The sequence below is a fragment of the Coregonus lavaretus genome, assembly GCF_964263955.1.
Source record: "Coregonus lavaretus genome assembly, chromosome: 30".
In the NCBI taxonomy this organism is placed as follows: Eukaryota; Metazoa; Chordata; class Actinopteri; order Salmoniformes; family Salmonidae; genus Coregonus; species Coregonus lavaretus.
In genome coordinates, this window is record NC_140017.1 from 3,325,332 (window position 1) to 3,469,510 (window position 144,179).

A 144,179-nucleotide genomic window follows, 5' to 3' on the forward strand; every position below is an offset into this window, starting at 1 on the left:
GTGGATTCAGTCCCTAAATTCTCCAATGTATACTCACGGTTGTTAAATTTGCATTTACTAAACTCCTACTTTCCAGAAAGTGGATATTTTAAGGAGGAAATAGAGATGTGGTAAGTAAATTGGTTTTGTAAACTGAAGCATGTAGGTCCAATACTTGTTCGTAACTTCATGGAAGTGTATTTTCATTGGAATGGTGTATAGATAAAGTTCATTGTATTGATATGGCATTACTTTTATCACAGAAGGGGGATGGAGCTCAGTGGTAAAACACATGCGTAGCTTTTATGAGGTCCTGGGTTCAATTCCCAGCATCTCCATTGCTGAATTTACAAAACTCCTGCTTTCCAAAATGTTGATATTTGGTAGGAAATAGAGATCTGGGAAGTCATTTGGTTTTATAACCTGAAGAACATGCATTAAATCCCTGTTCGTGCCCTTATGGAAGGTAAGTGGCATGGCATGGTGAGGCGTCGGTTTTGTAAACAGAAGATCATGGGTTCAATCCCTGTCCGAGCTGATAGCTGATTATACTGTCGTTGGAGAGGTTGGTATAAAAAGTCATTATATTGATATGGCATTTCTCAAACAATAGACAGGGGATGTATCTCAGTGTTAGAGCGAATGCTTTGCATGTATTAGGTGGTGTGTTCAATCACTATAGTATTATTTTGGTTGTTAAATTTGTGTTTACACAACTCCTACTTTCCAGAATGTTGATATTTAGCAGGAAATAGAGATGTGGTAGGTCACTTGGTCTTGTAACCTGGAGAACATGCATTAAATCCCTGTTTGTTCCTTTACGGAAGATAAGTGGAATGGTGGGCATCTTTTAAGGCCTTGCTTTTGCAAACTGAAGTTCATGGGTTCGATCCCTGTCCATACCTGTATTAAAGATTGCTGATATCATGGCATTGTAATTTCAATGGAGTGGTGACTATAAAAAGTACATTATGTTGATATGGCATTATATCTTCAAACCAAAAGGGTTGTGGATCAGAGGTAGAGCACATGCTATTCAAGTGTGAGGTCCTCGGTTCAATCACTAGCTCCTCCAGGAATAAGTTTTGTGTCAAATTCACGTTTACAGAACTACTACTTTCGAGAATGTCGCGCTTCCATGCATAAAATAGTGGCCAAGTGGTAAGGCCTATGTTTAGTAAACTGAAGATTATGGGTTCCATCCACATCTGTGCCTTTATGAAAGATAGATGATTTCATGGAATTATACTTTGATTTGTGTAAAAATGTATTGTATTGATATAGCGTTTCTTCCACAATAGACAGTGGATATGGGTCAGCGGTAGAGCGAATGTTTTCCATGTAGTAGGTTGTGGGTTTAATTGCCAAGTCCTTCATTGTATATTTTTGGGTTGTTAAATTTGCCTTTACAGAGCTCCTTCTTTCCAGAATGTTGATATTCTGAGCAGGAAATAGAGATGTGGTAAGTAATTTCGTTTTTTAAACTGAAGCGCAAGGGTTCAAACCTTTTTGGTACCTTCATGGAAGATAGCTGATATCATGGAGTTGTACCTTCATTGGAATAGTGTATAGTGTTAGAGCCCATGCTTTGCATGTATGAGGTATCTGGTTGTATCTCCATTGTAGCATTTAGACAGCTGTTACTTTCAAGAATGTTGATGTTCTAAACAGGAAATAGAGATGTGGTTAATCATTTGGTTTTTTAAACTGAAGCACATGGGTTCAATCCTTGTTTGTACCTTCATGGAAGATAGGTGATATCATGGAATTGTACTTTCATTGGAGTGGATTGTGGAAAATGTCATTGTATTTATATGTCATTTCTTACATAATAGACAGGGGTTGTAGCTCAGTGTTAGAGCTAATGGTTTGCATGTATGAGGTCGTGGATTCAGTCCCTAAATTCTCCAATGTATACTCACGGTTGTTAAATTTGCATTTACTAAACTCCTACTTTCCAGAAAGTGGATATTTTAAGGAGGAAATAGAGATGTGGTAAGTAAATTGGTTTTGTAAACTGAAGCATGTAGGTCCAATACTTGTTCGTAACTTCATGGAAGTGTATTTTCATTGGAATGGTGTATAGATAAAGTTCATTGTATTGATATGGCATTACTTTTATCACAGAAGGGGGATGGAGCTCAGTGGTAAAACACATGCGTAGCTTTTATGAGGTCCTGGGTTCAATTCCCAGCATCTCCATTGCTGAATTTACAAAACTCCTGCTTTCCAAAATGTTGATATTTGGTAGGAAATAGAGATCTGGGAAGTCATTTGGTTTTATAACCTGAAGAACATGCATTAAATCCCTGTTCGTGCCCTTATGGAAGGTAAGTGGCATGGCATGGTGAGGCGTCGGTTTTGTAAACAGAAGATCATGGGTTCAATCCCTGTCCGAGCTGATAGCTGATTATACTGTCGTTGGAGAGGTTGGTATAAAAAGTCATTATATTGATATGGCATTTCTCAAACAATAGACAGGGGATGTATCTCAGTGTTAGAGCGAATGCTTTGCATGTATTAGGTGGTGTGTTCAATCACTATAGTATTATTTTGGTTGTTGTGGTAGGTCACTTGGTCTTGTAACCTGGAGAACATGCATTAAATCCCTGTTTGTTCCTTTACGGAAGATAAGTGGAATGGTGGGGATCTTTTAAGGCCTTGCTTTTGCAAACTGAAGTTCATGGGTTCGATCCCTGTCCATACCTGTATTAAAGATTGCTGATATCATGGCATTGTAATTTCAATGGAGTGGTGACTATAAAAAGTACATTATGTTGATATGGCATTATATCTTCAAACCAAAAGGGTTGTGGATCAGAGGTAGAGCACATGCTATTCAAGTGTGAGGTCCTCGGTTCAATCACTAGCTCCTCCAGGAATAAGTTTTGTGTCAAATTCACGTTTACAGAACTACTACTTTCGAGAATTTAGACAGCTGTTACTTTCAAGAATGTTGATATTTAGCAGGAAATAGAGATGTGGTAAGTCATTTGGTATTGTAACCTGAAGAACATGCATTACATCTGTTTGTGCCTTTATGGAAGATAAGTGTCATGGTGGCCAACTTGTAAGGTGTTGATTTCGTAAACAGAAGTTCATAGGTTTAATCCCTGTCCGTACCCTTATGGAAGATAGCTGATATCATGGAATTGTACTTTCATTGGAACGGTGTACATAAAAAGTTAATTGTATTGATATGGGAAAGGTGAAGTAGGGCTGTGGTAGAGCGCATGCTTTGAATGTGTAAGGTTTTGGGTTCGATCCCCAGCATATCCATTGTTGCATTTACACAAATCCTACTTTCCAGAATGTTGATATTCTAAGCAGGAAATAGAGACGTGTTACGTCATTTGTTTTTTTGATCATGTTGGTTATGGGGTGGGGAGGTTAACCTTTACAGGATCGGTGTCCCGTATACGGGACGGTTGAGCTAACGTGCGCTAATGTGATTAGCATGACTGTTGTAAGTAACAGCAAACTTTCCAGGACATAGACATGTCTTATCTGGGCAGAAAGTTTAATTCTTGTTAATCTAACTGCACTGTCCAATTTACAGTAGCTATTACAGTGAACAAATACCATGCTATTGTTTGAGGAGAGTGCAACAAAAAACTTATCACGCAACTGGTTTGATACATTCACCTCTGAAGGTAAACAATGTACTTACATTCAGTAATCTTCCTCTGATTTGTCATCCTAAGGGTCCCAGAGATAAAATATAGCATCGTTTTGTTTGTAGGAACTTGGTTCTACAGTTTGAACCCTTGCTGTCTCTAGCTCCACACCCACCCCGCCCGGCCATATAGATGTGTGAAAGTTAGTGTATAAGCTAATGATCCATCATGTATGACATTCCTGGGAGTGTGTAAATTTACATTTTGTATTATCATATCATTTTTGTATGTTCTCTATATTCTCAATTGACCAATTCGGCAAATTTGATACAAAATAGTCCAGTATTGCAATGCTTCACTGGATCAATCTGAAACTTTGCACACACAATGCTACCATCTAGTGGCCAAAATCTAAGTTGTGCCTAAACTGCAATATTATATTGTTGCCTTTCTCTTTCATTTCAAAGATCATGGAGCAAAACGAAAAAATTGAAAACAAATGTTTTTTTGTTGCTATTTTCTTTTACCAGATCTAATGTGTTATATTCGACTACATTAATTTCACATTTCCAAAAACTTCAAAGCGTTTCCTTTCAAATGGTATCAAGAATATGCAAATCCTTGCTTCAGGTCCTAAGCTACAGGCAGTTAGATTTGGGTATGTCATTTTAGGCAAAAATTGAAAAACAGGGTCTGATCCTTAAGAGGTTCAGTTGATGTGTCTGGATTTGTTCCTCTATTTGTAGAAGTCAGGTCAAGGTAGGGGTGGGCATAGGGGTTAGTTGGAGGTTAGGGTAAGGTTAAGGTAAGGGTTAAGTTAAAGGCTTAGGTTAAGGTTAGGGTTAAGTTAAGGGTTAGGTTAAGATTAGGATAAGGTTTAGGGTTCGGGTTAGGTTGAGGTTAGGTTTAGGTTAAGATAAGGGTTCTGGTTAGTTAGGGGTTATGGTTAGGTTAAGATTAGGGTTAGGGTTCAGGGTTAGGGGTTAGGTGATAGTGTTAGGGTTAGGGTTAGGTTGAGAAATCCACAGGGTCGATCCGGAACCTATCGGATGCTGCACGGAGACCAGGGGGTAGGGCACTACGCTTGCCGAGCAGGAGCATAGAGGGGTCCGGGCACAACCAGCCCAGGAAGAGAGAGTGAGAAATTGTGTACATAGTGGCTAGTGATCCAGTCACTTCCATTGTTGACCCTTCGTTGCCCAATTTGATCTCGTTGTTATGGGGTGCAGTGGTTGAGTAGATGTGTCCTTATTCGTACCACTGTTTGTAGAAGTCAGGTCAAAGTAGGGGTGAGGCTAGAGTTAAGTTAGAGATTAGGGTAAAGTAAAGATAAGGGTAGGTAAGGATGTTAGGGTAAGGTAAAGGTAGGGGTTTAGTTAAGGTAGGGTAAGCTTTGGGTTAAGGAAAAGGGTTAGGTAGGGGTTAGGGTTAAGTTAAAGTAAAGGTTAGGGTTAGGTAGGGGTTAGGGTTAGGGTTAGGTTAAGGTTAGGGTTAAGGTTAGGGTTAGGTTAAGGTAAGGGTTAGGGTTAGGTAGGGGTTAGGGTTAGATTAAGGTTAGGGTTAAGGTTAAGGTTAAGGTTAAGGTAAGGGTTAGGGTTAGGTGAAGAGTAGGACATTCGTCTTACTGTCGCTGACTCCATGGTGGTTGAGCAGGCAAAATTCCCCAGTAGGCCACTCCCTTCCAGGATCGTGACTGACGTTTGGTTGCCATGCATCCGCACTGTGTTCGTCCGTCAATAGGTCCTAGGCATTTGAGCAGACAAAATCCAAAGAGGGTCACTCCCTTCAAGAATTGTGTACCCCAGTCGTTTGTCATGCATCCACCCCAAGCTGGTCTGTCAAAGAGTACTTGATGATTAGGGTTAGGGTCAAGGGTTAAGGGTTAAGGGTTAAGGGTTAAGGGTTCAGGGTTCAGGGTTAAGGGTTCAGGGTTAGGGTTAGGGTTAGGGTTAGGGGTTAGGGGTTCAGGTTAGGGGTTAGGGGTAGGCGTTAGGGGTTAGGGTTAGGGTTAGGGTTAGGGTTAGGGTTAGGTTTTATATTGGGTAGGGTTAAAATAAACCTTTTTTTTTTTTTGTCAGTGGTAGTTGGGGATTTCTGAGCGGAGGCGGGCCCGAGCCTCCTTACCAGTGTCCAGTGTGGGGATTAATGTGAGGCCTCTGCAGAGTAGGGCGAGTTGATGCTGTGTGGGTGTGAAGAGGCGCGACAACACCACCACTTCTGCACCGGTGTCTTCCACTCCGGTGTTGGAGTATGGTGGGTGTGGTGTAGGGGGATTCCAGCCATCTGTCGGTCCTCCCATCTTGGTGCGATGGTGTGTTTATCGTAGATGGTGTTGTTTTTCTGGTGCTGTAGGTGATGGTCATGGTTTTGGATGTGGTGTGGGGATAGGAACTGTTTCCCATCCTTCGGGGCATGGGGCCTGCCTAGTTTAACTTTTTGGTCCACCATTACCACATGGCCGTGCCTGTCGATGGGGTCCAGTGCAGGCAGTCCTGTTGGGTGTAGAACTCTGATGAGGGTAGCAGACGAATGTGTTGTCGGTTGGTGATGAATCTGTTGAAGATGTCCAGGTTCATTCGTTCTGTTAGTGGCATTTTGGCTGAGTAGTTGATTTTAGGGATAAAGATAGCTGCGTTGGGGAAGGCCTGGGTGGCTGTCCTGAGTAAGAGGTCAAGGCCCTTCTGGTAGGTGGTGGCCTTTCCCTTTTCCCAGTTGTTGAGACTGAAGGAGAGGATTACCTTGGTTACCTGAGGGTGTCCCTCTGGTAGGAGGTGATCCAGGATGCTGTTGGCGTGGCACAGGCGTACTCCTGGGTAGGCTTCCACCTGAACCTGTTCCGAGTGGATCAGTGGGAGCCTGGCGATGTTGGAGTCGCCCAAAATGAGGATGGGTCGGTGGGGTGTTTCCCTCCATTGGGGCTTGTGATGAGCCCCCGGGTGGTGTCTGAAGCTGGTGATTTCTGGTGTAGGTGTGTTATCCGGTGTTGTAGGTGCTGTCAAGGAGCTGCTTGCTGTGACAGGGGATGACGGAGAAGCTGGAGTGGGGGAGGAGTAGGAGTGGAGAGAAGGGACCCTACTGGTGGATGGTAGTGGTTGGTTGGATCCTTGGGGTGTGTGCCTGGTGGCACGGATCCGGGGTCGGCTGGGTGTGGAGAGTCGTAGCCGGATGCTCTCTGTGAGAGTGGTGGAGACCATCAGTGGTTTCTTCAGGTTTTTCTTCCAGTGGGGTGGTCCAGAGGGGTGGTCGTTCCCATAAGGGGAGTTGGTGGAACGGGGGCTGAGGTTGGGTTTGAGGCTGGTTGCTGGGACGGGGTGGCCCTGTCGGCACTGTGTTCACCGTCCGCGCCTGCTTGTTGAGCTCTGTCACAGCACTCATGAAGATGGCATCGTCGATGATGTCCAGGTCTTCCTGGTCCAGTGGGGAGGGGGTTCGGGGTGGTGAAATAGGAGACAGATGTGATCCTTTAATCGTCGGAGGGCGGACCGTGAGTTCCTTGAATGTAGGGAGGCCATCTCCTTTGGCCGAAAGCAGGTTGACCAGTCTCCTGATGCCCTTCCTTTTCTTGGCCTGGGCATGACGAGCTAGTCCAGTCGCTTTTTCCGGAGGAGTGTGGTTCACAGATTATTATTATTTTTTTTTTATTTTTTTTGGGGGGGGTAGATCAGTTTAATATTGCAGATAGATTGTAACTTCCATCAATGCAATTGTCTGCATCACTTCCAATCCCCCATGTTTTTTTTTATATATATACTCCCCTTTATTACTTTCCAACCCCGCCATCCTTTCCCTACTTGGGGTAAATTAGTGAACAACAATGCTTAGGCCTCTACTTCCAGCTTATACTTACTATCTACATTTTATGGACACAGTCAATTTTACGATAATTATATTTTGTTTGTTTTTTCTCCTGAACTTCTTCTACTCTCAACCTCTCCCATCATTTTCATGATGTCTATCCGGTTTGCTTCTATATGCCATATCTTTCTAACTGTGCTCTTTCCCAAAAGCTCCCAACATACAACCTATATACTTATTATGGATAAAGTATGCTTACATTATTAGTTATCTTGTTATTATTTGTTGTTAGTTGTTATTAGTCCCATCCTTCAACTCCATTCAACACCTCCCATCTATCTCTTAACACCATCCATATAGGATTTCTATTTGGCTAAAAGTATTATTATATTATTGATCGATTGACTATGACTTTTCAGATCACCCAGTAATGCTATCTGCAAGGTTAGCTCCAGGTAAATATTGCAATCCTTTAGCCATTCCTGGGCCTGTGTCCAAAAACAAGCTACAAATGGACAGTACCAAAACAAATGATCTAATGATTCTGTCTCTTCGCAGCAAAATCTGCAGAGCTGGGAAGATTGTATCCCCCATGTAAATAACATTCTATTGGTAGCAAGAATTTTATATAATAATTTAAAATGAAAAATGAATGAAATGTTTTGAATCCGGTGTCGTTTTGCGTGTCAGTTCATAAACACTATGCCATGGGATCGGTACGTCAAAAATCTCTACCCAACTATTTTGCAATCTATATGGGACGGCTGTCAATCCTTTGGTCCTTAAATGAAACTGATATACTTTTTTATTTATCACAGTTTTCCTTAACCAATTATGTTCTTTAATGCAAGGCCAACAGACAAGTTCCTTACTTTCTCCCCCTTCCACTTTCCTCTTCCATTTTTGCGGTAAGGCTGCAATTATTTTGTTGTAATTTTGGGTAGAGCAGACATTTCCATATGTTTTTGTTAGCTGCATGTGCAACATAACTCCACCAGTCCTACCGATGATATCATTTACGAAGATTATACCTTTTTTAAACATTTTGTCAAAAAATAAAGGTTTTTTGTCAATTAGTATATTTGAATTTAACCACAATATTTGTTGCATTATTTGTTCTGTCGTTTCTGGAGGATTAAATTGAAATTGCAACCAACTTTCTATGGCTTGTTTTATAAATAGTGATATTTGGGAGATGATTTCCTTTTCAAATAACTGAAAATGAGTGGTTGTAATCTGAATAAAGGGAAAAAGGCCATTCTTGAACATTGGGTGAGACAATCTTACTAATTTGCTTGAGAACCAGTTCGGATTTAAGTATAACTTTTGTATGACTGAAACTTTTAGTGATAGGTCTAATGCTTTAATATTTAATAATTTCTGTCCTCCGAATTCATATTCATTATATAAATAGGCCCGTTTAATTTTGTCTGGCTTGCCGTTCCAAATGAAATGGAATATTTTTTTCTCATATAATTTAAAAAACTGTTCGCTAGGCGTAGGCAAGACCTTAAGCAAATAGGTAAACTGGGATAATACTAAAGAGTTAATCAGGGTGATTTTTCCACAAATTGACAGGTATTTACCTTTCCATGGTAGCAAGATCTGATCTATTTTTGCTAACTTTCTATTAAAATGTATTGAAGTGAGATCATTTATTTCCTTTGGGATATGTATTCCGAGTATATCCACATCACCATCAGACCATTTTATTGGTAAACTACATGGTAATGTAAAAATTGTATTTTTTAGTGATCCAATACGTAATATAGTACATTTGTCATAATTTGGTTGTAATCCAGAGAGGTTAGGAAATGTATCTAGATCCTCTATGAGACTGTGGAGGGATTATAGTTGTGGATTTAAAAGAAAACATGAATAATCAGCGTACAATGACACCTTTGTTTTTAAGCCCTGGATTTCTAATCCTCTGATATTATTATTGGATCTGATTTTAATAGCTAACATCTCGATGGCCACAATAAATACATATGCCGATAGTGGACAACCTTGTTTCATTCCTCTTGACAGTGTAGTGTCGAGTCAATGTTGCTAGTTATTGCTGTAACAAAGGAGTCCGCTCATACTGAACCTTGATCATAAGGTTTATTCATATCACAAGATTTCAGCATAAGTGTACAGGTGTCCAGATCACCCGGAGAGCAGTGGTTCCCAAATTGTAATGGCCGCTCTGCTCTTCTTCGTTTAAACCCAGTATATACAGTGGAGAAAAAAAGTATTTAGTCAGCCACCAATTGTGCAAGTTCTCCCACTTAAAAAGATGAGAGAGGCCTGTAATTTTCATCATAGGTACACATCAACTATGTCAGACAAATTGAGGAAAAAAAATCCAGAAAATCACATTGTAGGATTTTTAATGAATTTATTTGCAAATTATGGTGGAAAATAAGTATTTGGTCACCTACAAACAAGCAAGATTTCTGGCTCTCACAGACCTGTAACTTCTTCTTTAAGAGGCTCCTCTGTCCTCCACTCATTACCTGTATTAATGGCACCTGTTTGAACTTGTTATCAGTATAAAAGACACCTGTCCACAACCTCAAACAGTCACACTCCAAACTCCACTATGGCCAAGACCAAAGAGCTGTCAAAGGACACCAGAAACAAGATTGTAGACCTGCACCAGGCTGGGAAGACTGAATCTGCAATAGGTAAGCAGCTTGGTTTGAAGAAATCAACTGTGGGAGCAATTATTAGGAAATGGAAGACATATAAGACCACTGATAATCTCCCTCGATCTGGGGCTCCACGCAAGATCTCACCCCGTGGGGTCAAAATGTTCACAAGAACGGTGAGCAAAAATCCCAGAACCACACAGGGGGACCTAGTGAATGACCTGCAGAGAGCTGGGACCAAAGTAACAAAGCCTACCATCAGTAACACATTACGCCGCCAGGGAATCAAATCCTGCAGTGCCAGACGTGTCCCCCTGCTTAAGCCAGTACATGTCCAGGCCCGTCTGAAGTTTGCTAGAGTGCATTTGGATGATCCAGAAGAGGATTGGGAGAATGTCATATGGTCAGATGAAACCAAAATATAACTTTTTGGTAAAAACTCAACTCGTCGTGTTTGGAGGACAAAGAATGCTGAGTTGCATCCAAAGAACACCATACCTACTGTGAAGCATGGGGGTGGAAACATCATGCTTTGGGGCTGTTTTTCTGCAAAGGGACCAGGACGACTGATTCGTGTAAAGGAAAGAATGAATGGGGCCATGTATCGTGAGATTTTGAGTGAAAACCTCCTTCCATCAGCAAGGGCATTGAAGATGAAACGTGGCTGGGTCTTTCAGCATGACAATGATCCCAAACACACTGCCCGGGCAACGAAGGAGTGGCTTCGTAAGAAGCATTTCAAGGTCCTGGAGTGGCCTAGCCAGTCTCCAGATCTCAACCCCATAGAAAATCTTTGGAGGGAGTTGAAAGTCTGTGTTGCCCAGCGACAGCCCCAAAACATCACTGCTCTAGAGGAGATCTGCATGGAGGAATGGGCCAAAATACCAGCAACAGTGTGTGAAAACCTTGTGAAGACTTACAGAAAACGTTTGACCTGTGTCATTGCCATAAAAAGGGTATATAACAAAGTATTGAGAAACTTTTGTTATTGACCAAATACTTATTTTCCTCCATAATTTGCAAATAAATTCATAAAAAATTCTACAATGTGATTTTCTGGATTTTCTTTTCTCAATTTGTCTGTCATAGTTGACGTGTACCTATGATGAAAATTACAGGCCTCTCTCATCTTTTTAAGTGGGAGAACTTGCACAATTGGTGGCTGACTAAATACTTTTTTTCCCCACTGTATAATCTTCCCAAGATATGGGTGGCTCCCTCTACTGTCCAATCCCCTGTCTTGTATGGGGCGTCACCCTAAAAACCATTCCCTTTGACACTAAATGAACATCCTCTCAGATTCCACTTAAAACCTTAACTAAGTCATAATCTTAATACACTACAACAGTTTAAAACTTTCTGAGAAATAGCCATTATTTACTATTTTACACCTAGGGTTACTATACATGATTTTGACCCATTTTATAAGAGATTCTCCAAAATTGAAATGCTCCAGGCATTTATATATAAACCCCAGTCGTACTTTATCAAATGCCTTTTCGAAGTCTGCTATGAATAGCAGGCCTGGTTTCCCAGATTTTCCATAGTGTTCTATTGTTTCCAATACTTGCCTTATATTATCTCCAATGTATCTTCCATGTAAAAAACCTGTCTGATTAGAATGAATAATATCCGACAATACCTTTTTAATTCTATGCGCTATACATTTTGCTAGAATTTTTGCATCGCAACTCTGAAGTGTAAGGGCCCTCCAATTTTTTAAATGGACTGGATCTTTATATTTTCCACTTGTATCCTGTTTCAGTAATAATGAGATCAGACCTTCTTCTTGAGTGTCAGATAATCTACCATTTACATAGGAGTGGTTAAAACATGCTAATAACGGTCCTCTTAGTATATCAAAAAAGGTTTGGTATACCTCGACTGGTATGCCATCCAACCCTGGAGTTTTCCCGGACTTAAAGTCTTTAATTGCATCCAGAAGTTCCTCCTCTGTAATTTCACCTTCACATGAGTCTTTCTGTATGGCTGTTAATTTTACATTATCAATAGAAAAAAAATCTCTACAATTAGCTTCAGTTAGAGGAGATGGAGGCGACTGAAAAGAAAACATATGCTTAAAGTACTTTGTTTCCTCCTTCAAAATATCATTTGGTGAATCATGGGTGACTCTGTCAATTGTAACCAGTTTCATTAAATTATTTTTGGTAGCATTCCTATGTTGAAGATTAAAAAATAACGTTGTGCATTTTTCCCCATATTCCATCCAGTTTGCTTTATTTTTATAATATATTACACTTGATCTTTATTGAAGAAGTTTCTCCATTTCTTTTTGTTTTTCCTCTAATTTATTCTGAGCCTCTATGTTACAGTTTTTATTGCCATCTATCTGTTCTGTTAGACTTTCTATTTCCTTTGTTAGTATAAACTCTTTTGACCTAAATTGCTTTTGTTTTCGAGATGAGTACTGAATTGCATGGCCTCTAAAGGCACATTTAAAGGTGTCCCATACAATAAGGGGATTTGCTGTACCTATGTTATGTCGGAAAAAGTCAGTTATAAATTCCTTTGACCTAATTAAAAATAAATTATCATCCAATAGGCTTTGATTAAATTTCCAATATCCTCGCCCACGTGGAAATTCAGTAAGAGTAATGTATATGCCAATTATATGATGGTCCGACCGCATTCTGTCCCCTATCAACACTTTTTAAACTTTTGGTGCCAACGAGAATGAGATAAGAAAGAAGTCAAGACGACTAGCTTGATTGAGTCCCCGCCATGTATATCTCACTAGATCAGGATATTTAAGCCTCCATATATCTATATATCTATATATATATATATATTGGCCTCCCGAGTGGCGCAGTGGTCTAAGGCACTGCATCGCTGTGCCACTAGAGATCCTGGTTTGAATCCAGGCTCTGTCGTAGCCGACTGCGACTGGGTGACCCATGGGGTGGTGCACAATTGGCCCAGGGTAGGGGAGGGAATGGCCGGCAGGGATGTAGCTCAGTTGGTAGAGCATGGTGTTTGCAACGCCAGGGTTGTGGGTTTGATTCCCACGGGGGGCCAGTATGAAAATGTATGCACTCACACATTTTTTCTTTTTTTTATTCACTAACTGTAAGTCGCTCTGGATAAGAGCGTCTACTAAAATGTATATCTACTAGTTCTAATGTATCCGTGACATTCACGATTTCCTTAAGAGCATGTGGGTGATTGTTTGTGGTGTGATTTCCTTTACGGTCCATTGAGCTATTTAAAACAGTATTATAATCCCCCACCATAATAATATTGTCTTGAATTGCTTGCAGGGTTGATAATTTATTATATATATTGTCAAAGAAGTGTGGATCATTATTATTTGGTCCGTAAAGGTTAATGAGCCATATCTGTTTATGGTCCAATAACATACAGTGGGGGAAAAAAGTATTTAGTCAGCCACCAATTGTGCAAGTTCTCCCACTTAAAAAGATGAGAGAAGCCTGTAATTTTCATCATAGGTACACGTCAACTATGACAGACAAATTGAGAAAAAAGAATCCAGAAAATCACATTGTAGGATTTTTAATGAATTTATTTGCAAATTATGGTGGAAAATAAGTATTTGGTCAATAACAAAAGTTTCTCAATACTTTGTTATATACCCTTTGTTGGCAATGACACAGGTCAATCGTTTTCTGTAAGTCTTCACAAGGTTTTCACACACTGTTGCTGGTATTTTGGCCCATTCCTCCATGCAGATCTCCTCTAGAGCAGTGATGTTTTGGGGCTGTCGCTGGGCAACACGGACTTTCAACTCCCTCCAAAGATTTTCTATGGGGTTGAGATCTGGAGACTGGCTAGGCCACTCCAGGACCTTGAAATGCTTCTTACGAAGCCACTCCTTCGTTGCCCGGGCGGTGTGTTTGGGATCATTGTCATGCTGAAAGACCCAGCCACGTTTCATCTTCAATGCCCTTGCTGATGGAAGGAGGTTTTCACTCAAAATCTCACGATACATGGCCCCATTCATTCTTTCCTTTACACGGATCAGTCGTCCTGGTCCCTTTGCAGAAAAACAGCCCCAAAGCATGATGTTTCCATCCCCATGCTTCACAGTAGGTATGGTGTTCTTTGGATGCAACTCAGCATTCTTTGTCCTCCAAACACGACGAGTTGAGTTTTTACCAAAAAGTTATATTTTGGTTTCATCTGACCATATGACATTCTCCCAATCCTCTTCTGGATCATCCAAATGCACTCTAGCAAACTTCAGACGGGCCTGGACATGTACTGGTTTAAGCAGGGGGACACGTCTTGCACTGCAGGATTTGAGTCCCTGGCGGCGTAGTGTGTTACTGATGGTAGGCTTTGTTACTTTGGTCCCAGCTCTCTGCAGGTCATTCACTAGGTCCCCCCGTGTGGTTCTGGGATTTTTGCTCACCGTTCTTGTGATCATTTTGACCCCACGGGGTGAGATCTTGCGTGGAGCCCCAGATCGAGGGAGATTATCAGTGGTCTTGTATGTCTTCCATTTCCTAATAATTGCTCCCACAGTTGATTTCTTCAAACCAAGCTGCTTACCTATTGCAGATTCAGTCTTCCCAGCCTGGTGCAGGTCTACAATTTTGTTTCTGGTGTCCTTTGACAGCTCTTTGGTCTTGGCCATAGTGGAGTTTGGAGTGTGACTGTTTGAGGTTGTGGACAGGTGTATTTTATACTGATAACAAGTTCAAACAGGTGCCATTAATACAGGTAACGAGTGGAGGACAGAGGAGCCTCTTAAAGAAGAAGTTACAGGTCTGTGAGAGCCAGAAATCTTGCTTGTTTGTAGGTGACCAAATACTTATTTTCCACCATAATTTGCAAATAAATTCATTAAAAGTCTTACAATGTGATTTTCTGGATTTTTTTTCCTCAATTTGTCTGTCATAGTTGACGTGTACCTATGATGAAAATTACAGGCCTCTCTCATCTTTTTAAGTGGGAAAACTTGCACAATTGGTGGCTGACTAAATACTTTTTTCCCCCACTGTATTTAAAATAATCCATCTACCTTGCGTATCTATTTGGACAATTTGCACATTCGGATCGAAATAACTATTAATTAATATCATCACCCCTTTTGAATTTCTTTGCCCATGGGAGAAGTATATTCCCCCCCCCCCCCCCATTCCTTTTCCAACACAACTTCATCTCGAATTGTTGAATGAGTTTCCTGTAAACAATGATATTATATTCCTTCTCTTTGAGCCATGTAAATATTGTTCTTCTTTTGTTATTATCAGTTAAGCCATTACAATTATAACTGACTATACTTATTTCACCATACACCATAATGAGATACAAGTTTCAAGTCTATTTATCATTATATATGTTTGTAAATTTACCAATAAAAAATACCGTAATGATTGAGTGTCCATATAGCTGTACCGTGATATTTGCATTGCTACTAAGTAACCCTTCAATTGTTCTCCACTAATTCCCCCTCTAAAGCCCCTCCCCATCCCAAGTTGAGCCGTCAACCCAGTGATCGGAATCCCACCCACATCCCTCCGGATTCCTAAGGCCCCGAGAGGCCAGGACCCATCCATCGAAAACAGCACACAGTGCCACCCACAAAACAGAAGCAGATTAACCGCCAAAAGCATTTCCAATGCTGTCACCTCTCTCTCTATATATATATATAACTATTACAAAAAATAATGCATATCCTATTTTCCATCATTATCAATTAATATGCGTAATAATGTTGGCAGTTCATGTGTAGGATTTTAACATATAACCCGGATTGCCATTGTATTACATTTAATTTATTGACAAGCAATTATAACCTAGCAAACAATTACCGCGGTCCATCCCATACTCCCCCCAACATCCCCCCTTCACTTCCGTGGTCGTCTCCTGCCCAGACACCCTGGCAGGGGTATAATCCGGGCTAGGGTCGGACCAGGTTGTGTTCCTCATCGGAAGACCTCCCTGTGCCACCCGGGTTTGGGTATGGCCGGGTCTCTGGGGTTCAGGGGGTGGTGGTGAAGGCCTGTTACTTTTGTGGGACCTCTTTCCTCCTCGTCGAGCGGTCTGAGGGGCTTTTCCCTTGATGTCGCTCTTTTGTTCCACTCCCCTATCCAGGACCTGCTCCTCCACCCCTACTCCAGGGACCGGTGTCTCCTGTGGTTCTACACCTGGTCCAGCCAGGTACCGTTCCTATAGGAGGTGTTGGTTTTTCCTGGAGTGCGGCGGAGGGTCTCTCTCCTCTGATGAGGCTGTGAGTGCCCCTCATCACTGTCCTCTGCCTCGCTGCCCGTTAGTGTACGGGTGAGGGGTGGGATGAAACAGCTTGTGTCCCTTGTGAGCCATGCTCCCTGGAGGCTGGGGAACGAGCTGCGGATGTTGTCGAGGAGGGGCTCCAGTAGAGGTCTGCTAAGGAGCTTTTGGGCCAATCGGCTGCCCAAGTACCAGGCCTCCTTCCGGTCCATGCAGTCTGTGTGACTGTGTTGGGACCCGTGGGATCTCAGGACCTCTGCTTTGCAGTGTCTCTCCAGTGCCTCATGGTTGTGTCTCATCCAGTTCATCCACCATTTCCTCTGTGGCCCCAAGCGGGGTGAGAAGTTCCCTCGCTTTTTGTAGGTAGCCCATTGGTAAGGGGCTGCCGGATAAATATTTGTTGATCTTCTCCAGGTGATGTCGAGCTCTTATGAGCTTGGAGAAGATTTTTGCCATGGTCTGGATGCCGAGGTGGATAAAGAAGGAGGGTATCACTCCTACTTTGTTGTGCTTCGGGTTGGCCTTAAGGGTTCTATCTGGTGCTGTATCCGTTGCCAACCCTCCACCGTTCCCGACAGTCCATTGCTGGACTGGAGGAGAGGGAGGCCACCAGTGGTTGTGGGGGGGGGGGCATGGAGGATGGGCCGTGAGTTCTGAAGGTGGTTGTCTGGGTGCTTTTGATCCTGTCCCTGTGTTGGTTGAATGGGGAGGAGGAGGAGGAGGAGGGTACCAGAGAGTGGTCCGAGGTAGTTGTGGTTGTTGTCTGTGTAGTGTAGCGTCGTCCCTGGCTGCTGGTAGTGCTGGATGTCGCTTACCTCCTGGATGCATCACTGTAGCGGTACTGGATGGGAGACACATCCGCTCGTCGCTCAGTGTGCTGCTATAGAGAGGGAGACGTGTCTACCCAGTTTCCTGAGCACCCCGTCCCTTTAGTTGGATGTGGTCGGGGTCCAAGGGAGTGTTGGTGCTCCATGTTGTGTTGGTATCGGTGGTCCTGGTGGTCAGTGGTGCTGTACTGGTGCCATAGGGCTGTCCAGTCGGGTTCCTGCTGCTGTGGCGTCCGTCCGTGACGGGAGGGATCCCTGTGGGTTGTCGCTCTGCCTGTGCCAAAGGGGGTCCGTTGGCCAGTGTTGGTGTTGTAGTAGCCCGTGAGTATGGTAGCCCTGATGGGAGCTACAATTGAAGTTGGACGTTTTCATACACCTTAGCCAAATACATTTAAACTCAGTTTTTCACAATTCCTGACATTTAATCCTAGTAAAAATTCCCTGTCTTAGGTCAGTTAGGATCACCACTTTATTTTAAGAATGTGAAATGTCAGAATAATAGTAGAGAGAATTTTTTATTTCAGCTTTTATTTCTTTCATCACATTCCCAGTGGGTCAGAAGTTTACATACACTCAATTAGTATTTGGTAGCATTGCCTTTAAATTGTTTAACTTGGGTCAAACGTTTCGGGTAGCCTTCCACAAGCTTCCCACAATAAGTTGGGTGAATTTTGGCCCATTCCTCCTAACAGAGCTGGTGTAACTGATTCATGTTTGTAGGCCTCCTTGCTCGTACACACTTTTTCAGTTCTGCCCACACATCTTCTATAGGATTGAGGTCAGGGCTTTGTGATGGTCACTACAATACCTTGACTTTGTTGTCCTTAAGCCATTTTGCCACAACTTTAGAAGTATGCTTGGGGTCATTGTCCATATGCAAGACCCATTTGCAACCAAGCTTTAACTTCCTGACTGATGTCTTGAGATGAAGCTTCAATATATCCACATAATTTTCCTTCCTCATGATGCCAACTATTTTGTGAAGTGCACCAGTCCCTCCTGCAGCAAAGCACCCCCACAGCATGATGCTGCCACCCAAGTGCTTCACGGTTGGGATGGTGTTCTTCGGCTTGCAAGCAACCCCCTTTTTCCTCCAAACACAACGATGGTCATTATGGCCAAACAGTTCTATTTTTGTTTCATCAGACCAGAGGACATTTCTCCAAAAAGTATGATCTTTGTCCCCATGTGCAGTTGCAAACTGTAGTCTGGCGTTTTTATGGCGGTTTTGGAACAGTTGCTTCTTCCTTGCTGAGCGGCCTTTCAGGTTATGTCGATATAGGACTTGTTTAACTGTGGATATAAATACTTTTGTACCTGTTTCCTCCAGCATCTTCACAAGGTCCTTTGCTGTTGTTCTGGGATTGATTTGCACTTTTTGCACCAAAGTACGTTAATCTCTAGGAGACAGAACGCATCTCCTTCCTGACCGGTATGACGGCTGCATGGTCCCATGGTGTTTATACTTGCATACTATTGTTTGTACAGATGAACGTGGTACTTTCAGGTGTTTGGAAATTGCTCCCAAGGATGAACCAGACTTGTGGAGATCTACAATTGTTTTTCTGAGGTCTTGACTGATTTCTTTTGATTTTCCCATGATGGCAATCAAAGAGGCACTGAGTTTGAAGGTAGGCCTTGAAATACATCCACAGGTACACCTCCAATTGACTCAAATGATGTCAATTAGCCTATCAGAAGCTTCTAAAGCCATGACATCATTTTCTGGAATGTTCCAAGCTGTTTAAAGGCAGAGTCAACTTAGTATATGTAAACTTCTGACCCACTGGAATTGTGATACAGTGAATTATAAGTGAAACAATCTGTCTGTAAACAATTGTTGGAAAAATTACTTGCACAAAGTAGATGTCCTAACCGAATAAATTTGTGGAGTGGTTGAAAAACGAGTTTTAATGACTCCAACCTAAGTGTATGTAAACTTCCGACTTCAACTGTAGGTGCTCCCATAATAGGGTTTGGTTGCCTTCCCCAACGCAGCTATCTTCATCCCTAAAATCAACTACTCAGCCAAAATGCAACTCACAGAACGAATGAACCTGGACATCCTCAACAGATTCATCACCAACTGACAACACATCCCTCTGCTACCCTCATCAGAGTTCTACACCAAACAGGACTGCCTGCACTGGACCCCATCGACAGGCACGGCCATGTGGCAATGGTGGAGCAAAAAGTGAAACTAGGTAGGCCGCTCTCTTGCCCTGACCAGGGGGAGAGTGACCCCCTAGCCAGAGCCCCACCATCCACTCATTTCCCTGTCCCCGAAGGGTGGGAAACGGTTCCTATCCCCACACCACATCCAAAACCACGACCATTACATACAGCACCAGGATAACAACACCATCTATGATAAACACACCATCGCACCAAGATGGGAGGACCGATAGATGGCTGGATCCCCCCACACCACACCCATCGCACTCCAACACCGGAGTGGAAGACACCGGTGCGGAAGTGGTGGTCTTGTCGAGCATCTTCACACCCACACAGCATCAACTCGCCCTACTCAGCAGAGGCCTTACATTCGTCCCCATACTGGATACTGGTAAGGAGGCTCGGGCCCGCCTCCGCTCTGAAATCCCCAACTACCACTAACGACTCAAAATAGCCTCCTACTTCGAACACCAGGGCATGACAGTAGAGAGCAAACCTGCCGAATTGGAGGAAGACCCACTGGCAAACACACCACTATTCCAGGACCCCTCAGTATGGGAACCAACCGACACTGAGCTACCTTTGACAGTCCACCACCTCCTCCAAGAGGACTGGGAAACATTCAACTCCACGCCCCTCCCACCATGGACCTTACACAACCTTCCACCAGAGGAAGTGGCCGCCCTTAGGCAACTGCAAAAGGATGCCTCAATCGTCATCAAACCAGCAGACAAGGGATCCGTCATGGTCATCCTGGACAGGAGCCAATACGTAACAGAGGCAGAACGCCAAATCAACCAAGCACAGAACTACAGAATTCTCACCGAACCCATCTTCCTTGAGACGGCTGCACTAATGAAAGAGGAGTTGGACCAACTGGTTACCAGCGGACATCTTAGGCCTAAACAACGGGATCACTTGATAGGCAGCAAACTAAAACAAGGAACTTCTACCTACAGCCTAAAATCCACAAGGACCCGTCCACCTGGCCCATACCCTATGAGGTGCCTCCAGGCAGACCCATCTTGTCAGATTGTGGCAGCGAGACCTACGGCGTGTCACACTGGATTGACACCTTCCTACGTCCACTGGCCACCAGGCACAAAAACTACATCAAGGATACGGCCGACTTCCTGGAAAAAGTGGCCATGACCCCAGTGTCCGCCGGCGACCTCCTCTTTACCATTGACATGGACAGCCTCTACACCAACATTGAGGTAGGGCCAGGCCTGACCACAGTGCTGGCTCACCTGAAATTACACCCGCAACACGGCAGACCGGACAAGCAACTCCTACGACTACTGGAGCTCTCACTCACACGCAACGACTTCGAATTCAACGGGTACACCTATCTACAGGTCAAAGGATTAGCAATGGGGATACGATTTGCCCCCTCCCACGCAGACATCTACTTGGCCCAGTGGGAAACCACGGTATTCCCCCTGTGTTATCTCCGACCCTCAAGATTCTACCGCTACCTGGACGACATATGGGGAGTCTGGCCCTACGGTAGGGAGGAGTTTGAGCGATTCGCCACCGTACTCAATGCACACCACCCCTCCATCCACCTCACCCATGAACTGGACGCACAACAAGTGCACTTCCTGGACACCATCACCTACAAAGGACCTCGCTTCACGGACACGGGCCTCCTGGACACCAAAATGTACTTGAAAACAATGGACATACACGGTCTCCTGCACGCCGACAGCTTCCATCCACACCACACATGCAGGGGAATACTCAAGTCTCAACTGTTACGCTACCGACGCATCTGTTCCAAACCGGACACCTTCCGCGACTCAGCACTTACCCTGTCTTGAGCACTCATACGCCCTCATATGCAACACCTGCAATGCCACCTATCTGGGGGAAACCAGCGGCACCCTCAGGACCCGACTCACCAACACCTCTACAACCTGTCCTCTTTCAGATGCACGGATACTCCACTAATTCAACACTTCCTCCATGTGCACAGACCAGACCAACTATGAATGACGTGACTGGAACATAACCCTCAATTGACCACAGAAAAACGACGCAACAGGGAGCGCTACTGGATAGCCCGTTTGGGCACCATCACACCGGATGGACTCAACAAAATAATCTCGGAAAACCTACACGGCTCAGGCAAAGCAGAGTACAACGAGACCAGCAGCAATGACGATAGCAGTAGCCACTAATACAGCAGCAGTTCTAGCAATGACAGTGGCGACTACAACGACGACCACCACGGCTACGACAGCCACCCTCCAGATGGCCACAGGAACACACCTTCCTCCTCCTCCTCCTGCTCCTCCTCCTCCTACGTCACCATCGGCACCACCTCTGTCAGAACAAACAGGCACCCTCCCACACTACAAACAACCAACATCACCTCCACAACACTAACAAACAGGGCTACTACTACCAGGGGTCCTCCAATGTCTCCCACCCTGCACATGAGACTGGGGGCTGCCGCAACCACGAGCCCTACAGGTTCTTCGACTAGGGTGGAGGACAAGGGGTTACCTCAACCCAGGGCCCCACACAAACACCTCCGCCCTCGTCGGACACCGAGGGTTGCCACAACCATGGGCCCTTTCTCTCTACATGCAAGCCGCCGACCAAAGAACAAGATAACACAGCAATACAGGGCCACCACTAATATGGACCCTGGTACGTCTCTGGCTCGGTCTTAGGCGCTCGGGGCTGCAACAGCCATGGGCCCCACCACGTCTCCGACTGGGGCGGACTGCGAAGGATTGCAACAACACATGGGCCCCTTTTCACTTTAAACTGGATGGAGGATTGCCATAACCTTGGGCCCTCCACCAACCTCGGCCAGAGCCACTGACAAACACTCAGGGGTACCACAACCATGGCCCCATCACACCATCTCAACAAACATCATCATAAAAAACTACAATATCAACACCAAACTCAGCTAAGCTTAATGACCAGGGGCGGCCGTAACCACAGGCCCCGAATGTCACTAGCCACTGAGGGAGCAACTACAACCCACTAAACACACAGGGGGGACACCCCCCTATGTGCCAACACATCACCAAAACAACATTTCATCAACAAACACCCTTCCACCAACCCACCAACTACACAACCAATGCTGGGATAGTAAGGGGGCCCCATTAAATGGGCTCCCTGTATACCTTCAGCCACCAACAGGAACAACTATCTACAACCCACCAACAAACCCTTACCTCGTGGGACACACTCTACGGGAGTCCCACTCCCCATCTCAGGACAGACAGGACTCCGGTCCCCTCAACCTTCAGTCCACGGGGCCCCCCTTTCACGCCGACTGTGCGCTGAGCCACACCAAGCAAACTAGGCCTGTCCATTGACCTAACAGTGGGCACACACTACGGTAATAAAAAGTAATCATCCAGCTGCCTGTGGGACATGGACGGATGGTCTCCCCTCTCCTCTACTCTTCCCCCCATCTTTAAGAACGTACACGCAAACCTTAACCCTGCTGCTCCTAGGGGCCAGAGACGGAGTGTTAGGACGGCGTGTTGGCAAAATGGGCTTGAGGTTGCTCGGCGCGCCGGCATGGTTCTGGGGCCTTGGGACCTTGAGGGGAACCACGTGTTGTCTGACTGGGATGCGGACCCAACGCAGCAATTTCTAGCCCGCGGGTCCCCGGCCCCGTACCACCCACGTTGGATGCATCTGCAAGGATCCGACACTGGAAGGAGACATAGTGACAGATAACTCAATGGGGATGTATGACACATTAGGAGGTGTGCTACAATCCTGGAAGAGAGGGGCTCTTTTGGACTTGTCTACTGAACCATTGAGGACTTACTGACAGACTACTCTGTGTGGAGAGTGGCAGCCAGTAGGTGTGCTACGATCCTGGAAGGGAGGGGACTTAATGGTTTTAGCATGCTGAGCCACCGAGGACCCAGGACGGAGCCCCTTGGGGTGGATGCATGGCAACTGACTGAGGAAAAACCAGGATCCTGGAAGGGAATGGTACTCGATGGTTTTTGCCTGCTCAAACTCTCAAGAATCAATGACAGACTCACTTGGTGCGGATGCATGGCAACTGACTGAAGGCTATGATCCTGGAAGGGAGTGGCCTTCTATGGTTTTAGCCTGCTCAAACACCAAGTACTCTTTGACAGACCAGCTAGGGGTGGATGCATGACAACCGACTGTGGGATACGATCCTTGAAGGGAGTGACCCTCTTTGGATTTTGTCTGCTCAAACGCCAAGGACCTATTGACGGATGAACACAGGCAAGGAGGGCATTAATCAGAGAGGCAACAAAGATACCAAAGATAACCTTGAAGGAGCTGCAAAGCTCCACAACGGAGATAGGAGTATCTGTCCATAGGACCACTTTAAGCAGTACACGAAACAAAGCTTGGCTTTACAGAAGAGTGGCCAGAAAAAGCCATTGCTTAAAGACAAAAATAAGCAAAAACGTTTGATGTTCGCCAAAAGGCATGTGGGAGACTCCCCAAACATATGGAAGAAGGTACTCTGGTCAGATTAGACTAAAATTGAGCATTTGGCCATCAAGGAAAACTCTGTGTCTGGCGCAAACCCAACACCTCTCATCACCCAAAGAACACCCATGGCAGCATCATGTGTGGGGATGTTTTTCATCGGCAGGGACTGGGAATCTGGTCAGAATTGAAGGAATGATGGATGGCACTAAATACAGGGACATTCTTGAGGGAAACCTGTTTCAGTCTCCCAGAGATTTGAGACTGGGAAGGAGGTTCACCTTCCAGCAGGACAATGACCCTAAGCATACTGCTAAAGCAACACTCAAGTGGTTTAAGGGGAAACATTGAAATGTCTTGGAATGGGCTAGTCAAAGCCTAGACCATGAACTTAAGTTTACCAAAATGACACCTTACAGGTTGGCCACCATGACAATTATTTTCCACAAAGACACAAATACAGATTTAACGCATGTTCTTCAGGTTCTAAGACCAAATGACTTACCACATCTCTATTTCCTGCTAAATATCAACATTATGGAAAGTAGGAGTTGTCTAAACCCATGATCTCCGGTTTACGAGACCAACACCTGGCCAACACGCCACTATTTTCTTTATAGAAAATCAACATTCTGGAAAGTAGCAGTTATGTAAATGCTACAACAGAAATGCTGGGGACTGAACACAGGACATCATATATGCAAAGCACGCACTCTACTGCTGAGACACATCCCCTTGCTTTGAAAGAAATAACGCCATATCAACAAAATTATATTTTTCTATACACAATTCCAATGACAGTACAATTCCATTATATCAGCTATCTTCCATAAGGGTACGGACAGGGATCAAACCCATTAACTTCACTTTACGAAAACCACGCCTTACAAGTTGGCCACCATGACACTTCTCTTCAATAAAGACATGAACGGGATTCAACAGATGTTCTTCAGGTTCCATGACCAAATTACATAAAACATCTCTATTTCCAGCTAAATATCAACATTATGGAAGGAAAGAATTGTCTAAACGCAACAACTGAAACACTGGAGATTGAACCTAGTACCACCTACATGCAAAGCATGTACTCTACCATTTAGCTACATCATCTTGCTGTGACAAAAATAATACCATATCAATACAATTAACTTTTTCCACACACCATTCCAATGAAAGTACAATTCCATGATATCAGCTATCTTCCCTAAAGTTACGAACAAGGATTGAACCCATGTGCTTCAGTTTAAAAAACAAAATGACTTACACATCTCTATTTCCTGCTTAGATTATCAACATTTTGGAAAGTAGGAGTTCTGTAAAAGCAAATTTCAACAACCAAAAAATATACAATGGAGGATTTCGGGATTGAACCTGCTACCTAATACATGCAAAGCATATTCTCCACCCCTGAGCTACATCCTCTGCTTATTATAGAAGAAATGACATATAAATACAATGAGTTTTTCTTCAAACAACTCCATTGAGGGTACAATTCCAATATGTACGTTTTCTTAAATAAAGGCACGGACAGGGATTGAACCCATGATCTTCGGTTTACGAGACCGACGCCTTACCACTTGGCCACCATGCCACCATTTCAATTTTGAAAATCAACATTCTGGAAACTAACAGTTGTGTAAACTCTACAACAGAAACACTGGGGACTGAACACAGGACCTCATATATGCGAAGCACGCACTCTACTGCTGAGACACATCCCCTTGCTTTGAAAGAAATAACGCCATATCAACAAAATTATATTTTTCTATACACAATTCCAATGACAGTACAAATCCATTACATCAGCTGTCTTCCATAAGGGTACGGACAGGGATCAAACCCATTAACTTCACTTTACGAAAACCACGCCTTACAAGTTGGCCACCATGACACTTCTCTTCAATAAAGACATGAACTGGATTCAACAGATGTTCTTCAGGTTCCATGACCAAATGACATAAAACATCTCTATTTCCAGCTAAATATCAACATTATGGAAGGAAAGAATTGTCTAAACACAACAACTGAAACACTGGAGATTGAACCTAGTACCACCTACATGCAAAGCATGTACTCTACCATTTAGCTAAATCATTTTGCTGGGACAAAAATAATACCATATCAATACAATTAACCTTTTCCACACACCATTCCAATGAAAGTACAATTCCATGATATCAGCTATCTTCCCTAAAGTTACGAACAAGGATTGAACCTATGTGCTTCAGTTTTAAAAACCAAATGACTTACACGTCTCTATTTCCTGCTTAGAATATCAACATTCTGGAAAGTAGGAGTTCTGTAAAAGCAAATTTCAACAACCAAAAAATATACAATGGAGGAGTTCGGGATTGAACCTGCTACTTAATACATGCAAAGCATATTCTCCACCACTGAGCTATATCCTGTGTTTATTATGGAAGAAATGACATATAAATACAATTAGTTTTTCTTCAAACAACTCCATTGAGGGTACAATTCCAATATGTAAGTTACCTTAAATAAAGGCACGGAAGGGGTTTGAACCCATGATCTTCGGTTTACGAGACCAACGCCTTACCACTTGGCCACCATGCCACCATTTCAATTTTGAAAATCAACATTCTGGAAACTAACAGTTGTGTAAACTCTACAACAGAAACACTGGGGACTGAACACAGGACCTCATATATGCGAAGCGCGCACTATACTGCTGAGACACATCCCCTTGCTTTGAAAGAAATAACGCCATATCAACAAAATTATCTTTTTCTATACACAATTCCAATGACAGTACAATTCCATTATATCAGCTATCTTCCATAAGGGTACGGACAGGGATCAAACCCATTAACTTCACTTTACGAAAACCACGCCTTACAAGTTGGCCACCATGACACTTCTGTTCAATAAAGACATGAACGGGATTCAACAGATGTTCTTCAGGTTCCATGACCAAATGACATAAAACATCTCTATTTCCAGCTGAATAGCAACATTATGGAAGGAAAGAATTGTCTAAATGCAACAATTGAAACATCGGAGATTGAACCCAGTACCACCTACATGCAAAGCATGTACTCTACCATTTAGCTACATCATTTTGCTGTGACAAAAATAATACCATATCAATACAATTAACTTTTTCCACACACCATTCCAATGAAAGTACAATTCCATGATATCAGCTATCTTCCCTAAAGTTACGAACAAGGTTGAACCCATGTGCTTCAGTTTAAGAAACAAAATGACTTACACGTCTCTATTTCCTGCTTAGAATATCAACATTCTGGAAAGTAGGAGTTCTGTAAAAGCAAATTTCAACAACCAAAAAATATACAATGGAGGAGTTCGGGATTGAACCTGCTACTTAATACATGAAAGCATATTCTCCACCCCTGAGCTACATCCTCTGCTTATTGTAGAAGAAATGACTTATAAATACAATGAGTTTTTCTTCAAACAACTCCATTGAGGGTACAATTCCAATATGTACGTTTTCTTAAATAAAGGCACGGACGGCAATTGAACCCATGATCTTCGGTTTACGAGACCGACGCCTTACCACTTGGCCACCATGCCACCATTTCAATAATCAACATTCTGGAAACTAACAGTTGTGTAAACTCTACAACAGAAACACTGGGGACTGAACCTAGTACCACCTACATGCAAAGCACGTTCTCTACCATTTAGCTACATCATTTTCTGTGACAAAAATAATACCATATCAATACAATTAACTTTTTCCACACACCATTCCAATGAAAGTACAATTCCAAGATATCAGCTATCTTCCCTAAAGTTACGAACAAGGATTGAACCCATGTGCTTCAGTTTTAAAAACCAAATGACTTACACGTCTCTATTTCCTGCTTAGAATATCAACATTCTGGAAAGTAGGAGTTCTGTAAAAGCAAATTTCAACAACCAAAAAATATACAATGGAGGAGTTCGGGATTGAACCTGCTACTTAATACATGCAAAGCATATTCTCCACCCCTAAGCTACATCCTCTGCTTATTGTAGAAGAAATGACATATAAATACAATGAGTTTTTCTTCAAACAACTCCATTGAGGGTACAATTCCAATATGTACGTTTTCTTAAATAAAGGCACGGACGGCGATTGAACCCATGATCTTCGGTTTACGAGACCGACGCCTTACCACTTGGCCACCATGCCACCATTTCAATAATCAACATTCTGGAAACTAACAGTTGTGTAAACTCTACAACAGAAACACTGGGGACTGAACCTAGTACCACCTACATGCAAAGCACGTTCTCTACCATTTAGCTACATCATTTTCTGTGACAAAAATAATACCATATCAATACAATTAACTTTTTCCACACACCATTCCAATGAAAGTACAATTCCAAGATATCAGCTATCTTCCCTAAAGTTACGAACAAGGATTGAACCCATGTGCTTCAGTTTTAAAAACCAAATGACTTACACGTCTCTATTTCCTGCTTAGAATATCAACATTCTGGAAAGTAGGAGTTCTGTAAAAGCAAATTTCAACAACCAAAAAATATACAATGGAGGAGTTTGGGATTGAACCTGCTACCTAATACATGCAAAGCATATTCTCCACCACTGAGCTACATCCTCTGTTTATTATGGAAGAAATGATATATATATACAATGAGTTTTTCTTAAAACCACTCCATTGAGGGTACAATTCCAATATGTAAGTTATCTTAAATAAAGGCATGGACAGGGATTGAACCCATGATCTTCAGTTTACGAGACCGACGCCTTACCACTTGGCCACTATGCCACCATTTCAAGTTTGAAAATCAACATTCTGGAAACTAACAGTTGTGTAAACTCTACAACAGAAACACTGGGGACTGAACACAGGACCTCATATATGCGAAGCACACACTCTACTGCTGAGACACATCCCCTTGCTTTGAAAGAAATAACGCCATATCAACAAAATTATCTTTTTCTATACACAATTCCAATGAATGTACAATTCCATTATATCAGCTATCTTCCATAAGGGTACGGACAGGGATCAAACCCATTAACTTCACTTTACGAAAACCACGCCTTACAAGTTGGCCACCATGACACTTCTCTTCAATAAAGACATGAACGGGATTCATCAGATGTTCTTCAGGTTCGATGACCAAATGACATAAAACATCTCTATTTCCAGCTAAATATCAACATTTTGGAAGGAAATAATTGTCTAAATGCAACAATTGAAACATTGGAGATTGAACCTAGTACCACCTACATGCAAAGCATGTACTCTACCATTTAGCTACATCATTTTGCTGTGACAAAAATAATACCATATCAATACAATTAACTTTTTCCACACACCATTCCAATGAAAGTACAATTCCATGATATCAGCTAACTTCCCTAAAGTTACGAACAAGGTTTGAACCCATATGCTTCAGTTTTAAAAACCAAATGACTTACACGTCTCCATTTCCTGCTTAGAATATCAACCTTCTGGAAAGTAGCAGTTCTGTAAAAGCAAATTTCAACAACCAAAAAATATACAATGGAGGAGTTCGGGATTGAACCTGCTACCTAATACATGCAAAGCATATTCTCCACCACTGAGCTACATCCTCTGGTTATTATAGAAGAAATGACATATAAATACAAAGAGTTTTTCTTCAAACAACTCCATTGAGGGTACAATTCCAATATGTAAGTTATCTTAAATAAAGGCACGGACAGGGATTGAACCCATGATCTTCAGTTTACGAGACCAACACCTTACCACTTGTTCACCATGCCACCATTTCCAGTTTGAAAATCAACATTCTGGAAACTAACAGTTGTGTAAACGCTACAACAGAAACACTGGGGACTGAACACAGGACCTCATATTTGCGAAGCACGCACTCTTCTGCTGAGACACATCCCCTTGCTTTGAAAGAAATAACGCCATATCAACAAAATTATATTTTTCTATACACAATTCCAATGAAAGTACAATTCCATTATATCAGCTATCTTCCATAAGGGTACGGACAGGGATCAAACCCATTAACTTCACTTTACGAAATCCACGCCTTACAAGTTGGCCACCATGACACTTCTCTTCAATAAAGACATGAACGGGATTCAACAGATGTTCTTCAGGTTCCATGACCAAATGACATAAAACATCTCTATTTCCAGCTAAATATCAACATTATGGAAGGAAATAATTGTCTAAATGCAACAATTGAAACACTGGAGATTGAACCTAGTACCACCTACTTGCAAAGCATGTACTCTACCATTTAGCTACATCATCTTGCTGCGAAAATAATAATACCATATCAATACAATTCACTTTTTCCACACACCATTCCATTGAAAGTACAATTCCATGATATCTGCTATCTTCCCTAAAGTTACGAACAAGGATTGAACCCATGTGCTTCAGTTTTAAAAACCAAATGACTTACACATGTCTATTTCCTGCTTAGAATATCAACATTCTGGAAAGTAGGAGTTCTGTAAAAGCAAATTTCAACAACCAAAAAATATACAATGGAGGAGTTTGGGATTGAACCTGCTACCTAATACATGCAAAGCATATTCTCCACCACTGAGCTACATCCTCTGTTTATTATGGAAGAAATGATATATATATACAATGAGTTTTTCTTAAAACCACTCCATTGAGGGTACAATTCCAATATGTAAGTTATCTTAAATAAAGGCATGGACAGGGATTGAACCCATGATCTTCAGTTTACGAGACCGACGCCTTACCACTTGGCCACCATGCCACTTTTTAATTTGTTGAAAATCAACATTCTGGAAACTAACAGTTGTGTAAACGCTACCACAGAAACACTGGGGACTGAACACAGGACCTCATATTTGCGAAGCACGCACTCTGCTGCTGAGAAACATCCCCTTGCTTTGAAAGAAATAACGCCATATCAACAAAATTATATTTTTCTATACACAATTCCAATGAAAGTACAATTCCATTATATCAGCTATCTTCCATAAGGGTACGGACAGGGATCAAACCCATAAACTTCACTTTACGAAAACCACGCCTTAGAAGTTGGCCACCATGACACTTCTCTTCAATAAAGACATGAACGGGATTCAACAGATGTTCTTCAGGTTCCATGACCAAATGACATAAAACATCTCTATTTCCAGCTAAATATCAACATTATGGAAGGAAATAATTGTCTAAATGTAACAATTGAAACACTGGAGATTGTACCCAGTACCACCTACATGCAAAGCATGTACTCTACCATTTAGCTAAATTTTTTTGCTGTGACAAAAATAATACCATATCAATACAATTAACTTTTTCCACACACCATTCCAATGAAAGTACAATTCCATGATATCAGCTATCTTCCCTAAAGTTACGAACAAGGATTGAACCCATGTGCTTCAGTTTTAAAAACCAAATGACTTACACGTCTCTATTTCCTGCTTAGAATATCAACATTCTGGAAAGTAGGAGTTCTGTAAAAGCAAATTTCAACAACCAAAAAATATACAATGGAGGAGTTTGGGATTGAACCTGCTACCTAATACATGCAAAGCATATTCTCCACCACTGAGCTACATCCTCTGTTTATTATGGAAGAAATGATATATATATACAATGAGTTTTTCTTAAAACCACTCCATTGAGGGTACAATTCCAATATGTAAGTTATCTTAAATAAAGGCACGGACAGGGATTGAACCCATGATCTTCGGTTTATGAGACCGACGCCTTACCACTTGGCCACCATGCCACTTTTTAATTTGTTGAAAATCAACATTCTGGAAACTAACAGTTGTGTAAACGCTACCACAGAAACACTGGGGACTGAAGACAGGACCTCATATTTGCGAAGCACGCACTCTTCTGCTGATAAACATCCCCTTGCTTTGAAAGAAATAACGCCATATCAACAAAATTATATTTTTCTATACACAATTCCAATGAAAGTACAATTCCATTATATCAGCTATCTTCCATAAGGGTACGGAAAGGGATCAAACGCATTAACTTCACTTTACGAAAACCACGCCTTAGAAGTTGGCCACCATGACACTTCTCTTCAATAAAGACATGAACGGGATTCAACAGATGTTCTTCAGGTTCCATGACCAAATGACATAAAACATCTCTATTTCCAGCTAAATATCAACATTATGGAAGGAAATAATTGTCTAAATGCAACAATTGAAACACTGGAGATTTAACCTAGTACCACCTACTTGCAAAGCATGTACTCTGCCATTCAGCTACATCATCTTGCTGTGACAAAAATAATACCATATCAATACAATTAACTTTTTCCACACACCATTCCAATGAAAGTACAATTCCATGATATCAGCTATCTTCCCTAAAGTTACGAACAAGGATTGAACCCATGTGCTTCAGTTTTAAAAACCAAATGACTTACACGTCTCTATTTCCTGCTTAGAATATCAACATTCTGGAAAGTAGGAGTTCTTTAAAAGCAAATTTCAACAACCAAAAAATATACAATGGAGGAGTTTGGGATTGAACCTGCTACCTAATACATGCAAAGCATATTCTCCACCACTGAGCTACATCCTCTGTTTATTATGGAAGAAATGATATATATATACAATGAGTTTTTCTTAAAACCACTCCATTGAGGGTACAATTCCAATATGTAAGTTATCTTAAATAAAGGCACGGACAGGGATTGAACCCATGATCTTCGGTTTACGAGACCGACGCCTTACCACTTGGCCACCATGCCACTTTTTAATTTGTTGAAAATCAACATTCTGGAAACTAACAGTTGTGTAAACGCTACAACAGAAACACTGGGGACTGAACACAGGACCTCATATATGCGAAGCACACACTCTTCTGCTGAGAAACATCCCCTTGCTTTGAAAGAAATAACGCCATATCAACAAAATTATATTTTTCTATACACAATTCCAATGAAAGTACAATTCCATTATATCAGCTATCTTCCATAAGGGTACGGACAGGGATCAAACCCATTAACTTCACTTTACGAAATCCACGCCTTACAAGTTGGCCACCATGACACTTCTCTTCAATAAAGACATGAACAGGATTCAACAGATGTTCTTCAGGTTCCATGACCAAATGACATAAAACATCTCTATTTCCAGCTAAATATCAACATTATGGAAGGAAAGAATTGTCTAAATGCAACAATTGAAACACTGGAGATTGTACCCAGTACCACCTACATGCAAAGCATGTACTCTACCATTTAGCTACATTTTTTTGCTGTGACAAAAATAATACCATATCAATACAATTAACTTTTTCCACACACCATTCCAATGAAAGTACAATTCCATGATATCAGCTATCTTCCCTAAAGTTACGAACAAGGATTGAACCCATGTGCTTCAGTTTTAAAAACCAAATGACTTACACGTCTCTATTTCCTGCTTAGAATATCAACATTCTGGAAAGTAGGAGTTCTGTAAAAGCACATTTCAACAACCAAAAAATATACAATGGAGGAGTTTGGGATTGAACCTGCTACCTAATACATGCAAAGCATATTCTCCACCACTGAGCTACATCCTCTGTTTATTATGGAAGAAATTACATATAAATACAATTAGTTTTTCTTCAAACAACTCCATTGAGGGTACAATTCCAATATGTAAGTTATCTTAAATGAAGGCACAGACTGGGATTGAACCCATGAGCTTCGGTGTACGAGACCAACGCCTTACCACTTGGCCACCATGCCACTTTTTAATTTGTTGAAAATCAACATTCTGGAAACTAACAGTTGTGTAAACGCTACCACAGAAACACTGGGGACTGAACACAGGACCTCATATTCGCGAAGCACGCACTCTTCTGCTGAGAAACATCCCCTTGCTTTGAAAGAAATAACGCCATATCAACAAAATTATATTTTTCTATACACAATTCCAATGAAAGTACAATTCCATTATATCAGCTATCTTCCATAAGGGTACGGACAGGGATCAAACCCATTGACTTCACTTTACGAAAACCACGCCTTACAAGTTGGCCACCATGACACTTCTCTTCAATAAAGACATGAACGGGATTCAACAGATGTTCTTCAGGTTCCATGACCAAATGACATAAAACATCTCTATTTCCAGCTAAATATCAACATTATGGAAGGAAATAATTGTCTAAATGCAACAATTGAAACACTGGAGATTGAACCTAGTACCACCTACTTGCAAAGCATGTACTCTACCATTTAGCTACATCATCTTGCTGTGACAAAAATAATACCATATCAATACAATTAACTTTTTCCACACACCATTCCAATGAAAGTACAATTCCATGATATCAGCTATCTTCCCTAAAGTTACGAACAAGGATTGAACCCATGTGCTTCAGTTTTAAAAACCAAATGACTTACACGTCTCTATTTCCTGCTTAGAATATCAACATTCTGGAAAGTAGGAGTTCTGTAAAAGCAAATTTCAACAACCAAAAAATATACAATGGAGGAGTTTGGGATTGAACCTGCTACCTAATACATGCAAAGCATATTCTCCACCACTGAGCTACATCCTCTGTTTATTATGGAAGAAATGACATATAAATACAATTAGTTTTTCTTCAAACAACTCCATTGAGGGTACAATTCCAATATGTAAGTTATCTTAAATGAAGGCACAGACTGGGATTGAACCCATGAGCTTCGGTTTACGAGACCAACGCCTTACCACTTGGCCACCATGCCACTTTTTAATTTGTTGAAAATCAACATTCTGGAAACTAACAGTTGTGTAAACGCTACAACAGAAACACTGGGGACTGAACACAGGACCTCATATATGCGAAGCACACACTCTTCTGCTGAGACACATCCCCTTGCTTTGAAAGAAATAACGCCATATCAACAAAATTATATTTTTCTATACACAATTCCAATGAAAGTACAATTCCTTTATATCAGCTATCTTCCATAAGGGTACGGACAGGGATCAAACCCATTAACTTCACTTTACGAAAACCACGCCTTACAAGTTGGCCACCATGACACTTCTCTTCAATAAAGACATGAACAGGATTCAACAGATGTTCTTCAGGTTCCATGACCAAATGACATAAAACATCTTTATTTCCAGCTAAATATCAACATTATGGAAGGAAATAATTGTATAAATGCAACAATTGAAACACTGGAGATTGTACCCAGTACCACCTACATGCAAAGCATGTACTCTACCATTTAGGCACATTTTTTTGCTGTGACAAAAATAATACCATATCAATACAATTAACTTTTTCCACACTCCATTCCAATGAAAGTACAATTCCATGATATCAGCTATCTTCCCTAAAGTTACGAACAAGGATTGAACCCATGTGCTTCAGTTTTAAAAACCAAATGACTTACACGTCTCTATTTCCTGCTTAGAATATCAACATTCTGGAAAGTAGGAGTTCTGTAAAAGCAAATTTCAACAACCAAAAAATATACAATGGAGGAGTTTGTGATTGTACCTGCTACCTAATACATGCAAAGCATATTCTCCACCACTGAGCTACATCCTCTGTTTATTATGGAAGAAATGATATATATATACAATGAGTTTTTCTTAAAACCACTCCATTGAGGGTACATTTCCAATATGTAAATTATCTTCAATAAAGGCACAGACGGGGATTGAACCCATGATCTTTGGTTTACGAGACCTACGCCTTCCCACTTGGCCACCATGCCACTTTTTAATTTGTTGAAAATCAACATTCTGGAAACTAACAGTTGTGTAGACTCTACAACAGAAACACTGGGGACTGAACACAGGACCTCATATATGCGAAGCACGCACTCTACTGCTGAGACACATCACCTTGCTTTGAAAGAAATAACGCCATATCAACAAAATTATATTTTTCTATACACAATTCCAATGAAAATACAATTCCATTATATCAGCTATCTTCCATAAGGGTACGGACAGGGATCAAACCCATTAACTTCACTTTACGAAAACCACGCCTTACAAGTTGGCCACCATGACACTTCTCTTCAATAAAGACATGAACGGGATTCAACAGATGTTCTTCAGGTTCCATGACCAAATGACATAAAACATCTCTATTTCCAGCTAAATATCAACATTATGGAAGGAAAGAATTGTCTAAATGCAACAATTGAAACACTGGAGATTGAACCTAGTACCACCTACTTGCAAAGCATGTACTCTACCATTTAGCTACATCATCTTGCTGTGACAAAAATAATACCATATCAATACAATTCACTTTTTCCACACACCATTCCATTGAAAGTACAATTCCATGATATCAGCTATCTTCCCTAAAGTTACGATCAAGGATTGAACCCATGTGCTTCAGTTTAAAAAACGAAATGACTTACACGTCTCTATTTCCTGCTTAGAATATCAACATTCTGGAAAGTAGGAGTTCTGTAAAAGCAAATTTCAACAACCAAAAAATATACAATGGAGGAGTTCGGGATTGAACCTGCTACCTAATACATGCAAAGCATATTCTCCACCACTGAGCTACATCCTCTGTTTATTATGGAAGAAATGACATATAAATACAATGAGTTTTTCTTCAAACAACTCCATTGAGGGTACAATTCCAATATGTAAGTTATCTTCAATAAAGGCACAGACAGGGATTGAACCCATGATCTTCGGTTTACGAGACCTACGCCTTACCACTTGGCCACCATGCCACTTTTTAATTTGTTGAAAATCAACATTCTGGAAACTAACAGTTGTGTAAACTCTACAACAGAAACACTGGGGACTGAACACAGGACCTCATATATGCGAAGCACGCACTCTACTGCTGAGACACATCACCTTGCTTTGAAAGAAATAACGCCATATCAACAAAATTATATTTTTCTATACACAATTCCAATGAAAATACAATTCCATTATATCAGCTATCTTCCATAAGGGTACGGACAGGGATCAAACCCATTAACTTCACTTTACGAAAACCACGCCTTACAAGTTGGCCACCATGACACTTCTCTTCAATAAAGACATGAACGGGATTCAACAGATGTTCTTCAGGTTCCATGACCAAATGACATAAAACATCTCTATTTCCAGCTAAATATCAACATTATGGAAGGAAAGAATTGTCTAAATGCAACAATTGAAACACTGGAGATTGAACCTAGTACCACCTACTTGCAAAGCATGTACTCTACCATTTAGCTACATCATCTTGCTGTGACAAAAATAATACCATATCAATACAATTCACTTTTTCCACACACCATTCCATTGAAAGTACAATTCCATGATATCAGCTATCTTCCCTAAAGTTACGAACAAGGATTGAACCCATGTGCTTCAGTTTAAAAAACTAAATGACTTACACGTCTCTATTTCCTGCTTAGAATATCAACATTCTGGAAAGTAGGAGTTCTGTAAAAGCAAATTTCAACAACCAAAAAATATACAATGGAGGAGTTCGGGATTGAACCTGCTACCTAATACATGCAAAACATATTCTCCACCACTGAGCTACATCCTCTGTTTATTATGGAAGAAATGTCATATAAATACAATGAGTTTTTCTTCAAACAACTCCATTGAGGGTACAATTCCAATATGTAAGTTATCTTAAATAAAGGCACGGAGGGGGATTGAACCCATGATCTTCGGTTTACGAGACCGACACCTTACCACTTGGCCACCATGCCACTTTTTAATTTCTTGAAAATCAACATTCTGGAAACTAACAGTTGTGTAAACTCTACAACAGAAACACTGGGGACTGAACACAGGACCTCATATATGCGAAGCACGCACTCTACTGCTGAGACACATCCCCTTGCTTTGAAAGAAATAACGCCATATCAACAAAATTATATTTTTCTATACACAATTCCAATGAAAATACAATTCCATTATATCAGCTATCTTCCATAAGGGTACGGACAGGGATCAAACCCATTAACTTCACTTTACGAAAACCACGCCTTACAAGTTGGCCACCATGACACTTCTCTTCAATAAAGACATGAACGGGATTCAACAGATGTTCTTCAGGTTCCATGACCAAATGACATAAAACATCTCTATTTCCAGCTAAATATCAACATTATGGAAGGAAAGAATTGTCTAAATGCAACAATTGAAACACTGGAGATTGAACCTAGTACTACCTACTTGCAAAGCATGTACTCTACAATTTAGCTACATCATCTTGCTGTGACAAAAATAATACCATATCAATACAATTCACTTTTTCCACACACCATTCCATTGAATGTACAATTCCATGATATCAGCTATCTTCCCTAAAGTTACGAACAAGGATTGAACCCATGTGCTTCAGTTTTAAAAACCAAATGACTTACACGTCTCTATTTCCTGCTTAGAATATCAACATTCTGGAAAGTAGGAGTTCTGTAAAAGCAAATTTCAACAACCAAAAAATATACAATGGAGGAGTTCGGGATTGAACCTGCTACCTAATACATGCAAAGCATATTCTCCACCACTGAGCTACATCCTCTGTTTATTATGGAAGAAATGACATATAAATACAATGAGTTTTTCTTCAAACAACTCCATTGAGGGTACAATTCCAATATTTAAGTTATCTTCAATAAAGGCACAGACGGGGATTGAACCCATGATCTTCGGTTTACGAGACCGACACCTTACCACTTGGCCACCATGCCACTTTTTAATTTGTTGAAAATCAACATTCTGGAAACTAACAGTTGTGTAAACTCTACAACAGAAACACTGGGGACTGAACACAGGACCTCATATATGCGAAGCACGCACTCTACTGCTGAGACACATCACCTTGCTTTGAAAGAAATAACGCCATATCAACAAAATTATATTTTTCTATACACAATTCCAATGAAAATACAATTCCATTATATCAGCTATCTTCCATAAGGGTACGGACAGGGATCAAACCCATTAACTTCACTTTACGAAAACCACGCCTTACAAGTTGGCCACCATGACACTTCTCTTCAATAAAGACATGAACGGGATTCAACAGATGTTCTTCAGGTTCCATGACCAAATGACATAAAACATCTCTATTTCCAGCTAAATATCAACATTATGGAAGGAAAGAATTGTCTAAATGCAACAATTGAAACACTGGAGATTGAACCTAGTACAACCTACTTGCAAAGCATGTACTCTACCATTTAGCTACATCATCTTGCTGTGACAAAAATAATACCATATCAATACAATTCACTTTTTCCACACACCATTCCATTGAAAGTACAATTCCATGATATCAGCTATCTTCCCTAAAGTTACGAACAAGGATTGAACCCATGTGCTTCAGTTTAAAAAACTAAATGACTTACACGTCTCTATTTCCTGCTTAGAATATCAACATTCTGGAAAGTAGGAGTTCTGTAAAAGCAAATTTCAACATCCAAAAAATATACAATGGAGGAGTTCGGGATTGAACCTGCTACCTAATACATGCAAAGCATATTCTCCACCACTGAGCTACATCCTCTGTTTATTATGGAAGAAATGTCATATAAATACAATGAGTTTTTCTTCAAACAACTCCATTGAGGGTACAATTCCAATATGTAAGTTATCTTAAATAAAGGCACGGACGGGGATTGAACCCATGATCTTCGGTTTACGAGACCGACGCCTTACCACTTGGCCACCATGCCACTTTTTAATTTCTTGAAAATCAACATTCTGGAAACTAACAGTTGTGTAAACTCTACAACAGAAACACTGGGGACTGAACACAGGACCTCATATATGTGAAGCACGCACTCTACTGCTGAGACACATCCCCTTGCTTTGAAAGAAATAACGCCATATCAACAAAATTATATTTTTCTATACACAATTCCAATGAAAATACAATTCCATTATATCAGCTATCTTCCATAAGGGTACGGACAGGGATCAAACCCATTAACTTCACTTTACGAAAACCACGCCTTACAAGTTGGCCACCATGACACTTCTCTTCAATAAAGACATGAACGGGATTCAACAGATGTTCTTCAGGTTCCATGACCAAATGACATAAAACATCTCTATTTCCAGCTAAATATCAACATTATGGAAGGAAAGAATTGTCTAAATGCAACAATTGAAACACTGGAGATTGAACCTAGTACCACCTACTTGCAAAGCATGTACTCTACCATTTAGCTACATCATCTTGCTGTGACAAAAATAATACCATATCAATACAATTCACTTTTTCCACACACCATTCCATTGAATGTACAATTCCATGATATCAGCTATCTTCCCTAAAGTTACGAACAAGGATTGAACCCATGTGCTTCAGTTTAAAAAACGAAATGACTTACACGTCTCTATTTCCTGCTTAGAATATCAACATTCTGGAAAGTAGGAGTTCTGTAAAAGCAAATTTCAACAACCAAAAAATATACAATGGAGGAGTTCGGGATTGAACCTGCTACCTAATACATGCAAAGCATATTCTCCACCACTGAGCTACATCCTCTGTTTATTATGGAAGAAATGACATATAAATACAATGAGTTTTTCTTCAAACAACTCCATTGAGGGTACAATTCCAATATGTAAGTTATCTTCAATAAAGGCACAGACGGGGATTGAACCCATGATCTTCGGTTTACGAGACCGACGCCTTACCACTTGGCCACCATGCCACTTTTTAATTTGTTGAAAATCAACATTCTGGAAACTAACAGTTGTGTAAACTCTACAACAGAAACACTGGGGACTGAACACAGGACCTCATATATGCGAAGCACGCACTCTACTGCTGAGACACATCACCTTGCTTTGAAATAAATAACGCCATATCAACAAAATTATATTTTTCTATGCACAATTCCAATGAAAATACAATTCCATTATATCAGCTATCTTCCATAAGGGTACGGACAGGGATCAAACCCATTAACTTCACTTTACGAAAACCACGCCTTACAAGTTGGCCACCATGACACTTCTCTTCAATAAAGACATGAACGGGATTCAATAGATGTTCTTCAGGTTCCATGACCAAATGACATAAAACATCTCTATTTCCAGCTAAATATCAACATTATGGAAGGAAAGATTTGTCTAAATGCAACAATTGAAACACTGGAGATTGAACCTAGTACCACCTACTTGCAAAGCATGTACTCTACCATTTAGCTACATCATCTTGCTGTGACAAAAATAATACCATATCAATACAATTTACTTTTTCCACACACCATTCCATTGAAAGTACAATTCCATGATATCAGCTATCTTCCCTAAAGTTACGATCAAGGATTGAACCCATGTGCTTCAGTTTAAAAAACGAAATGACTTACACGTCTCTATTTCCTGCTTAGAATATCAACATTCTGGAAAGTAGGAGTTCTGTAAAAGCAAATTTCAACAACCAAAAAATATACAATGGAGGAGTTCGGGATTTAACCTGCTACCTAATACATGCAAAGCATATTCTCCACCACTGAGCTACATCCTCTGTTTATTATGGAAGAAATGACATATAAATACAATGAGTTTTTCTTCAAACAACTCCATTGAGGGTACAATTCCAATATGTAAGTTATCTTCAATAAAGGCACAGACGGGGATTGAACCCATGATCTTCGGTTTACGAGACCGACACCTTACCACTTGGCCACCATGCCACTTTTTAATTTCTTGAAAATCAACATTCTGGAAACTAACAGTTGTGTAAACTCTACAACAGAAACACTGGGGACTGAACACAGGACCTCATATATGCGAAGCACGCACTCTACTGCTGAGACACATCACCTTGCTTTGAAAGAAATAACGCCATATCAACAAAATTATATTTTTCTATACACAATTCCAATGAAAATACAATTCCATTATATCAGCTATCTTCCATAAGGGTACGGACAGGGATCAAACCCATTAACTTCACTTTACGAAAACCACGCCTTACAAGTTGGCCACCATGTCACTTCTCTTCAATAAAGACATGAACGGGATTCAACAGATGTTCTTCAGGTTCCATGACCAAATGACATAAAACATCTCTATTTCCAGCTAAATATCAACATTATGGAAGGAAAGAATTGTCTAAATGCAACAATTGAAACACTGGAGATTGAACCTAGTACAACCTACTTGCAAAGCATGTACTCTACCATTTAGCTACATCATCTTGCTGTGACAAAAATAATACCATATCAATACAATTCACTTTTTCCACACACCATTCCATTGAAAGTACAATTCCATGATATCAGCTATCTTCCCTAAAGTTACGAACAAGGATTGAACCCATGTGCTTCAGTTTAAAAAACTAAATGACTTACACGTCTCTATTTCCTGCTTAGAATATCAACATTCTGGAAAGTAGGAGTTCTGTAAAAGCAAATTTCAACATCCAAAAAATATACAATGGAGGAGTTCGGGATTGAACCTGCTACCTAATACATGCAAAGCATATTCTCCACCACTGAGCTACATCCTCTGTTTATTATGGAAGAAATGTCATATAAATACAATGAGTTTTTCTTCAAACAACTCCATTGAGGGTACAATTCCAATATGTAAGTTATCTTAAATAAAGGCACGGACGGGGATTGAACCCATGATCTTCGGTTTACGAGACCGACGCCTTACCACTTGGCCACCATGCCACTTTTTAATTTGTTGAAAATCAACATTCTGGAAACTAACAGTTGTGTAAACTCTACAACAGAAACACTGGGGACTGAACACAGGACCTCATATATGCGAAGCACGCACTCTACTGCTGAGACACATCACCTTGCTTTGAAATAAATAACGCCATATCAACAAAATTATATTTTTCTATGCACAATTCCAATGAAAATACAATTCCATTATATCAGCTATCTTCCATAAGGGTACGGACAGGGATCAAACCCATTAACTTCACTTTACGAAAACCACGCCTTACAAGTTGGCCACCATGACACTTCTCTTCAATAAAGACATGAACGGGATTCAACAGATGTTCTTCAGGTTCCATGACCAAATGACATAAAACATCTCTATTTCCAGCTAAATATCAACATTATGGAAGGAAAGATTTGTCTAAATGCAACAATTGAAACACTGGAGATTGAACCTAGTACCACCTACTTGCAAAGCATGTACTCTACCATTTAGCTACATCATCTTGCTGTGACAAAAATAATACCATATCAATACAATTTACTTTTTCCACACACCATTCCATTGAAAGTACAATTCCATGATATCAGCTATCTTCCCTAAAGTTACGATCAAGGATTGAACCCATGTGCTTCAGTTTAAAAAACGAAATGACTTACACGTCTCTATTTCCTGCTTAGAATATCAACATTCTGGAAAGTAGGAGTTCTGTAAAAGCAAATTTCAACAACCAAAAAATATACAATGGAGGAGTTCGGGATTTAACCTGCTACCTAATACATGCAAAGCATATTCTCCACCACTGAGCTACATCCTCTGTTTATTATGGAAGAAATGACATATAAATACAATGAGTTTTTCTTCAAACAACTCCATTGAGGGTACAATTCCAATATGTAAGTTATCTTCAATAAAGGCACAGACGGGGATTGAACCCATGATCTTCGGTTTACGAGACCAACGCCTTACCACTTGGCCACCATGCCACTTTTTAATTTGTTGAAAATCAACATTCTGGAAACTAACAGTTGTGTAAACTCTACAACAGAAACACTGGGGACTGAACACAGGACCTCATATATGCGAAGCACGCACTCTACTGCTGAGACACATCCCCTTGCTTTGAAAGAAATAACGCCATATCAACAAAATTATATTTTTCTATACACAATTCCAATGAAAATACAATTCCATTATATCAGCTATCTTCCATAAGGGTACGGACAGGGATCAAACCCATTAACTTCACTTTACGAAAACCACGCCTTACAAGTTGGCCACCATGACACTTCTCTTCAATAAAGACATGAACGGGATTCAACAGATGTTCTTCAGGTTCCATGACCAAATGACATAAAACATCTCTATTTCCAGCTAAATATCAACGTTATGGAAGGAAAGAATTGTCTAAATGCAACAATTGAAACACTGGAGATTGAACCTAGTACCACCTACTTGCAAAGCAAGTACTCTACCATTTAGCTAAATCATTTTGCTGGGACAAAAATAATACCATATCAATACAATTAACCTTTTCCACACACCATTCCAATGAAAGTACAATTCCATGATATCAGCTATCTTCCCTAAAGTTACGAACAAGGATTGAACCTATGTGCTTCAGTTTTAAAAACCAAATGACTTACACGTCTCTATTTCCTGCTTAGAATATCAACATTCTGGAAAGTAGGAGTTCTGTAAAAGCAAATTTCAACAACCAAAAAATATACAATGGAGGAGTTCGGGATTGAACCTGCTACTTAATACATGCAAAGCATATTCTCCACCACTGAGCTATATCCTGTGTTTATTATGGAAGAAATGACATATAAATACAATTAGTTTTTCTTCAAACAACTCCATTGAGGGTACAATTCCAATATGTAAGTTACCTTAAATAAAGGCACGGAAGGGGTTTGAACCCATGATCTTCGGTGTACGAGACCAACGCCTTACCACTTGGCCACCATGCCACTTTTTAATTTGTTGAAAATCAACATTCTGGAAACTAACAGTTGTGTAAACGCTACCACAGAAACACTGGGGACTGAACACAGGACCTCATATTCGCGAAGCACGCACTCTTCTGCTGAGAAACATCCCCTTGCTTTGAAAGAAATAACGCCATATCAACAAAATTATATTTTTCTATACACAATTCCAATGAAAGTACAATTCCATTATATCAGCTATCTTCCATAAGGGTACGGACAGGGATCAAACCCATTGACTTCACTTTACGAAAACCACGCCTTACAAGTTGGCCACCATGACACTTCTCTTCAATAAAGACATGAACGGGATTCAACAGATGTTCTTCAGGTTCCATGACCAAATGACATAAAACATCTCTATTTCCAGCTAAATATCAACATTATGGAAGGAAATAATTGTCTAAATGCAACAATTGAAACACTGGAGATTGAACCTAGTACCACCTACTTGCAAAGCATGTACTCTACCATTTAGCTACATCATCTTGCTGTGACAAAAATAATACCATATCAATACAATTAACTTTTTCCACACACCATTCCAATGAAAGTACAATTCCATGATATCAGCTATCTTCCCTAAAGTTACGAACAAGGATTGAACCCATGTGCTTCAGTTTTAAAAACCAAATGACTTACACGTCTCTATTTCCTGCTTAGAATATCAACATTCTGGAAAGTAGGAGTTCTGTAAAAGCAAATTTCAACAACCAAAAAATATACAATGGAGGAGTTTGGGATTGAACCTGCTACCTAATACATGCAAAGCATATTCTCCACCACTGAGCTACATCCTCTGTTTATTATGGAAGAAATGACATATAAATACAATTAGTTTTTCTTCAAACAACTCCATTGAGGGTACAATTCCAATATGTAAGTTATCTTAAATGAAGGCACAGACTGGGATTGAACCCATGAGCTTCGGTTTACGAGACCAACGCCTTACCACTTGGCCACCATGCCACTTTTTAATTTGTTGAAAATCAACATTCTGGAAACTAACAGTTGTGTAAACGCTACAACAGAAACACTGGGGACTGAACACAGGACCTCATATATGCGAAGCACACACTCTTCTGCTGAGACACATCCCCTTGCTTTGAAAGAAATAACGCCATATCAACAAAATTATATTTTTCTATACACAATTCCAATGAAAGTACAATTCCTTTATATCAGCTATCTTCCATAAGGGTACGGACAGGGATCAAACCCATTAACTTCACTTTACGAAAACCACGCCTTACAAGTTGGCCACCATGACACTTCTCTTCAATAAAGACATGAACAGGATTCAACAGATGTTCTTCAGGTTCCATGACCAAATGACATAAAACATCTTTATTTCCAGCTAAATATCAACATTATGGAAGGAAATAATTGTATAAATGCAACAATTGAAACACTGGAGATTGTACCCAGTACCACCTACATGCAAAGCATGTACTCTACCATTTAGGCACATTTTTTTGCTGTGACAAAAATAATACCATATCAATACAATTAACTTTTTCCACACTCCATTCCAATGAAAGTACAATTCCATGATATCAGCTATCTTCCCTAAAGTTACGAACAAGGATTGAACCCATGTGCTTCAGTTTTAAAAACCAAATGACTTACACGTCTCTATTTCCTGCTTAGAATATCAACATTCTGGAAAGTAGGAGTTCTGTAAAAGCAAATTTCAACAACCAAAAAATATACAATGGAGGAGTTTGTGATTGTACCTGCTACCTAATACATGCAAAGCATATTCTCCACCACTGAGCTACATCCTCTGTTTATTATGGAAGAAATGATATATATATACAATGAGTTTTTCTTAAAACCACTCCATTGAGGGTACATTTCCAATATGTAAATTATCTTCAATAAAGGCACAGACGGGGATTGAACCCATGATCTTTGGTTTACGAGACCTACGCCTTCCCACTTGGCCACCATGCCACTTTTTAATTTGTTGAAAATCAACATTCTGGAAACTAACAGTTGTGTAGACTCTACAACAGAAACACTGGGGACTGAACACAGGACCTCATATATGCGAAGCACGCACTCTACTGCTGAGACACATCACCTTGCTTTGAAAGAAATAACGCCATATCAACAAAATTATATTTTTCTATACACAATTCCAATGAAAATACAATTCCATTATATCAGCTATCTTCCATAAGGGTACGGACAGGGATCAAACCCATTAACTTCACTTTACGAAAACCACGCCTTACAAGTTGGCCACCATGACACTTCTCTTCAATAAAGACATGAACGGGATTCAACAGATGTTCTTCAGGTTCCATGACCAAATGACATAAAACATCTCTATTTCCAGCTAAATATCAACATTATGGAAGGAAAGAATTGTCTAAATGCAACAATTGAAACACTGGAGATTGAACCTAGTACCACCTACTTGCAAAGCATGTACTCTACCATTTAGCTACATCATCTTGCTGTGACAAAAATAATACCATATCAATACAATTCACTTTTTCCACACACCATTCCATTGAAAGTACAATTCCATGATATCAGCTATCTTCCCTAAAGTTACGATCAAGGATTGAACCCATGTGCTTCAGTTTAAAAAACGAAATGACTTACACGTCTCTATTTCCTGCTTAGAATATCAACATTCTGGAAAGTAGGAGTTCTGTAAAAGCAAATTTCAACAACCAAAAAATATACAATGGAGGAGTTCGGGATTGAACCTGCTACCTAATACATGCAAAGCATATTCTCCACCACTGAGCTACATCCTCTGTTTATTATGGAAGAAATGACATATAAATACAATGAGTTTTTCTTCAAACAACTCCATTGAGGGTACAATTCCAATATGTAAGTTATCTTCAATAAAGGCACAGACAGGGATTGAACCCATGATCTTCGGTTTACGAGACCTACGCCTTACCACTTGGCCACCATGCCACTTTTTAATTTGTTGAAAATCAACATTCTGGAAACTAACAGTTGTGTAAACTCTACAACAGAAACACTGGGGACTGAACACAGGACCTCATATATGCGAAGCACGCACTCTACTGCTGAGACACATCACCTTGCTTTGAAAGAAATAACGCCATATCAACAAAATTATATTTTTCTATACACAATTCCAATGAAAATACAATTCCATTATATCAGCTATCTTCCATAAGGGTACGGACAGGGATCAAACCCATTAACTTCACTTTACGAAAACCACGCCTTACAAGTTGGCCACCATGACACTTCTCTTCAATAAAGACATGAACGGGATTCAACAGATGTTCTTCAGGTTCCATGACCAAATGACATAAAACATCTCTATTTCCAGCTAAATATCAACATTATGGAAGGAAAGAATTGTCTAAATGCAACAATTGAAACACTGGAGATTGAACCTAGTACCACCTACTTGCAAAGCATGTACTCTACAATTTAGCTACATCATCTTGCTGTGACAAAAATAATACCATATCAATACAATTCACTTTTTCCACACACCATTCCATTGAATGTACAATTCCATGATATCAGCTATCTTCCCTAAAGTTACGAACAAGGATTGAACCCATGTGCTTCAGTTTTAAAAACCAAATGACTTACACGTCTCTATTTCCTGCTTAGAATATCAACATTCTGGAAAGTAGGAGTTCTGTAAAAGCAAATTTCAACAACCAAAAAATATACAATGGAGGAGTTCGGGATTGAACCTGCTACCTAATACATGCAAAGCATATTCTCCACCACTGAGCTACATCCTCTGTTTATTATGGAAGAAATGACATATAAATACAATGAGTTTTTCTTCAAACAACTCCATTGAGGGTACAATTCCAATATTTAAGTTATCTTCAATAAAGGCACAGACGGGGATTGAACCCATGATCTTCGGTTTACGAGACCGACACCTTACCACTTGGCCACCATGCCACTTTTTAATTTGTTGAAAATCAACATTCTGGAAACTAACAGTTGTGTAAACTCTACAACAGAAACACTGGGGACTGAACACAGGACCTCATATATGCGAAGCACGCACTCTACTGCTGAGACACATCACCTTGCTTTGAAAGAAATAACGCCATATCAACAAAATTATATTTTTCTATACACAATTCCAATGAAAATACAATTCCATTATATCAGCTATCTTCCATAAGGGTACGGACAGGGATCAAACCCATTAACTTCACTTTACGAAAACCACGCCTTACAAGTTGGCCACCATGACACTTCTCTTCAATAAAGACATGAACGGGATTCAACAGATGTTCTTCAGGTTCCATGACCAAATGACATAAAACATCTCTATTTCCAGCTAAATATCAACATTATGGAAGGAAAGAATTGTCTAAATGCAACAATTGAAACACTGGAGATTGAACCTAGTACAACCTACTTGCAAAGCATGTACTCTACCATTTAGCTACATCATCTTGCTGTGACAAAAATAATACCATATCAATACAATTCACTTTTTCCACACACCATTCCATTGAAAGTACAATTCCATGATATCAGCTATCTTCCCTAAAGTTACGAACAAGGATTGAACCCATGTGCTTCAGTTTAAAAAACTAAATGACTTACACGTCTCTATTTCCTGCTTAGAATATCAACATTCTGGAAAGTAGGAGTTCTGTAAAAGCAAATTTCAACATCCAAAAAATATACAATGGAGGAGTTCGGGATTGAACCTGCTACCTAATACATGCAAAGCATATTCTCCACCACTGAGCTACATCCTCTGTTTATTATGGAAGAAATGTCATATAAATACAATGAGTTTTTCTTCAAACAACTCCATTGAGGGTACAATTCCAATATGTAAGTTATCTTAAATAAAGGCACGGACGGGGATTGAACCCATGATCTTCGGTTTACGAGACCGACGCCTTACCACTTGGCCACCATGCCACTTTTTAATTTCTTGAAAATCAACATTCTGGAAACTAACAGTTGTGTAAACTCTACAACAGAAACACTGGGGACTGAACACAGGACCTCATATATGTGAAGCACGCACTCTACTGCTGAGACACATCCCCTTGCTTTGAAAGAAATAACGCCATATCAACAAAATTATATTTTTCTATACACAATTCCAATGAAAATACAATTCCATTATATCAGCTATCTTCCATAAGGGTACGGACAGGGATCAAACCCATTAACTTCACTTTACGAAAACCACGCCTTACAAGTTGGCCACCATGACACTTCTCTTCAATAAAGACATGAACGGGATTCAACAGATGTTCTTCAGGTTCCATGACCAAATGACATAAAACATCTCTATTTCCAGCTAAATATCAACATTATGGAAGGAAAGAATTGTCTAAATGCAACAATTGAAACACTGGAGATTGAACCTAGTACCACCTACTTGCAAAGCATGTACTCTACCATTTAGCTACATCATCTTGCTGTGACAAAAATAATACCATATCAATACAATTCACTTTTTCCACACACCATTCCATTGAATGTACAATTCCATGATATCAGCTATCTTCCCTAAAGTTACGAACAAGGATTGAACCCATGTGCTTCAGTTTAAAAAACGAAATGACTTACACGTCTCTATTTCCTGCTTAGAATATCAACATTCTGGAAAGTAGGAGTTCTGTAAAAGCAAATTTCAACAACCAAAAAATATACAATGGAGGAGTTCGGGATTGAACCTGCTACCTAATACATGCAAAGCATATTCTCCACCACTGAGCTACATCCTCTGTTTATTATGGAAGAAATGACATATAAATACAATGAGTTTTTCTTCAAACAACTCCATTGAGGGTACAATTCCAATATGTAAGTTATCTTCAATAAAGGCACAGACGGGGATTGAACCCATGATCTTCGGTTTACGAGACCGACGCCTTACCACTTGGCCACCATGCCACTTTTTAATTTGTTGAAAATCAACATTCTGGAAACTAACAGTTGTGTAAACTCTACAACAGAAACACTGGGGACTGAACACAGGACCTCATATATGCGAAGCACGCACTCTACTGCTGAGACACATCACCTTGCTTTGAAATAAATAACGCCATATCAACAAAATTATATTTTTCTATGCACAATTCCAATGAAAATACAATTCCATTATATCAGCTATCTTCCATAAGGGTACGGACAGGGATCAAACCCATTAACTTCACTTTACGAAAACCACGCCTTACAAGTTGGCCACCATGACACTTCTCTTCAATAAAGACATGAACGGGATTCAATAGATGTTCTTCAGGTTCCATGACCAAATGACATAAAACATCTCTATTTCCAGCTAAATATCAACATTATGGAAGGAAAGATTTGTCTAAATGCAACAATTGAAACACTGGAGATTGAACCTAGTACCACCTACTTGCAAAGCATGTACTCTACCATTTAGCTACATCATCTTGCTGTGACAAAAATAATACCATATCAATACAATTTACTTTTTCCACACACCATTCCATTGAAAGTACAATTCCATGATATCAGCTATCTTCCCTAAAGTTACGATCAAGGATTGAACCCATGTGCTTCAGTTTAAAAAACGAAATGACTTACACGTCTCTATTTCCTGCTTAGAATATCAACATTCTGGAAAGTAGGAGTTCTGTAAAAGCAAATTTCAACAACCAAAAAATATACAATGGAGGAGTTCGGGATTTAACCTGCTACCTAATACATGCAAAGCATATTCTCCACCACTGAGCTACATCCTCTGTTTATTATGGAAGAAATGACATATAAATACAATGAGTTTTTCTTCAAACAACTCCATTGAGGGTACAATTCCAATATGTAAGTTATCTTCAATAAAGGCACAGACGGGGATTGAACCCATGATCTTCGGTTTACGAGACCGACACCTTACCACTTGGCCACCATGCCACTTTTTAATTTCTTGAAAATCAACATTCTGGAAACTAACAGTTGTGTAAACTCTACAACAGAAACACTGGGGACTGAACACAGGACCTCATATATGCGAAGCACGCACTCTACTGCTGAGACACATCACCTTGCTTTGAAAGAAATAACGCCATATCAACAAAATTATATTTTTCTATACACAATTCCAATGAAAATACAATTCCATTATATCAGCTATCTTCCATAAGGGTACGGACAGGGATCAAACCCATTAACTTCACTTTACGAAAACCACGCCTTACAAGTTGGCCACCATGTCACTTCTCTTCAATAAAGACATGAACGGGATTCAACAGATGTTCTTCAGGTTCCATGACCAAATGACATAAAACATCTCTATTTCCAGCTAAATATCAACATTATGGAAGGAAAGAATTGTCTAAATGCAACAATTGAAACACTGGAGATTGAACCTAGTACAACCTACTTGCAAAGCATGTACTCTACCATTTAGCTACATCATCTTGCTGTGACAAAAATAATACCATATCAATACAATTCACTTTTTCCACACACCATTCCATTGAAAGTACAATTCCATGATATCAGCTATCTTCCCTAAAGTTACGAACAAGGATTGAACCCATGTGCTTCAGTTTAAAAAACTAAATGACTTACACGTCTCTATTTCCTGCTTAGAATATCAACATTCTGGAAAGTAGGAGTTCTGTAAAAGCAAATTTCAACATCCAAAAAATATACAATGGAGGAGTTCGGGATTGAACCTGCTACCTAATACATGCAAAGCATATTCTCCACCACTGAGCTACATCCTCTGTTTATTATGGAAGAAATGTCATATAAATACAATGAGTTTTTCTTCAAACAACTCCATTGAGGGTACAATTCCAATATGTAAGTTATCTTAAATAAAGGCACGGACGGGGATTGAACCCATGATCTTCGGTTTACGAGACCGACGCCTTACCACTTGGCCACCATGCCACTTTTTAATTTGTTGAAAATCAACATTCTGGAAACTAACAGTTGTGTAAACTCTACAACAGAAACACTGGGGACTGAACACAGGACCTCATATATGCGAAGCACGCACTCTACTGCTGAGACACATCACCTTGCTTTGAAATAAATAACGCCATATCAACAAAATTATATTTTTCTATGCACAATTCCAATGAAAATACAATTCCATTATATCAGCTATCTTCCATAAGGGTACGGACAGGGATCAAACCCATTAACTTCACTTTACGAAAACCACGCCTTACAAGTTGGCCACCATGACACTTCTCTTCAATAAAGACATGAACGGGATTCAACAGATGTTCTTCAGGTTCCATGACCAAATGACATAAAACATCTCTATTTCCAGCTAAATATCAACATTATGGAAGGAAAGATTTGTCTAAATGCAACAATTGAAACACTGGAGATTGAACCTAGTACCACCTACTTGCAAAGCATGTACTCTACCATTTAGCTACATCATCTTGCTGTGACAAAAATAATACCATATCAATACAATTTACTTTTTCCACACACCATTCCATTGAAAGTACAATTCCATGATATCAGCTATCTTCCCTAAAGTTACGATCAAGGATTGAACCCATGTGCTTCAGTTTAAAAAACGAAATGACTTACACGTCTCTATTTCCTGCTTAGAATATCAACATTCTGGAAAGTAGGAGTTCTGTAAAAGCAAATTTCAACAACCAAAAAATATACAATGGAGGAGTTCGGGATTTAACCTGCTACCTAATACATGCAAAGCATATTCTCCACCACTGAGCTACATCCTCTGTTTATTATGGAAGAAATGACATATAAATACAATGAGTTTTTCTTCAAACAACTCCATTGAGGGTACAATTCCAATATGTAAGTTATCTTCAATAAAGGCACAGACGGGGATTGAACCCATGATCTTCGGTTTACGAGACCAACGCCTTACCACTTGGCCACCATGCCACTTTTTAATTTGTTGAAAATCAACATTCTGGAAACTAACAGTTGTGTAAACTCTACAACAGAAACACTGGGGACTGAACACAGGACCTCATATATGCGAAGCACGCACTCTACTGCTGAGACACATCACCTTGCTTTGAAAGAAATAACGCCATATCAACAAAATTATATTTTTCTATACACAATTCCAATGAAAATACAATTCCATTATATCAGCTATCTTCCATAAGGGTACGGACAGGGATCAAACCCATTAACTTCACTTTACGAAAACCACGCCTTACAAGTTGGCCACCATGACACTTCTCTTCAATAAAGACATGAACGGGATTCAACAGATGTTCTTCAGGTTCCATGACCAAATGACATAAAACATCTCTATTTCCAGCTAAATATCAACGTTATGGAAGGAAAGAATTGTCTAAATGCAACAATTGAAACACTGGAGATTGAACCTAGTACCACCTACTTGCAAAGCAAGTACTCTACCATTTAGCTACATCATCTTGCCGTGACAAAAATAATACCATATCAATACAATTCACTTTTTCCACACACCATTCCATTGAAAGTACAATTCCATGATATCAGCTATCTTCCCTAAAGTTACGAACAAGGATTGAACCCATGTGCTTCAGTTTAAAAAACGAAATGACTTACACGTCTATATTTCCTGCTTAGAATATCAACATTCTGGAAAGTAGGAGTTCTGTAAAAGCAAATTTCAACAACCAAAAAATATACAATGGAGGAGTTCGGGATTGAACCTGCTACCTAATACATGTGTGGTAAACAAGACCGAGCTTTTGCTGGTAATGCTGTAGTGATAAGAAGATCCGCCGACACTGTACTCTGTTTTCAAAGGTTTATTATAACAAAGGTTCCAGCATCAGAATTTGACAGATTCTGCAGATATCTGTGAGACAGCACAGCCAATCAGTAATTCGCTATTCTCCCTATTCTATTGTTCAAGACATGGTTTTATATAATTTATGACGTAATATGGTGTGATCCTAAAAACCAATCCCTGGTCTTTTCTACCTTATATCATCTTTCCATAAGTAATGATTTCCAGATGTTTCCAGCACTGTAGAATAGAGTTACATCATTTTGCCACATCAGCAAAATCTTAGGGCCTACTTTTTGCAACGGTCAGCATTTCTAGACTGTTAAGATACTACATATTCCCCCCTTCGAGACTAATTAAGTCTCGAAAACAAAAAGAATAGGATTATGACAAATAACAATTCTTGCTCTTGAGTAACTTTAACAATAAACCAAAATTAATGGAGATTAAACACATGTTTATATAGACACATTTTTGTATGTAGTGTAAATACATTATTATGGAGTGTAAATAAATTGTTATGGAGTGTAAATGAATTGTCATGGAGTGTAAATGAATTGTCATGGAGTGTAAATGAATTGTCATGGAGTGTAAATGAATTGTCATGGAGTGTAAATGAATTGTCATGGAGTGTAAATGAATTGTCATGGAGTGTAAATGAATTGTCATGGAGTGTAAATGAATTGTCATGGAGTGTAAGAGCGAAAAACCTGTCTGGCAGCTTTCATTCCAAATATCCATCAGTCAGTCAAGACAGGAAAATTCTCTCACGGCCCCTCTGCCCTAGGCGACCACCTAAGTACTCCAGATCAATTCACACATCTTCATGAATACATTTTAAGCTATGATGCAATTGAATACATATGAAAACCCCAGCAAACAAAATACAATCAAAATGTCCACATTCAGGCTGGTCGACCCATCGGACCCTCCTGTGGATTCTCTCTGTCCTTGCCTAGACCCCATATCCCTAAACTTCAACGAAATAAACAAAAACATCTGAGGTCCCCACATGTACCCAACACAGAAAACATAATTGTTCAAAAATTAATACAGAAAGAATATAACACTGGAATGTAGTCCACTACACTTCATCTCCTCCACAGTGTCGTCTTTCAATGCGACGTCGATGATGGAATCGGAACATTTCCACTCCTTCCTTGTTCCACTTCCTCCAGTCCATTCATATTGTCCATGTTTGAGTATTTGAGTCCCTCTACATATTCCCCCATATGCTTCTGGAAGAAAAGAAAATTCCAAACAGTATCTTTTGCAAAACAACACATGCAAATTAAAATATCAATGTCAACTAAAATTGATATATAAAATTAGATATAAAATGAATGACATTCCATTTCCCCCCTTTGATTCATATCAAAACACTAAATATCACAATAATATGTAAAGACGTGAAAAATGATCGGATATTTAAAATGGATATCTATCCATCAATACTCCATCTAGCTCTACTTGTTTATCTCCATCCAGTTCAGTAACAGCTAACAACGGCATCTGAGTGTTGTCCCCAGGCATCACAACTCCAACCCATCTCAATATCATAGCCTTCGCAAAAGTCAACAACAGAGTACAAAAACAAAACATCACACACAGCGCTATAAGAGCTGCTACTAAAATCTGAACTATCACTGCTCCCACTGGGCCCAACTGATCTTGCAACCAAGCCTTCGCTGACCATCCAGCTCCTTCTGACTGACCAAACGCATCCCTTATACTCTTCAATGCATCTATAACACTAGTGATATTATCGGAACTATCGGGGATCAAAGTATAACAATCATCTCCCGTCAGATTCATAGCCACACATAAGCCACCTTGTTTGGCTAAAATATAGTCAAGAGCCATGTCATGTTTCAACAACGTCAGTCTGTGACTTCTCTGAGTATTTGACAGAAGATCAAACCCTCGTATTGTTTCATTTGCAAAACCCTGCAAAGTATAGGTAATATTATCAATGTGATCTGCCAAAAATGTTACACCATACCATGGAAAAAGTCCAAGTCCCCACTTATCTCCTAGACTTATCCTCCAATGGTAGGACTCCAAACTATTAAATTGTGCCATTTCCCTCTTCACCCTATTTCCAGACCTAGAATCAGATTTAGCAGTGTCCGATGCCTTTCCCTTTTGGATAGTATAGACCTCATATGGAAGTTTCAACGTCGACATGTAACAACATCCTGTCCATCCATAGGGTAAGAATATATATGCTTTATCACCACAAACCCACCAAATATCTCGAAAATTCCCAATAGTCACATTTCCAGGCAAAAGCTGATCTTTTACCATCAAAGTCCTTCTAGTCTTACTAGATGGAACATGAAAAGTTACTTTATATGTCTCACCACTAACCTTACGTTCATGCTTATCCAAAGTCATCATATACTCATCACAATCTGATATTCCCATAAACATACCTGGTCCATCATATGTTTTATTTGAACAAAAACAGCTTCTAGCCCTTATTGGTTTTACCTCCAATGCTTCAGGAATCGCTGTTAACTGATTTTCATTCTGATCTAACAAATTGACATAGGGTAATTCATTTAACCAAGAGCAATTAAACTTAGGCCTAAACAAATGTCTCGACAATGACATCATCATATCTGTTACTGATTGTTGCTGATACAACAACCATGATAAAGCATAAGATTGACACGCGGTTGATAGAGGTTGAGCCACTGTCTCTAAGATTGAACCCCACGTGCCTGGTGATGGAATTCTCAGCAGACATGGACCCTCAAGATTCCTCACTGATCTTACAGAATGAGTTAACTGCTGGAACCATAGATTCCTACCTGCCCATCCATCTTTAATTTGCAAAACAGAAGAGTCAAATCCATATGCTTTCCATTTAGTTTCTCTCTTCCCTAACGAGCGGTATTGATCAGATATATGTTCTTGTCTTCCATCGAAATCCAAGAACTCATCCTGTACCCCCGGGATAGTATTCTCCACTATTTCAGATGAATGTACATGATTCACTGCTACCATCTGTTCTCCTATTTCAACACTATCCTTACTACCATTTACAGCACTCTCCATCTGTGTCACAGACTTCTGAGTCACGTTTACTACATCCTTTAGTTTCAGGAAAGTTGTTGTTGGTGTCTGTGTCACATTTCCAGGGCTTGTTATCGCTGTTGTAACATTCATTTCTTCCAAAGTTATTGTTAAAATAGTGGCTTTAGTTGATGTATTAACACTTTTGATTAGGTCCAGTGGCAAAGTTACAGATGTCCTCTGTGTATTATTTATTGTTGGAGTAGCTACTGTAGTATGCTGCTCCTGAACTCCTTTGGTAACTGTGGAAACTTCAACAGACTTTAAAGTTTCTATCATAAGCGTCACCTTACGGGTTACATAGCCTTCTAACCAGTAATTCTTAACCGGAACAAATTTGAATGCTGGCTCTAAATAAGTACAAGTATATTCTCCCTGATCTTCCCATGTAATATTACGCAAAATGAGTGAGCAATCACTCATAACCCTTTTCCATTTCATATCGTTGTACAAAATATACTTCCTTTGGCTAGGTGGCACAGCTTCTACTTCTAGTCCTGATAACAACAATTCTTCTCCATAATTATCTCTCCACGTGGGAGGAATATCACCACCCCCACTCCGTCTCTCACATCTACAAGGAAGATGAGCTGTACCACCCATCCTAGCCCTAATAACAATATTTTTGTCTAAAATTGGTGTTGGAACGAGTTTCTGAGGCGCCATTGTAATGAAATGTGATACATTTATAGCTTTAACAGCTGTCAATGTTGAAAGAGTTGAATTGCTTCTTACTGTTGTTGCATTAGGTTGGAGTGTTGATGTAATAGTTGTGGATTCATCTATTTTCCCTATACCTTGGAGCTCTTTACTTATACTTCCATCTATCACCACTAGTGTCACTACATTAACTCTTAGTCCCGACTCTAATCCCTCACTTTCAAACTGTGGATTATAAAAAATACATTTATAATCACCTTGATCCTCCTGCTGGGAATTGTACACATAAAGAGTACAATCACCCTCAATCTTCATTCTTCTCTTATCATTCAGCAACGCATACTTTCTCAATGCAACTGCTCCTAATAGATCTAAACTCCTGCCATGGTTGTCTTCCCACTGAACTCTAAATTTCCCTTCACCACTGTTCTCTCTCGTGCACTGGCATGGAAGCTGAGCTGACTTTCCTAGGGTTACTTCTACCCTAGTTTTCGTAACGTTTTGGTCTGACTTTTCTCCTAACTGGTCTGGGCCTACTTTGTCTAACTGAATCATCAGCTTCTCCTGTAACAGAGTTGCCCTTGGTGATCTCCGTGGTTTCACAGTCCACTGAAGTATTCCCTGTTGTGTCTGGGACGTATTGAAAGTCAATGTCCCCAAATCTCTTTTCCTTCCCATCCATTGCAGAGTCATCTCTGGCATCATCAGAAGTGTACACATTATCATCAATGTTGTCCACAACATGAACAATTTCTCCTTCTGGGTGTTGACTCTGGATATTGTCAGGCATCTCTCCTTCCACCTGTTCTTCCCTATCGTCATCCTGCTCTCTTGAGCCTTCAACATCCTCTCTCTCTATGCGTGGCACCACTTCTCCAGGCGCTTTAACGCAATGTGACAAATGATACCACGTTGGAGATCCTTTAACCTGCACAGCTGTTCCAGTACTACGAACAACCTCAAATGGTCCCTCACGACGTTCGTTATACCACTTCCTTCTAAATACCTTCACGAACACCTTGTCCCCCGGTTGCACTGTACTCCTTTTTTGCTCATCAAGCTTCTCCTGCACCTCTTCTTTTCTTTGCCTGTCAGAAACATACGTGGACAGCTTTTTATGAAAATTGGCCATATATGTAACGTATGCTCTCATTTCATCTTCCAGGAGAGCCAAGCTTGGACCCTTTCCGCTTGTTCGCAAACAAGGCGTAGGCATCCTTCTTCCTGTGACCAGTTCATGGGGTGTCATACGTAGATCACGCAACTCACTTGAGCGACACACCATTAATGCTAAAGGAAGCGCCGCTATCCAGTTTAGACCCGTATGCTGGCAAATTTTGATAATGCGATTTTTCAAGACACCGTTCATTCTTTCACAAATCCCTTGACTTTGTGGGTGATAAACTGCTCCTAGACGTTGCTTAATTCCCAATTTTTGCAACGTCAATTTCACTGATTTATCCACAAATTCTTTCCCATTGTCTGAGGATATTCGGTCGGGAAATCCCCACCTGCTTATGACTTCTTTGCACAAGAACTTAGCAACCGACTGAGCATCTTTTCGCTTGGTTGGACAGGCCTCCGGCCATCGTGAAAATCTGTCAACAACCACCAACATGTACCTTTTCCCATCAACTGGTTTTATCATATCAACAAAGTCGATAACCAACTCACGCATAGGACCTCTCGGTGTAGGAATGTGGCCAGGAAGAACAGTCACACCCCGGCGAACATTGTTTTTCAGACAAACTGTGCACCTGCCTATGGCATAGTCAACTTGTTCAAGCAAATATGGTGCCCAACAACCATACTCCTTTGTGATCTTTCTTTTAACCTCCCCCCTTGCAACATGAGCTAACCCATGTGCTTCCTGAATCATCAGACCTAATAGGTCTGGAGGCGCTACTATCAACCCCTCATGGTTTCTCCACAGACCAGTAGCATCTTTGACGGCACCTCGGTCAAGCCATAACTGTTTGTCGATCGTAGAAGCAGCTTCCTGCATCAAAATCACATCCTTAAGCGTAATTTTGTCTTCCAAGTCCACTGCATGAGTGACCAGAAAAACTTTGCCCAATTTGTCCGCTCCTGTGACGGCTTTTGCAGCTTCATCAGCAGCTTTGTTCCCTTGTGTAACTTTCGACACATCTGTCCTATGAGCTGCACACTTAGCTATCGCTATCTCTGTAGGCTTCATCATAGCTTGTAACAGTTTCATTATTTGCGCATGATGTTGTATCGGAGAACCATCCGTTTTCTTAAACGCTCGACCTTTCCACACTGCTCCGAACAGATGACATACACTATGTGCATATGCTGAATCAGTGTATATCGTCACTCGCTTTCCTTCTGCTAACAAACATGCTTCTGTTAGCCCCACAAGTTCAGCAAGTTGTGCAGACGCAGGCTGTGGTATTACTTCAGCCTTTTCGACGACAAATCCAGTTCCTTGGGCTTTGACTACTGCATAGCCAGCGCACAATTTGTCTCCCACACGATAACAAGACCCATCAGTCCAATACTCCAGGTCTGCTTCACGTAATGGAAAGGCTTGCAAATCTGATCGAAGCCTTGAGTATTTCTCTGCTTCCTGGACACAATCATGTGGTTCACCATCCTCTGAAGTTGGCAAATTCTCGGCTGGGTTCACCGTATCACACCTTACTAGGGTGACATCTTCCTGCTCTAAGAGCCTGTGATAGTCTCTGAGCCTAGGCATAGTCAATGTATATTTCCCAAAGTTCAGAAGATTTCTGAGACTATGATGGGTAATAATTGTTACTGGGTAACCCATTGTAACGGATGATGCTTTGTTATACATTGAATATACTCCCACCATTGCTCTGTAGCACAGTGGTAGTCCTAGTTCTACTTCTGAATAGGCAGTAGAGTAGTAGGAAATAGGCTGAGGATTCGTCCCTGTGCCTGTCGGCTGACAAAGAACTGCACATGCATATTTACCTCCAGTAGAAGTAGACACATATAGCAAAAAATTCTTAGAGTAGTCTGGTAATGTGAGTGCAGGTGCCTCCTGCAACCTCTGTTTGATCGTTTCAAATGCCACAAGGCCTTCCTGTGTCCAGGAAAGATTGCTATGGAGTTGACCATTTCCAGTATCCTTTACCATAGCTCTCAAAGGTCCTGTCAAACTAGCATAGCTCTCAACCCAAGCTGAAGAATATCCAGCAATACCAAGAAATGTCATCATCTCTCTGACAGTTCTAGGCTTCGGAGCCTTACGAATAGCTTCCAATTGACTATCCGAAATGCTTCGATTTCCGTGCGTTATTGTCTGACCCAAATAGACAACCTTCTCCTGGCAATATTGCAACTTTTTCTGTGAAACCTTATGTCCCTTTTCTGCCAATACCTGTAGCAGTTTAATTGAGTCTCTATGACATGTTTCCTTATCCTGTGAGCAGATAATTATATCATCTACATACTGAATGACAGTGCTTTGCAATATCTGATCTATCCCTACCAAATCTTCCTTCAATACTTTATTGAAGATGTGCGGGCTGTGCCGAAAACCCTGTGGTAAACGATTGTACTCATAGAACTGTCCCTTATATGTGAACCCAAATAAACCCTGACTCTCTACACTAAGTGGAACGCTAAAAAATGCACCACATAAGTCTAACACCGTAAAATGTGTCGCATCAGGAGGAATTTGGGCTAACAAAGTATGCGGGTCTGGCACTTCCGCTGGAAAGTCAGTTACTACCTCATTCACTGCTCTCAAGTCATGAACCACACGATAAGTTCCATCTGGTTTTTTCACAGGTAACAAAGGTGTGTTACTCTGAGGATTTTTTGTTGTCTTTAAAACAGTTGCTTTCGAAAGTCCTTCAATTTGTGGTTCGATCCCTTGGATTGCTTCATCTTTCAATGGATACTGATTCTTCCAAGGAGGTCTGGCTCCTGGTCGAAGTTCAACTTTCACCGGTTGGGCTGATTTCACAAGTCCAATATCGGTACTGTGTTGAGACCACAGAAATTCTGGAACTTGTTGCAACATCTCCTCTTTCATAGGGTCTGAATCCATCTTCACACTGCAAATAGATTTGTGTGTTATCCGTACAGCTTGTGGCTCTCCTTGTCCTTGAGCCGAAATCATGATTTTGAGAAATCGATGATCTTCAGTCCTCCAGATCGCCAAATTCTCTTTCATCGGTATGAAAACAGCTTTCTCTGCTTCTGTCATCATTTCTCCTATTTGCTTCTGCTCATAGCCTTCAGAAACCAACAAGGTCACATGTGGCACACTCTTCTCAATCTGAAATTCTTTATCCAGATAATCGTCTGTGTTTATCTTCATAGCTGCTCCTTGTGGTCCTAAAATTATGCAACATGAGGTAAGTTGAACTTTCTTTGGTTGACGACTCAGCCATTCCTCTGAGTCCGATTGGGCAGCATTCTTGAAATACTTGAGCGTACAATGAGGTGGATATTCCGGAAGCCTCGCATCTGGCATGTTTGTCACAATGAATTTCTCCCATATCTTAGCCTGCTTCAAAAAATCTTCACTGAGATTTCCAATCCAGAATACTGAAGAAGAATCCATCTCAGTTGTCATCGACAATTGGTAAACATTTTCCTTTGGCATCTCTACCAGACAGCCGTCTGGTGTACATTTTATTGTACAGTTCAATTTACACAATGCATCCCTTCCCAACAATGCAATAGGTGTATGTTCTGATACTAGTATGGGTATTGTAATTTTCTGATTTTCATAGCAGAGCTCAATTGGTTCCGTAAGAGGAATCAGCTGTTTCACTCCCTCAAATCCGATTGTCCTAATTAGTTGATTGGACATAGGGAGATGTGTAGCATCTTCAGGCCGAACACAGGTAAAAGCAGCTCCGCTATCCGCCATCACTTCCAATGGTCGTTTGTTTACTTTCACCTCAATTGTTGGATCTTTTTCCGGTCCTGATGCTACCAGCTGACACCCCCCTTTCGGATCTTCTGGGCACCTCTAGAATCCTTGCTCCGGGCCCCTATAAGGGTTCACCGGTCCTCCAGATGATCTTGACTGGCTCCTGTATCTTCCTCTGAAATTCCCTCTGGTGTTTCCTTCTGGCCCATTACACTCACGGGCAAAATGACCAACCTGTCCACAATTATAACACACTTCTGAAGATTGTTGGAAGTGTGGCTTGAATCTTCCTCCTCTTCCTCTTCCTGAACCTTCTCGTCCTCTTCCTCTCCAATTCTGTCTCTGTCCAGAAACTGGCTGTGGATATGAAACAACTGGTACCGCTATTGGTGTCTGGTACAATTGTGGTTGGAACTGGTTTGGTTGAAGCTGTGGCAGTGATTGTTGATTTGGTTTACCCTGGTTCTGCATAACCAGAGCTTGTTTTTTCTCCTTCTTATTCTCCACCAGTTGTATTTGATTGAGTTTTCTGAGAGTTTCTTGGTCCTGTTCTTTCTGGTTGTGTTCCTTTTTCCGGTACAGATCCACTTGATGGGCTATATGATCGGTATAGACACCTTTTGTCATGCTCCCAAGTCCAACCACTTCTGCCAGTTTGCTCCTTACCGGTGAGGGCAGTCCCATCTGTAGTTTAGCTCTCAAGATTGACTGCTCAATTTGACTCACATCTGGATCATTTCCGGTAATATTTCTCCACACTTGATGAACTCTTGACACGTAGGCTCTCGGATTTTCTTGTTGTCCTAGTGGGTCAATCAGAATGTTGTCAGGATGCACATTTGTTGGAAACATATCTTTCAGTGCTCTCCACAGCCGATTCCTGCTTGCAGCCAACAATTCAGGATCATTCACAGCAGTTCCCACGTATCTATGAAGTCCAGCTCTCTGAAAAATTTCTTCCATGCCTGGAATCCCAAGGAGATTAGCCAAAAGTCTCTTAATGTCTCCTATGGCAGACTGTGTTCCCACCGTAATTTCTTCCAACTTTGAAATCCAAGGATATGCTCCATCTTGAAGAGTAGGCAGCTTCTCAAGTATATCTGACATATCGGTATTCTGCAAAGGCTTATATTCTAGGTTTTGTCCTCGAATGATCACCGGCATAATTTTCTTACTAGTGCCATCTTTCCTTGGCCTCAATGTATATCTCTTCTCAGATTCTTGGGATTCTTTTCTCAGCAGCTTCTTCTCCTTTGTCTTCAGCTTTTTGAGTCGTTCTTCCAGTTCTTTTACTTCTTCTAAGTTATTGGCCTTATACAGGTATGATACGCATCGGTCTATATCTCTTTCTATTTCTTCTGTGTTAGTCATTGGAGGATAAAATCCTCTTGAACATGAAGCACCTTTAGTCTCCAAATCTTCATCGCTGTCTCCATCTTCATTTTCATCAGGGCTTGAATCGCTTGTATTCTTCTTCTTCCAACTTCCATCACCCCTTCTTTCCGCTCTGGCCAACCTCTGTCTGATGACAGGGTCATATCCACCCATGATCTCTTCTGAATCACTCTGATCATCCTCATCATCATCATCATCATCATCAAGTTCCATCCTCCTTGACCTCACTCTACCCTTAGTCTCCAGACGTCTCGTTGTCTTCCTGCCTTTGGAGTTTGGATTCATCTTTATGGTCGTTTCTGCTTGTCCTCTCTCTATTATTCGTTCATCCTCATCTCTGATGCAATAGTCACCCTCCTGAATGATCACTGGAAGCTGAGGATAAACGTCCTTAAACTTGGCTTCTTTCTCATAAGGTGGGGGTGTTTTTGCTGAATCCATATATGAGAAAGGTGTATTGACTTCTGCAATCAGTTTTTCTGTCACCTTCACCTCTTTTGCCATTTTCTCTGCACCTCTGTCTCTCTTATCTTTTGTGTCTTTTATCAGTTTTTGTCCTTCATTTTCAAAAAGCTTAAGAACACCCAGCTCTCTTTGTCTTTTTTCTTTACGAAGTTTTCCTTTCTTCCCCTTCTTTTGTTCTGTCTTATACGTGGATACAAGCACTTGCATTATCTTGATGACGTCTGGATTAAGCGTGCCTTCCAATGGCCATGGTTGTTCAATGTCAGGCCAACGTTTATTCCATTTTTCAGATAATTTTGCTATACCATTAACTAGTGGATTACTATTCTGTACTACATGAAGAGGAGTAATTGCTTTTGTAGTTTTGGTGTCCTTTTTCCCCATTGTAATGACTATGTTATGTGTTTCCCTCTAGTTTCCCTCCTTTTTTATTTTTTTATTTTTTTTATTTTTTAATTAATCAATTAATCCAATCAATCAATTAACTAAATCAATCAATCAATCAACCAATGAACCAATCAATCAATCAATCAACTAATTCAATCAATCAATGAATAAATCAACTATTAATCAAATCAATCAATCAACCAATCCAATCAATCAACTAATCAATCAAATCAATCAATGAATTACTAATCAATCAATCAATCATTAATCAAACCAATCAACTAATCAAATCAAAAATCAATCAACTAATTTAATCAATCAATCAATCAATTAATCCAATCAATCAACTAATCAATCAAATCAAATGAATCAATCAAATAATCAATCAACAAATCAAATCAATAAATCAATCAACTAACTTAATCAAATCAATGAATCAATTAACTAATCCAATCAAGTCAATCAATCAATCACTAATCAAATCAATCAACTAATCAAATCAATAAATCAACTAATACAATCAATCAACTAATCAATCAAATCAATCAATGAATTACTAATCAATCAATCAATCAAGTACTAATCAAATCAATCAATCAATGAATAAATCAATCAATCAATCAACTAACCTAATCAAATCAATCAATCAACCAAGTAATCCAATCAAGTCAATCAATCAATCACTAATCAAATCAATCAATCAATTAACTAATCCAATCAAGTCAATCAATCAATCACTAATCAAATCAATCAATCAACTAATCAATCAATCAATCAACTAATCAATCAAATCAATCAATCCAACCAATCAAGTAATCAACTACTAATCAAATGAATCAATCAAATAATCAATTACTAATTATTCTGTGAATTTTATTTTACCAAATTATTGATCAGTGGCAGTCTTACCACATCCGATCAGGAAAGGTAAAGGAAAGTAGTCAACTTCAGAGCAATCCAAAAATAAAAGATCTGTAATCCAGCAACACTAGAGCACTCACGACCCAATTACTTAATAAGTACCTAATTACTTTAATTTTACAGAATAATGTTAATGCTGGATTTCCAAGACAACTCTAATCAAAACAAGTCATTCACGGAAACTGTAATGTGCAATTATCAATTACATAAATTCATCAGTCTGTTGCCAAGCTCTTGCGAAATGGTCACAACATGAAATATTCTATGTAAACACAATGTATCAATTATATCCTGTAAGGGAAAGTAGATTTGTGAATAATAACAGCACTGGCCTTGATTTGGACTGGGTTGCCGTCTCTGATGTCAGTTGATGTCAGCCCCTCCTCTCTCTCTCTCTCTGTCTCCTCCTTCTCGTCTCTCGTATGACAGAAGGACAAAAGGACAAGCAAGAATTTAGTTCATCATTATTTATATATATATATATATATATATATATATATATATATATTCTTTTCACATTCACGCTAAGAAATAAGCAAACAGCTTAACTCAGGAATATTATAAATAGCTCAATAACATTGTATTTTATTCATTTATTTTATCATTATTATTTTAAATCCGTCAATATATCTCTCATTCACCAACTCAACCGATTATCAACCAAACAGTTTTACAGTCAAGCAATAGTTAATTCAAAAGAAGATTTCACTTGTGTGCAAAATTCCCCCTCCCGTTTTCTTTTTTGGCTGCACTGAAGTGGACTCTCCCAATCAGTTCAGTGCAGGGGAGTGGCTAAAGTCATAAATCCTACGCGTGCGCAGTTCAGTCACCAATGTGATTTCAGAGTGTAAGGACCTATAAACAGACCCGCTGTTGCTCCGGTCTCACCTCCCATAGACAATAACAAGACTCTACAGAACACACAAACAAACACGAAACACACAGAACACAAATCCCACTTCCAAGTTATGTTATCTTTCACTTATCCTAGTTTGCAGATTGATAGTTATGCTGTTATCAATTACAAAACATCTCTATACACTCTTAAAAAGTCCTCCCTGTAGGGTCATGCTATTCTAATAGTTAATGAACATTCTCCTTCTATAGAGAATCATAAGGTTTGACCTTAACTAACATATTTCCTTACAAAAGAGTAAAGCCCTGTATTCGACACACATCTGGAAGTAATCAGAGAAGCAGCCCCCCCCTTCACTCTGTTTCACACACACGCAGACACAGAGACATACAGGATCCATTTATCGCCGTTCCTATTTCTTTATATTCCTTTTGCTAAATTTCTGCTACCTTAAGTTGCCGACATTAAATGAGAGGTCACATTGGACATACAATTCGTCAACCATATTCCAAGAGGTAACATACAATTTAATATATGTCGTACAAACTCACTGTTCCCAGAACAGACTTTGAGAGTTAATCTAATAACTATCAAGATTTATGGCCCATCATATTGATCGCCTTGTGTTTCAAGGGCTTGCTTAAATTAACGGCGCCCTAAAAGTATACTGTTAACTCATTTCAAACGTTATCCTCTAAGCCTTTCCTTGGACACTCCTTGCACTTTTATTCAAGCCAAAACATCGGTGTCCTGTGGTGTGCCCTACAGACACTCCCCACTTTTTGCGTTGTTCTCAACGCAAACTAATTTAGAAAATTTAGAACGGAATTCCTATCACACAGCAAAAAGAACCAGCAAAATGCACGCATAAGTAATTTAACGGTACATCTTGAACGCACACACTCTGGACTCACAAAACGACCAGCGCCCAATGATTTAGTGATAAAAAGCTCACCTTTTTTTGTTTTTTGCCGGCTTCTTTGAGCGGTAGTCACTTTGTAGCCCAGGAGTGGAATGCAAAGAAAAGACGTAACACGCCCCAAAAAGAATAAAAATAAAATAAAACTACCTCGTCGCCATTAAATGTGGTAAACAAGAACGAGCCTTTGCTGGTAATGCTGTAGTGATAAGAAGATCCGTCGACACTGTACTCTGTTTTCAAAGGTTTATTATAACAAAGGTTCCAGCATCAGAATTTGACAGATTCTGCAGATATCTGTGAGACAGCACAGCCAATCAGTAATTTGCTATTCTCCCTATTCTATTGTTCAAGACATGGTTTTATATAATTTATGACGTAATATGGTGTGATCCTAAAAACCAATCCCTGGTCTTTTCTACCTTATATCATCTTTCCATAAGTAATGATTTCCAGATGTTTCCAGCACTGTAGAATAGAGTTACATCATTTTGCCACATCAGCAAAATCTTAGGGCCTACTTTTTGCAACGGTCAGCATTTCTAGACTGTTAAGATACTACACATGCAAAGCATATTCTCCACCACTGAGCTACATCCTTTGTTTATTATGGAAGAAATGACATATAAATACAATGAGTTTTTCTTCAAACAACTCCATTGAGGGTACAATTCCAATATGTAAGTTATCTTAAATAAAGGCACGGACGGGGATTGAACCCATGATCTTCGGTGTACGAGACCGACGCCTTACCACTTGGCCACCATGCCACTTTTTAATTTGTTGAAAATCAACATTCTGGAAACTAACAGTTGTGTAAACTCTACAACAGAAACACTGGGGACTGAACACAGGACCTCATATATGCGAAGCACGCACTCTACTGCTGAGACACATCCCCTTGCTTTGAAATAAATAACGCCATATCAACAAAATTATATTTTCCTATACACAATTCCAATGAATGTACAATTCCATTATATCAGCTATCTTCCATAAGGGTACGGACAGGGATCAAACCCATTAACTTCACTTTACGAAAACCACGCCTTACAAGTTGGCCACCATGACACTTCTCTTCAATAAAGACATGAACGGGATTCAACAGATGTTCTTCAGGTTCCATGACCAAATGACATAAAACATCTCTATTTCCAGCTAAATATCAACGTTATGGAAGGAAAGAATTGTCTAAATGCAACAATTGAAACACTGGAGATTGAACCTAGTACCACCTACTTGCAAAGCAAGTACTCTACCATTTAGCTACATCATCTTGCCATGACAAAAATAATACCATATCAATACAATTCACTTTTTCCACACACCATTCCATTGAAAGTACAATTCCATGATATCAGCTATCTTCCCTAAAGTTACGAACAAGGATTGAACCCATGTGCTTCAGTTTAAAAAACGAAATGACTTACACGTCTCTATTTCCTGCTTAGAATATCAACATTCTGGAAAGTAGGAGTTCTGTAAAAGCAAATTTCAACAACCAAAAAATATACAATGGAGGAGTTCGGGATTGAACCTGCTACCTAATACATGCAAAGCATATTCTCCACCACTGAGCTACATCCTCTGTTTATTATGGAAGAAATGACATATAAATACAATGAGTTTTTCTTCAAACAACTCCATTGAGGGTACAATTCCAATATGTAAGTTATCTTAAAGAAAGGCACGGACGGGGATTGAATCCATGATCTTCGGTTTACGAGACCGACGCCTTACCACTTGGCCACCATGCCACTTTTTAATTTGTTGAAAATCAACATTCTGGAAACTAACAGTTGTGTAAACTCTACAACAGAAACACTGGGGACTGAACACAGGACCTCATATATGCGAAGCACGCACTCTACTGCTGAGACACATCCCCTTGCTTTGAAAGAAATAACGCCATATCAACAAAATTATATTTTTCTATACACAATTCCAATGAAAGTACAATTCCATTATATCAGCTATCTTCCATAAGGGTACGGACAGGGATCAAACCCATTAACTTCACTTTACGAAAACCACGCCTTAAAAGTTGGCCACCATGACACTTCTCTTCAATAAAGACATGAACGGGATTCAACAGATGTTCTTCAGGTTCCATGACCAAATGACATAAAACATCTCTATTTCGAGCAAAATATCAACATTATGGAAGGAAAGAATTGTCTAAATGCAACAATTGAAACACTGGAGATTGAACCTAGTACCACCTACTTGCAAAGCATGTACTCTACCATTTAGCTACATCATCTTGCTGTGACAAAAATAATACCATATCAATACAATTCACTTTTTCCACACACCATTCCATTGAAAGTACAATTCCATGATATCAGCTATCTTCCCTAAAGTTACGAACAAGGTTTGAACCCATGTGCTTCAGTTTAAAAAATGAAATGACTTACACGTCTCTATTTCCTGCTTAGAATATCAACATTCTGGAAAGTAGGAGTTCTTTAAAAGCAAATTTCAACAACCAAAAAATATACAATGGAGGAGTTCGGGATTGAACCTGCTACCTAATACATGCAAAGCATATTCTCCACCACTGAGCTACATCCTCTGTTTATTATGTAAGAAATGACATATAAATACAATGAGTTTTTCTTCAAACAACTCCATTGAGGGTACAATTCCAATATGTAAGTTATCTTAAATAAAGGCACGGACGGGGATTGAAGCCTTGATCTTCAGTTTACAAGACCGACGCCTTACCACTTGGCCACCATGTCACTTTTTAATTTGTTGAAAATCAACATTCTGGAAACTAACAGTTGTGTAAACTCTACAACAGAAACACTGGGGACTGAACACAGGACCTCATATATGCGAAGCACGCACTCTACTGCTGAGACACATCCCCTTGCTTTGAAAGAAATAACGCCATATCAACAAAATTATATTTTTCTATACACAATTCCAATGAAAATACAATTCCATTATATCAGCTATCTTCCATAAGGGTACGGACAGGGATCAAACCCATTAACTTCACTTTACGAAAACCACGCCTTACAAGTTGGCCACCATGACACTTCTCTTCAATAAAGACATGAACGGGATTCAACAGATGTTCTTCAGGTTCCATGACCAAATGACATAAAACATCTCTATTTCCAGCTAAATATCAACATTATGGAAGGAAAGAATTGTCTAAATGCAACAATTGAAACACTGGAGATTGAACCTAGTACCACCTACTTGCAAAGCATGTACTCTACCATTTAGCTACATCATCTTGCTGTAACAAAAATAATACCATATCAATACAATTCACTTTTTCCACACACCATTCCATTGAAAGTACAATTCCATGATATCAGCTATCTTCCCTAAAGTTACGAACAAGGATTGAACCCATGTGCTTCAGTTTAAAAAACGAAATGACTTACACGTCTCTATTTCCTGCTTAGAATATCAACATTCTGGAAAGTAGGAGTTCTGTAAAAGCAAATTTCAACAACCAAAAGATATACAATGGAGGAGTTCGGGATTGAACCTGCTAACTAATACATGCAAAGCATATTCTCCACCACTGAGCTACATCCTCTGTTTATTATGGAAGAAATGACATATAAATACAATGAGTTTTTCTTCAAACAACTCCATTGATGGTACATTTCCAATATGTAAGTTATCTTAAATAAAGGCACGGACGGGGATTGAACCCATGATCTTCGGTTTACGAGACCAACGCCTTACCACTTGGCCACCATGCCACTTTTTAATTTGTTGAAAATCAACATTCTGGAAACTAACAGTTGTGTAAACTCTACAACAGAAACACTGGGGACTGAACACAGGACCTCATATATGCGAAGCACGCACTCTACTGCTGAGACACATCCCCTTGCTTTGAAAGAAATAACGCCATATCAACAAAATTATATTTTTCTATACACAATTCCAATGAAAATACAATTCCATTATATCAGCTATCTTCCATAAGGGTACGGACAGGGATCAAACCCATTAACTTCACTTTACGAAAACCACGCCTTACAAGTTGGCCACCATGACACTTCTCTTCAATAAAGACATGAACGGGATTCAACAGATGTTCTTCAGGTTCCATGACCAAATGACATAAAACATCTCTATTTCCAGCTAAATATCAACATTATGGAAGGAAAGAATTGTCTAAATGCAACAATTGAAACACTGGAGATTGAACCTAGTACCACCTACTTGCAAAGCATGTACTCTACCATTTAGCTACATCATCTTGCTGTGACAAAAATAATACCATATCAATACAATTCACTTTTTCTACACACCATTCCATTGAAAGTACAATTCCATGATATCAGCTATCTTCCCTAAAGTTACGAACAAGGATTGAACCCATGTGCTTCAGTTTAGAAAACGAAATGACTTACACGTCTCTATTTCCTGCTTAGAATATCAACATTCTGGAAAGTAGGAGTTCTGTAAAAGCAAATTTCAACAACCAAAAAATATACAATGGAGGAGTTCGGGATTGAACCTGCTACCTAATACATGCAAAGCATATTCTCCACCACTGAGCTACATCCTCTGTTTATTATGGAAGAAATGACATAGAAATACAATGAGTTTTTCTTCAAACAACTCCATTGAGGGTACAATTCCAATATGTAAGTTATCTTAAATAAATGCACGGACGGGGATTGAGCCCATTATCTTCGGTTTACGAGACCGACGCCTTACCACTTGGCCACCATGCCACTTTTTAATTTGTTGAAAATCAACATTCTGGAAACTAACAGTTGTGTAAACTCTACAACAGAAACACTGGGGACTGAACACAGGACCTCATATATGCGAAGCACGCACTCTACTGCTGAGACACATCCCCTTGCTTTGAAAGAAATAACGCCATATCAACAAAATTATATTTTTCTATACACAATTCCAATGAAAATACAATTCCATTATATCAGCTATCTTCCATAAGGGTACGGACAGGGATCAAACTCATTAACTTCACTTTACGAAAACCACGCCTTACAAGTTGGCCACCATGACACTTCTCTTCAATAAAGACATGAACGGGATTCAACAGATGTTCTTCAGGTTCCATGACCAAATGACATAAAACATCTCTATTTCCAGCTAAATATCAACATTATGGAAGGAAAGAATTGTCTAAATGCAACAATTGAAACACTGGAGATTGAACCTAGTACCACCTACTTGCAAAGCATGTACTCTACCATTTAGCTACATCATCTTGCTGTGACAAAAATAATACCATATCAATACAATTCACTTTTTCTACACACCATTCCATTGAAAGTACAATTCCATGATATCAGCTATCTTCCCTAAAGTTACGAACAAGGATTGAACCCATGTGCTTCAGTTTAGAAAACGAAATGACTTACACGTCTCTATTTCCTGCTTAGAATATCAACATTCTGGAAAGTAGGAGTTCTGTAAAAGCAAATTTCAACAACCAAAAAATATACAATGGAGGAGTTCGGGATTGAACCTGCTACCTAATACATGCAAAGCATATTCTCCACCACTGAGCTACATCCTCTGTTTATTATGGAAGAAATGACATAGAAATACAATGAGTTTTTCTTCAAACAACTCCATTGAGGGTACAATTCCAATATGTAAGTTATCTTAAATAAATGCACGGACGGGGATTGAGCCCATTATCTTCGGTTTACGAGACCGACGCCTTACCACTTGGCCACCATGCCACTTTTTAATTTGTTGAAAATCAACATTCTGGAAACTAACAGTTGTGTAAACTCTACAACAGAAACACTGGGGACTGAACACAGGACCTCATATATGCGAAGCACGCACTCTACTGCTGAGACACATCCCCTTGCTTTGAAAGAAATAACGCCATATCAACAAAATTATATTTTTCTATACACAATTCCAATGAAAATACAATTCCATTATATCAGCTATCTTCCATAAGGGTACGGACAGGGATCAAACTCATTAACTTCACTTTACGAAAACCACGCCTTACAAGTTGGCCACCATGACACTTCTCTTCAATAAAGACATGAACGGGATTCAACAGATGTTCTTCAGGTTCCATGACCAAATGACATAAAACATCTCTATTTCCAGCTAAATATCAACATTATGGAAGGAAAGAATTGTCTAAATGCAACAATTGAAACACTGGAGATTGAACCTAGTACCACCTACTTGCAAAGCATGTACTCTACCATTTAGCTACATCATCTTGCTGTGACAAAAATAATACCATATCAATACAATTCACTTTTTCCACACACCATTCCATTGAAAGTACAATTCCATGATATCAGCTATCTTCCCTAAAGTTACGAACAAGGATTGAACCCATGTGCTTCAGTTTAAAAAACGAAATGACTTACACGTCTCTATTTCCTGCTTAGAATATCAACATTCTGGAAAGTAGGAGTTCTGTAAAAGCAAATTTCAACAACCAAAAAATATACAATGGAGGAGTTCGGGATTGAATCTGCTACCTAATACATGCAAAGCCTATTCTCCACCACTGAGCTACATCCTCTGTTTATTACGGAAGAAATGACATATAAATACAATGAGTTTTTCTTCAAACAACTCCATTGAGGGTACAATTCCAATATGTAAGTTATCTTAAATAAAGGCACGGACGGGGATTGAACCCATGATCTTCGGTTTACGAGACCGACACCTTCCCAATTGGCCACCATGCCACTTTTTAATTTGTTGAAAAACAACATTCTGGAAACTAACAGTTGTGTAAACTCTACAACAGAAACACTGGGGACTGAACACAGGACCTCATATATGCGAAGCACGCACTCTACTGCTGAGACACATCACCTTGCTTTGAAAGAAATAACGCCATATCAACAAAATTATATTTTTAAATACACAATTCCAATGAAAATACAATTCCATTATATCAGCTATCTTCCATAAGGGTACGGACAGGGATCAAACCCATTAACTTCACTTTACGAAAACCACGCCTTACAAGTTGGCCACCATGACACTTCTCTTCAATAAAGACATGAACGGGATTCAACAGATGTTCTTCAGGTTCCATGACCAAATGACATAAAACATCTCTATTTCCAGCTAAATATCAACGTTATGGAAGGAAAGAATTGTCTAAATGCAACAATTGAAACACTGGAGATTGAACCTAGTACCACCTATTTGCAAAGCATGTACTCTACCATTTAGCTACATCATCTTGCTGTGACAAAAATAATACCATATCAATACAATTCACTTTTTCCACACACCATTCCATTGAAAGTACAATTCCATGATATCAGCTATCTTCCCTAAAGTTACGAACAAGGATTGAACCCATGTGCTTCAGTTTAAAAAATGAAATGACTTACACGTCTCTATTTCCTGCTTAGAATATCAACATTCTGGAAAGTAGGAGTTCTTTAAAAGCAAATTTCAACAACCAAAAAATATACAATGGAGGAGTTCGGGATTGAACCTGCTACCTAATACATGCAAAGCATATTCTCCACCACTGAGCTACATCCTCTGTTTATTATGTAAGAAATGACATATAAATACAATGAGTTTTTCTTCAAACAACTCCATTGAGGGTACAATTCCAATATGTAAGTTATCTTAAATAAAGGCACGGACGGGGATTGAACCCTTGATCTTCAGTTTACAAGACCGACGCCTTACCACTTGGCCACCATGTCACTTTTTCATTTGTTGAAAATCAACATTCTGGAAACTAACAGTTGTGTAAACTCTACAACAGAAACACTGGGGACTGAACACAGGACCTCATATATGCGAAGCACGCACTCTACTGCTGAGACACATCCCCTTGCTTTGAAAGAAATAACGCCATATCAACAAAATTATATTTTTCTATACACAATTCCAATGAAAATACAATTCCATTATATCAGCTATCTTCCATAAGGGTACGGACAGGGATCAAACCCATTAACTTCACTTTACGAAAACCACGCCTTACAAGTTGGCCACCATGACACTTCTCTTCAATAAAGACATGAACGGGATTCAACAGATGTTCTTCAGGTTCCATGACCAAATGACATAAAACATCTCTATTTCCAGCTAAATATCAACATTATGGAAGGAAAGAATTGTCTAAATGCAACAATTGAAACACTGGAGATTGAACCTAGTACCACCTACTTGCAAAGCATGTACTCTACCACTTAGCTACATCATCTTGCTGTAACAAAAATAATACCATATCAATACAATTCACTTTTTCCACACACCATTCCATTGAAAGTACAATTCCATGATATCAGCTATCTTCCCTAAAGTTACGAACAAGGATTGAACCCATGTGCTTCAGTTTAAAAAACGAAATGACTTACACGTCTCTATTTCCTGCTTAGAATATCAACATTCTGGAAAGTAGGAGTTCTGTAAAAGCAAATTTCAACAACCAAAAGATATACAATGGAGGAGTTCGGGATTGAACCTGCTACCTAATACATGCAAAGCATATTCTCCACCACTGAGCTACATCCTCTGTTTATTATGGAAGAAATGACATATAAATACAATGAGTTTTTCTTCAAACAACTCCATTGATGGTACATTTCCAATATGTAAGTTATCTTAAATAAAGGCACGGACGGGGATTGAACCCATGATCTTCGGTTTACGAGACCAACGCCTTACCACTTGGCCACCATGCCACTTTTTAATTTGTTGAAAATCAACATTCTGGAAACTAACAGTTGTGTAAACTCTACAACAGAAACACTGGGGACTGAACACAGGACCTCATATATGCGAAGCACGCACTCTACTGCTGAGACACATCCCCTTGCTTTGAAAGAAATAACGCCATATCAACAAAATTATATTTTTCTATACACAATTCCAATGAAAATACAATTCCATTATATCAGCTATCTTCCATAAGGGTACGGACAGGGATCAAACCCATTAACTTCACTTTACGAAAACCACGCCTTACAAGTTGGCCACCATGACACTTCTCTTCAATAAAGACATGAACGGGATTCAACAGATGTTCTTCAGGTTCCATGACCAAATGACATAAAACATCTCTATTTCCAGCTAAATATCAACATTATGGAAGGAAAGAATTGTCTAAATGCAACAATTGAAACACTGGAGATTGAACCTAGTACCACCTACTTGCAAAGCATGTACTCTACCATTTAGCTACATCATCTTGCTGTGACAAAAATAATACCATATCAATACAATTAACTTTTTCTACACACCATTCCATTGAAAGTACAATTCCATGATATCAGCTATCTTCCCTAAAGTTACGAACAAGGATTGAACCCATGTGCTTCAGTTTAGAAAACGAAATGACTTACACGTCTCTATTTCCTGCTTAGAATATCAACATTCTGGAAAGTAGGAGTTCTGTAAAAGCAAATTTCAACAACCAAAAAATATACAATGGAGGAGTTCGGGATTGAACCTGCTACCTAATACATGCAAAGCATATTCTCCACCACTGAGCTACATCCTCTGTTTATTATGGAAGAAATGACATATAAATACAATGAGTTTTTCTTCAAACAACTCCATTGAGGGTACAATTCCAATATGTAAGTTATCTTAAATAAATGCACGGACGGGGATTGAGCCCATTATCTTCGGTTTACGAGACCGACGCCTTACCACTTGGCCACCATGCCACTTTTTAATTTGTTGAAAATCAACATTCTGGAAACTAACAGTTGTGTAAACTCTACAACAGAAACACTGGGGACTGAACACAGGACCTCATATATGCGAAGCACGCACTCTACTGCTGAGACACATCCCCTTGCTTTGAAAGAAATAACGCCATATCAACAAAATTATATTTTTCTATACACAATTCCAATGAAAATACAATTCCATTATATCAGCTATCTTCCATAAGGGTACGGACAGGGATCAAACTCATTAACTTCACTTTACGAAAACCACGCCTTACAAGTTGGCCACCATGACACTTCTCTTCAATAAAGACATGAACGGGATTCAACAGATGTTCTTCAGGTTCCATGACCAAATGACATAAAACATCTCTATTTCCAGCTAAATATCAACGTTATGGAAGGAAAGAATTGTCTAAATGCAACAATTGAAACACTGGAGATTGAACCTAGTACCACCTATTTGCAAAGCATGTACTCTACCATTTAGCTACATCATCTTGCTGTGACAAAAATAATACCATATCAATACAATTCACTTTTTCCACACACCATTCCATTGAAAGTACAATTCCATGATATCAGCTATCTTCCCTAAAGTTACGAACAAGGATTGAACCCATGTGCTTCAGTTTAAAAAACGAAATGACATACACGTCTCTATTTCCTGCTTAGAATATCAACATTCTGGAAAGTAGGAGTTCTGTAAAAGCAAATTTCAACAACCAAAAAATATACAATGGAGGAGTTCGGGATTGAACCTGCTACCTAATACATGCAAAGCATATTCTCCACCACTGAGCTACATCCTCTGTTTATTATGGAAGAAATGACATATAAATACAATGAGTTTTTCTTCAAACAACTCCATTGAGGGTACAATTCCAATATGTAAGTTATCTTAAATAAAGGCACGGACGGGGATTGAACCCATGATCTTCGGTTTACGAGACCGACACCTTCCCACTTGGCCACCATGCCACTTTTTAATTTGTTGAAAAACAACATTCTGGAAACTAACAGTTGTGTAAACTCTACAACAGAAACACTGGGGACTGAACACAGGACCTCATATATGCGAAGCACGCACTCTACTGCTGAGACACATCACCTTGCTTTGAAAGAAATAACGCCATATCAACAAAATTATATTTTTAAATACACAATTCCAATGAAAATACAATTCCATTATATCAGCTATCTTCCATAAGGGTACGGACAGGGATCAAACCCATTAACTTCACTTTACGAAAACCACGCCTTACAAGTTGGCCACCATGACACTTCTCTTCAATAAAGACATGAACGGGATTCAACAGATGTTCTTCAGGTTCCATGACCAAATGACATAAAACATCTCTATTTCCAGCTAAATATCAACGTTATGGAAGGAAAGAATTGTCTAAATGCAACAATTGAAACACTGGAGATTGAACCTAGTACCACCTATTTGCAAAGCATGTACTCTACCATTTAGCTACATCATCTTGCTGTGACAAAAATAATACCATATCAATACAATTCACTTTTTCCACACACCATTCCATTGAAAGTACAATTCCATGATATCAGCTATCTTCCCTAAAGTTACGAACAAGGATTGAACCCATGTGCTTCAGTTTAAAAAACGAAATGACTTACACGTCTCTATTTCCTGCTTAGAATATCAACATTCTGGAAAGTAGGAGTTCTGTAAAAGCAAATTTCAACAACCAAAAAATATACAATGGAGGAGTTCGGGATTGAATCTGCTACCTAATACATGCAAAGCCTATTCTCCACCACTGAGCTACATCCTCTGTTTATTACGGAAGAAATGACATATAAATACAATGAGTTTTTCTTCAAACAACTCCATTGAGGGTACAATTCCAATATGTAAGTTATCTTAAATGAAGGCACGGACGGGGATTGAACCCATGATCTTCGGTTTACGAGACCGACACCTTCCCAATTGGCCACCATGCCACTTTTTAATTTGTTGAAAAACAACATTCTGGAAACTAACAGTTGTGTAAACTCTACAACAGAAACACTGGGGACTGAACACAGGACCTCATATATGCGAAGCACGCACTCTACTGCTGAGACACATCACCTTGCTTTGAAAGAAATAACGCCATATCAACAAAATTATATTTTTAAATACACAATTCCAATGAAAATACAATTCCATTATATCAGCTATCTTCCATAAGGGTACGGACAGGGATCAAACCCATTAACTTCACTTTACAAGTTGGCCACCATGACACTTCTCTTCAATAAAGACATGAACGGGATTCAACAGATGTTCTTCAGGTTCCATGACCAAATGACATAAAACATCTCTATTTCCAGCTAAATATCAACGTTATGGAAGGAAAGAATTGTCTAAATGCAACAATTGAAACACTGGAGATTGAACCTAGTACCACCTATTTGCAAAGCATGTACTCTACCATTTAGCTACATCATCTTGCTGTGACAAAAATAATACCATATCAATACAATTCACTTTTTCCACACACCATTCCATTGAAAGTACAATTCCATGATATCAGCTATCTTCCCTAAAGTTACGAACAAGGATTGAACCCATGTGCTTCAGTTTAAAAAACGAAATGACTTACACGTCTCTATTTCCTGCTTAGAATATCAACATTCTGGAAAGTAGGAGTTCTGTAAAAGCAAATTTCAACAACCAAAAAATATACAATGGAGGAGTTCGGGATTGAACCTGCTACCTAATACATGCAAAGCATATTCTCCACCACTGAGCTACATCCTCTGTTTATTATGGAAGAAATGACATATAAATACAATGAGTTTTTCTTCAAACAACTCCATTGAGGGTACAATTCCAATATGTAAGTTATCTTAAATAAAGGCACGGACGGGGATTGAACCCATGATCTTCGGTTTACGAGACCGACACCTTCCCACTTGGCCACCATGCCACTTTTTAATTTGTTGAAAAACAACATTCTGGAAACTAACAGTTGTGTAAACTCTACAACAGAAACACTGGGGACTGAACACAGGACCTCATATATGCGAAGCACGCACTCTACTGCTGAGACACATCACCTTGCTTTGAAAGAAATAACGCCATATCAACAAAATTATATTTTTAAATACACAATTCCAATGAAAATACAATTCCATTATATCAGCTATCTTCCATAAGGGTACGGACAGGGATCAAACCCATTAACTTCACTTTACGAAAACCACGCCTTACAAGTTGGCCACCATGACACTTCTCTTCAATAAAGACATGAACGGGATTCAACAGATGTTCTTCAGGTTCCATGACCAAATGACATAAAACATCTCTATTTCCAGCTAAATATCAACGTTATGGAAGGAAAGAATTGTCTAAATGCAACAATTGAAACACTGGAGATTGAACCTAGTACCACCTATTTGCAAAGCATGTACTCTACCATTTAGCTACATCATCTTGCTGTGACAAAAATAATACCATATCAATACAATTCACTTTTTCCACACACCATTCCATTGAAAGTACAATTCCATGATATCAGCTATCTTCCCTAAAGTTACGAACAAGGATTGAACCCATGTGCTTCAGTTTAAAAAACGAAATGACTTACACGTCTCTATTTCCTGCTTAGAATATCAACATTCTGGAAAGTAGGAGTTCTGTAAAAGCAAATTTCAACAACCAAAAAATATACAATGGAGGAGTTCGGGATTGAACCTGCTACCTAATACATGCAAAGCATATTCTCCACCACTGAGCTACATCCTCTGTTTATTATGGAAGAAATGACATATAAATACAATGAGTTTTTCTTCAAACAACTCCATTGAGGGTACAATTCCAATATGTAAGTTATCTTAAATAAAGGCACGGACGGGGATTGAACCCATGATCTTCAGTTTACGAGACCGACACCTTCCCACTTGGCCACCATGCCACTTTTTAATTTGTTGAAAAACAACATTCTGGAAACTAACAGTTGTGTAAACTCTACAACAGAAACACTGGGGACTGAACACAGGACCTCATATATGCGAAGCACGCACTCTACTGCTGAGACACATCACCTTGCTTTGAAAGAAATAACGCCATATCAACAAAATTATATTTTTAAATACACAATTCCAATGAAAATACAATTCCATTATATCAGCTATCTTCCATAAGGGTACGGACAGGGATCAAACCCATTAACTTCACTTTACGAAAACCACGCCTTACAAGTTGGCCACCATGACACTTCTCTTCAATAAAGACATGAACGGGATTCAACAGATGTTCTTCAGGTTCCATGACCAAATGACATAAAACATCTCTATTTCCAGCTAAATATCAACGTTATGGAAGGAAAGAATTGTCTAAATGCAACAATTGAAACACTGGAGATTGAACCTAGTACCACCTATTTGCAAAGCATGTACTCTACCATTTAGCTACATCATCTTGCTGTGACAAAAATAATACCATATCAATACAATTCACTTTTTCCACACACCATTCCATTGAAAGTACAATTCCATGATATCAGCTATCTTCCCTAAAGTTACGAACAAGGATTGAACCCATGTGCTTCAGTTTAAAAAACGAAATGACTTACACGTCTCTATTTCCTGCTTAGAATATCAACATTCTGGAAAGTAGGAGTTCTGTAAAAGCAAATTTCAACAACCAAAAAATATACAATGGAGGAGTTCGGGATTGAACCTGCTACCTAATACATGCAAAGCATATTCTCCACCACTGAGCTACATCCTCTGTTTATTATGGAAGAAATGACATATAAATACAATGAGTTTTTCTTCAAACAACTCCATTGAGGGTACAATTCCAATATGTAAGTTATCTTAAATAAAGGCACGGACGGGGATTGAACCCATTATCTTCGGTTTACTAGACCGACGCCTTACCACTTGGCCACCATGCCACTTTTTAATTTGTTGAAAATCAACATTCTGGAAACTAAAAGTTGTGTAAACTCTACAACAGAAACACTGGGGACTGAACACAGGACCTCATATATGCGAAGCACGCACTCTACTGCTGAGACACATCACCTTGCTTTGAAAGAAATAACGCCATATCAACAAAATTATATTTTTCTATACACAATTCCAATGAAAATACAATTCCATTATATCAGCTATCTTCCATAAGGGTACGGACAGGGATCAAACCCATTAACTTCACTTTACGAAAACCACGCCTTACAAGTTGGCCACCATGACACTTCTCTTCAATAAAGACATGAACGGGATTCAACAGATGTTCTTCAGGTTCCATGACCAAATGACATAAAACATCTCTATTTCCAGCTAAATATCAACGTTATGGAAGGAAAGAATTGTCTAAATGCAACAATTGAAACACTGGAGATTGAACCTAGTACCACCTACTTGCAAAGCATGTACTCTACCATTTAGCTACATCATCTTGCTGTGACAAAAATAATACCATATCAATACAATTCACTTTTTCCACACACCATTCCATTGAAAGTACAATTCCATGATATCAGCTATCTTCCCTAAAGTTACGAACAAGGATTGAACCCATGTGCTTCAGTTTAAAAAACGAAATGACTTACACGTCTCTATTTCCTGCTTAGAATATCAACATTCTGGAAAGTAGGAGTTCTGTAAAAGCAAATTTCAACAACCAAAAAATATACAATGGAGGAGTTCGGGATTGAACCTGCTACCTAATACATGCAAAGCATATTCTCCACCACTGAGCTACATCCTCTGTTTATTATGGAAGAAATGACATATAAATACAATGAGTTTTTCTTCAAACAACTCCATTGAGGGTACAATTCCAATATGTAAGTTATCTTAAATAAAGGCACGGACGGGGATTGAACCCATGATCTTCGGTTTACGAGACCGACGCCTTACCACTTGGCCACCATGCCACTTTTTACTTTGTTGAAAATCAACATTCTGGAAACTAACAGTTGTGTAAACTCTACAACAGAAACACTGGGGACTGAACACAGGACCTCATATATGCGAAGCACGCACTCTACTGCTGAGACACATCACCTTGCTTTGAAAGAAATAACGCCATATCAACAAAATTATATTTTTCTATACACAATTCCAATGAAAATACAATTCCATTATATCAGCTATCTTCCATAAGGGTACGGACAGGGATCAAACCCATTAACTTCACTTTACGAAAACCACGCCTTACAAGTTGGCCACCATGACACTTCTCTTCAATAAAGACATGAACGGGATTCAACAGATGTTCTTCAGGTTCCATGACCAAATGACATAAAACATCTCTATTTCCAGCTAAATATCAACGTTATGGAAGGAAAGAATTGTCTAAATGCAACAATTGAAACACTGGAGATTGAACCTAGTACCACCTACTTGCAAAGCATGTACTCTACCATTTAGCTACATTATCTTGCTGTGACAAAAATAATACCATATCAATACAATTCACTTTTTCTACACACCATTCCATTGAAAGTACAATTCCATGATATCAGCTATCTTCCCTAAAGTTACGAACTAGGATTGAACCCATGTGCTTCAGTTTAAAAAACGAAATGACTTACACGTCTCTATTTGCTACTTAGAATATCAACATTCTGGAAAGTAGGAGTTCTGTAAAAGCAAATTTCAACAACCAAAAAATATACAATGGAGGAGTTCGGGATTGAACCTGCTACCTAATACATGCAAAGCATATTCTCCACCACTGAGCTACATCCTCTGTTTATTATGGAAGAAATGTCATATAAATACAATGAGTTTTTCTTCAAACAACTCCATTGAGGGTACAATTCCAATATGTAAGTTATCTTAAATAAAGGCACGGACGGGGATTGAACCCATGATCTTCAGTTTACGAGACCGACGCCTTACCACTTGGCCACCATGCCACTTTTTAATTTGTTGAAAATCAACATTCTGGAAACTAACAGTTGTGTAAACTCTACAACAGAAACACTGGGGACTGAACACAGGACCTCATATATGCGAAGCACGCACTCTACTGCTGAGACACATCCCCTTGCTTTGAAAGAAATAACGCCATATCAACAAAATTATATTTTTCTATACACAATTCCAATGAAAATACAATTCCATTATATCAGCTATCTTCCATAAGGGTACGGACAGGGATCAAACCCATTAACTTCACTTTACGAAAACCACGCCTTACAAGTTGGACACCATGACACTTCTCTTCAATAAAGACATGAACGGGATTCAACAGATGTTCTTCAGGTTCCATGACCAAATGACATAAAACATCTCTATTTCCAGCTAAATATCAACATTATGGAAGGAAAGAATTGTCTAAATGCAACAATTGAAACACTGGAGATTGAACCTAGTACCACCTACTTGCAAAGCATGTACTCTACCATTTAGCTACATCATCTTGCTGTGACAAAAATAATACCATATCAATACAATTCACTTTTTCCACACACCATTCCATTGAAAGTACAATTCCATGATATCAGCTATCTTCCCTAAAGTTACGAACAAGGATTGAACCCATGTGCTTCAGTTTAAAAAACGAAATGACTTACACGTCTCTATTTCCTGCTTAGAATATCAACATTCTGGAAAGTAGGAGTTCTGTAAAAGCAAATTTCAACAACCAATAAATATACAATGGAGGAGTTCGGGATTGAACCTGCTACCTAATACATGCAAAGCATATTCTACACCACTGAGCTACATCCTCTGTTTATTATGGAAGAAATGACATATAAATACAATGAGTTTTTCTTCAAACAACTCCATTGAGGGTACAATTCCAATATGTAAGTTATCTTAAATAAAGGCACGGACAGGGATTGAACCCATGATCTTCGGTTTACGAGACCGACGCCTTACCACTTGGCCACCATGCCACTTTTTAATTTGTTGAAAATCAACATTCTGGAAACTAACAGTTGTGTAAACTCTACAACAGAAACACTGGGGACTGAACACAGGACCTCATATATGCGAAGCACGCACTCTACTGCTGAGACACATCACCTTGCTTTGAAAGAAATAACGCCATATCAACAAAATTATATTTTTAAATACACAATTCCAATGAAAATACAATTCCATTATATCAGCTATCTTCCATAAGGGTACGGACAGGGATCAAACCCATTAACTTCACTTTACGAAAACCATGCCTTACAAGTTGGCCACCATGACACTTCTCTTCAATAAAGACATGAACGGGATTCAACAGATGTTCTTCAGGTTCCATGACCAAATGACATAAAACATCTCTATTTCCAGCTAAATATCAACGTTATGGAAGGAAAGAATTGTCTAAATGCAACAATTGAAACACTGGAGATTGAACCTAGTACCACCTATTTGCAAAGCATGTACTCTACCATTTAGCTACATCATCTTGCTGTGACAAAAATAATACCATATCAATACAATTCACTTTTTCCACACACCATTCCATTGAAAGTACAATTCCATGATATCAGCTATCTTCCCTAAAGTTACGAACAAGGATTGAACCCATGTGCTTCAGTTTAAAAAACGAAATGACTTACACGTCTCTATTTCCTGCTTAGAATATCAACATTCTGGAAAGTAGGAGTTCTGTAAAAGCAAATTTCAACAACCAAAAAATATACAATGGAGGAGTTCGGGATTGAACCTGCTACCTAATACATGCAAAGCATATTCTCCACCACTGAGCTACATCCTCTGTTTATTATGGAAGAAATGACATATAAATACAATGAGTTTTTCTTCAAACAACTCCATTGAGGGTACAATTCCAATATGTAAGTTATCTTAAATAAAGGCACGGACGGGGATTGAACCCATGATCTTCGGTTTACGAGACCGACACCTTCCCACTTGGCCACCATGCCACTTTTTAATTTGTTGAAAAACAACATTCTGGAAACTAACAGTTGTGTAAACTCTACAACAGAAACACTGGGGACTGAACACAGGACCTCATATATGCGAAGCACGCACTCTACTGCTGAGACACATCACCTTGCTTTGAAAGAAATAACGCCATATCAACAAAATTATATTTTTAAATACACAATTCCAATGAAAATACAATTCCATTATATCAGCTATCTTCCATAAGGGTACGGACAGGGATCAAACCCATTAACTTCACTTTACGAAAACCACGCCTTACAAGTTGGCCACCATGACACTTCTCTTCAATAAAGACATGAACGGGATTCAACAGATGTTCTTCAGGTTCCATGACCAAATGACATAAAACATCTCTATTTCCAGCTAAATATCAACGTTATGGAAGGAAAGAATTGTCTAAATGCAACAATTGAAACACTGGAGATTGAACCTAGTACCACCTATTTGCAAAGCATGTACTCTACCATTTAGCTACATCATCTTGCTGTGACAAAAATAATACCATATCAATACAATTCACTTTTTCCACACACCATTCCATTGAAAGTACAATTCCATGATATCAGCTATCTTCCCTAAAGTTACGAACAAGGATTGAACCCATGTGCTTCAGTTTAAAAAACGAAATGACTTACACGTCTCTATTTCCTGCTTAGAATATCAACATTCTGGAAAGTAGGAGTTCTGTAAAAGCAAATTTCAACAACCAAAAAATATACAATGGAGGAGTTCGGGATTGAATCTGCTACCTAATACATGCAAAGCCTATTCTCCACCACTGAGCTACATCCTCTGTTTATTACGGAAGAAATGACATATAAATACAATGAGTTTTTCTTCAAACAACTCCATTGAGGGTACAATTCCAATATGTAAGTTATCTTAAAAGAAGGCACGGACGGGGATTGAACCCATGATCTTCGGTTTACGAGACCGACACCTTCCCAATTGGCCACCATGCCACTTTTTAATTTGTTGAAAAACAACATTCTGGAAACTAACAGTTGTGTAAACTCTACAACAGAAACACTGGGGACTGAACACAGGACCTCATATATGCGAAGCACGCACTCTACTGCTGAGACACATCACCTTGCTTTGAAAGAAATAACGCCATATCAACAAAATTATATTTTTAAATACACAATTCCAATGAAAATACAATTCCATTATATCAGCTATCTTCCATAAGGGTACGGACAGGGATCAAACCCATTAACTTCACTTTACAAGTTGGCCACCATGACACTTCTCTTCAATAAAGACATGAACGGGATTCAACAGATGTTCTTCAGGTTCCATGACCAAATGACATAAAACATCTCTATTTCCAGCTAAATATCAACGTTATGGAAGGAAAGAATTGTCTAAATGCAACAATTGAAACACTGGAGATTGAACCTAGTACCACCTATTTGCAAAGCATGTACTCTACCATTTAGCTACATCATCTTGCTGTGACAAAAATAATACCATATCAATACAATTCACTTTTTCCACACACCATTCCATTGAAAGTACAATTCCATGATATCAGCTATCTTCCCTAAAGTTACGAACAAGGATTGAACCCATGTGCTTCAGTTTAAAAAACGAAATGACTTACACGTCTCTATTTCCTGCTTAGAATATCAACATTCTGGAAAGTAGGAGTTCTGTAAAAGCAAATTTCAACAACCAAAAAATATACAATGGAGGAGTTCGGGATTGAACCTGCTACCTAATACATGCAAAGCATATTCTCCACCACTGAGCTACATCCTCTGTTTATTATGGAAGAAATGACATATAAATACAATGAGTTTTTCTTCAAACAACTCCATTGAGGGTACAATTCCAATATGTAAGTTATCTTAAATAAAGGCACGGACGGGGATTGAACCCATGATCTTCGGTTTACGAGACCGACACCTTCCCACTTGGCCACCATGCCACTTTTTAATTTGTTGAAAAACAACATTCTGGAAACTAACAGTTGTGTAAACTCTACAACAGAAACACTGGGGACTGAACACAGGACCTCATATATGCGAAGCACGCACTCTACTGCTGAGACACATCACCTTGCTTTGAAAGAAATAACGCCATATCAACAAAATTATATTTTTAAATACACAATTCCAATGAAAATACAATTCCATTATATCAGCTATCTTCCATAAGGGTACGGACAGGGATCAAACCCATTAACTTCACTTTACGAAAACCACGCCTTACAAGTTGGCCACCATGACACTTCTCTTCAATAAAGACATGAACGGGATTCAACAGATGTTCTTCAGGTTCCATGACCAAATGACATAAAACATCTCTATTTCCAGCTAAATATCAACGTTATGGAAGGAAAGAATTGTCTAAATGCAACAATTGAAACACTGGAGATTGAACCTAGTACCACCTATTTGCAAAGCATGTACTCTACCATTTAGCTACATCATCTTGCTGTGACAAAAATAATACCATATCAATACAATTCACTTTTTCCACACACCATTCCATTGAAAGTACAATTCCATGATATCAGCTATCTTCCCTAAAGTTACGAACAAGGATTGAACCCATGTGCTTCAGTTTAAAAAACGAAATGACTTACACGTCTCTATTTCCTGCTTAGAATATCAACATTCTGGAAAGTAGGAGTTCTGTAAAAGCAAATTTCAACAACCAAAAAATATACAATGGAGGAGTTCGGGATTGAATCTGCTACCTAATACATGCAAAGCCTATTCTCCACCACTGAGCTACATCCTCTGTTTATTACGGAAGAAATGACATATAAATACAATGAGTTTTTCTTCAAACAACTCCATTGAGGGTACAATTCCAATATGTAAGTTATCTTAAATGAAGGCACGGACGGGGATTGAACCCATGATCTTCGGTTTACGAGACCGACACCTTCCCAATTGGCCACCATGCCACTTTTTAATTTGTTGAAAAACAACATTCTGGAAACTAACAGTTGTGTAAACTCTACAACAGAAACACTGGGGACTGAACACAGGACCTCATATATGCGAAGCACGCACTCTACTGCTGAGACACATCACCTTGCTTTGAAAGAAATAACGCCATATCAACAAAATTATATTTTTAAATACACAATTCCAATGAAAATACAATTCCATTATATCAGCTATCTTCCATAAGGGTACGGACAGGGATCAAACCCATTAACTTCACTTTACAAGTTGGCCACCATGACACTTCTCTTCAATAAAGACATGAACGGGATTCAACAGATGTTCTTCAGGTTCCATGACCAAATGACATAAAACATCTCTATTTCCAGCTAAATATCAACGTTATGGAAGGAAAGAATTGTCTAAATGCAACAATTGAAACACTGGAGATTGAACCTAGTACCACCTATTTGCAAAGCATGTACTCTACCATTTAGCTACATCATCTTGCTGTGACAAAAATAATACCATATCAATACAATTCACTTTTTCCACACACCATTCCATTGAAAGTACAATTCCATGATATCAGCTATCTTCCCTAAAGTTACGAACAAGGATTGAACGCATGTGCTTCAGTTTAAAAAACGAAATGACTTACACGTCTCTATTTCCTGCTTAGAATATCAACATTCTGGAAAGTAGGAGTTCTGTAAAAGCAAATTTCAACAACCAAAAAATATACAATGGAGGAGTTCGGGATTGAACCTGCTACCTAATACATGCAAAGCATATTCTCCACCACTGAGCTACATCCTCTGTTTATTATGGAAGAAATGACATATGAATACAATGAGTTTTTCTTCAAACAACTCCATTGAGGGTACAATTCCAATATGTAAGTTATCTTAAATAAAGGCACGGACGGGGATTGAACCCATGATCTTCGGTTTACGAGACCGACACCTTCCCACTTGGCCACCATGCCACTTTTTAATTTGTTGAAAAACAACATTCTGGAAACTAACAGTTGTGTAAACTCTACAACAGAAACACTGGGGACTGAACACAGGACCTCATATATGCGAAGCACGCACTCTACTGCTGAGACACATCACCTTGCTTTGAAAGAAATAACGCCATATCAACAAAATTATATTTTTAAATACACAATTCCAATGAAAATACAATTCCATTATATCAGCTATCTTCCATAAGGGTACGGACAGGGATCAAACCCATTAACTTCACTTTACGAAAACCACGCCTTACAAGTTGGCCACCATGACACTTCTCTTCAATAAAGACATGAACGGGATTCAACAGATGTTCTTCAGGTTCCATGACCAAATGACATAAAACATCTCTATTTCCAGCTAAATATCAACGTTATGGAAGGAAAGAATTGTCTAAATGCAACAATTGAAACACTGGAGATTGAACCTAGTACCACCTATTTGCAAAGCATGTACTCTACCATTTAGCTACATCATCTTGCTGTGACAAAAATAATACCATATCAATACAATTCACTTTTTCCACACACCATTCCATTGAAAGTACAATTCCATGATATCAGCTATCTTCCCTAAAGTTACGAACAAGGATTGAACCCATGTGCTTCAGTTTAAAAAACGAAATGACTTACACGTCTCTATTTCCTGCTTAGAATATCAACATTCTGGAAAGTAGGAGTTCTGTAAAAGCAAATTTCAACAACCAAAAAATATACAATGGAGGAGTTCGGGATTGAATCTGCTACCTAATACATGCAAAGCCTATTCTCCACCACTGAGCTACATCCTCTGTTTATTACGGAAGAAATGACATATAAATACAATGAGTTTTTCTTCAAACAACTCCATTGAGGGTACAATTCCAATATGTAAGTTATCTTAAATGAAGGCACGGACGGGGATTGAACCCATGATCTTCGGTTTACGAGACCGACACCTTCCCAATTGGCCACCATGCCACTTTTTAATTTGTTGAAAAACAACATTCTGGAAACTAACAGTTGTGTAAACTCTACAACAGAAACACTGGGGACTGAACACAGGACCTCATATATGCGAAGCACGCACTCTACTGCTGAGACACATCACCTTGCTTTGAAAGAAATAACGCCATATCAACAAAATTATATTTTTAAATACACAATTCCAATGAAAATACAATTCCATTATATCAGCTATCTTCCATAAGGGTACGGACAGGGATCAAACCCATTAACTTCACTTTACAAGTTGGCCACCATGACACTTCTCTTCAATAAAGACATGAACGGGATTCAACAGATGTTCTTCAGGTTCCATGACCAAATGACATAAAACATCTCTATTTCCAGCTAAATATCAACGTTATGGAAGGAAAGAATTGTCTAAATGCAACAATTGAAACACTGGAGATTGAACCTAGTACCACCTATTTGCAAAGCATGTACTCTACCATTTAGCTACATCATCTTGCTGTGACAAAAATAATACCATATCAATACAATTCACTTTTTCCACACACCATTCCATTGAAAGTACAATTCCATGATATCAGCTATCTTCCCTAAAGTTACGAACAAGGATTGAACCCATGTGCTTCAGTTTAAAAAACGAAATGACTTACACGTCTCTATTTCCTGCTTAGAATATCAACATTCTGGAAAGTAGGAGTTCTGTAAAAGCAAATTTCAACAACCAAAAAATATACAATGGAGGAGTTCGGGATTGAACCTGCTACCTAATACATGCAAAGCATATTCTCCACCACTGAGCTACATCCTCTGTTTATTATGGAAGAAATGACATATAAATACAATGAGTTTTTCTTCAAACAACTCCATTGAGGGTACAATTCCAATATGTAAGTTATCTTAAATAAAGGCACGGACGGGGATTGAACCCATGATCTTCGGTTTACGAGACCGACACCTTCCCACTTGGCCACCATGCCACTTTTTAATTTGTTGAAAAACAACATTCTGGAAACTAACAGTTGTGTAAACTCTACAACAGAAACACTGGGGACTGAACACAGGACCTCATATATGCGAAGCACGCACTCTACTGCTGAGACACATCACCTTGCTTTGAAAGAAATAACGCCATATCAACAAAATTATATTTTTAAATACACAATTCCAATGAAAATACAATTCCATTATATCAGCTATCTTCCATAAGGGTACGGACAGGGATCAAACCCATTAACTTCACTTTACGAAAACCACGCCTTACAAGTTGGCCACCATGACACTTCTCTTCAATAAAGACATGAACGGGATTCAACAGATGTTCTTCAGGTTCCATGACCAAATGACATAAAACATCTCTATTTCCAGCTAAATATCAACGTTATGGAAGGAAAGAATTGTCTAAATGCAACAATTGAAACACTGGAGATTGAACCTAGTACCACCTATTTGCAAAGCATGTACTCTACCATTTAGCTACATCATCTTGCTGTGACAAAAATAATACCATATCAATACAATTCACTTTTTCCACACACCATTCCATTGAAAGTACAATTCCATGATATCAGCTATCTTCCCTAAAGTTACGAACAAGGATTGAACCCATGTGCTTCAGTTAAAAAAACGAAATGACTTACACGTCTCTATTTCCTGCTTAGAATATCAACATTCTGGAAAGTAGGAGTTCTGTAAAAGCAAATTTCAACAACCAAAAAATATACAATGGAGGAGTTCGGGATTGAATCTGCTACCTAATACATGCAAAGCCTATTCTCCACCACTGAGCTACATCCTCTGTTTATTACGGAAGAAATGACATATAAATACAATGAGTTTTTCTTCAAACAACTCCATTGAGGGTACAATTCCAATATGTAAGTTATCTTAAATGAAGGCACGGACGGGGATTGAACCCATGATCTTCGGTTTACGAGACCGACACCTTCCCAATTGGCCACCATGCCACTTTTTAATTTGTTGAAAAACAACATTCTGGAAACTAACAGTTGTGTAAACTCTACAACAGAAACACTGGGGACTGAACACAGGACCTCATATATGCGAAGCACGCACTCTACTGCTGAGACACATCACCTTGCTTTGAAAGAAATAACGCCATATCAACAAAATTATATTTTTAAATACACAATTCCAATGAAAATACAATTCCATTATATCAGCTATCTTCCATAAGGGTACGGACAGGGATCAAACCCATTAACTTCACTTTACAAGTTGGCCACCATGACACTTCTCTTCAATAAAGACATGAACGGGATTCAACAGATGTTCTTCAGGTTCCATGACCAAATGACATAAAACATCTCTATTTCCAGCTAAATATCAACGTTATGGAAGGAAAGAATTGTCTAAATGCAACAATTGAAACACTGGAGATTGAACCTAGTACCACCTATTTGCAAAGCATGTACTCTACCATTTAGCTACATCATCTTGCTGTGACAAAAATAATACCATATCAATACAATTCACTTTTTCCACACACCATTCCATTGAAAGTACAATTCCATGATATCAGCTATCTTCCCTAAAGTTACGAACAAGGATTGAACGCATGTGCTTCAGTTTAAAAAACGAAATGACTTACACGTCTCTATTTCCTGCTTAGAATATCAACATTCTGGAAAGTAGGAGTTCTGTAAAAGCAAATTTCAACAACCAAAAAATATACAATGGAGGAGTTCGGGATTGAACCTGCTACCTAATACATGCAAAGCATATTCTCCACCACTGAGCTACATCCTCTGTTTATTATGGAAGAAATGACATATAAATACAATGAGTTTTTCTTCAAACAACTCCATTGAGGGTACAATTCCAATATGTAAGTTATCTTAAATAAAGGCACGGACGGGGATTGAACCCATGATCTTCGGTTTACGAGACCGACACCTTCCCACTTGGCCACCATGCCACTTTTTAATTTGTTGAAAAACAACATTCTGGAAACTAACAGTTGTGTAAACTCTACAACAGAAACACTGGGGACTGAACACAGGACCTCATATATGCGAAGCACGCACTCTACTGCTGAGACACATCACCTTGCTTTGAAAGAAATAACGCCATATCAACAAAATTATATTTTTAAATACACAATTCCAATGAAAATACAATTCCATTATATCAGCTATCTTCCATAAGGGTACGGACAGGGATCAAACCCATTAACTTCACTTTACGAAAACCACGCCTTACAAGTTGGCCACCATGACACTTCTCTTCAATAAAGACATGAACGGGATTCAACAGATGTTCTTCAGGTTCCATGACCAAATGACATAAAACATCTCTATTTCCAGCTAAATATCAACGTTATGGAAGGAAAGAATTGTCTAAATGCAACAATTGAAACACTGGAGATTGAACCTAGTACCACCTATTTGCAAAGCATGTACTCTACCATTTAGCTACATCATCTTGCTGTGACAAAAATAATACCATATCAATACAATTCACTTTTTCCACACACCATTCCATTGAAAGTACAATTCCATGATATCAGCTATCTTCCCTAAAGTTACGAACAAGGATTGAACCCATGTGCTTCAGTTTAAAAAACGAAATGACTTACACGTCTCTATTTCCTGCTTAGAATATCAACATTCTGGAAAGTAGGAGTTCTGTAAAAGCAAATTTCAACAACCAAAAAATATACAATGGAGGAGTTCGGGATTGAACCTGCTACCTAATACATGCAAAGCATATTCTCCACCACTGAGCTACATCCTCTGTTTATTATGGAAGAAATGACATATAAATACAATGAGTTTTTCTTCAAACAACTCCATTGAGGGTACAATTCCAATATGTAAGTTATCTTAAATAAAGGCACGGACGGGGATTGAACCCATGATCTTCGGTTTACGAGACCGACACCTTCCCACTTGGCCACCATGCCACTTTTTAATTTGTTGAAAAACAACATTCTGGAAACTAACAGTTGTGTAAACTCTACAACAGAAACACTGGGGACTGAACACAGGACCTCATATATGCGAAGCACGCACTCTACTGCTGAGACACATCACCTTGCTTTGAAAGAAATAACACCATATCAACAAAATTATATTTTTAAATACACAATTCCAATGAAAATACAATTCCATTATATCAGCTATCTTCCATAAGGGTACGGACAGGGATCAAACCCATTAACTTCACTTTACGAAAACCACGCCTTACAAGTTGGCCACCATGACACTTCTCTTCAATAAAGACATGAACGGGATTCAACAGATGTTCTTCAGGTTCCATGACCAAATGACATAAAACATCTCTATTTCCAGCTAAATATCAACGTTATGGAAGGAAAGAATTGTCTAAATGCAACAATTGAAACACTGGAGATTGAACCTAGTACCACCTATTTGCAAAGCATGTACTCTACCATTTAGCTACATCATCTTGCTGTGACAAAAATAATACCATATCAATACAATTCACTTTTTCCACACACCATTCCATTGAAAGTACAATTCCATGATATCAGCTATCTTCCCTAAAGTTACGAACAAGGATTGAACCCATGTGCTTCAGTTTAAAAAACGAAATGACTTACACGTCTCTATTTCCTGCTTAGAATATCAACATTCTGGAAAGTAGGAGTTCTGTAAAAGCAAATTTCAACAACCAAAAAATATACAATGGAGGAGTTCGGGATTGAATCTGCTACCTAATACATGCAAAGCATATTCTCCACCACTGAGCTACATCCTCTGTTTATTACGGAAGAAATGACATATAAATACAATGAGTTTTTCTTCAAACAACTCCATTGAGGGTACAATTCCAATATGTAAGTTATCTTAAATAAAGGCACGGACGGGGATTGAACCCATGATCTTCGGTTTACGAGACCGACACCTTCCCAATTGGCCACCATGCCACTTTTTAATTTGTTGAAAAACAACATTCTGGAAACTAACAGTTGTGTAAACTCTACAACAGAAACACTGGGGACTGAACACAGGACCTCATATATGCGAAGCACGCACTCTACTGCTGAGACACATCACCTTGCTTTGAAAGAAATAACGCCATATCAACAAAATTATATTTTTAAATACACAATTCCAATGAAAATACAATTCCATTATATCAGCTATCTTCCATAAGGGTACGGACAGGGATCAAACCCATTAACTTCACTTTACGAAAACCACGCCTTACAAGTTGGCCACCATGACACTTCTCTTCAATAAAGACATGAACGGGATTCAACAGATGTTCTTCAGGTTCCATGACCAAATGACATAAAACATCTCTATTTCCAGCTAAATATCAACGTTATGGAAGGAAAGAATTGTCTAAATGCAACAATTGAAACACTGGAGATTGAACCTAGTACCACCTACTTGCAAAGCATGTACTCTACCATTTAGCTACATTATCTTGCTGTGACAAAAATAATACCATATCAATACAATTCACTTTTTCCACACACCATTCCATTGAAAGTACAATTCCATGATATCAGCTATCTTCCCTAAAGTTACGAACAAGGATTGAACCCATGTGCTTCAGTTTAAAAAACGAAATGACTTACACGTCTCTATTTCCTGCTTAGAATATCAACATTCTGGAAAGTAGGAGTTCTGTAAAAGCAAATTTCAACAACCAAAAAATATACAATGGAGGAGTTCGGGATTGAACCTGCTACCTAATACATGCAAAGCATATTCTCCACCACTGAGCTACATCCTCTGTTTATTATGGAAGAAATGACATATAAATACAATGAGTTTTTCTTCAAACAACTCCATTGAGGGTACAATTCCAATATGTAAGTTATCTTAAATAAAGGCACGGACGGGGATTGAACCCATGATCTTCGGTTTACGAGACCGACACCTTACCACTTGGCCACCATGCCACTTTTTAATTTGTTGAAAATCAACATTCTGGAAACTAACAGTTGTGTAAACTCTACAACAGAAACACTGGGGACTGAACACAGGACCTCATATATGCGAAGCACGCACTCTACTGCTGAGACACATCACCTTGCTTTGAAAGAAATAACGCCATATCAACAAAATTATATTTTTCTATACACAATTCCAATGAAAATACAATTCCATTATATCAGCTATCTTCCATAAGGGTACGGACAGGGATCAAACCCATTAACTTCACTTTACGAAAACCACGCCTTACAAGTTGGCCACCATGACACTTCTCTTCAATAAAGACATGAACGGGATTCAACAGATGTTCTTCAGGTTCCATGACCAAATGACATAAAACATCTCTATTTCCAGCTAAATATCAACGTTATGGAAGGAAAGAATTGTCTAAATGCAACAATTGAAACACTGGAGATTGAACCTAGTACCACCTACTTGCAAAGCATGTACTCTACCATTTAGCTACATTATCTTGCTGTGACAAAAATAATACCATATCAATACAATTCACTTTTTCCACACACCATTCCATTGAAAGTACAATTCCATGATATCAGCTATCTTCCCTAAAGTTACAAACAAGGATTGAACCCATGTGCTTCAGTTTAAAAAACGAAATGACTTACACGTCTCTATTTCCTGCTTAGAATATCAACATTCTGGAAAGTAGGAGTTCTGTAAAAGCAAATTTCAACAACCAAAAAATATACAATGGAGGAGTTCGGGATTGAACCTGCTACCTAATCCATGCAAAGCATATTCTCCACCACTGAGCTACATCCTCTGTTTATTATGGAAGAAATGACATATAAATACAATGAGTTTTTCTTCAAACAACTCCATTGAGGGTACAATTCCAATATGTAAGTTATCTTAAATAAAGGCACGGACGCAGATTGAACCCATGATCTTCGGTTTACGAGACCGACGCCTTACCACTAGGCCACCATGCCACTTTTTAATTTGTTGAAAATCAACATTCTGGAAACTAACAGTTGTGTAAACTCTACAACAGAAACACTGGGGACTGAACACAGGACCTCATATATGCGAAGCACGCACTCTACTGCTGAGACACATCACCTTGCTTTGAAAGAAATAACGCCATATCAACAAAATTATATTTTTCTATACACAATTCCAATGAAAATACAATTCCATTATATCAGCTATCTTCCATAAGGGTACGGACAGGGATCAAACCCATTAACTTCACTTTACGAAAACCACGCCTTACAAGTTGGACACCATGACACTTCTCTTCAATAAAGACATGAACGGGATTCAACAGATGTTCTTCAGGTTCCATGACCAAATGACATAAAACATCTCTATTTCCAGCTAAATATCAACGTTATGGAAGGAAAGAATTGTCTAAATGCAACAATTGAAACACTGGAGATTGAACCTAGTACCACCTACTTGCAAAGCATGTACTCTACCATTTAGCTACATTATCTTGCTGTGACAAAAATAATACCATATCAATACAATTCACTTTTTCTACACACCATTCCATTGAAAGTACAATTCCATGATATCAGCTATCTTCCCTAAAGTTACAAACAAGGATTGAACCCATGTGCTTCAGTTTAAAAAACGAAATGACTTACACGTCTCTATTTCCTGCTTAGAATATCAACATTCTGGAAAGTAGGAGTTCTGTAAAAGCAAATTTCAACAACCAAAAAATATACAATGGAGGAGTTCGGGATTGAACCTGCTACCTAATCCATGCAAAGCATATTCTCCACCACTGAGCTACATCCTCTGTTTATTATGGAAGAAATGACATATAAATACAATGAGTTTTTCTTCAAACAACTCCATTGAGGGTACAATTCCAATATGTAAGTTATCTTAAATAAAGGCACGGACGCAGATTGAACCCATGATCTTCGGTTTACGAGACCGACGCCTTACCACTAGGCCACCATGCCACTTTTTAATTTGTTGAAAATCAACATTCTGGAAACTAACAGTTGTGTAAACTCTACAACAGAAACACTGGGGACTGAACACAGGACCTCATATATGCGAAGCACGCACTCTACTGCTGAGACACATCACCTTGCTTTGAAAGAAATAACGCCATATCAACAAAATTATATTTTTCTATACACAATTCCAATGAAAATACAATTCCATTATATCAGCTATCTTCCATAAGGATACGGACAGGGATCAAACCCATTAACTTCACTTTACGAAAACCACGCCTTACAAGTTGGACACCATGACACTTCTCTTCAATAAAGACATGAACGGGATTCAACAGATGTTCTTCAGGTTCCATGACCAAATGACATAAAACATCTCTATTTCCAGCTAAATATCAACGTTATGGAAGGAAAGAATTGTCTAAATGCAACAATTGAAACACTGGAGATTGAACCTAGTACCACCTACTTGCAAAGCATGTACTCTACCATTTAGCTACATCATCTTGCTGTGACAAAAATAATACCATATCAATACAATTCACTTTTTCCACACACCATTCCATTGAAAGTACAATTCCATGATATCAGCTATCTTCCCTAAAGTTACGAACAAGGATTGAACCCATGTGCTTCAGTTTAAAAAACGAAATGACTTACACGTCTCTATTTCCTGCTTAGAATATCAACATTCTGGAAAGTAGGAGTTCTGTAAAAGCAAATTTCAACAACCAATAAATATACAATGGAGGAGTTCGGGATTGAACCTGCTACCTAATACATGCAAAGCATATTCTACACCACTGAGCTACATCCTCTGTTTATTATGGAAGAAATGACATATAAATACAATGAGTTTTTCTTCAAACAACTCCATTGAGGGTACAATTCCAATATGTAAGTTATCTTAAATAAAGGCACGGACAGGGATTGAACCCATGATCTTCGGTTTACGAGACCGACGCCTTACCACTTGGCCACCATGCCACTTTTTAATTTGTTGAAAATCAACATTCTGGAAACTAACAGTTGTGTAAACTCTACAACAGAAACACTGGGGACTGAACACAGGACCTCATATATGCGAAGCACGCACTCTTCTGCTGAGACACATCACCTTGCTTTGAAAGAAATAACGCCATATCAACAAAATTATATTTTTCTATACACAATTCCAATGAAAATACAATTCCATTATATCAGCTATCTTCCATAAGGGTACGGACAGGGATCAAACCCATTAACTTCACTTTATGAAAACCACGCCTTACAAGTTGGCCACCGTGACACTTCTCTTCAATAAAGACATGAACGGGATTCAACAGATGTTCTTCAGGTTCCATGACCAAATGACATAAAACATCTCTATTTCCAGCTAAATATCAACGTTATGGAAGGAAAGAATTGTCTAAATGCAACAATTGAAACACTGGAGATTGAACCTAGTACCACCTATTTGCAAAGCATGTACTCTACCATTTAGCTACATCATCTTGCTGTGACAAAAATAATACCATATCAATACAATTCACTTTTTCCACACACCATTCCATTGAAAGTACAATTCCATGATATCAGCTATCTTCCCTAAAGTTACGAACAAGGATTGAACCCATGTGCTTCAGTTTAAAAAACGAAATGACTTACACGTCTCTATTTCCTGCTTAGAATATCAACATTCTGGAAAGTAGGAGTTCTGTAAAAGCAAATTTCAACAACCAAAAAATATACAATGGAGGAGTTCGGGATTGAATCTGCTACCTAATACATGCAAAGCCTATTCTCCACCACTGAGCTACATCCTCTGTTTATTACGGAAGAAATGACATATAAATACAATGAGTTTTTCTTCAAACAACTCCATTGAGGGTACAATTCCAATATGTAAGTTATCTTAAATAAAGGCACGGACTGGGATTGAACCCATGATCTTCGGTTTACGAGACCGACACCTTCCCACTTGGCCACCATGCCACTTTTTAATTTGTTGAAAAACAACATTCTGGAAACTAACAGTTGTGTAAACTCTACAACAGAAACACTGGGGACTGAACACAGGACCTCATATATGCGAAGCACGCACTCTACTGCTGAGACACATCACCTTGCTTTGAAAGAAATAACGCCATATCAACAAAATTATATTTTTAAATACACAATTCCAATGAAAATACAATTCCATTATATCAGCTATCTTCCATAAGGGTACGGACAGGGATCAAACCCATTAACTTCACTTTACGAAAACCACGCCTTACAAGTTGGCCACCATGACACTTCTCTTCAATAAAGACATGAACGGGATTCAACAGATGTTCTTCAGGTTCCATGACCAAATGACATAAAACATCTCTATTTCCAGCTAAATATCAACGTTATGGAAGGAAAGAATTGTCTAAATGCAACAATTGAAACACTGGAGATTGAACCTAGTACCACCTATTTGCAAAGCATGTACTCTACCATTTAGCTACATCATCTTGCTGTGACAAAAATAATACCATATCAATACAATTCACTTTTTCCACACACCATTCCATTGAAAGTACAATTCCATGATATCAGCTATCTTCCCTAAAGTTACGAACAAGGATTGAACCCATGTGCTTCAGTTTAAAAAACGAAATGACTTACACGTCTCTATTTCCTGCTTAGAATATCAACATTCTGGAAAGTAGGAGTTCTGTAAAAGCAAATTTCAACAACCAAAAAATATACAATGGAGGAGTTCGGGATTGAACCTGCTACCTAATACATGCAAAGCATATTCTCCACCACTGAGCTACATCCTCTGTTTATTATGGAAGAAATGACATATAAATACAATGAGTTTTTCTTCAAACAACTCCATTGAGGGTACAATTCCAATATGTAAGTTATCTTAAATAAAGGCACGGACGGGGATTGAACCCATGATCTTCGGTTTACGAGACCGACACCTTCCCACTTGGCCACCATGCCACTTTTTAATTTGTTGAAAAACAACATTCTGGAAACTAACAGTTGTGTAAACTCTACAACAGAAACACTGGGGACTGAACACAGGACCTCATATATGCGAAGCACGCACTCTACTGCTGAGACACATCACCTTGCTTTGAAAGAAATAACGCCATATCAACAAAATTATATTTTTAAATACACAATTCCAATGAAAATACAATTCCATTATATCAGCTATCTTCCATAAGGGTACGGACAGGGATCAAACCCATTAACTTCACTTTACGAAAACCACGCCTTACAAGTTGGCCACCATGACACTTCTCTTCAATAAAGACATGAACGGGATTCAACAGATGTTCTTCAGGTTCCATGACCAAATGACATAAAACATCTCTATTTCCAGCTAAATATCAACGTTATGGAAGGAAAGAATTGTCTAAATGCAACAATTGAAACACTGGAGATTGAACCTAGTACCACCTATTTGCAAAGCATGTACTCTACCATTTAGCTACATCATCTTGCTGTGACAAAAATAATACCATATCAATACAATTCACTTTTTCCACACACCATTCCATTGAAAGTACAATTCCATGATATCAGCTATCTTCCCTAAAGTTACGAACAAGGATTGAACCCATGTGCTTCAGTTTAAAAAACGAAATGACTTACACGTCTCTATTTCCTGCTTAGAATATCAACATTCTGGAAAGTAGGAGTTCTGTAAAAGCAAATTTCAACAACCAAAAAATATACAATGGAGGAGTTCGGGATTGAACCTGCTACCTAATACATGCAAAGCATATTCTCCACCACTGAGCTACATCCTCTGTTTATTATGGAAGAAATGACATATAAATACAATGAGTTTTTCTTCAAACAACTCCATTGAGGGTACAATTCCAATATGTAAGTTATCTTAAATAAAGGCACGGACGGGGATTGAACCCATGATCTTCGGTTTACGAGACCGACGCCTTACCACTTGGCCACCATGCCACTTTTTAATTTGTTGAAAATCAACATTCTGGAAACTAACAGTTGTGTAAACTCTACAACAGAAACACTGGGGACTGAACACAGGACCTCATATATGCGAAGCACGCACTCTACTGCTGAGACACATCATCTTGCTTTGAAAGAAATAACGCCATATCAACAAAATTATATTTTTCTATACACAATTCCAATGAAAATACAATTCCATTATATCAGCTATCTTCCATAAGGGTACGGACAGGGATCAAACCCATTAACTTCACTTTACGAAAACCACGCCTTACAAGTTGGCCACCATGACACTTCTCTTCAATAAAGACATGAACGGGATTCAACAGATGTTCTTCAGGTTCCATGACCAAATGACATAAAACATCTCTATTTCCAGCTAAATATCAACGTTATGGAAGGAAAGAATTGTCTAAATGCAACAATTGAAACACTGGAGATTGAACCTAGTACCACCTACTTGCAAAGCATGTACTCTACCATTTAGCTACATCATCTTGCTGTGACAAAAATAATACCATATCAATACAATTCACTTTTTCCACACACCATTCCATTGAAAGTACAATTCCATGATATCAGCTATCTTCCCTAAAGTTACGAACAAGGATTGAACCCATGTGCTTCAGTTTAAAAAACGAAATGACTTACACGTCTCTATTTCCTGCTTAGAATATCAACATTCTGGAAAGTAGGAGTTCTGTAAAAGCAAATTTCAACAACCAAAAAATATACAATGGAGGAGTTCGGGATTGAACCTGCTACCTAATACATGCAAAGCATATTCTCCACCACTGAGCTACATCCTCTGTTTATTATGGAAGAAATGACATATAAATACAATGAGTTTTTCTTCAAACAACTCCATTGAGGGTACAATTCCAATATGTAAGTTATCTTAAATAAAGGCACGGACCGGGATTGAACACATGATCTTCGGTTTACGAGACCGACGCCTTACCACTTGGCCACCATGCCACTTTTTAATTTGTTGAAAATCAACATTCTGGAAACTAACAGTTGTGTAAACTCTACAACAGAAACACTGGGGACTGAACACAGGACCTCATATATGCGAAGCACGCACTCTACTGCTGAGACACATCACCTTGCTTTGAAAGAAATAACGCCATATCAACAAAATTATATTTTTCTATACACAATTCCAATGAAAATACAATTCCATTATATCAGCTATCTTCCATAAGGGTACGGACAGGGATCAAACCCATTAACTTCACTTTACGAAAACCACGCCTTACAAGTTGGCCACCATGACACTTCTCTTCAATAAAGACATGAACGGGATTCAACAGATGTTCTTCAGGTTCCATGACCAAATGACATAAAACATCTCTATTTCCAGCTAAATATCAACGTTATGGAAGGAAAGAATTGTCTAAATGCAACAATTGAAACACTGGAGATTGAACCTAGTACCACCTACTTGCAAAGCATGTACTCTACCATTTAGCTACATCATCTTGCTGTGACAAAAATAATACCATATCAATACAATTCACTTTTTCCACACACCATTCCATTGAAAGTACAATTCCATGATATCAGCTATCTTCCCTAAAGTTACGAACAAGGATTGAACCCATGTGCTTCAGTTTAAAAAACGAAATGACTTACACGTCTCTATTTCCTGCTTAGAATATCAACATTCTGGAAAGTAGGAGTTCTGTAAAAGCAAATTTCAAAAACCAAAAAATATACAATGGAGGAGTTCGGGATTGAACCTGCTACCTAATACATGCAAAGCATATTCTCCACCACTGAGCTACATCCTCTGTTTATTATGGAAGAAATGACATATAAATACAATGAGTTTTTCTTCAAACAACTCCATTGAGGGTACAATTCCAATATGTAAGTTATCTTAAATAAAGGCACGGACGGGGATTGAACCCATGATCTTCGGTTTACGAGACCGACACCTTCCCACTTGGCCACCATGCCACTTTTTAATTTGTTGAAAAACAACATTCTGGAAACTAACAGTTGTGTAAACTCTACAACAGAAACACTGGGGACTGAACACAGGACCTCATATATGCGAAGCACGCACTCTACTGCTGAGACACATCACCTTGCTTTGAAAGAAATAACGCCATATCAACAAAATTATATTTTTCTATACACAATTCCAATGAAAATACAATTCCATTATATCAGCTATCTTCCATAAGGGTACGGACAGGGATCAAACCCATTAACTTCACTTTACGAAAACCACGCCTTACAAGTTGGCCACCATGACACTTCTCTTCAATAAAGACATGAACGGGATTCAACAGATGTTCTTCAGGTTCCATGACCAAATGACATAAAACATCTCTATTTCCAGCTAAATATCAACGTTATGGAAGGAAAGAATTGTCTAAATGCAACAATTGAAACACTGGAGATTGAACCTAGTACCACCTACTTGCAAAGCATGTACTCTACCATTTAGCTACATCATCTTGCTGTGACAAAAATAATACCATATCAATACAATTCACTTTTTCCACACACCATTCCATTGAAAGTACAATTCCATGATATCAGCTATCTTCCCTAAAGTTACGAACAAGGATTGAACCCATGTGCTTCAGTTTAAAAAACGAAATGACTTACACGTCTCTATTTCCTGCTTAGAATATCAACATTCTGGAAAGTAGGAGTTCTGTAAAAGCAAATTTCAACAACCAAAAAATATACAATGGAGGAGTTCGGGATTGAACCTGCTACCTAATACATGCAAAGCATATTCTCCACCACTGAGCTACATCCTCTGTTTATTATGGAAGAAATGACATATAAATACAATGAGTTTTTCTTCAAACAACTCCATTGAGGGTACAATTCCAATATGTAAGTTATCTTAAATAAAGGCACGGACGGGGATTGAACACATGATCTTCGGTTTACGAGACCGACGCCTTACCACTTGGCCACCATGACACTTTTTAATTTGTTGAAAATCAACATTCTGGAAACTAACAGTTGTGTAAACTCTACAACAGAAACACTGGGGACTGAACACAGGACCTCATATATGCGAAGCACGCACTCTACTGCTGAGACACATCACCTTGCTTTGAAAGAAATAACGCCATATCAACAAAATTATATTTTTCTATACACAATTCCAATGAAAATACAATTCCATTATATCAGCTATCTTCCATAAGGGTACGGACAGGGATCAAACCCATTAACTTCACTTTACGAAAACCACGCCTTACAAGTTGGCCACCATGACACTTCTCTTCAATAAAGACATGAACGGGATTCAACAGATGTTCTTCAGGTTCCATGACCAAATGACATAAAACATCTCTATTTCCAGCTAAATATCAACGTTATGGAAGGAAAGAATTGTCTAAATGCAACAATTGAAACACTGGAGATTGAACCTAGTACCACCTACTTGCAAAGCATGTACTCTACCATTTAGCTACATCATCTTGCTGTGACAAAAATAATACCATATCAATACAATTCACTTTTTCCAAACACCATTCCATTGAAAGTACAATTCCATGATATCAGCTATCTTCCCTAAAGTTACGAACAAGGATTGAACCCATGTGCTTCAGTTAAAAAAACGAAATGACTTACACGTCTCTATTTCCTGCTTAGAATATCAACATTCTGGAAAGTAGGAGTTCTGTAAAAGCAAATTTCAACAACCAAAAAATATACAATGGAGGACTTCGGGATTGAACGTGCTACCTAATACATGCAAAGCATATTCTCCACCACTGAGCTACATCCTCTGTTTATTATGGAAGAACTGACATATAAATACAATGAGTTTTTCTTCAAACAACTCCATTGAGGGTACAATTCCAATATGTAAGTTATCTTAAATAAAGGCACGGACTGGGATTGAACCCATGATCTTCGGTTTACGAGACCGACGCCTTACCACTTCGCCACCATGCCACTTTTTAATTTGTTGAAAATCAACATTCTGGAAACTAACAGTTGTGTAAACTCTACAACAGAAACACTGGGGACTGAACACAGGACCTCATATATGCGAAGCACGCACTCTACTGCTGAGACACATCCCCTTGCTTTGAAAGAAATAACGCCATATCAACAAAATTATATTTTTCTATACACAATTCCAATGAAAATACAATTCCATTATATCAGCTATCTTCCATAAGGGTACGGACAGGGATCAAACCCATTAACTTCACTTTACGAAAACCACGCCTTACAAGTTGGCCACCATGACACTTCTCTTCAATAAAGACATGAACGGGATTCAACAGATGTTCTTCAGGTTCCATGACCAAATGACATAAAACATCTCTATTTCCAGCTAAATATCAACGTTATGGAAGGAAAGAATTGTCTAAATGCAACAATTGAAACACTGGAGATTGAACCTAGTACCACCTACTTGCAAAGCATGTACTCTACCATTTAGCTACATTATCTTGCTGTGACAAAAATAATACCATATCAATACAATTCACTTTTTCCACACACCATTCCATTGAAAGTACAATTCCATGATATCAGCTATCTTCCCTAAAGTTACGAACAAGGATTGAACCCATGTGCTTCAGTTTAAAAAACTAAATGACTTACACGTCTCTATTTCCTGCTTAGAATATCAACATTCTGGAAAGTAGGAGTTCTGTAAAAGCAAATTTCAACAACCAAAAAATATACAATGGAGGAGTTCGGGATTGAACCTGCTACCTAATACATGCAAAGCATATTCTCCACCACTGAGCTACATCCTCTGTTTATTATGGAAGAAATGACATATAAATACAATGAGTTTTTCTTCAAACAACTCCATTGAGGGTACAATTCCAATATGTAAGTTATCTTAAATAAAGGCACGGACGGGGATTGAACACATGATCTTCGGTTTACGAGACCGACGCCTTACCACTTGGCCACCATGACACTTTTTAATTTGTTGAAAATCAACATTCTGGAAACTAACAGTTGTGTAAACTCTACAACAGAAACACTGGGGACTGAACACAGGACCTCATATATGCGAAGCACGCACTCTACTGCTGAGACACATCACCTTGCTTTGAAAGAAATAACGCCATATCAACAAAATTATATTTTTCTATACACAATTCCAATGAAAATACAATTCCATTATATCAGCTATCTTCCATAAGGGTACGGACAGGGATCAAACCCATTAACTTCACTTTACGAAAACCACGCCTTACAAGTTGGCCACCATGACACTTCTCTTCAATAAAGACATGAACGGGATTCAACAGATGTTCTTCAGGTTCCATGACCAAATGACATAAAACATCTCTATTTCCAGCTAAATATCAACGTTATGGAAGGAAAGAATTGTCTAAATGCAACAATTGAAACACTGGAGATTGAACCTAGTACCACCTACTTGCAAAGCATGTACTCTACCATTTAGCTACATCATCTTGCTGTGACAAAAATAATACCATATCAATACAATTCACTTTTTCCAAACACCATTCCATTGAAAGTACAATTCCATGATATCAGCTATCTTCCCTAAAGTTACGAACAAGGATTGAACCCATGTGCTTCAGTTAAAAAAACGAAATGACTTACACGTCTCTATTTCCTGCTTAGAATATCAACATTCTGGAAAGTAGGAGTTCTGTAAAAGCAAATTTCAACAACCAAAAAATATACAATGGAGGACTTCGGGATTGAACCTGCTACCTAATACATGCAAAGCATATTCTCCACCACTGAGCTACATCCTCTGTTTATTATGGAAGAACTGACATATAAATACAATGAGTTTTTCTTCAAACAACTCCATTGAGGGTACAATTCCAATATGTAAGTTATCTTAAATAAAGGCACGGACTGGGATTGAACCCATGATCTTCGGTTTACGAGACCGACGCCTTACCACTTTGCCACCATGCCACTTTTTAATTTGTTGAAAATCAACATTCTGGAAACTAACAGTTGTGTAAACTCTACAACAGAAACACTGGGGACTGAACACAGGACCTCATATATGCGAAGCACGCACTCTACTGCTGAGACACATCCCCTTGCTTTGAAAGAAATAACGCCATATCAACAAAATTATATTTTTCTATACACAATTCCAATGAAAATACAATTCCATTATATCAGCTATCTTCCATAAGGGTACGGACAGGGATCAAACCCATTAACTTCACTTTACGAAAACCACGCCTTACAAGTTGGCCACCATGACACTTCTCTTCAATAAAGACATGAACGGGATTCAACAGATGTTCTTCAGGTTCCATGACCAAATGACATAAAACATCTCTATTTCCAGCTAAATATCAACGTTATGGAAGGAAAGAATTGTCTAAATGCAACAATTGAAACACTGGAGATTGAACCTAGTACCACCTACTTGCAAAGCATGTACTCTACCATTTAGCTACATTATCTTGCTGTGACAAAAATAATACCATATCAATACAATTCACTTTTTCCACACACCATTCCATTGAAAGTACAATTCCATGATATCAGCTATCTTCCCTAAAGTTACGAACAAGGATTGAACCCATGTGCTTCAGTTTAAAAAACTAAATGACTTACACGTCTCTATTTCCTGCTTAGAATATCAACATTCTGGAAAGTAGGAGTTCTGTAAAAGCAAATTTCAACAACCAAAAAATATACAATGGAGGAGTTCGGGATTGAACCTGCTACCTAATACATGCAAAGCATATTCTCCACCACTGAGCTACATCCTCTGTTTATTATGGAAGAAATGACATATAAATACAATGAGTTTTTCTTCAAACAACTCCATTGAGGGTACAATTCCAATATGTAAGTTATCTTAAATAAAGGCACGGACGGGGATTGAACCCATGATCTTCGGTTTACGAGACCGACACCTTCCCACTTGGCCACCATGCCACTTTTTAATTTGTTGAAAAACAACATTCTGGAAACTAACAGTTGTGTAAACTCTACAACAGAAACACTGGGGACTGAACACAGGACCTCATATATGCGAAGCACGCACTCTACTGCTGAGACACATCACCTTGCTTTGAAAGAAATAACGCCATATCAACAAAATTATATTTTTAAATACACAATTCCAATGAAAATACAATTCCATTATATCAGCTATCTTCCATAAGGGTACGGACAGGGATCAAACCCATTAACTTCACTTTACGAAAACCACGCCTTACAAGTTGGCCACCATGACACTTCTCTTCAATAAAGACATGAACGGGATTCAACAGATGTTCTTCAGGTTCCATGACCAAATGACATAAAACATCTCTATTTCCAGCTAAATATCAACGTTATGGAAGGAAAGAATTGTCTAAATGCAACAATTGAAACACTGGAGATTGAACCTAGTACCACCTATTTGCAAAGCATGTACTCTACCATTTAGCTACATCATCTTGCTGTGACAAAAATAATACCATATCAATACAATTCACTTTTTCCACACACCATTCCATTGAAAGTACAATTCCATGATATCAGCTATCTTCCCTAAAGTTACGAACAAGGATTGAACCCATGTGCTTCAGTTTAAAAAACGAAATGACTTACACGTCTCTATTTCCTGCTTAGAATATCAACATTCTGGAAAGTAGGAGTTCTGTAAAAGCAAATTTCAACAACCAAAAAATATACAATGGAGGAGTTCGGGATTGAACCTGCTACCTAATACATGCAAAGCATATTCTCCACCACTGAGCTACATCCTCTGTTTATTATGGAAGAAATGACATATAAATACAATGAGTTTTTCTTCAAACAACTCCATTGAGGGTACAATTCCAATATGTAAGTTATCTTAAATAAAGGCACGGACGGGGATTGAACCCATGATCTTCGGTTTACGAGACCGACGCCTTACCACTTGGCCACCATGCCACTTTTTAATTTGTTGAAAATCAACATTCTGGAAACTAACAGTTGTGTAAACTCTACAACAGAAACACTGGGGACTGAACACAGGACCTCATATATGCGAAGCACGCACTCTACTGCTGAGACACATCATCTTGCTTTGAAAGAAATAACGCCATATCAACAAAATTATATTTTTCTATACACAATTCCAATGAAAATACAATTCCATTATATCAGCTATCTTCCATAAGGGTACGGACAGGGATCAAACCCATTAACTTCACTTTACGAAAACCACGCCTTACAAGTTGGCCACCATGACACTTCTCTTCAATAAAGACATGAACGGGATTCAACAGATGTTCTTCAGGTTCCATGACCAAATGACATAAAACATCTCTATTTCCAGCTAAATATCAACGTTATGGAAGGAAAGAATTGTCTAAATGCAACAATTGAAACACTGGAGATTGAACCTAGTACCACCTACTTGCAAAGCATGTACTCTACCATTTAGCTACATTATCTTGCTGTGACAAAAATAATACCATATCAATACAATTCACTTTTTCCACACACCATTCCATTGAAAGTACAATTCCATGATATCAGCTATCTTCCCTAAAGTTACGAACAAGGATTGAACCCATGTGCTTCAGTTTAAAAAACGAAATGACTTACACGTCTCTATTTCCTGCTTAGAATATCAACATTCTGGAAAGTAGGAGTTCTGTAAAAGCAAATTTCAACAACCAAAAAATATACAATGGAGGAGTTCGGGATTGAACCTGCTACCTAATACATGCAAAGCATATTCTCCACCACTGAGCTACATCCTCTGTTTATTATGGAAGAAATGACATATAAATACAATGAGTTTTTCTTCAAACAACTCCATTGAGGGTACAATTCCAATATGTAAGTTATCTTAAATAAAGGCACGGACGGGGATTGAACCCATGATCTTCGGTTTACGAGACCGACGCCTTACCACTTGGCCACCATGCCACTTTTTAATTTGTTGAAAATCAACATTCTGGAAACTAACAGTTGTGTAAACTCTACAACAGAAACACTGGGGACTGAACACAGGACCTCATATATGCGAAGCACGCACTCTACTGCTGAGACACATCATCTTGCTTTGAAAGAAATAACGCCATATCAACAAAATTATATTTTTCTATACACAATTCCAATGAAAATACAATTCCATTATATCAGCTATCTTCCATAAGGGTACGGACAGGGATCAAACCCATTAACTTCACTTTACGAAAACCACGCCTTACAAGTTGGCCACCATGACACTTCTCTTCAATAAAGACATGAACGGGATTCAACAGATGTTCTTCAGGTTCCATGACCAAATGACATAAAACATCTCTATTTCCAGCTAAATATCAACGTTATGGAAGGAAAGAATTGTCTAAATGCAACAATTGAAACACTGGAGATTGAACCTAGTACCACCTATTTGCAAAGCATGTACTCTACCATTTAGCTACATCATCTTGCTGTGACAAAAATAATACCATATCAATACAATTCACTTTTTCCACACACCATTCCATTGAAAGTACAATTCCATGATATCAGCTATCTTCCCTAAAGTTACGAACAAGGATTGAACCCATGTGCTTCAGTTTAAAAAACGAAATGACTTACACGTCTCTATTTCCTGCTTAGAATATCAACATTCTGGAAAGTAGGAGTTCTGTAAAAGCAAATTTCAACAACCAAAAAATATACAATGGAGGAGTTCGGGATTGAACCTGCTACCTAATACATGCAAAGCATATTCTCCACCACTGAGCTACATCCTCTGTTTATTATGGAAGAAATGACATATAAATACAATGAGTTTTTCTTCAAACAACTCCATTGAGGGTACAATTCCAATATGTAAGTTATCTTAAATAAAGGCACAGACGGGGATTGAACCCATGATCTTCGGTTTACGAGACCGACGCCTTACCACTTGGCCACCATGCCACTTTTTAATTTGTTGAAAATCAACATTCTGGAAACTAACAGTTGTGTAAACTCTACAACAGAAACACTGGGGACTGAACACAGGACCTCATATATGCGAAGCACGCACTCTACTGCTGAGACACATCATCTTGCTTTGAAAGAAATAACGCCATATCAACAAAATTATATTTTTCTATACACAATTCCAATGAAAATACAATTCCATTATATCAGCTATCTTCCATAAGGGTACGGACAGGGATCAAACCCATTAACTTCACTTTACGAAAACCACGCCTTACAAGTTGGCCACCATGACACTTCTCTTCAATAAAGACATGAACGGGATTCAACAGATGTTCTTCAGGTTCCATGACCAAATGACATAAAACATCTCTATTTCCAGCTAAATATCAACGTTATGGAAGGAAAGAATTGTCTAAATGCAACAATTGAAACACTGGAGATTGAACCTAGTACCACCTACTTGCAAAGCATGTACTCTACCATTTAGCTACATCATCTTGCTGTGACAAAAATAATACCATATCAATACAATTCACTTTTTCCACACACCATTCCATTGAAAGTACAATTCCATGATATCAGCTATCTTCCCTAAAGTTACGAACAAGGATTGAACCCATGTGCTTCAGTTTAAAAAACGAAATGACTTACACGTCTCTATTTCCTGCTTAGAATATCAACATTCTGGAAAGTAGGAGTTCTGTAAAAGCAAATTTCAACAACCAAAAAATATACAATGGAGGAGTTCGGGATTGAACCTGCTACCTAATACATGCAAAGCATATTCTCCACCACTGAGCTACATCCTCTGTTTATTATGGAAGAAATGACATATAAATACAATGAGTTTTTCTTCAAACAACTCCATTGAGGGTACAATTCCAATATGTAAGTTATCTTAAATAAAGGCACGGACCGGGATTGAACACATGATCTTCGGTTTACGAGACCGACGCCTTACCACTTGGCCACCATGCCACTTTTTAATTTGTTGAAAATCAACATTCTGGAAACTAACAGTTGTGTAAACTCTACAACAGAAACACTGGGGACTGAACACAGGACCTCATATATGCGAAGCACGCACTCTACTGCTGAGACACATCACCTTGCTTTGAAAGAAATAACGCCATATCAACAAAATTATATTTTTCTATACACAATTCCAATGAAAATACAATTCCATTATATCAGCTATCTTCCATAAGGGTACGGACAGGGATCAAACCCATTAACTTCACTTTACGAAAACCACGCCTTACAAGTTGGCCACCATGACACTTCTCTTCAATAAAGACATGAACGGGATTCAACAGATGTTCTTCAGGTTCCATGACCAAATGACATAAAACATCTCTATTTCCAGCTAAATATCAACGTTATGGAAGGAAAGAATTGTCTAAATGCAACAATTGAAACACTGGAGATTGAACCTAGTACCACCTACTTGCAAAGCATGTACTCTACCATTTAGCTACATCATCTTGCTGTGACAAAAATAATACCATATCAATACAATTCACTTTTTCCACACACCATTCCATTGAAAGTACAATTCCATGATATCAGCTATCTTCCCTAAAGTTACGAACAAGGATTGAACCCATGTGCTTCAGTTTAAAAAACGAAATGACTTACACGTCTCTATTTCCTGCTTAGAATATCAACATTCTGGAAAGTAGGAGTTCTGTAAAAGCAAATTTCAAAAACCAAAAAATATACAATGGAGGAGTTCGGGATTGAACCTGCTACCTAATACATGCAAAGCATATTCTCCACCACTGAGCTACATCCTCTGTTTATTATGGAAGAAATGACATATAAATACAATGAGTTTTTCTTCAAACAACTCCATTGAGGGTACAATTCCAATATGTAAGTTATCTTAAATAAAGGCACGGACGGGGATTGAACCCATGATCTTCGGTTTACGAGACCGACACCTTCCCACTTGGCCACCATGCCACTTTTTAATTTGTTGAAAAACAACATTCTGGAAACTAACAGTTGTGTAAACTCTACAACAGAAACACTGGGGACTGAACACAGGACCTCATATATGCGAAGCACGCACTCTACTGCTGAGACACATCACCTTGCTTTGAAAGAAATAACGCCATATCAACAAAATTATATTTTTCTATACACAATTCCAATGAAAATACAATTCCATTATATCAGCTATCTTCCATAAGGGTACGGACAGGGATCAAACCCATTAACTTCACTTTACGAAAACCACGCCTTACAAGTTGGCCACCATGACACTTCTCTTCAATAAAGACATGAACGGGATTCAACAGATGTTCTTCAGGTTCCATGACCAAATGACATAAAACATCTCTATTTCCAGCTAAATATCAACGTTATGGAAGGAAAGAATTGTCTAAATGCAACAATTGAAACACTGGAGATTGAACCTAGTACCACCTACTTGCAAAGCATGTACTCTACCATTTAGCTACATCATCTTGCTGTGACAAAAATAATACCATATCAATACAATTCACTTTTTCCACACACCATTCCATTGAAAGTACAATTCCATGATATCAGCTATCTTCCCTAAAGTTACGAACAAGGATTGAACCCATGTGCTTCAGTTTAAAAAACGAAATGACTTACACGTCTCTATTTCCTGCTTAGAATATCAACATTCTGGAAAGTAGGAGTTCTGTAAAAGCAAATTTCAACAACCAAAAAATATACAATGGAGGAGTTCGGGATTGAACCTGCTACCTAATACATGCAAAGCATATTCTCCACCACTGAGCTACATCCTCTGTTTATTATGGAAGAAATGACATATAAATACAATGAGTTTTTCTTCAAACAACTCCATTGAGGGTACAATTCCAATATGTAAGTTATCTTAAATAAAGGCACGGACGGGGATTGAACCCATGATCTTCGGTTTACGAGACCGACGCCTTACCACTTGGCCACCATGACACTTTTTAATTTGTTGAAAATCAACATTCTGGAAACTAACAGTTGTGTAAACTCTACAACAGAAACACTGGGGACTGAACACAGGACCACATATATGCGAAGCACGCACTCTACTGCTGAGACACATCACCTTGCTTTGAAAGAAATAACGCCATATCAACAAAATTATATTTTTCTATACACAATTCCAATGAAAATACAATTCCATTATATCAGCTATCTTCCATAAGGGTACGGACAGGGATCAAACCCATTAACTTCACTTTACGAAAACCACGCCTTACAAGTTGGCCACCATGACACTTCTCTTCAATAAAGACATGAACGGGATTCAACAGATGTTCTTCAGGTTCCATGACCAAATGACATAAAACATCTCTATTTCCAGCTAAATATCAACGTTATGGAAGGAAAGAATTGTCTAAATGCAACAATTGAAACACTGGAGATTGAACCTAGTACCACCTACTTGCAAAGCATGTACTCTACCATTTAGCTACATCATCTTGCTGTGACAAAAATAATACCATATCAATACAATTCACTTTTTCCAAACACCATTCCATTGAAAGTACAATTCCATGATATCAGCTATCTTCCCTAAAGTTACGAACAAGGATTGAACCCATGTGCTTCAGTTAAAAAAACGAAATGACTTACACGTCTCTATTTCCTGCTTAGAATATCAACATTCTGGAAAGTAGGAGTTCTGTAAAAGCAAATTTCAACAACCAAAAAATATACAATGGAGGACTTCGGGATTGAACCTGCTACCTAATACATGCAAAGCATATTCTCCACCACTGAGCTACATCCTCTGTTTATTATGGAAGAACTGACATATAAATACAATGAGTTTTTCTTCAAACAACTCCATTGAGGGTACAATTCCAATATGTAAGTTATCTTAAATAAAGGCACGGACTGGGATTGAACCCATGATCTTCGGTTTACGAGACCGACGCCTTACCACTTCGCCACCATGCCACTTTTTAATTTGTTGAAAATCAACATTCTGGAAACTAACAGTTGTGTAAACTCTACAACAGAAACACTGGGGACTGAACACAGGACCTCATATATGCGAAGCACGCACTCTACTGCTGAGACACATCCCCTTGCTTTGAAAGAAATAACGCCATATCAACAAAATTATATTTTTCTATACACAATTCCAATGAAAATACAATTCCATTATATCAGCTATCTTCCATAAGGGTACGGACAGGGATCAAACCCATTAACTTCACTTTACGAAAACCACGCCTTACAAGTTGGCCACCATGACACTTCTCTTCAATAAAGACATGAACGGGATTCAACAGATGTTCTTCAGGTTCCATGACCAAATGACATAAAACATCTCTATTTCCAGCTAAATATCAACGTTATGGAAGGAAAGAATTGTCTAAATGCAACAATTGAAACACTGGAGATTGAACCTAGTACCACCTACTTGCAAAGCATGTACTCTACCATTTAGCTACATTATCTTGCTGTGACAAAAATAATACCATATCAATACAATTCACTTTTTCCACACACCATTCCATTGAAAGTACAATTCCATGATATCAGCTATCTTCCCTAAAGTTACGAACAAGGATTGAACCCATGTGCTTCAGTTTAAAAAACTAAATGACTTACACGTCTCTATTTCCTGCTTAGAATATCAACATTCTGGAAAGTAGGAGTTCTGTAAAAGCAAATTTCAACAACCAAAAAATATACAATGGAGGAGTTCGGGATTGAACCTGCTACCTAATACATGCAAAGCATATTCTACACCACTGAGCTACATCCTCTGTTTATTATGGAAGAAATGACATATAAATACAATGAGTTTTTCTTCAAACAACTCCATTGAGGGTACAATTCCAATATGTAAGTTATCTTAAATAAAGGCACGGACAGGGATTGAACCCATGATCTTCGGTTTACGAGACCAACGCCTTACCACTTGGCCACCATGCCACTTTTTAATTTGTTGAAAATCAACATTCTGGAAACTAACAGTTGTGTAAACTCTACAACAGAAACACTGGGGACTGAACACAGGACCTCATATATGCGAAGCACGCACTCTTCTGCTGAGACACATCACCTTGCTTTGAAAGAAATAACGCCATATCAACAAAATTATATTTTTCTATACACAATTCCAATGAAAATACAATTCCATTATATAAGCAATCTTCCATAAGGGTACGGACAGGGATCAAACCCATTAACTTCACTTTATGAAAACCACGCCTTACAAGTTGGCCACCATGACACTTCTCTTCAATAAAGACATGAACAGGATTCAACAGATGTTCTTCAGGTTCCATGACCAAATGACATCAAACATCTCTATTTCCAGCTAAATATCAACGTTATGGAAGGAAAGAATTGTCTAAATGCAACAATTGAAACACTGGAGATTAAACCTAGTACCACCTACTTGCAAAGCATGTACTCTACCATTTAGCTACATTATCTTGCTGTGACAAAAATAATACCATATCAATACAATTCACTTTTTCCACACACCATTCCATTGAAAGTACAATTCCATGATATCAGCTATCTTCCCTAAAGTTACGAACAAGGATTGAACCCATGTGCTTCAGTTTAAAAAACGAAATGACTTACACGTCTCTATTTCCTGCTTAGAATATCAACATTCTGGAAAGTAGGAGTTCTGTAAAAGCAAATTTCAACAACCAAAAAATATACAATGGAGGAGTTCGGGATTGAACCTGCTACCTAATACATGCAAAGCATATTCTCCACCACTGAGCTACATCCTCTGTTTATTATGGAAGAAATGACATATAAATACAATGAGTTTTTCTTCAAACAACTCCATTGAGGGTACAATTCCAATATGTAAGTTATCTTAAATAAAGGCACGGACAGGGATTGAACCCATGACGTTCGGTTTACGAGACCGACGCCTTACCACTTGGCCACCATGACACTTTTTATTTTGTTGAAAATCAACATTCTGGAAACTAACAGTTGTGTAAACTCTACAACAGAAACACTGGGGACTGAACACAGGACCTCATATATGCGAAGCACGCACTCTACTGCTGAGACACATCACCTTGCTTTGAAAGAAATAACGCCATATCAACAAAATTATATTTTTCTATACACAATTCCAATGAAAATACAATTCCATTATATCAGCTATCTTCCATAAGGGTACGGACAGGGATCAAACCCATTAACTTCACTTTACGAAAACCACGCCTTACAAGTTGGCCACCATGACACTTCTCTTCAATAAAGACATGAACGGGATTCAACAGATGTTCTTCAGGTTCCATGACCAAATGACATAAAACATCTCTATTTCCAGCTAAATATCAACGTTATGGAAGGAAAGAATTGTCTAAATGCAACAATTGAAACACTGGAGATTGAACCTAGTACCACCTACTTGCAAAGCATGTACTCTACCATTTAGCTACATCATCTTGCTGTGACAAAAATAATACCATATCAATACAATTCACTTTTTCCACACCCCATTCCATTGAAAGTACAATTCCATGATATCAGCTATCTTCCCTAAAGTTACGAACAAGGATTGAACCAATGTGCTTCAGTTTAAAAAACGAAATGACTTACACGTCTCTATTTCCTGCTTAGAATATCAACATTCTGGAAAGTAGGAGTTCTGTAAAAGCAAATTTCAACAACCAAAAAATATACAATGGAGGAGTTCGGGATTGAACCTGCTACCTAATACCTGCAAAGCATATTCTCCACCACTGAGCTACATCCTCTGTTTATTATGGAAGAAATGACATATAAATACAATGAGTTTTTCTTCAAACAACTCCATTGAGGGTACAATTCCAATATGTAAGTTATCTTAAATAAAGGCACGGACGGGGATTGAACCCATGATCTTCGGTTTACGAGACCGACGCCTTACCACTTGGCCACCATGCCACTTTTTAATTTGTTGAAAATCAACATTCTGGAAACTAACAGTTGTGTAAACTCTACAACAGAAACACTGGGGACTGAACACAGGACCTCATATATGCGAAGCACGCACTCTACTGCTGAGACACATCACCTTGCTTTGAAAGAAATAACGCCATATCAACAAAATTATATTTTTCTATACACAATTCCAATGAAAATACAATTCCATTATATCAGCTATCTTCCATAAGGGTACGGACAGGGATCAAACCCATTAACTTCACTTTACGAAAACCACGCCTTACAAGTTGGCCACCATGACACTTCTCTTCAATAAAGACATGAACGGGATTCAACAGATGTTCTTCAGGTTCCATGACCAAATGACATAAAACATCTCTATTTCCAACTAAATATCAACGTTATGGAAGGAAAGAATTGTCTAAATGCAACAATTGAAACACTGGAGATTGAACCTAGTACCACCTACTTGCAAAGCATGTACTCTACCATTTAGCTACATTATCTTGCTGTGACAAAAATAATACCATATCAATACAATTCACTTTTTCCACACACCATTCCATTGAAAGTACAATTCCATGATATCAGCTATCTTCCCTAAAGTTACGAACAAGGATTGAACCCATGTGCTTCAGTTTAAAAAACAAAATGACTTACACGTCTCTATTTCCTGCTTAGAATATCAACATTCTGGAAAGTAGGAGTTCTGTAAAAGCAAATTTCAACAACCAAAAAATATACAATGGAGGAGTTCGGGATTGAACCTGCTACCTAATACATGCAAAGCATATTCTACACCACTGAGCTACATCCTCTGTTTATTATGGAAGAAATGACATATAAATACAATGAGTTTTTCTTCAAACAACTCCATTGAGGGTACAATTCCAATATGTAAGTTATCTTAAATAAAGGCACGGACAGGGATTGAACCCATGATCTTCGGTTTACGAGACCAACGCCTTACCACTTGGCCACCATGCCACTTTTTAATTTGTTGAAAATCAACATTCTGGAAACTAACAGTTGTGTAAACTCTACAACAGAAACACTGGGGACTGAACACAGGACCTCATATATGCGAAGCACGCACTCTTCTGCTGAGACACATCACCTTGCTTTGAAAGAAATAACGCCATATCAACAAAATTATATTTTTCTATACACAATTCCAATGAAAATACAATTCCATTATATCAGCTATCTTCCATAAGGGTACGGACAGGGATCAAACCCATTAACTTCACTTTATGAAAACCACGCCTTACAAGTTGGCCACCATGACACTTCTCTTCAATAAAGACATGAACAGGATTCAACAGATGTTCTTCAGGTTCCATGACCAAATGACATAAAACATCTCTATTTCCAGCTAAATATCAACGTTATGGAAGGAAAGAATTGTCTAAATGCAACAATTGAAACACTGGAGATTGAACCTAGTACCACCTACTTGCAAAGCATGTACTCTACCATTTAGCTACATTATCTTGCTGTGACAAAAATAATACCATATCAATACAATTCACTTTTTCCACACACCATTCCATTGAAAGTACAATTCCATGATATCAGCTATCTTCCCTAAAGTTACGAACAAGGATTGAACCCATGTGCTTCAGTTTAAAAAACGAAATGACTTACACGTCTCTATTTCCTGCTTAGAATATCAACATTCTGGAAAGTAGGAGTTCTGTAAAAGCAAATTTCAACAACCAAAAAATATACAATGGAGGAGTTCGGGATTGAACCTGCTACCTAATACATGCAAAGCATATTCTCCACCACTGAGCTACATCCTCTGTTTATTATGGAAGAAATGACATATAAATACAATGAGTTTTTCTTCAAACAACTCCATTGAGGGTACAATTCCAATATGTAAGTTATCTTAAATAAAGGCACGGACAGGGATTGAACCCATGATCTTCGGTTTACGAGACCAACGCCTTACCACTTGGCCACCATGACACTTTTTAATTTGTTGAAAATCAACATTCTGGAAACTAACAGTTGTGTAAACTCTACAACAGAAACACTGGGGACTGAACACAGGACCTAATATATGCGAAGCACGCACTCTACTGCTGAGACACATCACCTTGCTTTGAAAGAAATAACGCCATATCAACAAAATTATATTGTTCTATACACAATTCCAATGAAAATACAATTCCATTATATCAGCTATCTTCCATAAGGGTACGGACAGGGATCAAACCCATTAACTTCACTTTACGAAAACCACGCTTACAAGTTGGCCACCATGACACTTCTCTTCAATAAAGACATGAACGGGATTCAACAGATGTTCTTCAGGTTCCATAACCAAATGACATAAAACAACTCTATTTCCAACTAAATATCAACGTTATGGAAGGAAAGAATTGTCTAAATGCAACAATTGAAACACTGGAGATTGAACCTAGTACCACCTACTTGCAAAGCATGTACTCTACCATTTAGCTACATCATCTTGCTGTGACAAAAATAATACCATATCAATACAATTAACTTTTTCCACACAACATTCCATTGAAAGTACAATTCCATGATATCAGCTATCTTCCCTAAAGTTACGAACAAGGATTGAACCCATGTGCTTCAGTTTAAAAAACGAAATGACTTACACGTCTCTATTTCCTGCTTAGAATATCAACATTCTGGAAAGTAGGAGTTCTGTAAAAGCAAATTTCAACAACCAAAAAATATACAATGGAGGAGTTCGGGATTGAACCTGCTACCTAATACATGCAAAGCATATTTTCCACCACTGAGCTACATCCTCTGTTTATTATGGAAGAAATGACATATAAATACAATGTGTTTTTCTTCAAACAACTCCATTGAGGGTACAATTCCAATATGTAAGTTATCTTAAATAAAGGCACGGACGGAGATTGAACCCATGATCTTCGGTTTACGAGACCGACGCCTTACCACTTGGCCACCATGCCACTTTTTAATTTGTTGAAAATCAACATTCTGGAAACTAACAGTTGTGTAAACTCTACAACAGAAACACTGGGGACTGAACACAGGACCTCATATATGCGAAGCACGCACTCTACTGCTGAGACACATCCCCTTGCTTTGAAAGAAATAACGCCATATCAACAAAATTGTATTTTTCTATACACAATTCCAATGTAAATACAATTCCATTATATCAGCTATCTTCCATAAGGGTACGGACAGGGATCAAACCCATTAACTTCACTTTACGAAAACCACGCCTTACAAGTTGGCCACCATGACACTTCTCTTCAATAAAGACATGAACGGGATTCAACAGATGTTCTTCAGGTTCCATGACCAAATGACATAAAACATCTCTATTTCCAGCTAAATATCAACATTATGGAAGGAAAGAATTGTCTAAATGCAACAATTGAAACACTGGAGATTGAACCTAGTACCACCTACTTGCAAAGCATGTACTCTACCATTTAGCTACATCATCTTGCTGTGACAAAAATAATACCATATGAATACAATTATCTTTTTCCACACACCATTCCATTGAAAGTACAATTCCATGATATCAGCTATCTTCCCTAAAGTTACGAACAAGGATTGAACCCATGTGCTTCAGTTTAAAAAACGAAATGACTTACACGTCTCTATTTCCTGCTTAGAATATCAACATTCTGGAAAGTAGGAGTTCTGTAAAAGCAAATTTCAACAACCAAAAAATATACAATGGAGGAGTTCGGGATTGAACCTGCTACCTAATACATGCAAAGCATATTCTCCACCACTGAGCTACATCCTCTGTTTATTATGGAAGAAATGACATATAAATACAATGAGTTTTTCTTCAAACAACTCCATTGAGGGTACAATTCCAATATGTAAGTTATCTTAAAAAAAGGCACGGACTGGGATTGAACCCATGATCTTCGGTTTACGAGACCGACGCCTTACCACTTGGCCACCATGCCACTTTTTCATTTGTTGAAAATCAACATTCTGGAAACTAACAGTTGTGTAAACTCTACAACAGAAACACTGGGGACTGAACACAGGACCTCATATATGCGAAGCACGCACTCTACTGCTGAGACACATCACCTTGCTTTGAAAGAAATAACGCCATATCAACAAAATTATATTTTTCTATACACAATTCCAATGAAAATACAATTCCATTATATCAGCTATCTTCCATAAGGGTACGGACAGGGATCAAACCCATTAACTTCACTTTACGAAAACCACGCCTTACAAGTTGGCCACCATGACACTTCTCTTCAATAAAGACATGAACGGGATTCAACAGATGTTCTTCAGGTTCCATGACCAAATGACATAAAACAACTCTATTTCCAACTAAATATCAACGTTATGGAAGGAAAGAATTGTCTAAATGCAACAATTGAAACACTGGAGATTGAACCTAGTACCACCTACTTGCAAAGCATGTACTCTACCATTTAGCTACATCATCTTGCTGTGACAAAAATAATACCATATCAATACAATTAACTTTTTCCACACAACATTCCATTGAAAGTACAATTCCATGATATCAGCTATCTTCCCTAAAGTTACGAACAAGGATTGAACCCATGTGCTTCAGTTTAAAAAACGAAATGACTTACACGTCTCTATTTCCAGCTTAGAATATCAACATTCTTTAAAGTAGGAGTTCTGTAAAAGCAAATTTCAACAACCAAAAAATATACAATGGAGGAGTTCGGGATTGAACCTGCTACCTAATACATGCAAAGCATATTCTCCACCACTGAGCTACATCCTCTGTTTATTATGGAAGAAATGACATATAAATACAATGAGTTTTTCTTCAAACAACTCCATTGAGGGTACAATTCCAATATGTAAGTTATCTTAAATAAAGGCACGGACGGAGATTGAACCCATGATCTTCGGTTTACGAGACCGACGCCTTACCACTTGGCCACCATGCCACTTTTCAATTTGTTGAAAATCAACATTCTGGAAACTAACAGTTGTGTAAAATCTACAACAGAAACACTGGGGACTGAACACAGGACCTCATATATGCGAAGCACGTACTCTACTGCTGAGACACATCCCCTTCCTTTGAAAGAAATAACGCCATATCAACAAAATTATATTTTTCTATACACAATTCCAATGTAAATACAATTCCATTATATCAGCTATCTTCCATAAGGGTACGGACAGGGATTAAACCCATTAACTTCACTTTACGAAAACCACGCCTTACAAGTTGGCCACCATGACACTTCTCTTCAATAAAGACATGAACGGGATTCAACAGATGTTCTTCAGGTTCCATGACCAAATGACATAAAACATCTCTATTTCCAGCTAAATATCAACATTATGGAAGGAAAGAAATGTCTAAATGCAACAATTGAAACACTGGAGATTGAACCTAGTACCACCTACTTGCAAAGCATGTACTCTACCATTTAGCTACATCATCTTGCTGTGACAAAAATAATACCATATGAATACAATTATCTTTTTCCACACACCATTCCATTGAAAGTACAATTCCATGATATCAGCTATCTTCCCTAAAGTTACGAACAAGGATTGAACCCATGTGCTTCAGTTTAAAAAACAAAATGACTTACACGTCTCTATTTCCTGCTTAGAATATCAACATTCTGGAAAGTAGGAGTTCTGTAAAAGCAAATTTCAACAACCAAAAAATATACAATGGAGGAGTTCGGGATTGAACCTGCTACCTAATACATGCAAAGCATATTCTACACCACTGAGCTACATCCTCTGTTTATTATGGAAGAAATGACATATAAATACAATGAGTTTTTCTTCAAACAACTCCATTGAGGGTACAATTCCAATATGTAAGTTATCTTAAAAAAAGGCACGGACAGGGATTGAACCCATGATCTTCGGTTTACGAGACCAACGCCTTACCACTTGGCCACCATGCCACTTTTTAATTTGTTGAAAATCAACATTCTGGAAACTAACAGTTGTGTAAACTCTACAACAGAAACACTGGGGACTGAACACAGGACCTCATATATGCGAAGCACGCACTCTTCTGCTGAGACACATCACCTTGCTTTGAAAGAAATAACGCCATATCAACAAAATTATATTTTTCTATACACAATTCCAATGAAAATACAATTCCATTATATCAGCTATCTTCCATAAGGGTACGGACAGGGATCAAACCCATTAACTTCACTTTATGAAAACCACGCCTTACAAGTTGGCCACCATGACACTTCTCTTCAATAAAGACATGAACAGGATTCAACAGATGTTCTTCAGGTTCCATGACCAAATGACATAAAACATCTCTATTTCCAGCTAAATATCAACGTTATGGAAGGAAAGAATTGTCTAAATGCAACAATTGAAACACTGGAGATTGAACCTAGTACCACCTACTTGCAAAGCATGTACTCTACCATTTAGCTACATTATCTTGCTGTGACAAAAATAATACCATATCAATACAATTCACTTTTTCCACACACCATTCCATTGAAAGTACAATTCCATGATATCAGCTATCTTCCCTAAAGTTACGAACAAGGATTGAACCCATGTGCTTCAGTTTAAAAAACGAAATGACTTACACGTCTCTATTTCCTGCTTAGAATATCAACATTCTGGAAAGTAGGAGTTCTGTAAAAGCAAATTTCAACAACCAAAAAATATACAATGGAGGAGTTCGGGATTGAACCTGCTACCTAATACATGCAAAGCATATTCTCCACCACTGAGCTACATCCTCTGTTTATTATGGAAGAAATGACATATAAATACAATGAGTTTTTCTTCAAACAACTCCATTGAGGGTACAATTCCAATATGTAAGTTATCTTAAATAAAGGCACGGACAGGGATTGAACCCATGATCTTCGGTTTACGAGACCAACGCCTTACCACTTGGCCACCATGACACTTTTTAATTTGTTGAAAATCAACATTCTGGAAACTAACAGTTGTGTAAACTCTACAACAGAAACACTGGGGACTGAACACAGGACCTAATATATGCGAAGCACGCACTCTACTGCTGAGACACATCACCTTGCTTTGAAAGAAATAACGCCATATCAACAAAATTATATTGTTCTATACACAATTCCAATGAAAATACAATTCCATTATATCAGCTATCTTCCATAAGGGTACGGACAGGGATCAAACCCATTAACTTCACTTTACGAAAACCACGCTTACAAGTTGGCCACCATGACACTTCTCTTCAATAAAGACATGAACGGGATTCAACAGATGTTCTTCAGGTTCCATAACCAAATGACATAAAACAACTCTATTTCCAACTAAATATCAACGTTATGGAAGGAAAGAATTGTCTAAATGCAACAATTGAAACACTGGAGATTGAACCTAGTACCACCTACTTGCAAAGCATGTACTCTACCATTTAGCTACATCATCTTGCTGTGACAAAAATAATACCATATCAATACAATTAACTTTTTCCACACAACATTCCATTGAAAGTACAATTCCATGATATCAGCTATCTTCCCTAAAGTTACGAACAAGGATTGAACCCATGTGCTTCAGTTTAAAAAACGAAATGACTTACACGTCTCTATTTCCTGCTTAGAATATCAACATTCTGGAAAGTAGGAGTTCTGTAAAAGCAAATTTCAACAACCAAAAAATATACAATGGAGGAGTTCGGGATTGAACCTGCTACCTAATACATGCAAAGCATATTCTCCACCACTGAGCTACATCCTCTGTTTATTATGGAAGAAATGACATATAAATACAATGTGTTTTTCTTCAAACAACTCCATTGAGGGTACAATTCCAATATGTAAGTTATCTTAAATAAAGGCACGGACGGAGATTGAACCCATGATCTTCGGTTTACGAGACCGACGCCTTACCACTTGGCCACCATGCCACTTTTTAATTTGTTGAAAATCAACATTCTGGAAACTAACAGTTGTGTAAACTCTACAACAGAAACACTGGGGACTGAACACAGGACCTCATATATGCGAAGCACGCACTCTACTGCTGAGACAAATCCCCTTGCTTTGAAAGAAATAACGCCATATCAACAAAATTGTATTTTTCTATACACAATTCCAATGTAAATACAATTCCATTATATCAGCTATCTTCCATAAGGGTACGGACAGGGATCAAACCCATTAACTTCACTTTACGAAAACCACGCCTTACAAGTTGGCCACCATGACACTTCTCTTCAATAAAGACATGAACGGGATTCAACAGATGTTCTTCAGGTTCCATGACCAAATGACATAAAACATCTCTATTTCCAGCTAAATATCAACATTATGGAAGGAAAGAATTGTCTAAATGCAACAATTGAAACACTGGAGATTGAACCTAGTACCACCTACTTGCAAAGCATGTACTCTACCATTTAGCTACATCATCTTGCTGTGACAAAAATAATACCATATGAATACAATTATCTTTTTCCACACACCATTCCATTGAAAGTACAATTCCATGATATCAGCTATCTTCCCTAAAGTTACGAACAAGGATTGAACCCATGTGCTTCAGTTTAAAAAACGAAATGACTTACACGTCTCTATTTCCTGCTTAGAATATCAACATTCTGGAAAGTAGGAGTTCTGTAAAAGCAAATTTCAACAACCAAAAAATATACAATGGAGGAGTTCGGGATTGAACCTGCTACCTAATACATGCAAAGCATATTCTCCACCACTGAGCTACATCCTCTGTTTATTATGGAAGAAATGACATATAAATACAATGAGTTTTTCTTCAAACAACTCCATTGAGGGTACAATTCCAATATGTAAGTTATCTTAAAAAAAGGCACGGACTGGGATTGAACCCATGATCTTCGGTTTACGAGACCGACGCCTTACCACTTGGCCACCATGCCACTTTTTCATTTGTTGAAAATCAACATTCTGGAAACTAACAGTTGTGTAAACTCTACAACAGAAACACTGGGGACTGAACACAGGACCTCATATATGCGAAGCACGCACTCTACTGCTGAGACACATCACCTTGCTTTGAAAGAAATAACGCCATATCAACAAAATTATATTTTTCTATACACAATTCCAATGAAAATACAATTCCATTATATCAGCTATCTTCCATAAGGGTACGGACAGGGATCAAACCCATTAACTTCACTTTACGAAAACCACGCCTTACAAGTTGGCCACCATGACACTTCTCTTCAATAAAGACATGAACGGGATTCAACAGATGTTCTTCAGGTTCCATGACCAAATGACATAAAACAACTCTATTTCCAACTAAATATCAACGTTATGGAAGGAAAGAATTGTCTAAATGCAACAATTGAAACACTGGAGATTGAACCTAGTACCACCTACTTGCAAAGCATGTACTCTACCATTTAGCTACATCATCTTGCTGTGACAAAAATAATACCATATCAATACAATTAACTTTTTCCACACAACATTCCATTGAAAGTACAATTCCATGATATCAGCTATCTTCCCTAAAGTTACGAACAAGGATTGAACCCATGTGCTTCAGTTTAAAAAACGAAATGACTTACACGTCTCTATTTCCAGCTTAGAATATCAACATTCTTTAAAGTAGGAGTTCTGTAAAAGCAAATTTCAACAACCAAAAAATATACAATGGAGGAGTTCGGGATTGAACCTGCTACCTAATACATGCAAAGCATATTCTCCACCACTGAGCTACATCCTCTGTTTATTATGGAAGAAATGACATATAAATACAATGAGTTTTTCTTCAAACAACTCCATTGAGGGTACAATTCCAATATGTAAGTTATCTTAAATAAAGGCACGGACGGAGATTGAACCCATGATCTTCGGTTTACGAGACCGACGCCTTACCACTTGGCCACCATGCCACTTTTCAATTTGTTGAAAATCAACATTCTGGAAACTAACAGTTGTGTAAAATCTACAACAGAAACACTGGGGACTGAACACAGGACCTCATATATGCGAAGCACGTACTCTACTGCTGAGACACATCCCCTTCCTTTGAAAGAAATAACGCCATATCAACAAAATTATATTTTTCTATACACAATTCCAATGTAAATACAATTCCATTATATCAGCTATCTTCCATAAGGGTACGGACAGGGATTAAACCCATTAACTTCACTTTACGAAAACCACGCCTTACAAGTTGGCCACCATGACACTTCTCTTCAATAAAGACATGAACGGGATTCAACAGATGTTCTTCAGGTTCCATGACCAAATGACATAAAACATCTCTATTTCCAGCTAAATATCAACATTATGGAAGGAAAGAAATGTCTAAATGCAACAATTGAAACACTGGAGATTGAACCTAGTACCACCTACTTGCAAAGCATGTACTCTACCATTTAGCTACATCATCTTGCTGTGACAAAAATAATACCATATGAATACAATTATCTTTTTCCACACACCATTCCATTGAAAGTACAATTCCATGATATCAGCTATCTTCCCTAAAGTTACGAACAAGGATTGAACCCATGTGCTTCAGTTTAAAAAACAAAATGACTTACACGTCTCTATTTCCTGCTTAGAATATCAACATTCTGGAAAGTAGGAGTTCTGTAAAAGCAAATTTCAACAACCAAAAAATATACAATGGAGGAGTTCGGGATTGAACCTGCTACCTAATACATGCAAAGCATATTCTACACCACTGAGCTACATCCTCTGTTTATTATGGAAGAAATGACATATAAATACAATGAGTTTTTCTTCAAACAACTCCATTGAGGGTACAATTCCAATATGTAAGTTATCTTAAATAAAGGCACGGACAGGGATTGAACCCATGATCTTCGGTTTACGAGACCAACGCCTTACCACTTGGCCACCATGCCACTTTTTAATTTGTTGAAAATCAACATTCTGGAAACTAACAGTTGTGTAAACTCTACAACAGAAACACTGGGGACTGAACACAGGACCTCATATATGCGAAGCACGCACTCTTCTGCTGAGACACATCACCTTGCTTTGAAAGAAATAACGCCATATCAACAAAATTATATTTTTCTATACACAATTCCAATGAAAATACAATTCCATTATATCAGCTATCTTCCATAAGGGTACGGACAGGGATCAAACCCATTAACTTCACTTTATGAAAACCACGCCTTACAAGTTGGCCACCATGACACTTCTCTTCAATAAAGACATGAACAGGATTCAACAGATGTTCTTCAGGTTCATGACCAAATGACATAAAACATCTCTATTTCCAGCTAAATATCAACGTTATGGAAGGAAAGAATTGTCTAAATGCAACAATTGAAACACTGGAGATTGAACCTAGTACCACCTACTTGCAAAGCATGTACTCTACCATTTAGCTACATTATCTTGCTGTGACAAAAATAATACCATATCAATACAATTCACTTTTTCCACACACCATTCCATTGAAAGTACAATTCCATGATATCAGCTATCTTCCCTAAAGTTACGAACAAGGATTGAACCCATGTGCTTCAGTTTAAAAAACGAAATGACTTACACGTCTCTATTTCCTGCTTAGAATATCAACATTCTGGAAAGTAGGAGTTCTGTAAAAGCAAATTTCAACAACCAAAAAATATACAATGGAGGAGTTCGGGATTGAACCTGCTACCTAATACATGCAAAGCATATTCTCCACCACTGAGCTACATCCTCTGTTTATTATGGAAGAAATGACATATAAATACAATGAGTTTTTCTTCAAACAACTCCATTGAGGGTACAATTCCAATATGTAAGTTATCTTAAATAAAGGCACGGACAGGGATTGAACCCATGATCTTCGGTTTACGAGACCAACGCCTTACCACTTGGCCACCATGACACTTTTTAATTTGTTGAAAATCAACATTCTGGAAACTAACAGTTGTGTAAACTCTACAACAGAAACACTGGGGACTGAACACAGGACCTAATATATGCGAAGCACGCACTCTACTGCTGAGACACATCACCTTGCTTTGAAAGAAATAACGCCATATCAACAAAATTATATTGTTCTATACACAATTCCAATGAAAATACAATTCCATTATATCAGCTATCTTCCATAAGGGTACGGACAGGGATCAAACCCATTAACTTCACTTTACGAAAACCACGCTTACAAGTTGGCCACCATGACACTTCTCTTCAATAAAGACATGAACGGGATTCAACAGATGTTCTTCAGGTTCCATAACCAAATGACATAAAACAACTCTATTTCCAACTAAATATCAACGTTATGGAAGGAAAGAATTGTCTAAATGCAACAATTGAAACACTGGAGATTGAACCTAGTACCACCTACTTGCAAAGCATGTACTCTACCATTTAGCTACATCATCTTGCTGTGACAAAAATAATACCATATCAATACAATTAACTTTTTCCACACAACATTCCATTGAAAGTACAATTCCATGATATCAGCTATCTTCCCTAAAGTTACGAACAAGGATTGAACCCATGTGCTTCAGTTTAAAAAACGAAATGACTTACACGTCTCTATTTCCTGCTTAGAATATCAACATTCTGGAAAGTAGGAGTTCTGTAAAAGCAAATTTCAACAACCAAAAAATATACAATGGAGGAGTTCGGGATTGAACCTGCTACCTAATACATGCAAAGCATATTCTCCACCACTGAGCTACATCCTCTGTTTATTATGGAAGAAATGACATATAAATACAATGTGTTTTTCTTCAAACAACTCCATTGAGGGTACAATTCCAATATGTAAGTTATCTTAAATAAAGGCACGGACGGAGATTGAACCCATGATCTTCGGTTTACGAGACCGACGCCTTACCACTTGGCCACCATGCCACTTTTTAATTTGTTGAAAATCAACATTCTGGAAACTAACAGTTGTGTAAACTCTACAACAGAAACACTGGGGACTGAACACAGGACCTCATATATGCGAAGCACGCACTCTACTGCTGAGACACATCCCCTTGCTTTGAAAGAAATAACGCCATATCAACAAAATTGTATTTTTCTATACACAATTCCAATGTAAATACAATTCCATTATATCAGCTATCTTCCATAAGGGTACGGACAGGGATCAAACCCATTAACTTCACTTTACGAAAACCACGCCTTACAAGTTGGCCACCATGACACTTCTCTTCAATAAAGACATGAACGGGATTCAACAGATGTTCTTCAGGTTCCATGACCAAATGACATAAAACATCTCTATTTCCAGCTAAATATCAACATTATGGAAGGAAAGAAATGTCTAAATGCAACAATTGAAACACTGGAGATTGAACCTAGTACCACCTACTTGCAAAGCATGTACTCTACCATTTAGCTACATCATCTTGCTGTGACAAAAATAATACCATATGAATACAATTATCTTTTTCCACACACCATTCCATTGAAAGTACAATTCCATGATATCAGCTATCTTCCCTAAAGTTACGAACAAGGATTGAACCCATGTGCTTCAGTTTAAAAAACGAAATGACTTACACGTCTCTATTTCCTGCTTAGAATATCAACATTCTGGAAAGTAGGAGTTCTGTAAAAGCAAATTTCAACAACCAAAAAATATACAATGGAGGAGTTCGGGATTGAACCTGCTACCTAATACATGCAAAGCATATTCTCCACCACTGAGCTACATCCTCTGTTTATTATGGAAGAAATGACATATAAATACAATGAGTTTTTCTTCAAACAACTCCATTGAGGGTACAATTCCAATATGTAAGTTATCTTAAAAAAAGGCACAGACTGGGATTGAACCCATGATCTTCGGTTTACGAGACCGACGCCTTACCACTTGGCCACCATGCCACTTTTTCATTTGTTGAAAATCAACATTCTGGAAACTAACAGTTGTGTAAACTCTACAACAGAAACACTGGGGACTGAACACAGGACCTCATATATGCGAAGCACGCACTCTACTGCTGAGACACATCACCTTGCTTTGAAAGAAATAACGCCATATCAACAAAATTATATTTTTCTATACACAATTCCAATGAAAATACAATTCCATTATATCAGCTATCTTCCATAAGGGTACGGACAGGGATCAAACCCATTAACTTCACTTTACGAAAACCACGCCTTACAAGTTGGCCACCATGACACTTCTCTTCAATAAAGACATGAACGGGATTCAACAGATGTTCTTCAGGTTCCATGACCAAATGACATAAAACAACTCTATTTCCAACTAAATATCAACGTTATGGAAGGAAAGAATTGTCTAAATGCAACAATTGAAACACTGGAGATTGAACCTAGTACCACCTACTTGCAAAGCATGTACTCTACCATTTAGCTACATCATCTTGCTGTGACAAAAATAATACCATATGAATACAATTATCTTTTTCCACACACCATTCCATTGAAAGTACAATTCCATGATATCAGCTATCTTCCCTAAAGTTACGAACAAGGATTGAACCCATGTGCTTCAGTTTAAAAAACAAAATGACTTACACGTCTCTATTTCCTGCTTAGAATATCAACATTCTGGAAAGTAGGAGTTCTGTAAAAGCAAATTTCAACAACCAAAAAATATACAATGGAGGAGTTCGGGATTGAACCTGCTACCTAATACATGCAAAGCATATTCTACACCACTGAGCTACATCCTCTGTTTATTATGGAAGAAATGACATATAAATACAATGAGTTTTTCTTCAAACAACTCCATTGAGGGTACAATTCCAATATGTAAGTTATCTTAAATAAAGGCACGGACAGGGATTGAACCCATGATCTTCGGTTTACGAGACCAACGCCTTACCACTTGGCCACCATGCCACTTTTTAATTTGTTGAAAATCAACATTCTGGAAACTAACAGTTGTGTAAACTCTACAACAGAAACACTGGGGACTGAACACAGGACCTCATATATGCGAAGCACGCACTCTTCTGCTGAGACACATCACCTTGCTTTGAAAGAAATAACGCCATATCAACAAAATTATATTTTTCTATACACAATTCCAATGAAAATACAATTCCATTATATCAGCTATCTTCCATAAGGGTACGGACAGGGATCAAACCCATTAACTTCACTTTATGAAAACCACGCCTTACAAGTTGGCCACCATGACACTTCTCTTCAATAAAGACATGAACAGGATTCAACAGATGTTCTTCAGGTTCATGACCAAATGACATAAAACATCTCTATTTCCAGCTAAATATCAACGTTATGGAAGGAAAGAATTGTCTAAATGCAACAATTGAAACACTGGAGATTGAACCTAGTACCACCTACTTGCAAAGCATGTACTCTACCATTTAGCTACATTATCTTGCTGTGACAAAAATAATACCATATCAATACAATTCACTTTTTCCACACACCATTCCATTGAAAGTACAATTCCATGATATCAGCTATCTTCCCTAAAGTTACGAACAAGGATTGAACCCATGTGCTTCAGTTTAAAAAACGAAATGACTTACACGTCTCTATTTCCTGCTTAGAATATCAACATTCTGGAAAGTAGGAGTTCTGTAAAAGCAAATTTCAACAACCAAAAAATATACAATGGAGGAGTTCGGGATTGAACCTGCTACCTAATACATGCAAAGCATATTCTCCACCACTGAGCTACATCCTCTGTTTATTATGGAAGAAATGACATATAAATACAATGAGTTTTTCTTCAAACAACTCCATTGAGGGTACAATTCCAATATGTAAGTTATCTTAAATAAAGGCACGGACAGGGATTGAACCCATGATCTTCGGTTTACGAGACCAACGCCTTACCACTTGGCCACCATGACACTTTTTAATTTGTTGAAAATCAACATTCTGGAAACTAACAGTTGTGTAAACTCTACAACAGAAACACTGGGGACTGAACACAGGACCTAATATATGCGAAGCACGCACTCTACTGCTGAGACACATCACCTTGCTTTGAAAGAAATAACGCCATATCAACAAAATTATATTGTTCTATACACAATTCCAATGAAAATACAATTCCATTATATCAGCTATCTTCCATAAGGGTACGGACAGGGATCAAACCCATTAACTTCACTTTACGAAAACCACGCTTACAAGTTGGCCACCATGACACTTCTCTTCAATAAAGACATGAACGGGATTCAACAGATGTTCTTCAGGTTCCATAACCAAATGACATAAAACAACTCTATTTCCAACTAAATATCAACGTTATGGAAGGAAAGAATTGTCTAAATGCAACAATTGAAACACTGGAGATTGAACCTAGTACCACCTACTTGCAAAGCATGTACTCTACCATTTAGCTACATCATCTTGCTGTGACAAAAATAATACCATATCAATACAATTAACTTTTTCCACACAACATTCCATTGAAAGTACAATTCCATGATATCAGCTATCTTCCCTAAAGTTACGAACAAGGATTGAACCCATGTGCTTCAGTTTAAAAAACGAAATGACTTACACGTCTCTATTTCCTGCTTAGAATATCAACATTCTGGAAAGTAGGAGTTCTGTAAAAGCAAATTTCAACAACCAAAAAATATACAATGGAGGAGTTCGGGATTGAACCTGCTACCTAATACATGCAAAGCATATTCTCCACCACTGAGCTACATCCTCTGTTTATTATGGAAGAAATTACATATAAATACAATGTGTTTTTCTTCAAACAACTCCATTGAGGGTACAATTCCAATATGTAAGTTATCTTAAATAAAGGCACGGACGGAGATTGAACCCATGATCTTCGGTTTACGAGACCGACGCCTTACCACTTGGCCACCATGCCACTTTTTAATTTGTTGAAAATCAACATTCTGGAAACTAACAGTTGTGTAAACTCTACAACAGAAACACTGGGGACTGAACACAGGACCTCATATATGCGAAGCACGCACTCTACTGCTGAGACACATCCCCTTGCTTTGAAAGAAATAACGCCATATCAACAAAATTGTATTTTTCTATACACAATTCCAATGTAAATACAATTCCATTATATCAGCTATCTTCCATAAGGGTACGGACAGGGATCAAACCCATTAACTTCACTTTACGAAAACCACGCCTTACAAGTTGGCCACCATGACACTTCTCTTCAATAAAGACATGAACGGGATTCAACAGATGTTCTTCAGGTTCCATGACCAAATGACATAAAACATCTCTATTTCCAGCTAAATATCAACATTATGGAAGGAAAGAAATGTCTAAATGCAACAATTGAAACACTGGAGATTTAACCTAGTACCACCTACTTGCAAAGCATGTACTCTACCATTTAGCTACATCATCTTGCTGTGACAAAAATAATACCATATGAATACAATTATCTTTTTCCACACACCATTCCATTGAAAGTACAATTCCATGATATCAGCTATCTTCCCTAAAGTTACGAACAAGGATTGAACCCATGTGCTTCAGTTTAAAAAACGAAATGACTTACACGTCTCTATTTCCTGCTTAGAATATCAACATTCTGGAAAGTAGGAGTTCTGTAAAAGCAAATTTCAACAACCAAAAAATATACAATGGAGGAGTTCGGGATTGAACCTGCTACCTAATACATGCAAAGCATATTCTCCACCACTGAGCTACATCCTCTGTTTATTATGGAAGAAATGACATATAAATACAATGAGTTTTTCTTCAAACAACTCCATTGAGGGTACAATTCCAATATGTAAGTTATCTTAAAAAAAGGCACAGACTGGGATTGAACCCATGATCTTCGGTTTACGAGACCGACGCCTTACCACTTGGCCACCATGCCACTTTTTCATTTGTTGAAAATCAACATTCTGGAAACTAACAGTTGTGTAAACTCTACAACAGAAACACTGGGGACTGAACACAGGACCTCATATATGCGAAGCACGCACTCTACTGCTGAGACACATCACCTTGCTTTGAAAGAAATAACGCCATATCAACAAAATTATATTTTTCTATACACAATTCCAATGAAAATACAATTCCATTATATCAGCTATCTTCCATAAGGGTACGGACAGGGATCAAACCCATTAACTTCACTTTACGAAAACCACGCCTTACAAGTTGGCCACCATGACACTTCTCTTCAATAAAGACATGAACGGGATTCAACAGATGTTCTTCAGGTTCCATGACCAAATGACATAAAACAACTCTATTTCCAACTAAATATCAACGTTATGGAAGGAAAGAATTGTCTAAATGCAACAATTGAAACACTGGAGATTGAACCTAGTACCACCTACTTGCAAAGCATGTACTCTACCATTTAGCTACATCATCTTGCTGTGACAAAAATAATACCATATCAATACAATTAACTTTTTCCACACAACATTCCATTGAAAGTACAATTCCATGATATCAGCTATCTTCCCTAAAGTTACGAACAAGGATTGAACCCATGTGCTTCAGTTTAAAAAACGAAATGACTTACACGTCTCTATTTCCAGCTTAGAATATCAACATTCTTTAAAGTAGGAGTTCTGTAAAAGCAAATTTCAACAACCAAAAAATATACAATGGAGGAGTTCGGGATTGAACCTGCTACCTAATACATGCAAAGCATATTCTCCACCACTGAGCTACATCCTCTGTTTATTATGGAAGAAATGACATATAAATACAATGAATTTTTCTTCAAACAACTCCATTGAGGGTACAATTCCAATATGTAAGTTATCTTAAATAAAGGCACGGACGGAGATTGAACCCATGATCTTCGGTTTACGAGACCGACGCCTTACCACTTGGCCACCATGCCACTTTTCAATTTGTTGAAAATCAACATTCTGGAAACTAACAGTTGTGTAAAATCTACAACAGAAACACTGGGGACTGAACACAGGACCTCATATATGCGAAGCACGTACTCTACTGCTGAGACACATCCCCTTCCTTTGAAAGAAATAACGCCATATCAACAAAATTATATTTTTCTATACACAATTCCAATGTAAATACAATTCCATTATATCAGCTATCTTCCATAAGGGTACGGACAGGGATTAAACCCATTAACTTCACTTTACGAAAACCACGCCTTACAAGTTGGCCACCATGACACTTCTCTTCAATAAAGACATGAACGGGATTCAACAGATGTTCTTCAGGTTCCATGACCAAATGACATAAAACATCTCTATTTCCAGCTAAATATCAACATTATGGAAGGAAAGAAATGTCTAAATGCAACAATTGAAACACTGGAGATTGAACCTAGTACCACCTACTTGCAAAGCATGTACTCTACCATTTAGCTACATCATCTTGCTGTGACAAAAATAATACCATATGAATACAATTATCTTTTTCCACACACCATTCCATTGAAAGTACAATTCCATGATATCAGCTATCTTCCCTAAAGTTACGAACAAGGATTGAACCCATGTGCTTCAGTTTAAAAAACGAAATGACTTACACGTCTCTATTTCCTGCTTAGAATATCAACATTCTGGAAAGTAGGAGTTCTGTAAAAGCAAATTTCAACAACCAAAAAATATACAATGGAGGAGTTCGGGATTGAACCTGCTACCTAATACATGCAAAGCATATTCTCCACCACTGAGCTACATCCTCTGTTTATTATGGAAGAAATGACATGTAAATACAATTAGTTTTTCTTCAAACAACTCCATTGAGGGTACAATTCCAATATGTAAGTCATCTTAAATAAAGGCACGGACGGGGATTGAACCCATGATCTTCAGTTTATGAGACCGACGCCTTAACACTTGGCCACCATGCCACTTTTTAATTTGTTGAAAATCAACATTCTGGAAACTAACAGTTGTGTAAACTCTACAACAGAAACACTGGGGACTGAACACAGGACCTCATATATGCGAAGCACGCACTCTACTGCTGAGACACATCCCCTTGCTTTGAAAGAAATAACGCCATATCAACAAAATTATATTTTTCTATACACAATTCCAATGAAAATACAATTCCATTATATCAGCTATCTTCCATAAGGGTACGGACAGGGATCAAACCAATTAACTTCACTTTACGAAAACCACGCCTTACAAGTTGGCCACCATGACACTTCTCTTCAATAAAGACATGAACGGGATTCAACAGATGTTCTTCAGGTTCCATGACCAAATGACATAAAACATCTCTATTTCCAGCTAAATATCAACATTATGGAAGGAAAGAATTGTCTAAATATATCAATTGAAACACTGGAGATTGAACCTAGTACCACCTACTTGCAAAGCATGTACTCTACCATTTAGCTACATCATCTTGCTGTGACAAAAATAATACCATATCAATACAATTCACTTTTTCCACACACCATTCCATTGAAAGTACAATTCCATGATATCAGCTATCTTCCCTAAAGTTACGAACAAGGATTGAACCCATGTGCTTCAGTTTAAAAAACGAAATGACTTACACGTCTCTATTTCCTGCTTAGAATATCAACACTCTGGAAAGTAGGAGTTCTGTAAAAGCAAATTTCAACAACCAAAAAATATACAAAGGAGGAGTTCGGGATTGAACCTGCTACCTAATACATGCAAAGCATATTCTCCACCACTGAGCTACATCCTCTGTTTATTATGGAAGAAATGACATATAAATACAATGAGTTTTTCTTCAAACAACTCCATTGAGGGTACAATTCCAATATGTAAGTTATCTTAAATAAAGGCACGGACGGAGATTGAACCCATGATCTTCGGTTTACGAGACCGACGCCTTACCACTAGGCCACCATGCCACTTTTTAATTTGTTGAAAATCAACATTCTGGAAACTAACAGTTGTGTAAACTCTACAACAGAAACACTGGGGACTGAACACAGGACCTCATATATGCGAAGCACGCACTCTACTGCTGAGACACATCCCCTTGCTTTGAAAGAAATAACGCCATATCAACAAAATTGTATTTTTCTATACACAATTCCAATGTAAATACAATTCCATTATATCAGCTATCTTCCATAAGGGTACGGACAGGGATCAAACCCATTAACTTCACTTTACGAAAACCACGCCTTACAAGTTGGCCACCATGACACTTCTCTTCAATAAAGACATGAACGGGATTCAACAGATGTTCTTCAGGTTCCATGACCAAATGACATAAAACATCTCTATTTCCAGCTAAATATCAACATTATGGAAGGAAAGAAATGTCTAAATGCAACAATTGAAACACTGGAGATTGAACCTAGTACCACCTACTTGCAAAGCATGTACTCTACCATTTAGCTACATCATCTTGCTGTGACAAAAATAATACCATATGAATACAATTATCTTTTTCCACACACCATTCCATTGAAAGTACAATTCCATGATATCAGCTATCTTCCCTAAAGTTACGAACAAGGATTGAACCCATGTGCTTCAGTTTAAAAAACGAAATGACTTACACGTCTCTATTTCCTGCTTAGAATATCAACATTCTGGAAAGTAGGAGTTCTGTAAAAGCAAATTTCAACAACCAAAAAATATACAATGGAGGAGTTCGGGATTGAACCTGCTACCTAATACATGCAAAGCATATTCTCCACCACTGAGCTACATCCTCTGTTTATTATGGAAGAAATGACATATAAATACAATGAGTTTTTCTTCAAACAACTCCATTGAGGGTACAATTCCAATATGTAAGTTATCTTAAATAAAGGCACGGACGGGGATTGAACCCATGATCTTCGGTTTACGAGACCGACGCCTTACCACTTGGCCACCATGCCACTTTTTCATTTGTTGAAAATCAACATTCTGGAAACTAACAGTTGTGTAAACTCTACAACAGAAACACTGGGGACTGAACACAGGACCTCATATATGCGAAGCACGCACTATACTGCTGAGACACATCACCTTGCTTTGAAAGAAATAACGCCATATCAACAAAATTATATTTTTCTATACACAATTCCAATGAAAATACAATTCCATTATATCAGCTATCTTCCATAAGGGTACGGACAGGGATCAAACCCATTAACTTCACTTTACGAAAACCACGCCTTACAAGTTGGCCACCATGACACTTCTCTTCAATAAAGACATGAACGGGATTCAACAGATGTTCTTCAGGTTCCATGACCAAATGACATAAAACAACTCTATTTCCAACTAAATATCAACGTTATGGAAGGAAAGAATTGTCTAAATGCAACAATTGAAACACTGGAGATTGAACCTAGTACCACCTACTTGCAAAGCATGTACTCTACCATTTAGCTACATCATCTTGCTGTGACAAAAATAATACCATATCAATACAATTAACTTTTTCCACACAACATTCCATTGAAAGTACAATTCCATGATATCAGCTATCTTCCCTAAAGTTACGAACAAGGATTGAACCCATGTGCTTCAGTTTAAAAAAACGAAATGACTTACACGTCTCTATTTCCAGCTTAGAATATCAACATTCTGGAAAGTAGGAGTTCTGTAAAAGCAAATTTCAACAACCAAAAAATATACAATGGAGGAGTTTGGGATTGAACCTGCTACCTAATACATGCAAAGCATATTCTCCACCACTGAGCTACATCCTCTGTTTATTATGGAAGAAATGACATATAAATACAATGAGTTTTTCTTCAAACAACTCCATTGAGGGTACAATTCCAATATGTAGGTTATCTTAAATAAAGGCACGGACGGAGATTGAACCCATGATCTTCGGTTTACGAGACCGACGCCTTACCACTTGGCCACCATGCCACTTTTCAATTTGTTGAAAATCAACATTCTGGAAACTAACAGTTGTGTAAAATCTACAACAGAAACACTGGGGACTGAACACAGGACCTCATATATGCGAAGCACGTACTCTACTGCTGAGACACATCCCCTTGCTTTGAAAGAAATAACGCCATATCAACAAAATTATATTTTTCTATACACAATTCCAATGTAAATACAATTCCATTATATCAGCTATCTTCCATAAGGGTACGGACAGGGATCAAACCCATTAACTTCACTTTACGAAAACCACGCCTTACAAGTTGGCCACCATGACACTTCTCTTCAATAAAGACATGAACGGGATTCAACAGATGTTCTTCAGGTTCCATGACCAAATGACATAAAACATCTCTATTTCCAGCTAAATATCAACATTATGGAAGGAAAGAAATGTCTAAATGCAACAATTGAAACACTGGAGATTGAACCTAGTACCACCTACTTGCAAAGCATGTACTCTACCATTTAGCTACATCATCTTGCTGTGACAAAAATAATACCATATGAATACAATTATCTTTTTCCACACACCATTCCATTGAAAGTACAATTCCATGATATCAGCTATCTTCCCTAAAGTTACGAACAAGGATTGAACCCATGTGCTTCAGTTTAAAAAACGAAATGACTTACACGTCTCTATTTCCTGCTTAGAATATCAACATTCTGGAAAGTAGGAGTTCTGTAAAAGCAAATTTCAACAACCAAAAAATATACAATGGAGGAGTTCGGGATTGAACCTGCTACCTAATACATGCAAAGCATATTCTCCACCACTGAGCTACATCCTCTGTTTATTATGGAAGAAATGACATATAAATACAATGAGTTTTTCTTCAAACAACTCCATTGAGGGTACAATTCCAATATGTAAGTCATCTTAAATAAAGGCACGGACGGGGATTGAACCCATGATCTTCAGTTTATGAGACCGACGCTTTAACACTTGGCCACCATGCCACTTTTTAATTTGTTGAAAATCAACATTCTGGAAACTAACAGTTGTGTAAACTCTACAACAGAAACACTGGGGACTGAACACAGGACCTCATATATGCGAAGCACGCACTCTACTGCTGAGACACATCCCCTTGCTTTGAAAGAAATAACGCCATATCAACAAAATTATATTTTTCTATACACAATTCCAATGAAAATACAATTCCATTATATCAGCTATCTTCCATAAGGGTACGGACAGGGATCAAACCAATTAACTTCACTTTACGAAAACCACGCCTTACAAGTTGGCCACCATGACACTTCTCTTCAATAAAGACATGAACGGGATTCAACAGATGTTCTTCAGGTTCCATGACCAAATGACATAAAACATCTCTATTTCCAGCTAAATATCAACATTATGGAAGGAAAGAATTGTCTAAATATAACAATTGAAACACTGGAGATTGAACCTAGTACCACCTACTTGCAAAGCATGTACTCTACCATTTAGCTACATCATCTTGCTGTGACAAAAATAATACCATATCAATACAATTCACTTTTTCCACACACCATTCCATTGAAAGTACAATTCCATGATATCAGCTATCTTCCCTAAAGTTACGAACAAGGATTGAACCCATGTGCTTCAGTTTAAAAAACGAAATGACTTACACGTCTCTATTTCCTGCTTAGAATATCAACATTCTGGAAAGTAGGAGTTCTGTAAAAGCAAATTTCAACAACCAAAAAATATAAAATGGAGGAGTTCGGGATTGAACCTGCTACCTAATACATGCAAAGCATATTCTCCACCACTGAGCTACATCCTCTGTTTATTATGGAAGAAATGACATATAAATACAATGAGTTTTTCTTCAAACAACTCCATTGAGGGTACAATTCCAATATGTAAGTTATCTTAAATAAAGGCACGGACGGAGA